At 46.8% G+C, this 144,179-nt stretch overlaps 2 protein-coding genes across 12 annotated transcripts; one reads left to right on the forward strand and one right to left on the reverse strand.

Annotated features, from left to right (window-relative positions):
• Nucleotides 1–1,908: 1,908 nt before the first annotated feature.
• LOC8026462 (nuclear pore complex protein Nup50) lies at nucleotides 1,909–71,275 on the reverse strand. 11 transcript variants are annotated; one of them, XM_029974600.4, is made up of 9 exons: nucleotides 70,926–70,942; nucleotides 70,743–70,823; nucleotides 67,045–67,213; nucleotides 61,080–61,223; nucleotides 37,612–37,843; nucleotides 21,257–21,400; nucleotides 13,704–13,782; nucleotides 2,990–3,105; nucleotides 1,909–2,198 (listed from the first exon to the last, which is right to left on the reverse strand). In XM_029974600.4, exons 3-9 carry the CDS (start codon nucleotides 67,201–67,203, stop codon nucleotides 1,990–1,992), a joined length of 1,083 nt encoding a protein of 360 aa, XP_029830460.2. In that variant the 5' UTR covers nucleotides 67,204–67,213; nucleotides 70,743–70,823; nucleotides 70,926–70,942; the 3' UTR covers nucleotides 1,909–1,989. The 11 variants fall into 11 exon arrangements, with proteins under 11 accessions (XP_029830460.2, XP_040357513.1, XP_029830464.2 ...); XM_040501579.2 differs by lacking the exons at nucleotides 70,743–70,823; nucleotides 70,926–70,942 and adding an exon at nucleotides 71,167–71,275 and having other exon boundaries at nucleotides 21,257–21,397; XM_029974604.3 differs by lacking the exons at nucleotides 70,743–70,823; nucleotides 70,926–70,942 and adding an exon at nucleotides 71,167–71,275.
• On the forward strand, nucleotides 71,171–121,472 carry LOC8026460 (PHD finger protein 21A). Its single transcript, XM_029974599.4, has 11 exons — nucleotides 71,171–71,721; nucleotides 72,241–72,273; nucleotides 72,580–72,645; nucleotides 75,722–75,820; nucleotides 80,226–80,417; nucleotides 81,756–82,034; nucleotides 94,604–94,796; nucleotides 95,991–96,106; nucleotides 102,639–102,765; nucleotides 104,847–104,950; nucleotides 114,564–121,472. The coding sequence occupies exons 1-11, from the start codon at nucleotides 71,668–71,670 to the stop codon at nucleotides 114,666–114,668; spliced, it is 1,368 nt and encodes a 455-aa protein (XP_029830459.2). The 5' UTR covers nucleotides 71,171–71,667; the 3' UTR covers nucleotides 114,669–121,472.
• Nucleotides 121,473–144,179: the final 22,707 nt, after the last annotated feature.

Genomic DNA, 144,179 nt, shown 5'->3' on the forward strand with positions numbered 1-144,179 from the left:
AGAAAAGCCATAGGAACGCTAGAGGAAATGGTCTGGCATTAACTAATGCCTTGAAGCAAAACCATATTAGGCCCAACTTAGGCCCCTGGGAATCTTGTGCCAAATTAGGCATTTCTCTGGCGGGCTACCTGGGACCAGTCTAGTTTTTTCTTTTGCCATTCCGCTTCTCTGAAAAGTTCCAGTTCTTCATTGCACTGGTTTAAAACCTTTCCGAACTTGGAGCGTGTATCAAAGAAGCCATAGTGCGCCGCATCGTCTTTTTGGCGACTCTAGTGTTGCAAAACTAGGTTTCAGGAAACAGATGCCCCGTTTCAAAGAGACGGGAAAAGGTGCACGCTCCTTGCTCCTGAAGTGAGATTTTGCTGAAACCTCACCGAGGCCTGTCAAGCAACCGAAGGAAAGACGCAGATGCCAGCAATGGCCGCTTGACATTGCTGCCACATCTTACCTTCGAGGCGAAGCGAGCTTCTGGAGAAGCCAGATTTTTGGCCGATCCCGTGTCCGAGACAAAGCCGAGAAGAGAAAACAAACATGGCGGCGAGCGACAAGCGGAGATGCAGTGCGGACGGGCGTTACGTGTTGGCATTATGGGTTGGTGGTGCAGTGCAGATTCCTCAACAATCCTGTCTCTTTGCGCTGTAAATACTTTGTATCACTTTGCTGCGAAACGCTTGATATTCCCAATGCAGATGAATAAGTTTGGCAAAATTATCACGAAGAGGGTGTCTAGCAAATTATTATTTTGATATTACATGACTTTTCCAGGTTTTCCCTGACAATTTCAGGCGAAATTCCCTGATTACCGTAGATGCAGTGAAATATATGAGACCATTACAACACAAGGCATTGAGCATTGTGAGGATCATTTTGCACACGCTTAATTCAACTTGCATATTTCAAAATATTCGTGTTCGTCCAGTTCGAATTAAACGAGCACTTTCTTGCCGCCGACATCGTCAGTGAAGAGGCCACTTCCAAAAACATAAAAACAACGCTCAACCACACACGTCAATAATCGAATGACAGCATGGCCGCCAACACACACTTTCGGATACTTTTGGCTTAAGGCTTGGATTGTGGTCTGCGGCTTTTCCCAATTGTTACTAAATCTAGTAGCTCTACCTGGATCCAGCCTAGTGTTGCACCCTCAATCCAATCCAAGGCTTGGACTGGATTTGTCAGCTGTTCCCTTTGCATCGGGCAGCACACTCTACATCGGGTGAGCAGAGCCCACGCTCCGCTCTAAGCAGAATTTATTGCCTATTTTTCTGCCCCAAGTCCTTACGTCTTTGCTCAGGGTATTTGATGGCGTTTCTGGCTCATTTTCCCTCGCTGGGGTCGCTTTTTGACAATATCCCTGACATTTCACAGATTTTTCCCGGTAATTAAACTTTCCTTGACAATTCCCGGTTGCTAGGCACCCTGCATGAATCAATGCGTCACATTTTTCAGACTTCAAAATGTCCGAACTGGCCGATAGTGCGAAATGTCGGTTTCGCTAAACTGTTGCAAGATGAAAAGATGCACCGGGTGAATAAACCTTAACAGTGTCACGCCGCGCACATGTCTGCCTTGCATGAGATTTGGACAAAATCGCTACCGCAATATCCTGTATGGACGCCCATTAATTTTGAAGGAATAAAAACATTGGGTGGACGATCTTTGGCAACGACACACCAAAAGTTTCTCAACAAGGACAGCACCCGCCATCGACCACGTGGCACGGGAACGATTACTGCAGATCGCACGGTTCATTCGCCGGGAATCGGCGGTGGACAACGTTTTGAAATCAGTAGCCTACGGATAACTAGCCGGGAAAACGGAACGCAGCATCTAACATAGAAGGGCATTCGTTCGAGGTTTTACTCCACTACTGCCGCGTCCGAAGGATTTGCTCGACTCCCCGGGTGAGCAACTGGGGCGACTTCCTTTATTCTTTTCTGCACAACGATTCAAACGGACTGAGTGATCTACGAGGCGGGCCCGCGCTCAGCTCTGGCCCTTGTAGCGGTTCAGCGTGTCTCGGAGTTCGTCGGCGTCTTCGGCCGTGCGCACTCGCAGCAGCAGCGTCGTGGGTGTTGGGGAAGTGTCGTTGGGGTCCATGGGAGGGTTGGGCACGCACACCAGCGCCACATTGTTCTTGCCGAGCCGGGACACAGGGAGGGAGGGTGCCAGCAAGATGTTCAGCAGGATGTTGCCTGCAAAACGAGTGGGACCTTGAAGTCGGCGACCGCGAGGCGGCGCCGTTCTTCGAGCCGACGCTACGGTGCCCAAACACGTATCTGACCGCCGCGTTTAGCCTCTTGTCCCGCTCGTGCATCAAAGGGGCCCCAAGTGGCAGCAAATAACACCGGTGTCAGTGTGGTGACGATGGGTGCTTGTCGGCCAATCGCAACCCGGCCCTCTGGGAGAGGCGGCCTGCAGTTGGCCAACAAGTGCCCATCATCACCGCGCTGACACAGCTGCTGGGACATGTTTATACCCCAGCAGCCTGTTATAATCTCAATGTCATGGTGTCACATCACATAATGACGTCACATGACTTAATGTCACGGCGTAACAACTACAACCGACATAATGACGTTCATGATACTGCATGAAATACACTTCACAATATTTCGTGACATTTCATAACATGATATCGTAAGACACCATGATGTCGTGTTCACCAAGGAGTGTTCCGACAAGCTTATGTCAGACGATATTATGACATCACGACACCGTCACATTGTGCGACATTATAAAGTGGCCCGAACGCGACGCAGTGCGACAAGCGACATCCCAGACACGCATAGCACATGCCCAGCTCATTCGGGGCGCGTTTCGGGCTCCCTGGTCTCCGACGGCACGATCGAGTTCATTCTTGTCTCGTCAGACCCACAACTAGTCACGCCCAGTCACGAGGAAAGCCAGAACCTTTGACAAAAGCTGCCGCAGCGGTGGGGGCACCCGGACGAGGGCAGAGAGCATGACGAAGGGCAGGCCTCACCTAAACTCGTGTCGGCTCTGAGCAGCAGCTGGTGTCGCCCGTTCAGGGACTTCACATACAGCGTGCCCACGCCCCGCTCCACGTAGCCGTCACCTTTCTTGTGGAACAGCTTGCACCTGCACGGAAGAGTTATGCCGACTTCAGCGCCGCTTGCCCCAATGCGTAAAAGGGGTGACTATTTTTCCGGCGTGCTAGTACGGTGCCTAGAAAGAGTCTCCGACCGGTGTTCGGCACGTCCTAAAAAGTGGTCCCTCAATTCCCGCACAATGACGTCGTATAAGTGCCACGCCGTCGCCCCGGAGCGGCCCCGGAGCGGCCCCGGCCCGACGGCTTGCTGAAGCTTCGGCAGCCGGGAATCGCTCCGCCGCAACGACGGTGACACTCGCATTCTCTGGTGCTTTTTTTGTCGTAACTTCTACGCCTGGTGCCGATCCTGACGACCGACGATGCGACTCTCCGGCTTTTACGACATCGTCTGTTGCCACTTCGGGACAACTTTTCATGCGTCGGTAGAATGAGACACGAAACACGCCAGTTGGAACACCAGTTGCAGGCATCGTAGCTTAGGTCGCCGTTTTTAACGTAAAACATTCTTTGGCTCGTAGGGGGTCACCAGATTTAGTGAAGCCCGAAAAATCGACCGCGAAGCTCGACGCCGATTGGCCGGTGGATAGGTCACGTGATCTACGCTGATTGGCTGATTCCGGCGAGTATGGAAGGTTCTGGAAAATAGCCAGGCTTGACAACCCGACCAGCGCCAGTATCTCCGTTCCAGGAACTGCTATCGAGTTTCTATGCCACGTGTTATCCGACGAAGGGCGCGATGAGCGTGGGTGTTGGGTCCGTAACGTTCCGGAGCAATACCAAAACGTTTCCCTTCTAACACAGTTTCCCAACAATTCGCTACACAATTTGCTTTTAAAAATTTCCGCCGACGGACTTTGTACGTTGGTGCGATTTGTATCCATCCTTTTATACAAGTACGGACGCTAACTGCTGAAATTGACCCCGGGGGTTATGTTTCTTGATCGATAGGTTGACGAGAATATTGAAACTTGCTCTCTCTCGCGCATACATTGCGATCATAATGTATGCGTCAATACAAATGGCTCCCAGATAAAATGGGAGCCATTTGTATCGACAACCCGTTTTTGGTCAAAAGCTCGGATGAAGTCGTAGATTTTTTAAAGACAAACGCGGACAAAGGCTTTCTAGCCTGCTCACTGGACATAAAGGATTTATACTATTCCCTACCTCACAACAAGCTACTGACCTGCATAGAGGAAAGCAGAGATAAACACGGGGTGGTGGCCTTTCAGAACGCAGCAGGAATGACTGTAGATGACTTTCTCGAATTGTTTAATTTTATCTAAACTCGACCTTTGTTGAGTGGAACAGCGGAGTGTATATTCAGAAGCAAGGGGTGTGTATTGGTTCGTGTTTAGCTCCAGTTTTGAGCGATATATTTTTAGCCCATCATGACAGAGTTCTCTCGGAACGCCTGAATGACTTTAATGGTAGAAAGTTTTTTAGATTCGTCAACGATTATTTAGTTCTTCTTCCCGATGATGTTTCTCACTTTTTCTCGGTGGTGAACAGCCTTTTAACAGTTTTTAGTACCGTCCTAGATCCTCTCAAGCTTACGCACGAGGTACCTGTGGACAACGTCATACAGATTTTAGATATCAGGCTCACACTTTCGAAGCAACATGTGTGTTGGAAATACCAACCAAGAGCAAATAAGCCCCTGTTGCCGTTCAATTCATCCCATTCGAAACTTGTTAAGAGAGGAATTGTAAATTTGTGCTTTGTAAACACCATCAGAAGGTCGCGTCATCATGCGATGCCTTCAGGTGTGAAGGAGCAGTCAGAACGCTTGGTGGCTGCCGGTTTTCCGGGGATGCTCCTGGTGTCTGTTGCAGAAAAGGTTTTAAAGAAGCTACGAGTAGTAGCGAGTCCAGACCAGGATCTGGCCCAAAAGAAACAAAGAGTGGCGGTTGTGCCTTATATGCACAAAATTGCACACAATCTCAAAAAGATAGCAAACTGCGTAAATGCTCGGGTGGTTTTTGGGAAAAACTTGCCAAGTTGTGCAAAATGACGAACCCATACCGCAAACCATCTGTTGGCTGTGTGAAGAAATATCGCAGCTCGTTTGTAGAATGCGCAGAAGGCGTCATCTATGAGATCCCGCTGACGTGCGGTAAAAAGTATGTGGGACAGACGGGAAGATGTCTAAATGACAGATTGCGCGAACACAACCAAAAAGTGAGCAGACAGCGTGACGTCATTTGTCGATGCACTGCCATGACTGTGGGTGCAAACCTGAATTTAACTTGTGCACTGTTATTAGAAAACATAGAGATAAGAGGGTAAGGGAAATTATAGAGGCAGACCTGATAAAAAAAACTACGGGGATCGATGTGTCAGCGTGGCGTCGATCGATTTGGGCGACAAAGAAACACAGTTCTTGCGATCAGTGGCGTGGCATGGGATTGGCTGAATGGCACGATGATGGAGAGTATTTATACCCTTGATTTTCTGACGATTAGACCAGTTGAAGTTAGCGCATTGTGTTGTCTCGTTCCTACTCTTCGTCCCTGTCGTGAAGCGCTATTATGTTCTCCAATTTTCAAAGCAAATTCGCCACCTGTGACCGCCGCATGCAAGTACCACTTACCGTTTATAGGGGGCGCAACTTACACGAAGGTGCAACTCACAGACCAGAAAATACGGCACATACTTGGACTAGTTGGCATGCCCCGGGGAACTAAAAGACTGGCTTGTTTCGAGTCCGCCTAACCAGAGGGATGTTCATCCTGCTGCCATTTTAGCATAATTTGTGGAAAAAGCCTCAACCGTCCGTTTAACCGAGCACTGTGGGTGGCATGCTTGCCTTCCAAGCAAGCTGGAGTATGCGAATACGCTAACTATTGCTGAGGAGCGCACCGCCGAAGACACAATTTCAACGTCGTGCGATTCTGCGCAGTCTTTGTTTTAAAGAAATACAGGGAGCCTAGGTCCGAGAATATGTGGCTGGAAGACAAGCACCCTCGGGGTGCTAACATGTTCAGTACTTGTGTAGCACGGTTGGATGCAAGGGTGGCCATTGTCACGGCGATCCCTCTCACATCTGCTTTGGTCTCCATCAAACTTCTCCCTATGGCCTGTTCTGCCGTAGGTTGCTCGCTATACTTCTGCGAGCAAATCCGCACTAAACAAACAAATGAATATTCAAGTTCCCGCACGTCGTCGCAAAGAGTTTCGCCTGTCCGTTTTATATTGCCTCTTCTATCCTTCATCATCCAATAATTGAGCAGTTCTGTGTTGATCCACAGTACAGAAACAGCGACAGCTGCGACAAGTCACGGCAAAGTGGGCATCGGCATCGCGTTCAAGCATCGTGCGGTGCGCAAACAAAATAGACATCGGACAATTTTGTTCCAAATGCTTTCGTTTCTTTATTGTTTTGGAGCATGTGAAAGAGTATCTTCTGGCACGAGCTCTTAGCATTGACACCGCTACAAAAGCATTTTGTTATCGGCTATTTTATTTTTTCGAGAGAGCACGTGCAGTGGGCACTGGGTACTACAAAACCCCCAAGTTTAGGGCGGGTTGTTAACCAGGGTGTCTAGCAAATTATTATTTTGAAATTCCCCGACTTTTCCAGGTTTTCCCTGACAATTTCAGGAGAAATTCCCTGACGTCTGTAGAGGCGGTTAAATATATAAGACCATCACCATACAAGGCATTGAGCATTGAGCACTGTGAGAATCATTTTGCACGGGCTTAATCCAATTTGCATATACCAAAATACTATTTGGGTTCGTCCAGCCCGGATGAAATGAACACGTTCTTGCCGCCGACATTTTCAGTGAAGAGGCCACTTCCGGAAAGACAATGAAAACGTGACGTTCAACCACACACGTCAATAACCGAATGGCAGCATGGCGAATGGTCGCCAGATGCACACTTTCGGATACTTTCGGCTTAATGCTTGAATTGGATTGGGGTCTGTGGCTTTCCCATCTGTTACTAAATCTAGAAGCTCTTACTGAATCCAGCCTGGTGTTGTGCCCTCATACCAATCTAATCCAAGGCTTGGACTGGATTTGTCGGCTGTTCCCTTTGCATCGGATAGCACGCTGTACATCGGGTGAGCAGGGCCCGCGCTCCGCTATAAGTAAAATTTACAGTAGACTCTCATTAATTCAAACTCCAGGAAGTCACAGATTTTCGTTTGAATTATCAGAAGTTTGAATTATCAGAACTTCATCTAAATATGATACTAGACAACATTATGATTTGTTTCACAGATAGCTACACATAAAAAGCAGATTTTTGCCAGTTTCCTCTTCATAGGCTTGATTATAAGCAAGTACAGGACAGTCGCCGACCGTTTTCTTGGACTCCGATAATTCGGACTTGTTAGATATTTCGGACCTAAAGGCGGAACCGTGACTTACCCCATAGAAATAGTGTATATTCACAACCAATGTTTCGGACAGCCTGAAGTCCGAAAGTTCGATTATTCGGACAAAATCGTCGCGAGCGATCAGCGGAAAACATTATCGAGAAGCGGCCACTTTGAATTCTATGTTGGCTGCAAATGGATTGGCTTGGTTTGGCAGCGCTACTTGAGCATTCCTGAGTCCTACCACTAGGTGACGCTATGCTAGCCCTTTTTTTCCTATTTAGCTGCACATCATCATCATCATCATCATTATTATCATTTAGCTTTGTTTTTCGTTCCTTCGCGTCACCAGTCGCCATTTTGCGCTCGTGGATTTGCGCCTCTGATCTCGTTCGGAAAATGGTGGTTTGGACGTCATGGCCCCATATGTTGTTCTGCCGCCGCGATCTGTAGTTAAGAAGTGCAGAAAGTACTCGACCATAACGCTAGAAAAGAAGGCGGCGATTCTCAAGCTAACAGAAAGTTGCCGAACGAAAACAGAGGCGTAACCTAAAACAAGGCATGCAGGCGTAACCTGAAACAAGGCACTATTTACGGCATTTTTAAGCCCACTTGCAAGTAATAAAGGCAAGTTTTTCAATCTGCTGATTTTTCGGACTGCTCTATTATTCGGACGTTTTTTCGGTCCCAGCGAAGTCCGAATAATCGGTCGGTGACTGTAATACATCGGTGAAAGAACTATGATGTTAAGTTTATTCATCCGGCAAAAAAAGTTGTTGATTGTGGACTGTTTAGTCAGCACGTAAGATCTCAAATTAAAATTTTCAATACCAGCCAACGCTAGTAGCTCTTTACGGGACTCTTTCTTTGCAGACGGAAACTTCCGGAGCTGAGCAATGTGCTCAAAGGCCTCTAAGGCTGTGACAGTTGGTAGTGGGTTATCTTTTTCTTCATCATCATCTTCACTGTCACTGCTGCACTGTGCTGGCGTTACTTCCTCTACTATGTCCTCTAATAAGTCATCACGACAAACACACACATCGTCGTCAAGACTAGCATATTTCGCCAGCTCGGCGTTCACATTATGTGCTTCAAGGACAGAAAGCATGATGCTAGTAAGTTGTTCCTCATCCTCAATGTCGTCTTGGTCATCATTGCTAGTTTTGAAGCACATAATGTGAATGCCGTTTTCCGCTAATGTGTGCCCGCTTGAGCCACGTTGAGGGGGCTTCTTTCCGCGCACCGGTGCACTGCGGGGAAGCAACAATAGCAAAAGGAAGCTTCGCGGGTATGTCTCTCTGCGGTGCACCGGTGCTCGGAAAGAAGCACACTCAACGGGCCATGAGAACAAAAAAGTATGAATCAAGCGAAAACGCCATTCGAATTAAGCGGCTCATAAATACATTAAAAACATAGCGGGACAGCCAAAATTTTCAAATCTGTTTAAAATAACCAGAAGTATGAATTATCCGAGTTTCAATTATCTCCAGCCCACTGTATTGCCTATTTTTCTGCCCCCAAGTCCTCAAGCCTTTGCTCAGGGCACTCAATGGCGCTTCCAGCTCATTTTCCCTGACTGGGCTCGCTTTTTGAAAATATCCCTGACAATTCCTAGATTTTTCCCGGTAATAAAAATTTCCTTGACAATTCCCGGTTTTCCCGATTGCTAGACAGCCTGGTTAACGCTGTGGCGTGGCTCAGCGGCAACACCTCCGCTTTGCGCGCAGCGGAGCCAGGTTCAATTTCCGTGGGCGGCGGGCAATCTTTTTCGAGGACTTGGCAACATCGACGACGGATGCGCTACATCGTCAACTACAACATCGACGATGGACGTCATTTCTATAGTCGGTGACAGGTTAAGAATAAGGTGGAAGGTCTTCCTAACTCTTTCCACTTCAGTAAAGCAAACGATAAAGAGGAGACCACCTTTTCTCCAGCGTTAGCTCTGCCAAAGTGGAAAGAGGTGGGAGGATCTTCCACTTAAAGGGGCACCGACACTCCAGAGGTCACATTTTTTTTATTGTCTTAAACAATGCGAGCTGTAGTCATAGACACGCAAAAAAATACCACGTTGCGAAAAAAAATTTTCCCACATGTGCGCCCCTTTTTATTTTTGTCACTTTTCTCTCCCGCTCCTCACCTCCTCGCTTCTTTTGATTTCCGACGTCAAAAATCATGAAATTTAGAAGCTTAGTAGGCAACATTTCTATAACAATTAATAAATGCAATCGTAAAACGTGTTTTCTAACGCAATTGCGAACGCAGTATGGCCCTTCTTTTTGAAATACCGAAAATCAGAGTCCGTTGTGATGTCGCCTCCTGGCTTCTTAGCCTCCCTCGAAAAACATGGCGGCGCTCCATGCACATAGCAGAGGATGATTGGTGAGTCGGGGAATCGGACAAAGTGGTCTTTTTTAGGCGCCCGACGACCTCTCAAACTTTGAAAAGGAAATCGTCAGACAGTCAAAACATCTGGGTTTGTTGGTGTCTGTGTATCATAGTTTCGGTTGTGACTCCGCCAGGCAGCGTCGTCTGCTCGAAGCGATAGGCAGCACGGCACGCACAGAGGAAACCGGTTTCCCGGCACGCCAGGGTTCTTCCCTCCCGGTCCTCAACTCCTCGCTTCGGGTAGCAGCGACACGTTTTCCCAAGCTTCAAATCTTGAGGGTAATGTGGCATCGTTTTTAATTGTTTCGCATAAAAAAAAAAAAAAAAAAAAGATTTTGACGTGTCAGTGCCTCTTAACTTGTTATCGACTTTAGTAGTGGAAAGAGCCCGTAACAGCTGTTGCTGTAAAAAAATGCATATTGTCGAGCTGCCAGCAATACTTCCTCACACAGACAACTTGTGCAAACGCCATCTCACTACTATTCCTAGAACTAACATCTTTTTTCGCCACTGCAACAATCAGTTTTCAGGTGGAATTCACTTCCGGAAAATGTTGTAACCTTACGGGACCCCACCAATTTTCGAAACACACTCGTCGCCGCGTTTGAAATAAAACGACCTAACAACTGTTTTATGGTATTTTTTTTCTTACTGCTAGTCAATATGTATTCTAAAGTTTTGTCCCCCCTTACGGAAACCCCTCTGCAGGTGATTTAAAGGGATACTGAAATGAAAATTATACCTTACATTCAAAAGTGATTTAAACACGATCAACGAAATTAGGTAATGACAATAGAGTATTCATATTTTGAACGAATCGCTACGTTTTTCGTTCCTAATGGCCGAATCCAGCAAGCGCCCCAAGAGCAGCTGATTGGAGTGCGCGATGCGTCTCGGGAAAACCGGCGCCTCCAACGCGTTTGTGTTATCACTTTTACCCTTTGAAGTGAATTGAATCTTATTTTCAGCAACATTGTGGCAAGGACACTTGACAGAAAACTACCAAGAGCTAGCTTGAGTGGGTCCAATGCCCTTGCAAGTACAGGGAAGGCACAATTTAAAAAAAATCACATCTAAACATTCCTAAAAATTATACAAAAGAACCCGACACATTTCGCACAAATTCCTATCAGAACAATTAAAAACATTCCTATAAAATTCCCGCAAAACTTCCCTCACGAGCGAGGCTACAGGGAGGCCTGGGTGGTTGCGAGCTTCGCCTCTCGGTGGCATCGACGCGTTTCCACCTGCCCGTTCGAGATGCCCGCTCTCCGCTCCCCGCAGGAGTTGAACAGGTGCGGGAGAGAAGGGGAACCCGGTTTGGCCAAGTTTGACGGTGCTCCCGCGCACGCAGCTTGCCGCCGTACTTCTGCGGGCTGCTTTTACGGGTAGTCTGACGTAACGACATCCGGCTTATTCGTTTTAAATATTGTTTTAGTGTCTATTAGAGCAAAAAGTTGGTGTCTCCGTGGTGTGGCCAGAACATGGTTGACAATTGGGCAATAAAATAGGCGCGAGAATTTCGTTGCAGTACTACTAGCTGTTTAAGGGAACAACAAACGAAATGAAACGCCGCATTTACCGCCAATGCTGCGCCACCACCAGCATCGTGGTAGGCAGAAGCGTGACACCTGTACGGTGTCACCGGGGCCGGTTTGCTCACCAATCCGGCCACCTCTCCCGGCGGCTAAAACAGGCACAAACGGGATTCGCGGCAGCACGAATGACTCGGAGGGCAGGACGTGCCTAGCGTTCCAGCCGATTCTGCTCAGAAAAATGCGAGCCTTGCCAGTCGTTTTCTTAAACTCTCGCCTAACATGACCTTCTCCACAACTAAGTTTACGTGCCGTTCCTATAGCATACGCGTGCGGTTCGTATCACTCACGTTTTGATCCTCTTCGCTCTTTTTTCGTGTGCGGGAATTGAATTTTACTAAACGAAGCGAGGACGGAACTGCAGCGGCCGTTTGCCTGTCTTGGCGTTGACTGTTTTGTGAAACTTATAGCGGAGGATGGCGCAGCTTCCTTAGTCTTCTAGAAATGTCAAAGCTACTTGCCCGAGCGCCTCGCTTCACCTGCCGTCTCTTTCGTGCCAGAGTGCGAGCGAATGAGATGCGAGACGAAGCCACGTGCTCTTGCGGCACCGCTGTGCTGAAGCACTGTGGAAGCTACACTAGCCTTGATAACGTAACAAAAAAAAACTGATACCAATCTTTTTTTTTTTTTTTTTTTTAAAGGTATTTTGTTTTGAGCAGACCGGTCATGTGACCAGAAAATCCCCTTTAGCAACTATTGTTGGGCTGGTTTGTTGGTGGTACTGAGTAAACTTGTATGCGTAACACAGAGGACAAACTCGAAGGAGTGGACAAGGTCAACAGCTTGTCCTTGTCATTCGTGTTTGTCCTCTGTGTGGACAGATACAAGTTTACTAAAAATCCCTCTTGCAACTATTTTAGCCACTGGGAGAGACACCTGCATTCAGCAGTAAAAAAATTAAAATTGCATATTGCAATTTGATGCATATTGCAAATGCGCAAATTAAAAACGTAGCAACCAAAGTGGACCAAAAAAAAAAAGAAATGTGCATATTGCAATTTGAGACTGAGGTGCAAATTGGAGCAAGCAAGCATGCAAATTGTATGCACCAACATATGCAATGGTGGTCAGATAACCTTTATTTATAAGTACATGACCAGAATCAAACCCACTACACTAAAAGAGTCCGAGCTGCAATCTTTACCGTAGCATGCTAAAAGTTTATACAAACAGAGAACGTGGAATTTATTTCTTTAAAGAAACACAATTTTCTGAAGGATATACTACATGACTGCATGACAGTTCCAACAAGAACTCTTCCTCTCAGGTGGTACCTCAATGCAAACTTTATTACATACAGACTTCGCATCATTTTTTAAAATTTGCGAACCCTTTGCAGTTTTTTTTATTTCCTTGTCATGTCTAAAATGCAGCTCCATTTGGTACATTCTCCTAATGTCGTGTTTGTTTTTTTCGACTTTGGAGTTGCTTAATTTTGACGCACCACAGTCTTGGGTGTTACATTATGATTAATTATCACCAGCTTGCCTGCCCACTCACCGTTATTTTGTTAACAGGACACTCGAGTGTCGTGACGGCGGAATCTTCGATAACCGAAGCTAAAAGGGAAGCGGAGCCCACAGAAACAAATGGTCCTCAGAAGATGAGACACAAGGTGCAATTACCGCGTGACCGACCACTGTACAACACAGAGGAAGCGGCCACTTCGATCAAGCGCCCCCTATTAACATTTCTTAAACTTTGAAATTCTCCAAATTATACGTCAAGTGCTTGGTTAGACCGGACAAGCATCCATGTCTAGATTGACCCAGTTTTCGTTGAAAGTGGGGCAGGTGCTCCCCTGATATTTTATTGCAGTCCACATTCGACGAACAACACTGGTGGCAAGCACTTTGCCAAACGACGTTTCATCGATAGATCGTTTCATTGAAAGACTTTCCGCGTTTGTTACGTCGACACACCCTGCAAAGTTTCGTCGAACATAACCCCACATTCTTCGCAACAATCTTTTCGTGTCTTGCCCGGTTTACGGGACGAGAGAGTGGAGGGGAGAGCTTGAGGCTTAGGTAAACATGCCTCGGTGAATCAAGTGCTAAATATCAGGTTAGTTACAAACTTAGTAAGAGAAATATGTTGCTGACGAAACGTCGCGGGAGCACGTGTCCCCAAAACAAGCCTCCACGAGAGGCCACGGTGTCAAGGTGTCCGTGAAAAGTTCTCCACAGAACGTGTCTTGACAAAAAGGATATGGACCCGGAGCAAAGATGTACCTACTACGGTCTCTGCGACTTTTTCGATTCACTTAAGACTTTGGAGTGCGGCGGAGCAACTGCAAACAAAGAATGGTTCTGCTTGCCTTTTTGAGTAGAGGGCATCCTTCTCTTCAACGGCCACAAACTCGTTCTTGGGAGGCACATACTTCTCGTCCTCGGGATCTGAATGAAAATGTGAATTGCTCATCACACGTGCACCTCGTTCGGCGGTCTATTTAATGCAGAACGTGCTTTATCAGCCTAATTCCAGGAGAAGACTGTCATCAAGAACCGTCACAAAGAACTGTTATGAAGGAGTGTGACATCACAATGTCGCACGAGGGCATCACGTCACAGTCGTGTTGCGTGACATCACAGTGTCACATAACAGTGATGTCACATGATATCGGACGACTCTCACATTATGATGTCATCATGTGATAGGTCATTTGACACCATATTTGTAATGTTACAGTCACAAAATATCGCACACACATAACATGTGCCCAGCTCATTCTGTGCTTTCCAGTCTGTCAGCATGATTAAGCTAGCACAATACTTTTTTCCAATTTCTCAAGGTGAGAACGCTCTTCAATGGTGCACTGCTTCCAAAGGAATGAATGGCCGACACTGGGGGTGGGGTTGAATGGCACACAAGCACACACGGGATAAAGGGCAAAAAAAAAAAAAAATGAAAGCCGTTTACAAATCCTTGTAACGCCGAATTGGAGCGCAGCTCTTGAGGAGAAGTAGGGAAGGGTACTGAGGGGGGTCACGTCACCTGCCGGTAGTCACGTGACCCGGCGGGGTCACGTGATCTCGGGGGAGGGGGGTCACGTGACCTCGGGGGGGGGGGGGGGGGGGGGGGGGGGTCACGTGATCTTGGGGGGTCAGGTGACCTCGGGAGGGGGGGGGGGGGGGGTCACGTGACCTTGGGGGTCAGGTGACCTGGGAGGGGTCACGTGACCTCAAGGCCGCGACGTCATCGATGCCGTACTAAAGGCCGTCACCAGCACTAGAAAAGACGCTGATTGGACAAAGCGCGCGCTTGTGCAAGGCACAGCTCTCTCATTGGCCGGAACGCGCGCCTCCTCTCCTGGCTTCCCCGGCGCGTCGTCCCGGTCACTCCGCAGGTTCCCACGTCGTCTGCTTTCGCTCGCTTCGCCAATCGAGACGTACGCCACATTTGCATTTGTCCATTTTCTATATCAATATTTTCAGTGTTTTTCTTGTGCTTCCTAATGTTTTTGTATGTTCCCTGTCTTCTTCGCATCGTTCATGTAAATATTTTGATGCCTCCACTTTGTTTAGCTTTCCCTTTTCGTATATCTTTGCCCTCCTCCGTCGTCATTCTTGTTTCGTTCTGCGTGCTTCTAGTTCGCTTCGAGTTCTATTGGCTCGGGATACCCGTAAAGGCCAACATGCAGAGACTAAACACAAAGAGGAGACGTGCCTGGAACACGGAAACCTCCGCATCGAGGAAAACGACACCGTCGACTTCGCCGATGCCGCAAGCCGCTCTACCGCTGGTGGACGAAAATGGATCAAGTTTGTGTTTGACAACTTCGCTGATGCCTCAAGCCACTTTGCTGCTCGTGGGCGTGACTCAATCAAGTTTGTGTTAGACAACTTCGCCGATGCCTCAAGCCGCTTTTCCGCTCAAGGACGTGGCTAGACCAAGTTCGTCTAGAGATCGAATCGACACTGTGTTCTATACGGAGGAGGAGTGCGTGGAGCGCGAACAACGTGCAGACGACAGAAAGGCTTCGTTGGCAGATCAGTCGGCGACTTCACGGAAGTTTGAGCTCCTTGACGTCTGCATGAAAAGCGACGACACCGACCGCGGCACGGAGTACGTCATCGCGGACATGAACGTGCTACAAGAACTTTTTGCGTCCACGGCATGCGGCAAGTAAGGAATGGCTACCGCAGGATTTTCGAAGTGCAAAGAGGGGCAGTACGGCCTACCAGTGAAGTTGGTCCTCACGTGTTCGAGCTGCGATTTCGCCGAGTCGATTTCCTTCTCCACGAGTCGCCGGGGAAGCCAAGATTACGCCCTTCGAGATCAACTTGGGGGCGATGAAGGGAATACAGAGCATAGGAAAGAGGGCGACCGCACTTGCAGACTTCTGTGCAACCTTGAACCTCTCCCACCGAGGGCTTCATCATAAGACGTTCAGGGGACACATGGACACCATGGTGCAGGCTTGCCAGGCAGCAGCAACAGCCACAGAAGCAGCGAGTGTTGAGGTGGTGAAGGACGTCTACGAGAGCTTCCTCAATCCTCCCGGAAACATGGATATAATTTTTGACAGCACATGGAAGACACGTGGACACGACTCCAACATTGCAGTGGAGTGCATCCTCGAGCTTTACACTGGCCTGGTGCTGGACCACATTGTCCTCTCAAAGTGCTGCCGTGGCTGCCAGGGTGCACCTGACCCAGACGACGACAGCTATGGGGACTGGGTGATCAACCACAAGTGTATGGAGAACACTGACTGAACGCAGGACGAATGGAAGCCGAGGCAGCCCTCATTCTGTTCAAGCGGTCCCTGGCAAAGAATGGACTGCGCTACACCACCATCCTTTCCGATGGTGACTGCCGCACCTTCCATGCCCTGACACAAGACAGCGTCTATGGATACCTCGACATTGAGAAAAAAGGCAGCCTGAACCACGTACACAAGCGGGTGGGAGCAGCTCTTCGTACCCTTGTGGAGAAGACGAAGGCACAGGGAGAGTAGCTCGGAGGAAAGGGAAAGCTGACCCAGGACAAGATAAAAAAAATAATAAACTACTATGGGTACACCTTGAGATGCCACAAGCATGATGTGCCAGGGATGGAAAAGGCAGTGCAAGCAACTTTGTTGCACATGACCTCTACAGATGAAGTCCCGGACTACAGATGAAGTCCCGGACCACAGCCACTGTCCCGAGGGGGACAGTTCCTGGTGCTCCTACAAGTGGGCACTGGCCAACCACGAGGAGCCACCACCACACAAAAACCTACTGCCAGGCTTCATTCGCACTGCGCTGGAGCCAGTCTTTGAGAGGCTGGGCGACCGGGCACTCCTGAAGTGCTGCAGTGATGGCATGACACAGAACGCCATAGAGTGCCTACACTCTGTGACGTGGGGCCAGAACTCTAAGAACACACATGACTCTCTGCTGTCAGTGGAGAGGGCTGTCGCTGAAGCCGTGTCACGCTTCAACCAGGGAATGGCAAAGACGAGCAAGGCTGTAGCAGCACAGCTTGGCTACAGCACAGGTAGCTGCCTGATTCGCAGGAGTCTTGAGAAGGACAGGCGGAGGCTTAGCAAGGCCAACAAGGCTCACTCTGAGAGTGGAAAGGTCAAGAAGAGGATGGCCAAGAGATGCAAGCCTGCCAGGACCCAGGACTACAGCCCAGGACTGCTATGACCGTGTGCGCACATCGGAGACTACTGAACTGATTTCGTAGTTTTCTGTTCTTTTTGTCAGGTGCCGTTTTTCTATGGAGGTTTTGATTATGTTTCCATAAGCCGATTGCAATAAACTTGGGTGTTATTGTTTTCAGCAACAACTGACTGCAACCCGAAGCTTTTCTTTTTTCTGTAGACTTGATATATAAAAGTGCCAACATCGAAAAAACTTCAAGTGCGATTTTCTCAGCTTTGTCTTTCTTGTCCAAAGCCATTGCCTTACGGAAGTTTTCATAATGTTCGCATAAGCGGATTTCAGTAAGCTTGGTATCATTGTTTTCAGTAACAACTGATGTGTATTCTAAAGCTTTTCTTTTTCGTCTAAAATCAACAGATAAAAAGTAATTAGCTGAAACGTGGATTATTTAGTGACAAGTTTTTGCTTTGAAATTCCATGATTTATTTTTGATAGACAAAATGGTTTTGTAAACATTCAATTAGCTTTAGGATATACGGTGAACCCTTGGAAATCACTGCATATTGTTAAAATATAAATTTTTTTATGTGAAATTACGATAACGACCCATAAGAAATGATCTTATTAGAATTTTATATTTTGCCATATCTTTTGTTCTAAAAGAGATATCTGAAATTCAACTGCAAATTTGAATTTGATATATATGCATGCCAACTTTCAGAAAAGTATCTCAATAAATAAAAAAAAAAAATATTTAAGTACCCTAGTCCCACCTTAAGGCACTAGAACTACAGGTGGCAGATTCCAATCTGGAATGTGTTACCAGACCTCAAACTGGGCCACATCAGCTGTTCCAAGACCCATTTTCTGGACTATACATGTTTAAAAGTTCAAAGTTTACACGGTGCGGATTACACAAGGTTGTTTAATCTACAGGGTGTTCCCCCCAAACAGTTAGTGTTTAGCTGGTTCAGGGCTTCAAAGTTGGTTGGCACCCATTTAGTTTTCTTCATTTACCCCTTTGTACTAATTGTAATTCGCCGAAATGCCTTTGTTGATCCAGAAACAGAACCGACAATTTGGCTCAGTGGGGCGACATTGGCCTTGGGCCGCCAAAAACATGGCTACCATGTGGTATGAGCGGTCACGTGACCCACTACGCGATGACTGGCAGGATCGGGGTGTCCGTGTGCAAGGCGCAAGTTTCATCTGCACAGCAGTCTTCACCACATTTTGGTGTCTACATTTGACGATGTCTGCGCAACTGCGGCACCAGCCTGCACGCATAGTGTAAACGAAACTTCGAAAGACAATAATCACAAACGGCGAGGCGGCGAGACAACGATGACAACTGTGACGGGGGAGATGGTCGTATTGGCGGAACGAAGGACGAGAGGCGCGCTGCGCAGCCGCGTTACGCCAATCACGTGCCTAGCAATAAGAGGATACGCAACTGACGTCACCTCTCACGCTCACCCGGAGAAGTAAAAACAAACAAGAAGGCGCAATGTCGATGACGTTTGGCTCAATGTTTGCTGCACCAACACTGTAGCCTTCACTGCGTTGCTGATTGCGCCTCGATTCGCCTGCTAGAGTCAGTCGATTTCGGCAACTTGGCACATTCCGAAGTTTGCCGGGCCGTTTAAGAAACATTTACGCGCAACTAGGTCGCAATGTTTGACGCGTGGTCTTCCTAGGTGATACTGAGGACGACTGCATTGTTTTTTTCAAAAACAAAAATGAAGCAGAGTTGTCCTTTAATTCCATGGACCAAAATGGCACCCAAACAAACGGGAAGCCTGGAGATACTTCCTCAAGATCCAGCCTGCACCAGCTACTTTCTGCCATGCTGTCGCTGCACGGGATGCGCTGCATAGATTCACTCCAAAGGCAACTCTGACGCAACTAAGAGCTTGCAAATGCTGGAGAAGGAGCTGTTCCTCGCCAGAGGTGTGGTCATGTGCCAGCAGAAGCTGACAGACTTTTCCCAATTGTTAACAACACTCATACAATTCTGTCTCATTCTTTACTATTTTTTTTTATTTAGTGCCTAGGAATGTCGAGTTCATATACGTTTTCCCAGAAAGTATGTTTGTATTCTTACTTTTTTTCTTCTAAATGTCTAAACGAGATTCTTTGATTATAAAAACCTGTATTTTATTGTTCATAATTTACGCCTGGCAACTATACTCCATTTCGCTATTGCGAAGGCACGGACAGGTGAGCCTAGATAAGCCAAATGCTTGTTTGTTTACAACAAACAAAAGCATTAGTCAAGGCAGACTTTCTTTTTTAAAGTATCGTGAAATGGATAGTTCAAAATGCTTCGATAAAGTGTCCTGCAAGGGATACTTTAATTAAAGTATCCCGTAATCAACACACTCTGGTTTTATTTTTCCACGCTGCACGGCCCCTTTAACTGTCTCGCTCTTAAGTGGTAGAAAGATTTGTTTAATGTCACGCAGATACGAGGGTGATGGAAAAAATATCTGGCTGTAAAGATTATTTTAATGTAAATCTTCTTATTCATGAACTATTGCATAGACAAGGCCTTGAGTGACATGCAAATAATCTGTCACATCATCCGTTATCACTCATGTGCACGCTCAATGTCGTCGTCATTCGTGGACCCGGACAAGCGTCTGGCTCCTTCTCCATGGTGGACGCTTGTGCGTCCTTTCCTGAACTTCTCTATCCATTCCGACTCACTTCTTTGCAACAAAACATTTCCTTTATGCACTACACAACATCCTCGATAAATGTCGGCACCAGACACACCCTCAGGCCGCAAAAACGACTGCTCCCCATTTGTTCAAATCCCAAGTGGGGCAGCAATTGTTTTTGGCATCGCAGACACGACCGAACTGGCTCGACATGTCCCAACCCATACAGCAGTGGCTGGAGACGCAACCTTGCACCAAAGGCGCCGATAAGACACTGCGGCCAACAAAAGTTTTAATATCGCCGGAGTACGGGTAATGTTCTAATTACCCTCAAAATTAATCTTTCACAATCATTTGTCTTTTATTTGAAACAAAAAACTACATTGTGTGTATGTTTATATATTCTGAAGTTAGTCTGCCTCAACGGGCAGCTTGTCTCTCAGCTGTAGATGAGACACTTTAGCCAGTGCAGTAGAACCGCTAGCATGGGGTCTTTAACATGCATCACACACTAGTGGTACACGAACGCACGCCGGTACGAGGCTCATCCAGATCAAAACAAGCAGGGGTGGAGTTTGAACCCAGGATCCCCGAATTCTGCATCGCGAGCTTTCACTTCACGTGCTCCGAGCCGGCATGTGCTAGCCCACTCAGCCACCGATCCCCCATTTTTTTCCCTTCTTTAAAGCTTACTTATTTCACATTTTACAGTATAAAAGCCACTAAACCAACACATTTTTTAGGATGATCAATACATTCTTGTAACTTGACTCGAACAGACTGTCGTTTTACCGAGCCTGTCGTTCAGACTGACAATCCAAACAACAGGCTTGGTAAAAAAAAAGAAAAATGCACCCAGCCCACGTTTGTGGCAAGCCGTATCCAGAGCCGTATATGTAGAGGGTTTGGCCATTTGTTGGGAAGTATAGGAGACAAAGGAGGAGGCGCCATTGGCCGAAAGCGGGCTGGGCGTGTTCCAGGGCGTCTTCACTCATTCGAATGTGGCCAGTCAGAAGCTAGAAATAATACCCTGGCGGTGGCTGCGAGAAACAAACTTGATAAGTGCGTCAGAGTAACTCTCGGTGGCTCAAAATATGGTGCACGGGATGTTTCAATCACGGTCATCCAAGATCATGGTGGAAGAGCGCAACTAGAGGATCAATCAACATAATCCGTACCCCAGGCGCCAAAGGCTGTGAATCTGCCGTCCGAGCGGTCACAATCTGTTCGAGCAAAACAAAGTTTGAGTGGCACATTCGTTTCTTACATCTTTCTGCGTGATCATGATCAAAACATCACTTGCACCCTATTTTCAATCATGAAGGGTTACTACACTTTACTCTTACGGGTTTATTAAAACCATATACCAACGTATACCTTTGATTAAAACAGTTTCTCGCTACCACTGCTAGGGGATTCTTTTAGGCTTCTGGTTGGCCAAGGGAGCCTGTCAAGACCACTTTCTGCATCTGGTGTATGCCCTGGCTCTGCGTGCGCCTCCCATTGACCAAACTCCCTGTATACATAGCTCTGGCCGTATCTAATCCGTTAACCACAAAATTGAATAAATTTGTTTACGCAACTGTCGGTTTTGCTGCGAAAGCAGCCCTTACCTTCGGAGTTCTCCTGCGTGGCGGTGGGTGCTGTTGCGGCGAGAGTGAACGAGAACGTTGGCTTGCTCGCTGCTGGGGTACCCAGGTTTGAGAAACCAGATATAGACTTGGATGTTGATATTGCAGAACTGCCAGGCAGATCTACTGCATTAGAAAGAGAGGGAGAAGAACAAAGACATCTAAGTCAGAAATCTGTCTGGTTGGATGAAACTACAGTAATACAAAAAAAACATACTCCGACCAAAACCTTAATTAAGAAAGTAATGTTTCGAAACCTGCTCGGCTTCTTCGGAAGCCAAAATCAGGAGCCCCGCCTCGTCGCGCGCATCAGCGTCCCCTACGTAAAGTGAACCGGCGAAGTGCTGGCGCGCGTGTCGAGAAAAGAAGGTGTTTAAGTGGCCCGCAAACCAGTGTCCACCCTGGGACGATTCATGCCGCAACCAAAAGATTGAGTCCCAAAAAGAAAAAGAGCAGGACGTGATAACCGTATACCGTGCGCAGTGTGCCCTGCCATCCACATTAGGCAAATGAAGATCTTTTCAAAACAAATCCGCCAGCACAAGAATGACGCGCGAAAGTTTGACAGTGAGCGCAAAGACGTCGCCGAACGCCACGAGGTCCTTAACCATCGGATCGATTTCGTGAATGCACGCGTGATCGACATCGAGCTTCATTTTCGGAAAAGGCTGTTCCTAGCGAAGTGGCACGTCTGGCACACTCCAGAAAATTTAAATGGGCTTCGGGTGCCTTGCCTTCTGTGTGCGCGCCCAGGGTCTACACCACCTACCAAAAACAAAGAAGATTAACGAAGGACTGCCTCTGTAGAAAAGGGTTGTTCTTGGCAAACACAATGAGACAAAAATAGTGCAAAAAAGGTGCAAAAGGAAGCAACAAACTGGACAGGACAGAGTGCTGGTTGTTTGTCCCTTCTTTTTGTACCTTTTTTTGCCCTGTTTTATCTCATTGTGTTTAACAACTACCAACTATTCTCGGCAGACGAAGAAGACGAGAGCTGCTGCCGCCCCGTGCGATTCAGTCACCCCTGAAGAAACAAACGTTTCAAAATGCTGGGTTACATTCTGAAGGCATTTGTTTGAGTATTTCTTTTCTATTACCTGAAAGGGAGGAGAGCTTTTATAAAGGTGGACTTATACATGTTTAAAACTTTGCAGTGCAAACTATACAGGAACTTGTTTTTTCTGAAAACAAGCAAACCACCCTCCTTTGTGCGCAAATAAAATAGGTATTTCTCAAGGTGAGCTGTGTATGATAATTTTTTATGTGTGGACTATGCAGAATGTAAACTATTTAAGAAAATTTTCTTTTATTCATCCGAAATTTATTTTGCATGTATGCAATGGGTGTGGATCCCTAAAATATGGTACACAATATCAGAGGATCCTGGAAAAATAGTGACAGGGTGGGCCGCTTTGGTCCATGGAGCATTGGCATTGACAAATTCCTTTCCAAGAAAATGATTTCCTGTAGACCGACACTCTGTTTGGTCTGCAATTTGTTTCATTATCGCAATACCGGTCATTATACAGGGGTGGAACTCATGAAATGTATTTGGGAGCAGCCACGGGAGCAGCTGAAACCGCTGTTTTGGAGCAGGTTGGGAGCAGCTAAAACTACATTCTGGAGCAGGCTAGGAGCAGCTCAGATCAGTTTTCACTGCACTTCAGCTTGTGTCTTAGACGAGCACGGGAGCAATTTCAATTGTGCTTAGCAGCACAGATGAACATGAGTGGTTAGGGACCTAGGTAATGGGATAACAGTGTAACAGATGCCAAAACTTGAAACTTTGTGAGCCTTAATGAGAATCAAAAAGCAAGTACCATATGTTTCTGAAGATGGTGTCCTTGATACTTTCTGAGTGGCTTTCAGCTGCTCAAAATGCAAATCAGCACTGCTTATCGCACAACCCCCACGTGCTCGACATAGTAATTATATGTGCGAACCTCTTGACGTGCGAAAGCAACGGACGTGCAGTTGCGTGGAGGAACAGGGCAACACATTTCGAGTTTATCCTATTGTGCAACTCAATATCGAAGCAGCAGACTACAATTAACGGAGTTATCGTATTCAAAGCGATTAGCGGGAGCAAGGTTAAAGTACGCAGAGCAGATCTACCGCTCGCGTGACAGCAGCTGGCAGGCAAGGTTCCGGATCGGACCGCGTTTCAGTTCTATCAAATCGCAATTATCTTGCGGGAATGCTGTTTCAACTTCTAACGATGAAGTACTAAAAGGAATATTTTGCTCATTTGTTTTCAATTGGCTGACGTCCGGATCCCGGGCTGCAGAGCCTCAGGCAATCTGACGCTTAACGACTCGACCTCACCTCGGTCGACTTGCTTAACAGCTTATGGTTGAAGAATAACAGTCCAGTCGCAGGTGTAGCGATTCGAATCCGATCCCCGAGTTTTTTCGCGCGCTTCCGACTCGGGATACACAGGGAGAATAAACAGAACAAAGGATTGCAAGGCCGACCAAGCTAAACGGGCTAATTGTTGCCAATCGAGTCGATAAGAACCGAAACCAAGACAAAATACTTTTTTGTTTTTGGCGCACGTTGTGCGATTTGGTGCATAATGGCGCAAGGTATTGGCTGTGGCGCAGTTTCCGTGAAATGGCGCAGGATGGCGCAGACAAATGCGTCTGGCGCAAAATGGCGTAAATGGCGCAGCCGTTCCACCCCTGTTATACAAGAAGTGTTTGAGAAATGAGAACTGTGTTTTTCGGCCCGGGTAAATAAACTATGCATCGCAGAAAGCTCGAATTCCATGAGAACGTGACGCTAGTGGTTGGGATAGAACGTAAGAGTTTAAGAATGTGACGTTACTTTGATTAAAAGATAATTGAAAAGAACAAAATTTCTCAAAGAGCCAACACCCACTTAAGCCTAATATCGTTAAAACAAGAACTGACATTCTGGGGCCATGTACTGGTATCTACTTCAGTGGGGAAAAAAACTTCTCAGCAAGAAAAAGGATATTAGGGGCAAAGCTCCTTAGGGGCTAGCCATGTCTGTATGTCCGTCCGCCGTCCGGCGTGCCCCTGCTCGTGAGCTCAGGAGCAGGAGCTCACGAGCTCCTGCTCGTGAGTTCAGCAGCGAGAGCAAGAAAAAAAAATGAAAAAAAAAGGTGAAAAAAAAGAAAACAAGAAAAAGAAAAAAAAAAAAATAGGGGGCTCTGAGATGCCATCCCATATGTCTTCTTAAAAAAAAAAAAAAAAGAAAACCACACATTCTTTAACTGGCATGAATGAAAACGGCACCATCAGCACTACCTATGACCAAAATCAGTATCAAGAAAAATAAGAAAAAAAAGAGTAGGGGGTTCTGAGTTATCCCATCTGCCTTCTTAAAAAAAGAAAAAGAAGAAAACCACACATTCTCCTACTGACATGAATGAAAACGGCACCATCAGCACTACCTATGACCAAAATCAGTATCATCAGCACTACCCGAGCTTCGCCCCAATCAACATCATTCACCACGTGGAGATGCGGTAATTTTTTGTTTTCTTTCTTGCCGAGAAGTTTTTTCCACTGAAACAGACACTACAGGTGCGCACAGTGTCATTTCTTGTTTTGATAAGATTAGGCTTAGCTAGACATTTTTATTTTCTTCTGAATTATCCTTTCATCTAGGTGATGTTGTGTTCCGAACTGATTACAAACAGTTTCATAGCATCCAATGAATGCTTTGGAAGCTTGCTTCAGCAACCGTGCAGCAGCACGAAACAAATAATCTGCATGCTTTTTTTTTTAGACTGCCCGCTCAATCTACGAGCCTGCCTGCCAGTGAGGTTGTGGCACTGAAAAGGGGGGGTATATATTTGAATGTTGGTTCAGGCATCAACTTCATCTGTCAATTTCACAATAACCTGTAAAAGGGTTGATAATTGGACTAGTTGGTATTTAAACATCTAAACTGTTTAAAAAATCTAAACACCTAAAATGTCTTTTCTCTCTACGTGTATGCTAATACCGTTTAGATGTTCATAATAACAGTGATAGAAGTCACATTCAACTTTTTTTAGCAGGTTCTCTAGCAGGCAAAATATTGATTTGGAGCAGCCACTGACAAGTGACTGTACTGTACTTCCTCTTTGATAATGATAGAGGGTTCCTCTTTGATACTGGAGCACGTTACTTACTGTATTTGCATGAAAATAATGCGACCACAAATATAACGCGAGGGCAGGTTTTGATGCCCTCAAAAGAAAAAAAAAAATTAAGGTACACCTAAGCATTCCTTACGAGTTGTGAATGCAAAAGCATGTGAGCCGCTCGTCTGCTCCCTTTTTCGTCTGTTGCGTACTTCTCGTCGCCGGTCAGCGCGTGAGCTCCCCTAGGCACAGTGACCTTGGACGCTCTGTGTTAACGGCGCGCTGATGGACAGGTAGCGCCATGGGGTGAGCGGTTGTGGAGACTGATGCGCACAGTGGCCAATGGGAGCCCCGTCGACACGTGCCAGCCAATGGAACCAAAGGATCGGGGAAACTTTGTGCCGTTTTCGTGCTTCAGACTGATGACGTCAGCTCGCTCCATAAGACAGTTAATGCTTTTGCATTAAAAATATTATTGCTCTTATTATGCAAGCCGAGGCCGCGTAAATTTCCCGTACTTGGGGGCATAACAGAAGCGAAAAGGCAATGGAAATAGAAGAAATATCAGTTTATGTATTGGCTGCTCTCATTCTCACTGCTCAGGTCCTTCCGTTTACAATCCACTTGGCGACTACGCAGATAAGCAGCAGCACGGCGCAGCTTGTCTGGTAGCTCCTTTTTCTTCGGCGTGAGCTCCTCGGCAGCCCACAAGCAAAGCAAGGCATGAAGCAGAAGTACCAACACACAAACACCAGACCACTGTGGAGCAGAAACTAAGCAGAAACAGGCAGAAAAAAGACTGCTGAACCTGATACACGATCACACTCATTGGGCGCATTAAGTTAGTGAGCTGCAGGCTCTGGACATCTGCGCTCCAGCGCGAGATGTCCAGGTTAAGGGGGCGCAGCTTCACGACCGCACTTTGTTTCGTACTGAGGCACCATCTGATGCCTATTTTTTAATGTTTCCGGTTCCAGCTTTCCGGCGCGCGTTTAAACATGGCTCTCGTCACGTCGAAAATCGTTAAGTGTTTGTTCGTTGATGACTTCGATGAAATAAGTGCACGGAGATGGCGGCAACAGCAAGAGCTTGCATTTGTGCTGCACGCTGTTGGTGTGGCGATTAAAGATGCGCCGAATGTCTTCTAAATTCCCAAAATCCTCAAAGAATGACGGCTAAATGGCCGAGTTCATCGGCTCGCCTGATCCTGAAATTGTGGTAAGGCAGATGACGAACTTCGACAAGGATGTACGCATACCTGTCTATACCAGCATTTTTTTAAATTATTTCCCACGATGACGAACGACCGCACGATGCTGCCAAGTGATTGCCGTCGAAGTATCCTTATATTTAAGCAGGCGTGAGAATAAAATGCGAGACGCGTGAGACCACTGCAAGACTGGCCGCCAAAGCGGAAATGCCGTCATCTTACTGGAAACCGACCTGTTTGAGCTCTCGCGCACCAGAAATGAGACAATCTGATTTAGCTGGAGTGCACTCTGACCGCTACAGCGCACGAGCGCGTTAACTTAAAGGAGCTGTGCAACAATTTTAACCTTGAAAAAATTGGCATCTTCTGCTTTTGATATTGTTCACTTTGTCACAAATGACAGAAACACACACTTCCTTTCATCGAAAAGCTGCGATTCTGCCACATAATCGCGAGTCAAAAACAAGAATATTCCCTGACCTGCAGCCGCGAGCGGCAGCCACGAGAAACACGCAGCGTGACCTCTACTTGTGCTTTTAAAGTGACTGCTTTTCAGCGGCGTTGGAACTAGAACAAAGTCAAACTTCACTGCTCTTTCGATCGACAGCTGGGCGGGAACTAGCTTGACCGTAGGTATTAGAACACAGACCCGCATTTCTCTTAAACTTTCTAGGGGAAGCTTTTATTAATTAGAGGACCACATTCAATCAAAGCCAAAGGAGGTAGACCCGTAATAGTAGCGAGCATAATGTCCGAGCCTGTTTGCGCTAACGTAGGCGCTTCGCCTATGTCAGCTGCAGCTCGGAGGTGATGAGAGGCAGCACGCAGGCATGCAGCAGAGATGATAAATGAGGAGGGGTGTGCAAATACCGAATAGTAGTTATAAAATCAAATATTGAATCAAATTATGAAAAAAAAAAACTGAATATCGAATAGAATATTGAATAGTGATTTTATTTGTAGGATTTTTTCAAAAAGTGTTGTGAATGAGATTAGTGTATGTGCAGAGTATGCGCCTAGTGGAGAATATGCATCTCGTAGGGAACAGAAGCTAAAATGTATAAAAAGTCTGGGGCAAAAAAAAAAAAAAGGAGCTGCTGATGGACGCTGAGCACTAAAGATCCAATTTAATGTCGCAAACATAATCTATCTACCCAAAGCATCAGAAAAAACTTGAAGTTACAGCCACGCGTGGCTTTTTTTTTCTTGCTGAAAGCACAACCTAACACCACGACATGTCCTTTTTTTTTTATATCTGTATATCTCGGAAAAGGGGCATTTTGCAGTGTTTAGTCTCAATATTAAGGGCGAAAGAGGGCACCCAGAATTTTATTTTATATAAATAAACAGATAGGTGTTAAATATAAGTAAACAGGCTTAAACAATATAATGTGAAGTAGGAAAAAAACATGTGGTTAGGTGGCGCAGGTCACCATCCAATAGCCGCTATACATCCATTTCTCCGTCCGTCTATCCTGTTTTAGAGAGCCTATATTTAAAAGAGGGAGCAAGCGAAACTGAAACAACGGAGACGGCTCCTGCACAGATTGGTCGCAAGTGTGCATGTGTTGTGTTGTCGCGTGGAAAGAAGGCAAGCAAGCGGTAGAGCGACGACGCCTGCCCGACCGACTTTTGTCTTTTCGTCACCTTCTCGCAGTTCCTATTTCAAATGCTGCTATCGAACGGTTGGAAACCCTCTCAAATCTAGGCCCACTATTCTTCCGTTGTGTTTCGTTCCAAATCCAAAACAATAACGACCACAGCTCAGCCGCGTCGAAAATATTTTTTGCAGAGGGAGCGGAGAGAGGGTGCTCCGTGCTTCCTCTCCCCGCTCCGTCCGCAAAAGTGGATATTAGTTTTTCTTCTAAGCAATTAACGCAACCGCCCAGAAAAAAAAATAAAAATGACCGCACGTTTACGTGGTGAATGATGTTGATTGGGGCGAAGCTCTGGTGGCGCTGATGATACTGATTTTTTTTTTCAGAGGTAGTGCTGATGGTACTGATTTCTTTTTATTGCTCATAGGAAGTGCTGAGTTTCGGGTTGCATTTCAACTTCATTTTAACTGCTTTATGGTCGGTGAAATGCAGAGCCAGTGGTTCTTCTAGCGGATCAGCTTGGATCCGCTAGAAGTTGTGGGAACGCAGCTCCACCGCTTAAGTCAACGGTCCATGTCAGAAAGAGAGAATGTGTGGTATGGAACGTGGTTATATACGCATTTGAGCACAGCGCCCTCTCGTCTACAAACGTTGAGACAATGCATGCAAAGTTTAACGCGATTATATACACATTTGACCGCAGCGCCCTCTCCTGTATAAATGTTGACGGCTACATGCAACGTTTCATCCATGACATCCCCAGCTCTTGAGTTACTACCACATCTCAGAACCCCTTACTCGTCCCGCAGGCGTGGCAGAGTGGTTAAGGCGATGGACAAGAAATCCATTGGGGTCTCCCCGCACAGGTTCGAATCCTGTCGACTGCGCTAAACATTTTTTTTTTCCTACATGAGCACGTAAACACGTGAGCACGTGAGCTCACGAGCACGAGCACCAGCAAGATCTATGTGAGCACGGACGCCGGACGGACAAGGCTAGACCCTAAGGAGCTTCGCCCCTAAAAAAAAAGCCAGCTTGTTCTGCTAGCTGGCTTCACCCAATGCAGTCACCTGTCTCAGGAGAAAGCCAGCTTGCAGAGCAAAACCAGGGTGTCGAACCGGAACCGAACCGAACCGAAAACCGGAACAGAACCGTTATTTTTAGCCGAACCGGAACTGAACAGAACCGAAAGAGTCGCCGCCATCTTAGAACTGAACCGGAACCGAACCGAAAAAAAATATAACGGTAACCGGTTCAAAACGGTTCAAGGTAATTTATTATTTTATTTTTTGCTAGTATCACAAAATGAACATATGGGAATAAAAAATTGACGGCTGTATTTCTATCTATTGCTCAAATTATCATATACAGAATGGCAACGTATGGTAAATTGTGGGTTTTCGTGGCGCTTTTGTATTGGCACTATGATTAACCATGTGTCACGTTGTCACGTGACGTCATGGTGTCAACACATGTTGTCAAATAATGTCACGTGACCTCGTGACGTCACGTGACTCACTGCGTCAACTCGATTTAATTTGAGGAAGTCACTACATGCATTAGCCTTGTTGACAGCGTGACGTAACATGACATCACGATTTTTCACCGAGTCACGTGACACCGTGGCGTAAGCGGTTTTCATAACACCTAGTCGAGTGCACGGGCTCTTGACAGTCAGCATCGTCAATCATTCGGGTAACGGCTCATGTCAATTAAATAATAGCCCAAGTCTAAAAATATCTGAAGCTCAGCCCAAGCTTTTGCTTTGCAAACCCTAGCCACCTAGGGCATTACTATGATGAACACTGACGGTATATAATTAGCGTCAGATCACGCGGCCTCTTGTTCAAATTGCGAGTTGAGGAGGGGATCGACAGCTGTCTTTTTCCTTTATTTTTTCTGCATCTGCTATTGCGCGGAGAGTAAAACTAATGCATATTTTTGCAAGCTATAAACGTCAGGGGTTACTTCTTAGCAGTATTTATTGAAAGTACAAAAAATGTTGCAAGACCGATTTTACATCGTTGTGGCACCCAAACATTTTTTCGCTGCTGCTGAACTGCATCCGAAAGATGTCGCCGAGAATAGAAGTATTGAAATGACTAAATGCGACTTATTTATATGACGTTCGATAGAACTACATGTGTATACGGAAAGAATACTTTAAAAAAATATTTCAGTGACCTCAGAGGGTCAGCCGAACCATGGCAGTCGCTGTAAGTCCCACACGAGCATCGTTCTCAAGTTATTGCCCAAGTTTCGACCCCCTCTGTATTTCTCTTAAAGAAGCTATAAAAAGATGTCTATACATAATTAAATTCTACTCAGGATCACTCCCTAACGTTAAAAACTGATTGAACTTGGCTTTGCTTTTCTTTTCTTAACTAGGCAATGGCAGTCGCCAAAAAGTTAGAGAAATATGAGCCTCGTTCATCCCCTCAACTCGGAGCCAGAAGCGGCCACGTGGCCTGGTGCCTGTCTTATTCCGCCAACGTTAATCATACCCCCGCGCTGGGGTTGCAAAGGAAGAAAACGCGTGCTGGAGCTCCAGGCATTGTTAGAGTTCGGCTATTCTCATTACCGCAGTGGTTGGACACGAGCCACTACCCAAGTGTCCACCGAGGCATTGCTTGTTACGAGCCGATGTACAGTGCTCACGCAGTTCTCCTGCCCAATCTATGAGCCGCGCTCGACTGTCGTGAGGCGGGTGGGTTTGATCCCACAATTACGTCATCAATCTTTGCGAAGGCTAGACTAAAAGAAATAGTCTCATTTTTGGCCTCGCAATTTCACCGCGACAAAGAAGCTTCTAAATCAGTGGCGGCCTTTGCGAGTATACTTGGTTCAGACTAGGGCCAGTACGCTTCTGCAAAGTCATGAACATTCCACCCCGATATCGTTTTATGACCCCTTTAAACTTCACGGGGTGCAAAATAAAAGCAGTGAAGGGTTGCTGTTAACAAGTGAAAACTAAAATTGTCGAATTAGAACACACGAACGGAGGAGACAATTTCTGAGGAATACCATCAATCAGCCTTTCCACTCCGGTGAAAAAGGAAGACCAGCGAAGCTGTACTATGGTGGAAATGAAGTAACTGCCGGCCGCAAGTCGGCAAGCCAGAGTGGAAAGGCTGGAGATGTTGCCGCCAACTATGCGCGACGGCGGCAACCAGATAACCGGCAAGCCGGTTGTCTGGTTGCTGTCGTCACTTGTAGATGTCGGTAGCTGTCCAGAGTGTATTGTCGTCATTTGTTTGCTACCGGACACGATACTGGGGCAACTAGCCCTTAATAGCTCCGCTGTAAAAAGAAGTGTTTGTGTGTGTGTGTGTGTGTGCGTGTGTGTGTGTGTGGGGGGGGGGGGGGGGAGAGGGGGGATAATTTTAAAAACCTACTGTGTTATAAAGGTTCCTCTTCCCCGCATCTTTGGCGCAGACCAAAAAGCGCTAGCCCGGAAACTACTTTGTGTGCAAAAGGCTCTTGCCAAATAGCACGTTTTTGTCTTTCCAGACGCTCGCGCTGTTCTTCATGACGATCCACTAAGAATAGTAATACGTGATTTTAAAATATTTGGCTTTCACTGAGCTTGAACGTTACGCAGCATGCATTTTGCGCCATCGAATTCGATTTTCTCAGCAGGACGAAATCACAATGACTACAGCCTATAGTGTGATGACGTCACTTACCATGTTAAACAGTTAAGCTTTCTGGTGAAATGTGGTGTTTGCAAAACTAGCAGTACATCTCCTAATTGTAAATTTGTGCAATTTTTATAGCAGTCTCGCGATGATATATGGCAGCCTAGAGAAATGTTAGCGCGCATGGCTATTCAAGCATAGGGTTCTAAAGTGAGGGCCAAAACAAGTGCAGGTAAAACCGAAAATAACATTAGCCTCCCGAGGCAGTATTTGGCGAAGTTTCGAGCTCATGGAAGCTGATAAAATGTGGTTTACACTAAGATTTTAAGAATATTTGTCTGTCCTTCGCCCTATTTATGTAAAATTATAAATTTCATTGCTTGCATTTTTACGCATATCTTTTTGCAGCAGGCCGTAAAGTAAGGGATTGTTTAGAAAAATTACATTAATTATCTCTCTATTTTTGAACATTTCATGTATTTGACTTACGATCTATTATGTGAGCACAGAGCCCTTTTTGGCGTACCCTGCAACCCGATGTTTCACACTGCCAATCAGCAAACAGAAAAACACTTTTATGCAGACTCCACAGCTCGCGTAGTTTAGAGTATCGTCCTTCCGCGTCGGTCTCAAGCGGTTATGGGAACTTTATAAAGTAAAATTTATTGATCTTTATAAAAATATATTTAATTACTAACTGAATATTTGACAACATAAATAAGTGGCCGACCGCCCTAAAGCAATGCCCCCCAAATTATCTGAAAATTGTTCTGTCAATCTTTTCCGTCGTTTCTATCCTTGACAGCCACGTTGTAAGTGATATGGGACAGCCTTACACACACTCCTGATTTTGAAGCTAATTTAGATAACTATGTGTTCCTCACACATATAACTTCTCAAGCATATAGAAGTCTGTTATCGCTCTTTTATGTGGGGAACATTACTTTTATGTGTCTGTGGGCTGGACAAAAACAAAGTAAACAAGGGCGCGCGGCGGAACTATGACGATTACGCACGCAAACCGTCAGAAAGTGTCCAATTAAGTAGCTGCCATGTCGAGTAGAACGTGAAATACTCTTGCGTTTTACTTAACAAAAAAGAATTTTGGAGGACGCTTAAGCTTCGCCTTTAAAAGCGGAACGCCATAGCCTTAACAGGTCTTGTTTACATCGCACTCTCATTTGCCACGAAAGCGTGACTCGCGTGGCCTAGTCAAAAGCGTCTGACTCGCAACCGAAGGGTCGTGGGTTCATATCCCACCTAAAATTCTTAATTTTTTTCTTTAAGGCAAAGGAATTACTTTAATAAGTAAAATCACTCGAGACATACGGCGAACTTTAATTCGCATTACATGTCATGTTTTAATCACTCTCATTACACGCGTGATGTTACGTTTCACATGAGCATTGTGGGTTGTTTGAAATTCTTGCGTGAGAGCTCTGACGTCATCACCCTATCGACCAACCAAGATTTTCTAGTCACGCCACCGACATTTGGTTTTCTGCGACATGAGCTCCTTAACGCTACCGCGTTAAAGTCATCAATTAGTTAGGGTGATGCCCATTCGCAAATTAAATTGAACGGCATCTTGTCAAGAACAAACCTCAACAGCCAGGCTATGCCAGCTTCTCCTGTATAAGAAAATGTTCATTTGGACAAGCGCTATTTTGGGCCAGATTCGATCGGAGTGCGAAGGTGCGTATAGATTAGGGTGAACAATTGCGATTACTCCTTGCTGCATGATTAGTCGCATGCATACGGTACTGAGTGTAAACAATGTTTGGTTAGAACAACATTCAGTTTGATTGCGGCTCGGTGTTCCTATAAAAAATTGTCCAAAAGGAATTATTTTAAAACTGTTGTGACATTTTTAAAATTTCATTGCTTTTAGCTAAGTTGTGTCGTCATCTTATACATATATTGTGAAGTGTATTTCGTGAACAATATCTGGTAATATATATGGCCACGAGGTGCTCCTTTTATAATTTTATGTGATATATTTAATTCCTTGGTTCAAAGACACAATCACAATTTCAACTTTAATACTGCGACATAAAGTTGTATCAATCACGGGTATTTTAGGTGACCTACCACACTTCGCGACAATATTTTATACTGTGTAAATAAATCCGCTTGAACTTTAAAATTTTACTTAAACACGAAGAAAGGACAAAAAAATGCAGTATAGTTCTAAATTTCAAGCCGATCTATTTCCAGATGTACCAACAAGCTCACCTCTTCACTCTTGTACCTAAGCATTTTAATTCAGGTAAAATATGTGTTACTGGTAAACAAAGGGATGTCGAGCCGTATGAACACGACGTTATGTGCGTTAATGTAGATTTACTTCTACTCTTGCGTCAAAATTAAATAACTGAATTTCATATTTTGGTACCTAAAAACAAAAGTAAATTGCACGGACGATCGAAGAAGCTCAAGAGTTTTACAGCGTAAATAGTGTATATGGCCAGAACAACGTGGAAAATATATTCTCAATTTAGCGGTTCAAACCGGTTCGAACCGGTTTGAACCGTTATTTTTGACTCCCCGGAACTGAACCGGAACCGAACCGAAAGCCGTGAACCCGAACCGGAACCGAACCGATAAAAATTTCGGTTCGACACTCTGAGCAAAACGGGCCTCTGCAGGAGAAGGTGCTCCTGCTCGGACGTGTACAGTGCTCTCGGCACAGTTCGGCGCTAATGCGCAAATATAGAAGGCTGCGACCTCAGCAATTTTGGAGGCCGTCGATAGCGTAGAAAATTACCGTTATCGTGGATGCAACGAAGAAAAAACAGCAAAAGATGCAAGACTACTTCATTGCATAATATTTCAGCAGAAAGTGTATTTTTCAGAGTCTAATTCATTAAACCTTTTGTATCGAATTATCCGCTATATTGGACTGGTAGAGGTTTTCTTGCGAGTTCAATATAAACGGGTTTGACTTACTCTGGCTTGGATTTCCGACCAGGTGGCGCAAGCTTCCGACCATTTCTACCATTTTGTGCTCCCGAACTCAATACACTTGAAATTAACAATAACAGTACTAATACCAAATAAGGGCAAATAAAAAACTCTAATTTAGACATATAGTATTTGTTGCTTGTACTATTCAAAGTTTTCAATTCAAAATTATACAGCCAAAATCACTATTCGCTTCGAATTCGATTCGGACCCAAAATCTTCTCTTCGCCCATGCCTAGATTCAAAGTTAGATTGCGTCACGATCATGAAGTAAATCTGCGTGCTATAAAGTTTGCGGCGTTCGTTCCTTTTCTTTTCTCTAACCTGTGCATTAGATTTTTGTAGAATGGTAGGACCAAGAGGGAGTTTCTCGCATGATCTATCTACCATCATTGCGCTAACATCGGGAGAGAAAACAACTCTTTTGTCAGCTCCGCACCGACCGCGCGTCTTTGGCCGAATATATAAAATATTCGAGAGACCAAATACTGAGAATTCGATTCGCAAATCAAATTCGGGAACTTGCCATTCGACTCAAATTCATATAATAGAGTATTCGCACACCCCTATATATGAGTGATCTCCCCAGGAGTACAAGACACTGTAGTAAAGTGGTTAGTTGGGCGAGTTGGTAATGATTGAACATGGTTAAAATTGCGCACAAACAGAAAAGAATAGAAAGAAAAGGAATTGCGCTTAATTCTTCCCTATTCTCTGTTCCTTTCTATTTTATGCAATTTTAACATTGTACAAGACACTGGTTCTGTCGTATCACAGTAGGCACCATCCTATTCTTTTGCTACGTTTTCTCGCAACTTTCAGCTCGTGACATCGCCGAATGTCGGCGATCAAACCGGCAGAGCGTCAATCGGCCAGCACGGTTGACGAGCAATTTCTATACTTCGTTTCACCTTAAATTAAAGCGCAGCCGACGCTACAATCTGGTGGGACCGATCAAGCGTCGTAAAAGCGCGACATCGTGGCATATGTTCATCTTTCTATACATAAGTTCTTTGATAGACTAAATCAATTAAGTGCGGCAAATGTCCCGTGAGTTGAGCTTTTAGTATGAGTGTTCTGCGTGAAGATGAAACTAAAAATGCGGTGAGTACACACCGCGAAATACGTATTTGTATCATTTTCCTTTTCTCCTATGTCTCCAAATATTAAAGTTGACCAATAACAAAATGTTTTCATTTTTCACTTCGCTTAAGCCCATCTCGGCGCGAGTGCGGCGCAATTCTTAGCCAAAATGGCGCTTTGCTGCAAGATGTACCGAACCTTCGTTCGTGGCGCTATTTGGCGCAAATGCTGTGGAACTTCCGTCGCTGCAGTAACTAAATTTCGCGACACTAAATAGCATACCAGGAAGCGTAGAGGTCGGGGATTCGGAAAACACAGTTAGAATTAGGGAAGCTCGAACAATCGCCAGAGGACCCCTTTAAGAACACAGAGAAAAGCTTTTCCGAACTCGAGACTATAAGACCAGGATCACCATATTCTCTACTTTTGAGAGGAGGAGCTCTGCTGGCAGACGCCATAGACCTTTCCGGGAAATGCCCCAGGGCCAAGATCAAGAACAAGATCAAAAGCATAATTTTTGACTGAATTGAACAAGACCGAAAACAAACATTTGATATTAAACCTGAACCAGAACCAAAACCAGAATCTCAAGTGACAGTCAGTGGCTCAATAGAAAACAATTAGGCAATAGCAGTGCTGATTGTTAAGGTGCGAGATGTGCCTGTTCTTGCTGGCGGCATTGGCGGTGCGGTATTAGTTAAAATAAGCGACAGACATAAAAACTAGTACACATTAATTGTAAACGAATAAACAAATCTTACGTCTATGTGTGATTCACACTACCAAGATCCTCTAAGTGCGACAGAAGTTTCAAAGTAGGGCTTGGCGTCAGCACGTCTGCCGGAGGCTTACGGCCCTGGCCAACTGTGCTCCAAGCGTTGACTAGAGAGCTTTTTGTCGTCAGTTAGTTTTGTTGAGGCTAAACCAGGGCTTCCCAAACACTGCTACTCTGCTACCCATAAAAATATAAAATATATAGTATTATGATACTCCCCCGGCTTGTCAAGATTCCAAAAGCTATTAGATTTCACTGCATGAACAATACCACAAAAATATTTACAACAATTTTTTTTTTTTTTAAGACTTATAGTAAAAGCAATTTAAAAAAAAAAAAAAAAAAAAAAACATTGCAAAAAAAAAAAAAAAAAAAAAAAAAGCTTATGTTAACAGAAATGGCTGTTTCTAAGGGCTGAAGTAAGCTTGTTTGTTAGAGCACAGATTCCCAAACCGAGGGCAGAGTTTGGACGTTGCAACTCGCAGTTCCAGCTCGATTCTGAGCTGTGAACTGTACTTGGTTTTCACAGATGCCACCACAGACCGGTGAGCTGCTTTGCAGCTCTCCGATGTGCTGATCCTTAGTACTTCTTCATTCACCGGCTGATGTCGGCTTCTCTACGGCATTAAAACAACTTGAGATATACAAAAGAAGTGTGGGTTGTCAATGGCTTCCAACGTGAAACAGCAGATGATCACAATTTTTGCCTGACTCCTATCTTACTTTCACTCGGTTCATAGTGGATGATCAAATCTTTTTCCTCTATATTAACAGACGACGTATAAAGATCTTTTTTAGTTTTATTACCGTCTGCAACAACGCTTTAGAGCAGACAAAACATATTCTTTGCCCAAGTTAGCAGACAAACCATCGTTGAATGCTCTCTTTGCACGCCCCGCAAGAGGCAAATTATATCTCGCCGTGACCAAAATCTTACCCCAACCGAGAGAAGCAAACACGGCGGGGCCCTCACCCTTGGATGCCTGACTGCCTGTGTTGAAGTTGAAGGTGATGCCGCCCGTACTGACGCCGCTGGCTGTGGACGAAGACAATGACGAAGACGTGGACAAAGACGGAAGCGAAGACGCCTCGCTCCGGATTTCCTTGAGGTGCCGCTCGTAGTCCCGGAACACGGGGGTGAAGTCACGATACGGATTCGAGTCCAGGTGCTTCTGGAGCCAGCGGACCAGGCACTCGTTCAGGGACTGCGCACAGAGAGCGGGCCCGCCGTTACCGCAACGACTTGGCGTCTCCAAATCTAACTACGGTAAAATCCTGTAAGAATGCTCGCCCAAGGTGAAGAAATAAACGGCGAAAAATATGGGACGGGCAATCTTTGGGGATGTAAATGGCAAAATATTGTGAAAGCATTTACGCGAGCTCAGATGTGCCGACAAAGACTGGGGAAACACGGAACCTGTCCCACACTCAGTGTGGGGTTTGCGCTAGTCTTATAATTGTGCCCCACAAACGTTAGTTGGGACGAGACCGAGTGAATAAGTGCGCCGATTGGCCGCTACCTTAAGTGGCTCTCGCGCGATGTCGATGAGGCGAGTGGTCGCACGACGCGACGTCACGCCACTCTCGCCAGCGCGTTTTTCCGAAAGCGCGACGCTTCCAGAGTAGCCACGCTATGCAGCTCAATGGTTGTGGTGTCGACTGCCGCTGCGCCGAGTCACAACCTTAACATTATGCGACGCTCCGAGTGTGTCACTCATCCGTGTTGCTTGTTCGTGAGGCTCGTTCCTGATGCTCATTCGTGACAACCTTCCCGTTGAAATCGACCGATAAACACATTCTGCATTAAAATCAGCGACAAACATTGGGGGCACACGCTATAAACCAGGCGAAACGCGAACAGACGCCGCCGATTGTAGATGCCGGGAGTTTGCATCCCACAGTGCAATAAACACCGTAGTATTTCCTACGAATTCCTGGGTCGCGAGAATCAATGGCACAGTACGCATACACGGGAGAGCCCGCTGCAACCTTGCTCGTCATGCATACTGCTACCATAGATGCACGGTTGAAGCCATTGCCGTCGGACATTGTGCGACATGAAACGGCAATCGGGGGCGGGTGACGATCAGAATTTTTATGCCGAGGGGTTTTCGGCCACAAAAATGGAATGGGCAATCCCTCGGGGGAGGGCGTTACAGTAGAGAGTCTGAGATAGAAAAAGTAACCAGGTTCTACGGCTCGCAAAAGCTAACCATCCCTAGGAGACAGCTAAAACTTTGTCTGAATGCGACTCTAGTGGCGGTGATAACACGCTAAAGTTTGCAACATGGGTAAAAAATTAACCCTTTTGCTATTGAGTTTTCTTCTTTTTTTTTTTTCTCTCAAAACGTGTTTAGTGGTTGCATATTTTTTCATTTTCAAAACAATAGTACAAGATTTAATGCGTAGGTCTATTTGAATTATTTAACGGGAGCATGCACAGTGCTTTCCATTTGTCCAGATTGAAAAGCGTTGAATGTAAATATTGATGGCAAAAATTTGTCACATTTTTCCCCTATCAGTTTCGTTCTGCCGACTTCCACAATATTCTGGTACTAGTCCTAGACTCAGAAAAGGAGGTACTTCACAAAGCTCCCCCACTGGATTATGCATGAGTAGGGTTCCGTGTTTTCGGATAAATCCGAAAAACACCCGCCGGTAAATGTTTGGTCATTTCAGATTTATTCATAAACTCTAAATTTTGATGTGCCCCTGCCCCCTTCCCCTCCTCCCCCCCCCTCCCTCCCTCTCCCTGTTGCATCCCCTTCCCTCTCCCTCTCGCCTCCCCTTCCCCTTCCCCCTTCCTTCCCCCCCCCCCCCCCCCCCCCCCCCCCCCCCAAGAAAGGGGAAAAATATGGTATTTTAAAATTAAGTTTGATCAGTGTGCAAGGTCAATGATCCTGAGAAAAAATGAAAGCCGGTGACAACTCCAGTGATGGAAGTGCCATTTGAACTTTTGGAGCAGGCCTTGTAGCAGGCAAAATGTTGTCTCGGAGCAGGTAGTGGCTCTTTTGGAGCAGGGTCCGGCATATTACTTGAAAATGAAATAATGCTGCATTGCTATATAAAGCCCATCTCTATTATTGGAACACAGCGCCTGTCGCCTTTTTAAGACAGGATATGTAAAATTGAACAAAGTAGACAGAAAAAAACATTTTTTTAAAAATAAAGTTTATCTGCTCGTCACATGAAAAAATACAATTAAATATGTCACACTGAGTTCTGATGATACAGTATAGTTTTATCAGACACCCGCGGAGCAGACACCGCAGTCGCGCAGTGCTTTGTGCTCCGAAAAGGACGGTGAGGCTTTACCAGCACTACGTCCAGAGTTTGGTGCAACTCAACTATACTTTGTTTCAGCTTCGGTGCGAGCGCAGCCGAAGCTACAAGCGCGCGCATGAAGCCCCTAACGGTGCCCACACTGCACGAGCCCACGCGCGAGTCAGGAATGCACAGAGCATTGGGCTCGCGCTAGCTTTGACTTCGCTGGTAGCTAACGCACGGGTACAGGGGGGGGGGGGGGGGCAACATTGAAAACACCCACAAGCTCGGCCTTTTTTTTTTTAAATTTAAATAGGCTGCTCAGTAAGATGGTTCTTCGCTTAGCCTCTGCGGCTTTGGTCTCAGATGTTGCTAACGTTGTTCCTTTCAATGATGATGATGATAATGCGCCCTCGTAATTTCGGTCTGCGTAACAGTTGCGGCGCAGAAAATACCGCGGTACCGCCACGCGCTCTTGATAAGACTTCAATTTTTATTTTTTATTGCTACATCTCATCTCGGCGCAAGCATGGCGCAATTCTTCAGTAAAATGACAATTTGGCGCTACATGTAGCAGGATTGCGTGCTTGGCGCAATTTGGCGCAATTGGCGCAGCACTTCCATCACTGCAACTCCCTGTAGCGCCGAATTGGAGCGCAGCTCTTGAGGGGGAGGAGGAGGGAAGGGCACTGATGGGACCATGGGGGGGTCACGTGACCTTACAGTTACACCGACGGCGACGCAGCTCAAGCCGGAAACGGGTGCCTAAGAGCTGCGCTCTAAAATTTTCGAGCATGAGCGCCTAATTTTGGTACTGCACCACACAGGGTCAATGGTTCTAGGAAAAAGGCCACCAGCTCTTATGACGCTTAAAGGGCAACTCTGCTCAATTCCGAAGATTTCGGGATAATGAGTTATTTCAAATTAAAAAGGCCTAGTAAAAGACAGTATGTCATTTGCTTCGCGAAAAATAGAATATCTATTTTAGAGCGCAGCTCTTAGGCGCCCGTTTCTGGCTTGAGCGGCGTCGCCATTGGTGTAACCGCGAGCCCCCCTCCCTCCCCCAAGGGCCTCGGGAGGATATCGGGTTCCTCCGGTGACCTCGGAGAGGGGGGTCTTGCGACTCCCCTCCCCGAAATCACCTGCCATGCCGCCCCCCCCCCCACCCCCCCAGTACCCTTCCCTCCTCCTCCTCAAGAGCTGCGCTCTAATTCGGCAATACAGGGAGTTGTAAACGGCTTTCACTTTTTTAGATCTACCGTAAAAACCCGCATATAATACGAGGTTTTTTTCAAATTTTGCCATGAAAAATTTGCGGTTCGTATTATACGTGGGTCCCAACAATTTTCAGCGTCTATGAGGCGCGATCTGACGCAGTTTGACGTGGTTTCGGTTTCGTAGCAATATGGCGTTCAAAACAGCTATCATCATCATTAAAATCACAATGTCCGAGAAGCCACCATGTGTCCACGGTCAGGCTAGGCAATGGCGTCGGCGCGAATCGCCGAAAACGATGCTCGGCCGCCTTCAAAAGAAAAGTAATTTTGGTTGCGGAAGACATCGGCAACAGTGCTGCCGGGCGACAATTCGCCGAAAATGAAGGCGGCATCCGCAGATGGAGACGACGAAATCAAGCTCTGTTCCCGTGCAACGGAACGAGAAGAAGCTTTGGAGGCCCAAAAAATGGCATGCTCGCCGACGTCGAGGCAAGTCTCGGCGACTTTGTAAAAGAGCAACGTGAACGGCACGTCGCCGTAGACATCAAGCTGCTGCAAGAGAGGGCCAGAGAACTTTGATGAGCCGACATTGGGTACACTGGGTTGTTCGCTTTATACGCCGCGCCGGGCTTTCACTGCGTTGGTGCACGCCCGTCGCTTGCTCTTTCAAGAAGTACGGAATTTCAAATGTGCTCCACGGCACTAAAGACGACTGCCTTAGGGAGGAGGCATCGGACAAGGAGTCTGATGGAAGTGATGACAGTGATTAAGGTTCAATTACGACGCAAATATACGTTTTTCTTAAGACTTCCTGGGTTGCATTTTACGCGGAATATTTTCGCGGTCCTTAAATTGTTTCATATTATACGCGGATAAAACTTTTTTTTTTCTTTGCGGTCCTCAAATCATGCCTCGTATTATACGCGGGTTCGTATTATATGCGGGTTTTTACGGTAATTTTTACCACAAGCGGAAATCTCAACCAAAACTTTGGCTCTGTCCGGCAACATTGGCCTCGAGCCACCAAGAAGAAGGCTATCACGTGGTACGGGACGTCACGTGATCCTTTACGCAACGCCGAGCAGGACTGGGGCGAAGGTGTGCCAGGAGCAAGTGTCGCCTGCACCACACTCCTATTCACATTTTGGTGTCCACAGCAATCGACGACGTCCGAAAAACTGCAGCGTAAGTCTGCGCACATAGTGTCCACAGTGTAAACGACACTCTGAGAGACAATAATCACAAACAGTGAGACGACGACGGCAGTTGTGACGGGGGGGACTGGATGGCTCCCAAGAAGCGCGCTGTGCAGGCCCATTAAGCCGAACACGTAGACCCCATTTCTCTTCCCAGAAACTAACTCCCACCGAGCAGCCTTATACCACCTTCAGCCGCAAGTTACTGGCGGTGTACTAACCACCGAATTCACAAACCTCACTTCAATTAAGGGGCCCCTCCACTTCCACTCCACTTCCTCGAGGAAGTGGAGGGGCCCCTCAATTGAAGTGAGGTTTGTGAATTCGGCGGTTAGCCTTGCTGCATTTCAGGCACTATGTCAAAGGTCGACAATTTTGGTGTTGACTGACCCTGAGCCCCTCACGCACGCTTTTCGTTCCCTGCGACCCGATGGTGACAGCCATTCTCAGCGAGAGCTGCGACAAACGTCATGCGTCTCGGAATTTGCACCAGACATTCGGCACATCCATGGTGCAGAGAATGTCGTGGCTGATGCTCTGTCACGAATAGGAACATTCACCAGCGAAACTCTGGCTGTCGTAGACTTCGAAAAACTGGCAGTTGCACAACGCGATGACGTGCAACTGTGCGACCTCCGTCCAACACCCAGCCGGCTTGTGTTCCGTGAGGTCCCTCTTTCTATGTGTCCCATCGACTTCATCATCGACACATCAACGGTATCACTGCATCCCTACGTGCCAGTACAGTTTGGCCGCCAGATCTTTGATGCCCTTCACAGACTTTCATACCCCGGAATCAAGGCTACCCATCATCTGATAACATCTCGTTTCGTGTGGCCCAGCATTAACAAAGATGTTTGTCACTGGGCCCGCACTTGCCTACAATGTCAGCGCTGCAAAGTTCAGCGTCACACGGTCACACCTTCGATCCACCCGACGCACGGTTTGACCACATCCATGCAGACATCGTTGGACTGCTGCCGCCTTTTCAGGAAAATGCCTACCTTTTGACTTGCGTCGACCATTTTACTCACTGGCTGGAAGTTGTGCTACTGCCCAACATCACCATAGAAACAGTGGCATGTGCTTTTGTTGCCTACTGTATTTCGCGGTATAGCGCGCCTTCCACTATCATTACAGAGCGGAGCCGCCAGTTCGAGTCCAGTCTCGTCTCCAGCCTCACCAAACTGCTGGGATCTCGGCGCATTCGCACCACTGCTTACCACCCCCCAGCAATGGCATGGTGGAGCGCTTTCCTGGCCAGCTGAAAGCCGCTTTCAAGACATATCAATGTCAAGATTGGATGGAAGTTGTTATGTAGCGGCTGGCAAGCTGGCGCCTATCAGCTCGTGACCATCGGCTGCGCTCGCACTGAGCGCTTGAGAGCCGCAGGGCACGAGCAGACAATGCCAGGCTAGGAACGTTGCGCCACGGAGGCTCCATCGGAATAAATTGATTGGGCGACCATCAAAGGTCTACATCTCGTATTTAACATTGGCGACAAGGGCGTACAAGAACTCCAGCAGCGGTTCAAGGATGACTGCGTCACAAGGCAAGCTCGAAGAATTCCAAGGGACAGGATGGTTGGCCTGGGAGGAGCGATTGGAATTCTTCTTCCAGGCAAACGACATAACGGACCACAAGAAGAAGAGAGCCCTGCTGCCGACCCTTTGTGGTGCGGAAACCTACGAGACTGCAAGCGCTAACGGCCCTGAGGAAGCCCGGCGAAGTTGCCTTTGAAAGCATCATGTCCATGCTCCAACAACATTACGATCCACGGCCTCCGGAACTATTCAGCCGAAGCCAATTCCAACGCCACGACCAACAGCCAGGTGAGTCCATCGCTACCTATGTGGCGGAATTAAAGAAATCAGCTGCCAACTGCAATTTCGGCGTGCTGACACCTCCCTCGGTGGCCACGACTAGCGCCGGAGCATCGACCGCTTCAACTATCGCTGAAGGACGAGCGGCCGCCACCCATTTGATATTAAGTCCAACCATGCCGCCGCTGGATGTAATGCTGAGAGACCGTTTGGTGTGCAGTGTGCAAGATGAGCGTCTGCAGCAACGGCTTTTCGCAGAGCAAACGTTCACGTTCAAGCAAGCATACAACATGGCAACAAGACTGGAAAGTGCGGTAAAACAGCAGCAGGAGCTTAAAACTACCACGACGGAACTGCATAGGGTCACACAACCACAGGCTACGAAACAGACCTCGGATCGAAATCAAACGCAACCGGATCTACGATGCTACCGCTGCCATGGACGGCACAGGCAAGACAGTTGCCCATTCAGCAGGGTAGCGTGCCGTTTCTGTAAAAAAATAGGACACATCGAAAAAGCTTGTCAAAACAAGATGAGGACTGGCACACGTCACGCAACCCATCAGATGGACTGCGGCGCAGAAGAGGACGCCCTAGAATCACAAAGTGGAGCTTCTGTCAAAAGCTACGGGTTGGACATGCAAGAGCTGAACGCACAACGTGCAACCAGTTTTGTTCCCAAGTACCTGGTGACTCTCAAGGTCGAAGGAAAGTCACTAGAATTCGAAATAGACTCAGGAGCAGCATTTACGGTAATCAGTGAGGCCACATACCAAAAGGTGTGGCCGACCAGACCTCCGTACCTGCGGAAAGTATTTGAGTGTGAAAAGTCATTTAATATCTATCGCTGTGATCGCGGTACAAGGTCAGGAGGAGGTGTCCTAATCGGTATTGCTGACCATATACAATCTTTTTATGTCCCCGTTGTTTCGTGTTTAGAGGTGGTCTGCGCAGGTATACGTATTAACCACCGTGACGTGATTTTCTGCGCCTGTTATCGGCCACCAAATGCATCCTCCACTTTTTGTAATGACCTTCATGACCTGTTAAATAATACTGTCGTAAGGTACCCTCATTCGCCTATATTTTTGTTAGGGGACTTCAACTTTCCGAAAATACTTTGGAATGATTCATGCCCGGTTGTTTCCGAGTCACATAATGAATCTACAGCATTTGTAAACCTTTGCTCTGATTTTAATTTTTCCCAAATGGTAACGGAGCCTACACGAACTTCATTATCGAGTGCCAATACTCTTGATCTCATTTTGACAACATCTCCTGACTTGGTTAACTCAATATCCTACTTGCCCGGTCTAAGTGATCATTGTTTTATTAATTTCATTCTTAAAGAATCTGTTCATCGTTCAGTCAGTAAGCCAAAGTATATTAGGGACTACAACAAGGCCGACTATCAATCCATAAACAGAGAGCTTGAAGTGTTTTTAGATGAATACATGCTGGATTTTTCGGAACGCACTATCGAAACTAATTGGTATCTTTTAAGAACAAGGTCAATTATTTAGTACAAAAATACATACCTTTACGCGTAATCTCATGCAAGCATCGAGCCGCTTGGTTCAACGTTCCATTAAAGCGTCTTTCAAATAAGAAAAAGCGATTATATCGCAAAGCCAAACAGAGTCAGAGTGATGTCAACTGGAGTGCTTATCTTCAATTTACAGCTCTGTTTAAAAGCGCAGTGAAAGAAGCTAAGAGGGTTTTCTTTCATAACACACTTCCTTCGTTACTGATAAACAACGCTAAAAAGTTCTGGAACGTCGTTGGTGGTCCGAAACAGAATAAGATATATCTAAACGATGACAATGGTGTGACTATTCCTCAGTCTGATTGCTGCTCTGAGTTTAATGAAGTGTTTGCAATGTCGTTCTTGAATCTACCCTCCGTTTGTCTTCCTGATGTTGCTGATTCGAGCTTTTTTCCTATGGATCCTGTGCTGATTGACTGGGTTGGTGTGATGCATTTAATCCGAAATTTAAAAGTTTCTTCGTCATCTGGACCCGATGATATTAACTCAAAGTTCCTGAAGAACACCGAAGTATATTCCTCCATAATTTTGTCGAAACTATTTTTCACAGTCCCTAGATACCTGCATTGTGCCCGGCGATTGGAAGGTGGGCAAGGTGGTACCCTCGTTTAAATCAGGAATTTCGCAATCTCCCCTTAAAGGGAAGCTACGGAGCTTCTTGGAAAAAATGAGTTAGAAGTGAATTCTAGCGTATTTTTACCCCGTGAACCCGAATACCCAAACCATTTGTTGCGTAAGTATTGTTAAACGCGAGAAAAACGTGAAAGACAGTCGCTGTCCGTGACGTCATCGACGGATCTTTTGGCTGCCCAAGGCTAGAGAGGCGGGGCTTCAGCCCTATATTGAAATTGCTCTTGTGGCTCTCCGGCGCGTCGCATTGAAATATAATTTTGATATCTGTTATTCTAAAGGCCAAATGAACGCAATTCAAGCGTTTTTTCTCAAATGTAGAAGTGCCCCATCTTCCCTTTAACTACAGACCTATATCTATAACTAGTGTTCCTTGTAAAATCCTAGAGCATATAATTTATTCTAACCTTGTTAGTTTTCTTGAAAGTAATGCATTTTTTACATCATGCCAGCACGGCTTTCGTAAGACGTTCTCCTGTGAGACACAACTCATTTCATTTACACATGAACTTTTTGCTGCTTTAGATAATGCATCTCATGTTGACTGCGTATTTCTGGACTTTTCTAAAGCTTTCGACCTCGTATCTCATCAGCTACTTTGTTTGAAATTAAGCAGATTAAATATTGACCCTAACATTCTCGCATGGATTGAAAGTTTCTTGTCTAACAGAACCCAATTTGTAGTTGCTAACGACTTCAAATCATCCTCGTCCCCCGTCATTTCAGGTGTGCCGCAAGGGTCTGTGCTTGGCCCTCTTCTCTTTCTCATCTACATTAATGACCTTCCTAACTCTATCAACTCATCCATCAAGTTGTTTGCTGACGACTGCGTCATTTTTCGAGTCATTTCTACTAGTTCCGATTCCTATGTGCTTCAGTCTGACCTTAACAAAATCTCTAATTGGTGTGATATCTGGAAAATGCGTCTAAATACTAACAAGTGTAAAGTAATGAGGATTGCACGTCAGACCGTTTGTGGCAACATTTACGATTATCAACTTTCAGGCAGTGCACTTGGAACAAGTAACGTCATACAAATACCTAGGGGTTCACATAACAGCTAATCTGTCTTGGCAAATGCATGTTAAACATATAGTAAATAACGCTAACCGCATGCTTGGATATTTGCGTCGTAACTTTTCTATGGCACCATCATCTTTAAAGCTTCTCCTCTACAAAACTCTCGTCCGCTCTAAACTGGAGTACGCATCTTCGGTGTGGGACCCAGGCCTGGAATTTCTTACCAATAACTTAGAATCGATACAGAATCGCAGCGCGCGTTTTGTCTTGTCGAACTACTCCCGTTCATCTAATGTATCCTCTATGAAGACAACCTTGAACCTTCCGAACCTCTCTCTGCGCAGAAAAATATCGCGACTCACGCTATTTCATAAAATATATTATTATAACCCGCACCTGCGTGCTGTCGTGGAATGCGAACTGACTGGAGCAGGTCCAACATTCAACATGGGCCACGCCCGTGGTGGTGGTTAGAAAGACGGATGGTTCGGTGAGGCTCTGCGGGGACTATCGCAGCACGGTGAACAAGACAGCGAAGCCAGTGGCTTATCCGCTGCCGACCCCCACTGAAGCCTTGTCTAACCTCCGGGGTGGCACAGTCTTCTCAACACTGGACCTTGTGCAGGCTTATCAACAGCTACGGGTGACAGACGACACAGCCGAGGTACTGACAATCAACACCATCAAGGGACTGTATCGAATGAAGAGACTTCCCTTCGGAGTGGCGGCAGCTCCTGCAATCTTCCAGAAAGTCATGGACACAACATTAGCAGGTATCTCAGGAGTCACTGCGTACCTAGACGACATTATCATCAGCGGGGAGACTGCAGAAGAACATAACAATCGACTAGATCAAGTACTGACGAGACTAGAAGGTGCAGGCCTAAGACTAAAGGAAACCAAGTGCCGCTTCGGGGTGAGTGAAGTAAAATTTCTTGGCCACCTCATCAATGCGGACGGCATACATCCCACGCAGGAGAAGATTCAGGCCGTAGTACAGGCGCCCGAGCGAAGGAACAAGACAGAGCTGCAGTCCTTTCTGGGACTGTTAGCGTTTTACGACAGATTTCTACAGAATCGAGCAACGATTGCGAAAGAGCTCTATCACCTACTGGAACGGAAGACAGAGTGGCGGTGGGAGGAAAACCATTGCGAGGCTTTCCAGAAAATGAAGGATCTGGTGGTGCAGTATACAGTACTGGCACACTATAATGAAAGAAAATCACTACTACAGTGCAGTCCAGTTATAACGATATTATTAAATGCGAAAAATCCTATCGTTATAGCCGATTATCGTTGTACCCGGGCTGACCCTGAAAACTGCCCAAATAGTTCCCCCTAGCAGAAGGTTACTCACCAGTGTTTACTGAATCACACCATAGAAGAAGCGCCGCAATATAACAAAGTTTTATTGTAGGGTCATCAGCAAGCACGCAATGAAATGGTGTCAAATACGCTAAAAAAAATCCAAGATCTCCGCTTGCTTGTGTGGCAGCTGGAGCTTGACTATCGCGGTGTGCATACAGCTCGTACAAGGCTTCCCTAAGCCTTTTCCACTGGTCGTCAAAGCCACTTGTTCCAGCCTTCTTCATTACGACGTCCCCGGATTTCAGGATGGTCGATATCGTCGACTGAGAGTGCTCATACTTCTGGACGACACTTCCGACCTTGAATCCTTGCCGCCAATCACGTAGGATTTACTTTTTCTCCTCGAAGGAGATAGCTTTTCGCTTCGTCGGAGCCATCTTTCACGCCAGTGACGCGGGTAAGAGGAGGGCGGGGAAGGGTTACGAGGTTACGGGTATGATGATGATGATAGCGCCGAGGTTTTAAGGCCACGCGCAGCGCCTGCTCATGGAGTATTCGGTCGGGGCCCATCGGCAATGATCGCGACAGTCAATCTGGGTCGTTTCTTCGCGGAAATTCACAATTTTTCTCTCTTTTTCTGTTGAATTTTCGTAGTAAACACATTCTATGCGATGATTTATTGATCGTTATATCCAATATGCCGGGAAAAATGCATCGCTATATATGGTTTATTTTTACATAGAACCAATGCAAAAATTGATGCTTTTATAAAATCGATCATTATAACCGATATATCGTTATAAGTGGTATCGTTATAAGTAGACTGCACTGTATTGTCCTGCGACGATTCGCCTTACAGTGTGGGTCCCACAGTTGGACTCCGACGGCCGGGAGGCTCTGATTGTGTTTGTGTCCAGGACCGTGAAAACTGCTGAGTGCAACTACTCACAACTGGACTGAGAGGGCCTAGCCATTGTGTATGGAGTCAGCCATTTTCATCAGTATGACGCAGGGCGAAGCATGACAATCTACACAGATCATCAACCTCTTCTTGGCATCCTAGGAGCTGACAAGCCCGTTCCACAAGTGTTGTCACCGCGGATGACCAGATGGTGCGTAAAATTGGCCGCTTATAAGTATGAGCTGAGGTACAGGCCAGGAAACCACCATCAGAATGCAGACGCTCTAAGCCGACTTCCCATGTCCACCACGGAGGAAGAGCCAGAAGCACCCGGAGACATCCTGACGTTTGAGGCTTTGACCTGCCCACCGCTCTCAGCAGACCAAGTAGCCAAGGAGACAGCACGTGATGCCGTCCTGTTAACAGTATACCAGGCAGTACAAGAAGGTACTATGCCTCAATATCAGTCCCCAGAGCACTCGCTGTACAGAAGTAAAGCGGCAGAGTTGTCAACACACAGAGGATGCGTAAGCTGGGGGACACGGGTCGTGATTCCTAACAACTTGAGAAGAGACCCGATGGCTCTAATTCACTCGGGACATTGCGGAATTGTGGCGATGAAAGCTTCCGCTCGCAGCCACGTTTGGTGGCCCGGGATCGACGACGATATTGAAGCATGGGTTGCCGCATGTAGCACCTGCCAGATACACCGGAAGTTACCAGCAAAGGAACCTATCCCTGTGTGGAATACGCCAACCGAGCCGTGGAACACTGTTCACCTGGACTTTGCAGGTCCTGTCGAGGGTCATTTTTTTCTGGTTGTGGCTGGAAGTGCGCGTGGTCCGCAACACGCCGTCTGCCGCCGTCATTAAAGAGTTACGGAGCATTTTTGCAATGTCTGGTCTACACTATAGACCACTTACAACGTAACTGCTTATAGTGCAGGACCGGGTATAACGCAGCTTTTTTAAACCACCGGTTCGCCTCCCATAGAACTCCGTGTAATTACATACCGCTTAAAACGCAGGCGCGCAAAGGGAAATACCGGTTATAGTGCGGTTTCTGCAACAGCCCGGCGACCGCGCCGACTGACCGACGCAGAGAGCACGCTTCCCTGTGCGACACTAGATAACGGCGAGAGCCGCAAGCTGCACTCGCGGGGCAAGGAGGTTGCTTGAAGCGGGGAGAAGCGAAGAGAGAGGCTTCAGTTGCCATAGCGACGGAGGGACGCACGCACGTGTTGTTCACGTGCGTGCGTCCCTCCGCTGTGTTCGCGCGCGTTGCATGCCGGTCGCGGGCCGGCTTCTTCTATCCGCAAACATGGCGTTGGTTGTGGTCGTTGACGTAGACAGCATGGTGGAAGCTCATCGTTCCGCATAAAAGCGCTATCCTTGACTGTGAATTTTTGTTGTGTGTCGTTATGATAACCCAGCACATACTAGAAGAGAGGATCCACCTACTCGTGCGGCAATGTCGTGACGGCACTCTCAAGACGGCAGAAACGCCCGTGTCGTCGTGTTTGTTTACTTCAACTACAGTGGTGATTTCTAAGCGTTTGTGTTTTCGAACATCGTCCGGATTTCTTATTTAGAGCATTTCGTACCTGTGCTCAAGTTCAAGGTATTACTGGTGCGTACCGTATAAAGGATGCGAATTTTCACGCGTTTTCATGGCCGGAGAAAAGTGATTAGGGTTAGCAATCCTGAACGGTCGCAACGTCCGTCCGCAACCCGCGACGCAGTTAAAAGGCTGCACCAGGCAAAAGCCGCTCATTTCTTTAAAAATGTGTGACACACTTGAGAGAGAAGTGTATTAGTCTGGTGAAATAAAGACTTTCCTCAAACTAAGCTTTATTTTTCATCTAACATAAAATAAATTTTTTTACAAAGGTAAGTTGTCTGATGGGATGTACTTTGGCCTGAAAAATTGATGCTTTGGTTATAGCGCGGTACCGCTTATAGTGCGAATTTTTGCACCTCCCGCGACATACATTATATGCGGTCTACACTGTACCAAGGAAGATTGCGTCGGACAATGGCGCGGCGCTAGTTTCCGAGGAGATGAAAACATTTTACCAAAACAACGGGATCATCGCTGTTACTAGTGCGCCGTACTCTCCCGCCACTAATGGCCAGGCGGAGCGCATGGTACAGGAGCTGAAACTTGCACTCGGGAAGAAGGGAAAGGAAGAGCTGAATTGTGCATTGGCCAGGTTTTTATTCAAACAGCACACTACGATTCACGTTGCAACGGGAAAAACGCCAGCATGGTTGCTTTATGGCAGGGAACTTCCATCAGCTCTTGAACGATTAAAAACTGTACTTTCTGAAGAGCCAGTCTGCACGGAAAGCGTCACTAGCACACGGGAACTGAGCGTGGGACAGTCGGTTTGGACTAAGAAGTTTCCACACGGCAAAGGCTAGGTTCCTGGCGTAATCGAACGTCAGATGGGCCTCCGTTCATGGATGGTGAACACAGATGAAGGTTCGGTAAGCCAGCATACCAACCACATACGCCAGCGATGTACAGCAGCCAGCACTCAACAAGAAGCGAAGACTCCGTCTCCTGTGTGGGACCTCAAGATTGACCAGAGGCGAAGTCCACCACGGGCACCATCTCCCGGCAAACATACTCCAGCTCAAGAAGACGCATCACCCCAGCGAGACAGTAGCAGGCCGGCGGCGTTTCCTCGCGAACCAGCGTCAGCTCCTTCGACAGCAGACGCTGGCCCTTTCACTGGTACCCGGAGGGGCACCCGAGCGTGACGACAACCGCAACGCTACGGGAGCCACGACTAGTTGGAGGGGGTGTTATGTAGCGGCACCCATCGGCTCGTGACCATCGGCTGCGCTCGCACCGAGTGCTTGAGATCCACGGGGCACGAGCAGACAACGCCAGGCTAGGAACGTTGCACAAGGCTAATTCGGAGGCTCCATCGGAATAAATCGATTGGGCAACCATCGAAGGTCTACATCTCGTATTTAACAGAAGTTCTGCGACTCGTTCTCCTGAACATTCGGACAGCCCTCAAATCCGATTTTGGTTGCAGCATTGCGGAGTTGGTCTACGAAACAACGCTTCGCCTCCCCGGCGAATTCTTGGCATCCACATAGGCCGACGCATGTCTGGACTCCACCAATTACGTGACCCAACTACGGGAGGCCATGACACACCATCCGGGACACTGCAACTCGTTGAAACCCCAGCCAATCCCCCATCATCAACCAGGACTTAGAGAACTGCACACGTCTTTCTACCGCAGATACCGCAGAAGCGTCCACTTCATTCAAGCGCCCACTATTAATGTGTTCTTAACTACTGAATTCTGCATATTATACATTAAGCACTTGATTTGAACGGACAAGCGCCCAAGGCTAGTTCAATCTAGTTTTCAGTGGAAGTGTGATGGTCACTCCCCCCGTATTTTGCGGTAGATTTGTCGTAACTTATGAAACAAGCGTTGAACTGGTTGAACAGATCATCAAAAAGCCCCGAGGCGGTCAGGTGAACATATCGTATTTACACAAATGTAGGTCGACCTTTTTTTTTTTTTTTTTTTTTTTTTTTTTCAATTTTTGAAAATTTGAAGTGGGGGGTCGACTTATAATCGAACCGAAGCATTCCACCGCCGGCAAAAACGAAACAATTGCGATATCATGAGCACCTCAGCTTGTTACGAGTTCAGCCGGTTATACCTCTAGCACTGCACTATTTATTCTGTGTGCTCATTTTACAAATTTAATTATTGTTTTATTTGTGCGAACGAGTATTATTGATAGCGATTTGCAAATTAACCCGAATATACGGCGGTGAACAGCGCACGGCGCACCCGACTCCCGGGGGTGGCGGCACTTCTTGTAAGAGTCACTCTGGAGGCCGCTGGAACAGCCTCCTGGCTCACTCACCCCGCGGCTTCCCTTCGCAGTTTTTCGTGCGATTCACGGTCGCACATCGTTTGATAGAGTGTCGAGATCATGCTGGAGCGCTAACTACGTTTATTTTATATTGACACGCTTGATCCGGGCAGTTTAGGCTTTCGGTGCTCGTTTATGGCCATTCTTCACTCAGAAGCAACCAAGTGCTCTGGTGGATGCAAGTTCGACCCGTCGGAGCGGGTGATGCTCCAGTGGAGTCTCCAGTGGCGCGGGATGTGACGGCAAACAAAGAGGTTTCCGCAGTCCAAAGTCTGGATAGGTGGAGATGCCTTCCGGAGTTGGAGGTCAAGCTTGCAACGTACGGCGCAAAAGTGTGCAATTGGTCCCTACCGGTGACGTCCGACGCGATCGCCGAGCAAGCGCGGAAGATGCGGTTGATCATTTGCGAAGTGCGAGATTTCGTTAGATGACACCGACGACGTGCTTCAAGAACGTGGCAGTGATGATGACGGGACTGACATCACCAGTGCAGATGAGTCATAGCCTAATCTTCGTTTCAGCTTCCGTCCGAGCGCAGCCACAGCTACGTGTGGCCGGAGTCAATCACACGACGGCAAAAGGTCACACGATCTCGCCTACATTTTTGTATCACTCCGCTGCGCCGCTGGTCGTCCGTGCCGCCTGTGCTCGCCGAGTATTTCGTCTGCTACGGCTGTATCAGAGCTATCGTGTGCTACAGATTTAAAAAATGCCCTTCCACACTCTGAAATTCAGTCGCAAGGGATGTCAGTACATACGCTGGCTGCTGGCATCTGCGACCGAGCTTTCCGCCTGTTCGGCATAGTGTCACGGGTGGTGACCAATAAACAATAATAAACAGAAAGAAATAAACGTTTAATGTGGCAAACTTGTGCCAAAAATAAAAGGGTACAAAAGATAATAACGGAGCGTCGCGGGCGTCAAAGTCGGCGTAGCAGCAGAGTCGAACGCTGGGCGAAAAACTGACTCCGCTCGCCTGGCGGAATCCCTTATGTACCCTCGTGGGTTTCTGGATCGTTCGGCGTAGAAGGTTCGGCGCGTAGAACATTCTAACCTGGAATCAGCAAGATGGTTCTCGAATTTACCAGAACATTACTTTACAAAGTCAACAAAAATGTGCCTCCGCGGCCAGGAATCGAACCCTAGCTTTCAGCGTGGAAGGTAAGCGCGATAACCATTAGGCCACGCGCGCGCTGCCTACTTGGCCAGCTGCGCGCGCGGCAAGATGTGACGGCAAACAAAGAGCTTTCCGCAGTCCAAAGTCTGGATAGGTGGAGATGCCTTCCGGAGTTGGAGGTCAAGCTAGCAACGTACGGCGAAAAAGTGTGCAATCGGTCCCTACCTGTGACGTCCGACGCGATCACCGAGCAAGCGCGGAAGATGCGGTTGATCATTTGCGAAGTGCGAGATTTCGTTAGATGACGCCGACGACGTGCTTCAAGAACGTGGCAGTGATGATGACGGGACTGACATCACCAGTGCAGATGAGTCATAGCCTAATCTTCGTTTCAGCTTCCGTCCGAGCGCAGCCACAGCTACGTGTGGCCGGAGTCAATCACACGACGGCAAAAGGTCACACGATCTCGCCTACATTTTTGTATCACTCCGCTGCACCGCTGGTCGTCCGTGCCGCCTGTGCTCGCCGAGTATTTCGTCTGCTACGGCTGTATCAGAGGTATCGTGTGCTACAGATTTAAAAAATGCCCTTCCACACTCTGAAATTCAGTCGCAAGGGATGTCAGTACATACGCTGGCTGCTGGCATCTGTGACCGAGCTTTCCGCCTGTTCGGCATAGTTTCGAGATGTAAGTGCGCGTTGCAAGGTGCCCAATGACCCGGCTGTTGATGTTTCCTTGTATTGTCTGGATATACCAGGGCTCGAGGCGCAGTCCTTTCCACCAGCTTCTCGGAGTTCAACGTGATCGGCAGGTAAAGGGATACCTTGATTTCGCCGCGTATGAGTTGTGGGGATTGTGATCCCTCAACATTCTGTCGCGTCAGCGTTTTGGCATGCCGTGGCGGCCGCTTTGACGTAGCGAGAGGTGGCGCTGCTTACCACTGTAAGTGGTTTCCTCCTTTCCCCCCTAAGGGCGATTTTCGTAACAAACGCCCGCAGAAAGGAGATCGACGTGTCGCTCCTTGATTGGCCCCTTCGCCCCGCCGTTATCTTAAGACCAGCGAACAGCAGTGTATCGCCGTCTCTTCTTCCTGGGATTTCGGCAGCGGCGACAACGGGGAACCGTCCGGTGCACCGGTGAGCGTTTACCCCGTCCTTTGTATCTTTGTGAACGACCGTTCGGCCGTGGGCGATCTCCACACCGACGGCGTTCACCAGCTTATAGCCGCTGTTTTCTTGTTATTTGTTTCGTTGTTAATAAACAGAGATTATCACCGTTACCAATGTGACTGGTGTCTGATTGCGATCAACAAGCAGCATGCCGCGCGAGTACGAACCCGCTTCGCGGTAGAGCGTCCCGCCGCGAACGTAGTACTCCCAGAGGCAAGGGCCTCAAGGAGAACCACACAGTGAATTGCAGTGGCCCGGACGCGTTTCTTGTTTACAATGCATTCACTGTACGACACGGTCAGAGTCTCCTGCCGAATTAGAAAGCAGACTTTCATCACGACCTCTTGCGTCCGACGCTCAAACGTGCCTTTGCGAAAGGACGTTTTAAGCGACTCGGTGAGGAAAACGGCAAAGCACATGATTCGGCCATTACGGGAACGAAATCACACAGAAAAACTGAGAGCTGCAGCCGTGTTGCCAGCGGATGTACATGTTTTCACCAAACCACATATATTTACATATATTAATAAAAACATAAACTTCAGGTATTTAATTCCTTTAGTTGCAAATCATTGTCAGCGGTACACATCTGGAATATTGTGCGATGTTTATGCACAAAACAGTTATTAGAAAAATACTTTTGCGGACTACTTTGTGGTGCTTTGGAATGCTCTTCTCGAAGTTGCGAACCGTCCTTCAACCTTCGGCTGCGCTCGGACGGAAGCTGAAACGAAGTATAGTCGCGGATGGAGTGAGAACGACAGGGAGCTGCTTCAGTTGTCCCGCCTCCAGCGTGAACTTCCTAGTTTCAATAACACCTGGGCATTTCATGGACATGCATCGCGTGCATGTGCAGCCAAAGCAGACCAGAAGGCATCGATCGCATGTTGAGGTGTTGGAGGCTCGGCATCTGAAACAGATACTTTGCCGTTCTCACGTGTTCGCAGTAAAATGCGCATCTAAAGTTTTTTTTTTTTTTCTTGATCTGCAATGTGGGGGGAGGGGGGAGGGGTCGATTTACAATCGTGCAAATATGGTGCTGCTTGCTTATTTGGAGACTAGTAGCAATCCAATCAAACGTCGCCTAAATGCAAAGCTGGTATAAGACAACTAAATAGGCAGGACAACGCATTCACAAAAAAGCATCCCTTCCCAAAAATTCTTAGTTATCCTGGGCGTTTATTTTTGGCTCCTGACAGAAGTAAAGGTTGAGGAAAATGCAACCAGACTAAATTAGGGAACCACCCAGCCTAATACAGCTGATCAGGTCACAACTGGTTGTTGTCAGGCTAACCATATTGCCGCTGCCTGGAACTTTTCTTCTTTAATGAATGGAGATATTGGCCGCTTTAAAATGCAGCCGGTTACCAATGATAATGAAGTAAGTTATAGTGCAGGACCGGATATAACGCAGCTTTTTTCAGCCACCGATCCGCCTCTCATACAACTCCATGTAACTACATACTGCTTAAAATGCAGGCATGCAAAGGGAAATACCGTTTATAGTGCAGTTTCTGGAACAGCCCACCGATCGACCGGCACAGCAAGCACGCTTCCCTGTGCGACACCAGATAACTGTGCAAACGAAACTCACAAGGGCAAGGAAGGCAACGAGGTTGCGTGGAAGAAGCGAGGAGACGCTAATGAAGAGGCGAGAAACGAATGACGACGCAGTGAGTTACGACGCAGTGAGGTGCAACATACACACACACTTGCTCAACTTGGAAAGCCCCAACGAGCCACAGTTCACTGGATTTACTCATTATAATAAAAGCCTTTCGCCCTTTCCATTTCACCCCCTCGCTCGAGTGACACAAAACCAACTTCCTTTCTTACACCGTGTGCAAAACGAAGGGTGGATAGCTAGATAGTTCCTAGTTTCGCTCCTTGCAGCTTGCTAGCTTGCTCCACGTCTGCTTGGACAGCGTGCGGACCACATCGAGCATATCGTGCGGAAATCGACCGTCCATCCCGATCTGTCCCTGTCTCCAAAGTCCAAGATGGCCAAGAAACGACAACCCTGTCTCTCGGAACTAAACACAGCATCGTCAAAGATGTTGAAAGTGGCACGAAAAAAGCTTCCATCGTGGCCAAGTACAACGTTGCTGACACGACGGTTCCTACTGTCTGGAAAAACCGGGAGCAGATACAGAAGCAGCTACAGCAAAATTCCGCGTTGCTCTCAAGCAAGAGGATTCGTACGTCAAGTATGAGGATGTCAACGAAGCTTTGTTTAGGTGGTTTCGCAAAGCCTTGTTTAGGTGGTTTTGCAAAGTGCAAGCCAAGAACGCCCCAGCGAGTGGCCCAATGCTACAAGCAAAGGCTAGGTTTTTTGGGCATTTGTTCGAACACGACGGCTTTAACCCCCTCAACGGAAGGATTCAGCGGTTTAAAGACTGCCACGGGATTAGCTGCAAAGTTGTCTCGGTCGAAAGTGGGGAAGTCGAGGACGCCAGCATCCAGGTGTGGTTTCGGATTCATCTCGGGATGATGCTTTCCACTTACGCGGACAAAGACATCTATAATGCCGATGGAACTGGTCTGTGCAACAACATGCTTCCCGATTGCACTATCGCGATGAGAGGTGAACCCTGTTCCACAAAGTCTCAAAGGAACGTGTCATGGTTTTGTTTTGTGCAAACATGGACGGCTCCGACAAGAGTCACTTGTTTATCATCGGGAAATCAAAACGACCCCATTGCTTCAAGAAGCGAGAATGTCTGCCTGAGGTGTACACAGCAAATGGAAAGGCCTGGATGACCTAACAGTTCTTTGCTAGTTGGCTGAAAATTTTTGATGAGGCTATGGTTACGGAAAAACGTCGCGTCATTCTTATCCTGGACAACCGCAGCGCTCACAATGTGCAGCCGCAATTAAGCGCAGTCAATTTGAACTTCCCGCCGGCAAACACCACTGCTAAAAGCCAGCCTCTCGATCAGGGACTCATCCCTACAGTCAAGACGCTCTACAGGTAGCGCATGTGCGAAAGAGTCGTCTTGAAATTGCAACGAGAAGGATTTATCGAGGTGGATTTGAGGGGTGCCATCGACACGACCACCGAGTCGTGGTGGCAAGCAAAAGCCACAACCATCCAGAAGTGTTTTCGCAATGCAGGGTTTCTGCGCGATGCCAGGAATTCGGAGGACGCCGATCGGCGCAGCGATGCGATTGACAAGGCAATTGGCGCGGACGACATGCGGTCCGACCTTGTGGAAAAGCACTTTCTTCCTGCAAACGGCACGTTTCAAAACTATGTAGATCAGTGTGACGATGACTCTTTTATAAATGAGGAAGCAACCACCAATGAAGCTATTGTTGCAGCGGTGCAAGGTTCTAGGGCAAATCCATCCGAAGATGAGTCGGACGACGACGAAGAGAGCACGCCGGAAGTTTCGAGTAAAGACGAAGTGGAATTCTTACATAAGCTGAAGGTTCACTGTGAGCAGAACTCCTTCAGTGATGAGGTCTTCAAATGCCTTAGTGTTATCGAAGAGCAGGTCGTCCGCAACGCCGTTAAAAGGCAGCACCAGGAAAAAATCACTAACTTCTTTCAAAAAGGGTGACACGTTTGAGAGAGAAGTGTACTACTCTAGTGAAATAAGAATTTTCTTCAGACTGAGCTTTATTTTTCATCTAACATAAAATAAATTGTTTTACAAAGGTATGTTGTCTCATGGCATGTATTTTGACCTGAAAAATTGGTGGATTGGTTATAGCGCGGTACTGCTTATTTTTGCGACTCCTGTGACATATGTTATATGCGGTCTACACTGTATTTATAATTGTTGCCTCGAACCTATGGGAGTGAACTAGGTTTGAACTTCGTTGAACTTTCGTTCACAAGTTGGAAGTTCTTCAAACTTTTAAACTCAGCAGGTTTCAAAGCTCGAAAACCATTGGATTTCTTAGCATAATAAGCCTAAAAGTTTGAAAATGTGGAATTTCATACCGCGAAAAATCGGAAGTTAAAAAAAAATATCGAACTTTTCAGCGCCAAAATTTAAAAGTTTGAAAATCGTTGAATTGTTTATGTAATTAGTTTGACGTTTTGAAACTGCAAACCTTTCGAACTCCTTGCTTCAATCTTCAAACCACAGGCTCAAAACAAGTTTGCGACATCTCTAGTTTTGAGTTTTCCACAGTGTTCCCGTGCAAACTTGAAAGCTGCTGTCGCTGCTTTTTGGGCTCTCTCGCTTTCGTCAAATGACCACTTACAGAAAACTTTTTTTCCCTCCATTGGCTTTATTATAACGAGGGAGTACTGTACTTGTATCAGAAAGCAAAGGCCCTGATAAGATAAATTTGTTAACATGGCAAGAGAAGCAATGACTAGCTCATTTATTTAAATATTAATTGAGCCTTCGCTTTTTGGTGCTGTCCATTAAAATCAGGTGTTGAAGTATGAAATAATGACCAAAGAAAGCTGATCCACAACAGTGTGCAAAATTACCGAGACGATTGAGCCCCACGAGATATGCTCCAACATGCCAGCAGTTCCTCGTGGCATGCTGGCAAATTGACTGGTTCTTTCCAAGGGCATGCCTTCCTCTCCGAGTGCTCTTGCCATTGGAGTAAGGAGCGGTGCAGACAACATTTAGTGTTGTTGTCAACAGTAGCGGCGGGAGTATGCGGGGTCTGGCAAGATCGCGATAAAATCCGGCTCTACAAAGTGGCTGTGCATTTGACGGTGCGAGGATTACAATGGACAGGACGACATTCGCTCGTGGCAATTACGATAAAAATCCGCACGAGAAGTATTTGCAGTTTCTAGCTTTTACAAGACCGTTCACCTCACAGCGGTGGACATACTAACCCTGACCAATGACGAAACAGGCCGCGGCATGTTCACCAGATTTTGTGGACGTTTCGAGAAATTTTCAGGTTAGGTAACAGTTTCTAAAGAATGTGTGCCCTAAAATTAAGGGGGCTCGACCATCATTTACAGTGGTTTGTATCAGAAGGTGATATATATGTCTTGTAAGTAATGCTTGCACACACAAAAAAAAAAGAAAAAAAAAAGAAAAAAAAGAAGTGGTCTATTTATTGTTTTGTATTTGCCAGCTCCGTCATACAGACGACAGCTATCGTACCGCGTTCACTGTAGGTACGCAACGGGTGCACAGGCAGGCGCAACGAGTGCATGTGCAGTACCCAAACGCGGTGTGGGCAAACGGGGGCTTGTTTATAAGTAGCACGTTGGCATAGGACAGCCCCTTGGTCCGCATTCCGTGAAATATGGACTTTATACGATGGACCAGGGCAGTCCATTTTTTTTTTTCCAGACCAGTCTGGCTACAAGTGTGTCTAATTTACTTCGACCGGTGCCTATGCTCACCTTCAGTTTTCCCAGAAACTTTGGGTTGGACAAACTGGGGGCTTCCTTGGCCTCTGCCGACCCATTGGGCAGCAAGGACGGTGGGGCTGCCGGTTTGGGGGCTGCACTGCCGAAGCCAAAGTTGGCAAACGGACTGGACGCTGCCTGCAAGAAACGACGACATTGTACAGAAAGAGGCTAGGCAGAGTTGTGCATAAGTAAAGGACAGTCATCAACAAAAGGAGGTGGGAGGAAGCATTAAGGCGAGAGAACAGCAGTGGTCGAACGCAGGACGAGAGCATTTGCGGATGCATTGCCTCTAGCCGACCGTAAGTCGCAAATCATCCCTAAGGGGTAGCAGTAAGCCAAAACAGGTAGCCCCAATCAGCCGTTATAGTTTAAAGGGGTAGAGCAAGAATTTTAAAGTTGGAAGGATTTGCAGCTCACATGATTTCATATCGTTTGAGAGAAAACATGTTACATATCCCCGAAGTACTGCGATTTCACTGCCTAATCACGAAGAAAAAAAAACTTTTTTTTTCCCAATTTGCAGTTACCCGTAGTGGTCGTCGTAACTACAGCGTGATGTCATTCAGGGTACAAAACTTTCTGTGGCGCCATCTGCCGGAAGTTGACAAAATCATTTCCCCTCTGCCATCGTCCTCCCTGTGACGAGCAGTCTTTTGTCTCGATCGTTCACTGTGGCCTTCAACGATGCTAAGCCACTGTAGCCGAATCGGAGCTCCAAAAGCCGACAATTGCGAAGGAAGGGGGCACCGAAGATGTGCTCTGCGTCACAATAATTTAATGAACTGTGGAGGCTGCAGCCTCCACGACCCAATAAGAGTGTCGGAGCAAGCTACGTGATAACACTCTGAGATCAAGGCCATGAAGACCGCATTACCGCCACAGAGATGGCACCGTCCAGGGGAAAAAAGTAGTTTTAGGTTTTATTTCATTTTAAAGGTAAATGAACTCGAGAGGTTTCATCTCTATCGGGAACTGATACAAAATTAAGTAATAAATATTGAGGAATTTATAAGTTTCAATTATATTTAAACCAAAAAAGTGACAGAACATCTGTACCCGGTCCCGAATTTTTTACTTTTTTTTCTCCTTGTAGTGTTGTGGTTGTTGGTAATTGCAGCCGTGTAATCGACCACTCACGCCCAAAACGTTGCTCTGGCATTACCACACGCCAGAGATTCAAAGGTAAATTTAGCGCACGGTTGTCTCTTTAAAGGGGCGGTGCAACGATTTTATGATTAAAAGGATTTGCATCTCGTCACTTTTACGTTGTTTATCGTGTCCCAGAGGATAGAGAAAACACTTCCTTCATTAAAAATGTCGCGATTCCGCTGCATAATCGCAAAGCAAAAGTCGAGCTTTTTCCCCCACCTGCAGCCCCAAGTGGCAGCCGAAGGAACTACGGCGGAAAGATTACGTGACCTCGCTCGGCTCTAAGCTGCAGCCTAGCGCCCGCTAATGTACGCAGAGAGAGGGAGGGGAAGCGTCCCTCGAGATAGCACACGGGAAGCTACACGGCACTCCGAATGACGTCACTGGGAGTGCGACCAGGTGTGACCCTGAAGACTGGGAGTGAGTTGAGGGGTGCCCGAAATGCCAGTCTTTATCTTTTTTTTACGCAACAACTAGGACACGCAGGCGAAATCGGTTTTCTGTTCTTTACTTCAGAAGTGTCAGGGGGCAACTTCCAGAAATCTTTGACCGAAGTCCGAAAATCGTTGCACCGCCCCTTTAACTGTACCTGAAGAACTCGCTACTCCGACGGACGGCAATGTTGCGGTGGTGGACGTTCATCCGAAATTTGTTGGTTTCGCAGCAGACGACTCTCAGCCGGCAGATGACTGACAAATATTACGAAAGCCAACACTAGTGCTTTTAATGAGACACTGCTCTTCAGCGGCGTTGAAACTATACTCGTTTTCACCTCAAGAAGCGTAGTAAAAAAAGTATGGCTTCTTGCGGAGGATTACTAATTTCCCCTTTTACGCAGATAATAAAAATATATGCAGGTGCATTTTAGATTAGACGCATGTTATCTTATCAAGACGTATCCGTTTCAAACGCCAAGAGCATTGCTTCTTCCTCTGACAACCAAATCTTGTAAGAACTACTTCGCGCGGCGTATGAACATTGAGCAAAACGTCCTTTTTTCTTGGGGTGAAAACGGGTATAGAGTTAAATGAAAGTTTGCTGCTCATCGATTCAACAGCTGCACAAGCACTACCGTATTTATTCAAAATAGACACCCATGGTTTTTTTTTGGTTTCTTATCTTTTGTTTCGCCTATTTCCTTTTTTTAATTATTACATGAAGACAAAGAAGGTTGATCTGTAATAATCCTAAAAATGAATTCCGTGCCTCTTGCCCTAACCCTCCAGCAGGACAGCCGCTGCTCCTAGCACTCCGGTGCAAAGCGGGGAAGCCCGACGCATGCACGCTCATCTGTGGTGAGATGTAGTGAAGGTTGACGGGAGCGGCGGAAGTGTCACGGTACTCTGCAGTCACGGCACGAAGGCATGTGGCAAACATGATGATCGAGTGATTTCACCAGGAGCACAAGATCCTGGTTCTGTCTTATCACAGTATATCACCACCATACTATTTTGCAAAGTTTTCTCGAGACTTTTAGTTTGTAACCTTGCAGACATTCTCTTGTAATTTAGACGATGTCGACGATCAACTGGCCAGCGCATCAACCGGCCAGAGCGACTGACAAACAATCCCTATACTTCGTTTCACCTGAAGTCGACGCTACGGACGACTCTACGAGCCAATGGAACCAATCAAACAGCATAAAAGTGCGACATCATGTCATTTATCTCCCTAAGCGTGTTTTTTTCGTCGGCTAAACCAATCGGGCGCAGTGAATGCCCCGTGCTTCACGTTTTTAGTATGTGTGTTCGAGGTTCAGGGGGTGGAGCCCATAAATAAATTTGGGAGCAGCCACGGAAGCAGGTGAAACAGCTGTTTTGGAGCAGACTGGGAGCCGCTAAAACTACATTCTGGAGCAGGCTAGGAGCAGCTCAGATCAGTTGTCACTGCACTTCAGCTTGTGTCTTAGACAAGCCCAGGAGCAATTTCAATTGTGCTTAGCAGCACAGTTGAACATACATGTTTAGGGATCTAGGTAGATGGGATAACAGTGTAACAGATGCGAAAACTTGCCCATAAGGGCTTTGCGAGCCCTTAAGGCTCGCAAAGTTTCAAGTTTTCGCATCTGTTACATGCGAAAACTTGAAACTTTGCGAGCCTTAAGGGGGGATCTACCTGGGCATGTTTACTTTTGAACCGCTAATTCAATTGGCGTGAAATTTGGAGGTGGTGTTTGTAGCCATATAGAAGGAGGGCATGCAAAGTTTCAGCCCTGTGAACTAATTTTATGAGGTTCTATAACACCCACAAATGAAGTAAAGCATAGCTTTGCATGGAATCTGCCTAATGAATCTATCGTTGAGAAATGGTGTTGATCACCACACATTTTTCTGGCGGAATGCATACTGAAATAGTTGTTGCCGATTACTATAAAAAGAAATTTAAAAGAAAACACACATTTTTCAAGTAAAAAAAAATTTATGAAATTTTTTTTTTTTTTTACATTTGCTAAGTTTTTCAAGATAAAGGAAGATAAAAATGTAAAATCTAAGTTCATAGTACCCGGCTCAATGAAGTTTCGGCATATAATCCGCAAATATTAAGTCTCTCGGTAGTTTCATACTGAAACAATGGTTTTATTAAGGCGGGATTTGCTACCAAAAAGAGATGCTGAGATAAATGCACTCAAAGTTTCAAGATGACGTTTTAAAAAAAATTTTTTGCATCTTAAATGTCAGAAATTTTTTTCAGCAGAGAAGGTAATGTTCTCCTCAAACTTCTTCTAATATACTGACATTGCTTTCAGCTATTTTCACTTGTGGATGACAAGTGCTACGCAGTGCAGCATGCCTCACCAACATATAAAGAATAATTATTTTTGACATTGTTTGTCAGTGCACATTGACGAGACTTCGTGAGAGTGTTCCTTGTTATCCATACATGCCAAAGTTCTGCAGTTCTGAATATGCATTTTTTGGAAAAAAAAAGGTGCAATTCAAGGTAGTATCCCCCTTAATGAGAACCAAAAAACAAGTACCACATGTTTCTGAAGCTAGTGTCCGTAATAGTTTCTCAGTGGCTTTTAGCGGCTCAAAACGCAAACCAGCACTGCTTATTGCACAACCCACGTGCTCGACATAGTTATTATATGTGTCAACCACGTGAAGTGCGTAAGCAACGGACGTGCAGTTGTGCGGAGGAACAGGGCAAGAAATTTCGAGTTTATCCTATTGTGCAATTCAATATTGAAGCAACAGACTATGATTAACGTAGTTATTGTATTCGAAGCGATAAGCAGGAGCAACGTTGAAGTACGCTGAGCAGATCTACCGCTCGCGTGAGAGCTGCTGGCCAGCAAGGTTTGGGATTAGAGTGCGTTTCAGTTCCATCAAATCACGATTTATGTTGCGGGAATGCGGTTCCAACTTTAACGATCAAATACTAAAAGGAATCTTTTGCTCATTTGTTTTCAACTGGCTGACGTCCGGATACCGGGCCGCAGAGCCTCAGGCAATCACCTCACTTTGGCCGACTTGCTTAACCGCTCCGACCCCCGAGTTTTTCTGTGCGCTTCCGACTCGGGATACACAGGGAAAATACACACAACAAAGAATTGCAAGGCCAACTAAGCTAAATGCGCTCATTGGTGCCAATCGAGTCGATAGAAACCGAAACCAAGACAAAATGCAATTTTTTTTTTGGCCGCACGTTGTGCGATTTGGTGCATAATGGCGCGAAGTATTGGCTGTGGCGCAGTTTCCACAAAATGGCGCAGAATGGTGCAGACAAATGAGTCTGGCGCAAAATGGCCTAAAATGGCGCAAGCGCTCCACCCCTGAGGTTGTATGCAATCGAGCTTTCAATTGTGCTCAAGCCTCAGATGAAACCATATATATATGGCGAGTAGAGACGCCGTGAAATATATTCGCACCATTTTTTTTCCTTCTACTTTTCTAAATGTCACGGCCGACTAATATTTAATTATTTTTATATTTTGCTTTAAGCGCATTCTGGCGCAGTTATGACGCAATTTTGAGCGAAAATGACGCTTTGGTACGAGTGTAGCAGACTTTCGTTCATGGTACAATTAGGCGCAGCACTTCCATCACTGCAAGAACTATGCAGTAACACTGGATCAGTAACTCCCTGTGCATGTACAATCAAAATAAATTGAAGGTCACATAATATAGTCAGATTCTTAAGTACTGGCTTATTCTTTCTGCCCCGCGAAGATGCTTGTTCTACGTTCAAAACATCACCCACACGTTTGAAATCTTTGAGAACAAGCTCTTCATAAAAGCCGCCCGGCAAAAAACATAATACAAAGAGACACCTTTCCTAGCCCACCTACTTTATTTTTTCTTTCAGACGTTTTTTTGATGCACAACAGGGTCATTTTTATATAGTGACAGGACTGGCATATTAGCGATATGCATCGAAGGAATAGTGGCGAACCTTGAACATACTTTCTATTGCTTTCGATAGGTATTTTGCTTAGAATTGTCACTTGGTTTTAACCACCTACTGAGGAAATCAGGTTTCGGCTTGAAATATAGAGAAGTTAAACATTGTTCACTAACGAAGAAAAATGTAATAACTAAAGCAATTACACTTTTGCTATGTTAATAAAGGTACATACTATTTGGTACAACCCAAAGAACAAAAGTGTTCCATGTTACTTCCGGCGAAGAGACAAAATACATGCACACTTTTCCATAGGAATGCACAGGAGCACTGCAAAAGTAGACTGGTTGCGACCCGAATTTCGTATAGACACTAGCGCCAGCTGAACTTCTAGCGTCAATTATAATAACTTTATGGTTAAAGGAAGTCGCATAATGCACACTCAATTAAAGTAAGAACCTACGGGTGAATTGGAGACGCTGCGCCTTCCAACCTTGATGACCCTGCGCTTCAGCTCATCTGTGTCGGCCTGCTTGAACTTGCCAGGGTCCTCTGCCTCCTCCTCGTCATCGTTGTCCCAATTGTCGTGGTTAATCTCCTTGTCCGCACGTCGCTTTGCCATGGCCTCCTACCTGCGAGCCCGACAGCACTGCTTAGGGCGGAGTCGCCGCATTTATTTATTTATACGTAACGAGCTACACTTTGGAGTGACGACGTGTCAGCAAAAAAAGTAAATTGTTGTGCGTATGTTTATACAGCCGGAAATTTGTCTGCCTCCGTGGGAGTCTGGTGTCTCGGCTAAAGATGAGCAATTTAGCCAGTGCGGTACACAGTCTGGGGTCTTTAACGTGCACCACGCAGTAGTGATACACGACCGCACGCTGCTATCATTGCTGCCGGCCATATGAACCTTGGATCGGAAATCGTAGGAAACACTCTTCCGTTCTTTGAAATGTTAGAAGTTTGTGACGGAGTGAAACCACACAGCATCTCAAACTTGGGAAGCCGCATTTTCTAGTCGTGGTTATCGCCAATTGCACCCGCTCCGCACAAACCATAAAATTAGCAGTGCTCACAAGGACAGCGGGGTGTCAATGCCCCAAGCGCAGCTCATTCGGCGGACCTAGGTTCGTATAATAAATCTAGAGGACAAGGTCCACCAGCGTCCCACACATTCCGGCTGCCTCGGAAACGCAAAGCATAGAGGCAGACGGTGGTGGTGGAATCGGATCTCTGGCGAGGCCTAGATAAAGGCAAGGCAGCAGAAAATTACTGCTAGCAGAGTCGGTTCTTACCATAAAACACCGAGCGTGCACCCGCGTCACAAAGAGTGACGCGGGTGCATGCTCTCCGCCTCGCCGCCTTGAAGGAGCGAAGCAAAGAGAGGACGAAACAAGTTATCTTCATGTCACGCGCCTTGGCGGCCTGGTTCAATCTCGACCACTTTTTCCCAAAATACGGCCGTCCATTTGAGATATCGCCTTCCGAGTAGTGTTGTAGGGATTGTAGCGTCCCACCTACACCTCCTGTATTGCTTTTTCTAAAATTCAAATTTCGGTTCACCATCACTTTAAAGGGGCACCAAAGTAGATTCTGAGATTGTCCTTTTGTGGTGACAACTCAATCTAGACGCTCTAAGCATCCCAACAAACCAGAAATCACAATCATTCGCGTTCAAAGATCGCAACACGCCCTTTTTCGGAAGAATTTTTTTCTGAGTGAAGTGGTTGACAAAGGGTGCTCACCGCGGCGAAGCAATGGCTTCGCCCGCGGTGAAAAAGAGGAGTCTTATTGGAATGTGTGCCCACCAGACTTTCTTTGAAACAGGTTGTAATAAAATCATTTGGAATCTCTGTGTGTTGAAGGGCTTTCATTAATCCAAACAGTGTAGTCTACGAGAGAAAAAAAAAAAAAGTCCATGTTTTCCTCTTGCCTCGAGATGAATAGGTGGTTTTACATTATAGGCCTTGGTATATGCAAGAACTAACACCTGTTAAAGAATACAAGATCAAGGACAACCTTTTTCAGAACTTACTTCAGTGCCCCTTTAAGACTGCTTACGTGTAGGAAGGTGAAAGCATTATAGTCCCACAGGAGAAATGTTTGCAAGTAATGTTTGTAGACATATTAAAGTTTAGGACGACATCCTAGAGATTGACACCAAGTACAGCGTCTAGGACGACCTCTCGGACGAAGCCTGGGAGGACCTTACAGGCCGACGACCAGACTCGAGATTCTGCAAGGCAGAACATTCTTCTCACCGTAGGGGAGGAGGAAACAGGCAACGCTGGACAGGGTAGGAGAAGGGAGAGGAGGAATCGTGGGAAAAGTGGAAAGCGCGAACTGGTCGTCGGCCTTTAAAGACAATGTCGAGAATGACACCTAGAGGACGACGCCTGGAGGACAACGTTTAGGACGACCTCAATGATGGCATAGTCCTTCAGCATACAACTGAGCGGCGCATGCTTGATGACATATTTTTATGGCCATCGCTCGGGCACAACGACGTCGTTTAATCGCTGAATGGGACAAGTAAGGCTTTCACCTTATTAAGCAAAAAATGTCTGGTGTCGGTGCTAAATACCGACACCAGACTTTCGTGCCCACCTAGCTATCCCACACGCACCTCCGTGTCAGCCGCTTTTCCGAGCACACCGATGTAAAGAGCTGGAGCCCACACCACCGCGCGTCCCTTCTACATTTTGCGCACAGATGAAACAGGTGCACTCCCCCAGTGTTTTAAAGATTATCGACAAAGTTTGGGTGGGTGCTTGCTCGGTACTTTAAGGTAGCCTCTTGTAGCTTTATTTCGCAGGGAAACACTGGCATCTTGCAATGTATGAAGACAAATTAATGCCAATCAGCATTTGAAGGACCTCAACAGTCGCGATAAAACAAATGCACCCAACGATTAGTCTGCTCTCTTTCACTGCTCTTTTGTCACTAACTTCTTCACTCTTTCACTATGTCAGTGCTTACGATTTGCCGTGCTGCTTTACTGTGCCTCTCTGAGGCCAAGATGTATGATGTCCCCCTTTTCATAGTAATGGCCTCGACACAAAATACAGCAGCAACATGAAATAACACAGCTAGCATTCACAACGCAAGGGCGACAGAGGACGTAACATCGTCGCCAACTACGAAACACCCGGTGCTATGGGACGATACTGTATCTTCTTCGAATTTTTACAAAAAGCGTACGGATAAATGTCAGACGCAGATAGCAGCAAAAGATTCAATTCTGTTATGGAATAAAAAAAATATATATATTTTTTACTCTTTTGAAAAATCTGCAGACTTGATTGCACCACGTCCAGTGCCAGATGGGGCTACTTGGCAGCCCAACTTCAGCCTATGCATGTTTAACTGTGACAAATATAGGAGTGCTGCATCATTGTTTGCCTTGTGCTGGCGACTACGGATATTAAAAATCCATCAAGTTGTTAAGATATTATTGAACCAAAGTTAGAACAGTATCCAGCCTTTTCGACGCAACTGGTCCTTACAAAATGATAACAGAACCTCCTACAAAGCGTCAGAAAGACAGCCATTTGAGGGCTACCCGGGGAGGATCCCTTCACGTCAAGAAACTCGTGTAAGAATGTAGCTCGAACCTCCTAGTGTTCAGGTTTAACGAGTAGTCCGTTTGAATCATCTTGGCCATGATTGGACAGACAGCTATGACTACTGCTAGCGTGACTAAACAGTGATCACGCTAATGCATACTTTCGTTGATAAGATTTGCAACGCAACGCTGATTATCAGCTCCGAGTCACAAGGCAGCACTTGCGAATTGGGAACGAATGTATAACGGTATCGTGCAAAATAATCGAGCAATCAACTGGCCCCATCAGTATCTGTTTTTCCGCTTGCTTCGATTGACACACTTCAAGAACAGAAAGCGTTTGGAACAACACAAACAGGTAACAGAATATTAAGACAGAATAGGCGATCCGGGCGTACGGGCACAAGCCCGCGAATTGCACTCGGCCAATGAGCTAGCATTGTTACACCGGTCTGCATCGACCACATGGCCATTTCGGTTGTCGCATCCCCATAAACTAAAAAAAGATGCACGGGACTCGGAAGCAATACCACTACGGCGCTCCGAGTGATGAGTTCGAAAAGCGTAAATCGATAGAGAGAAACACATGCAGTCACCGACGGGGGAATCCCAACGCGGTTTGCTGCGACCGCTGTCGTCTTGGGCCGCCGAGTCGGTCAGAAAGCTGGCAGCCGGTGCTGGCCGAACGCGTGGAAAAAGAGAAACATCCCCCGTAACCTATCGGCATCGGACATGCGGCCGGGCAATGCGGAAAAGAATGCAATCAAACACGCACGAACCACCTGTCTCGGAGAAGTTGCTTGAAAATGCGCACTACTTGCACGATTGAATCCGCAACACACCGCTGGACCGCTGCGCGCAGGATGATGCGCGGAGGGGGGTGCTACTTTTCCCCACTTTTGCGCAGACCGAGAGAGTGACTCGAAAAGAAAAAAAAAATTACGAAGAAGGTGAAAAGAACCGAAGTAAGTCTGTTTTACGAGCAACTAACCTGGCTCTGTGGTTTGCAAATGCGCTTACCGTCGGACAACGGCGAAACCGTCTCGCGCAGTTTCAATCGCCACAAAGTTTGCGCGAGACGACGTCGAAATATTTCCACATCCGGGCACGGATCTTCGGGCAACTCTCCTTTATTTTTTTTTTTTCTCCGCGCGCCTCATCACGCACCCCGTACTTGTGAGAAGTAGTTCCTCCGCACCCTTCGATGATTTCTTAATTTCGTTTGGGGAAAAAAGGGTGGAAAAAGTTTATTGGAAATGCTTGGCAGCATCCGGCCAGCTGGTTAGTGGCCGAGAAGTCTCTCGTCGGTTTCCCGAGCTAGTTTCTTCCGACGAGCCCGAGTTCTTTGGGGCTCAGTAGTTCGTGCAGCGCGCTGCCCTAGGTAGGACGGCTGGCTCGGCCACTAGTTTTGCCCCCGGACTCGATGTAATTTGTGGCGTTTGTTGTGTGAACCTTCCTCTCTTCGTGTTTCGGGGAGTGTGTGCCTCGAGAGTCAAGCTGGATGCCTTTCAACTGACCGCCATGGAGCTGCAGAGCCTACAGAGCCAACTTAAAAGTGCCATTCAAAACCATCAGGTACGGCCGGACGTCTCTCGAGTTGATCCCAACTTGATAAATCTCGTCTTCGCTGAAGAAGACAAAATTTAAGAAAAAAATCGCTCGGTGTCTAAACGAAGGAGGCGTAAAGACGCACTCGTCTTCGTCTAAGCTCTGCGCGGGCTAGTTGTGGGAGTTGTACGGGCTTTTAGAACGCTAGTTTGCGATACGCCGCGAGGTTGTATCGACAGAGCGGGCGTCCCAACTTTGTTGACGTAGTTTTTTTGTTTTTTTATTCAAACATCGGCGTACCGCTGCGTGCACTTTGGGAGCCGCCGCCATACAGCGAGAAGTGGTCGCCGATCGGCCCAACTTTTCGCCGAGATTGTTCTCGCTTCTGACGAGGCGGACGGCGACTTTTTAATGCGTCGCGAGATAGTGGAGCAGTCGCCGTGCATTTGTTTGACACTGTTGGCGGAGTGCTGTTTTGGTTTTGTTGTTGATGGTTTTTGTCAGTTCTCCCGCATCGCATCACGTTCTCCCCTCTTCCATTTTCAGATCGTGCTGTCAAAAATGCGCACGGATCCCCAGGTAGGCTCGCATTATTTGTTTTCGCCTCACTTTGCTCGCGTCACTTGATTAGTAGAAAGATGGGAGCTTGGATGGGATCGGTTGTTGCCCGACAAGAGTCGGGCTTGTGCAACAGAAGGAAAGAAAAGAAAACAAAGCTCGACGTATGTAAGTCAGTGCGAGAAGTAAAGTGCAGCTTCTTCTCTATCGTTTTTTTCTTTCGTCGCTTTCCTCGCGTTGGTGCGACTGTTGTGAAACAAACCGTACATTCGCCGCGGGCAAGTTACGGCCGAATGTTTTGATGGGGGAATTCGTTTTCGATCGCAGAACACGGCGCTCCAAAAGCAGCTCCACGACTTGCAGGCCGATATCATGGCTCTCAGCGAGAAACAAGTGAGTACTCCGTGTCTGACCTTGAGCGGAGGTGCTGCACTGCCTTTTTAAAATGCTCAGCGCGACCGAGCGGGTCGGTGGTTGCAGTTTGAGCGTCTCTCGGGCGACGTGCCCTCTTCGCAGTTTCCTCGTCTTATGAGGCTTCGATCCGTCTCGGCAAGGCGAAAAGTTTGGTGGGTGTTCCGACGCGATCGGCGCTGTGGCGGTGGTCGTGAAAACAAAAACAAACACTCATGCCACTGTCCTATTTCGCATTTCTTCGCCCAGTTTTCGAGCTCAGGGTTGCTTTAACGTCTCAATAGGGGCGCCGTAAACTACGCTAATGTCAGGTGTCGTGACGTGTGTTAGGAATTTTGTTTACTTGTTGATAAAGAGCAGACTCGTGATTCTCACTCGACGAAATCAATCTTAGTTTTGTTTCGCGGATTTTTTTTTTTTTTTTACTGATTGTATTAGATAGTTTTCTTGTTTATGTTTCTAAAGTGCTCGCTTTGTAAGTCGAAATCAGTCGTTTTATGGGATCTTCGGAAGCTCGCTGGTGGGGCGCATACATGCATTTAATGAAGTTGTCGTGATGTGTTTATATTCGTTGCACCTATAACAAAGTCCCACGTATTCAAGGTTTGGAAAACTGTTGTCAGCGTTGCCAGCCGTCAAATTTTTTTGTTGTTTTGTTTTTCTATTTGACAAAACTGTGATTGCTTTGTTGGGTAATAGTCCCTGGCACAATCCCTCAGTGTGATTTATTGATCTTTTTTTTTTCTTTTTTTTTTGTGTACACGTTTGCAATTTTCGCACAATTTATTGCATTAGATGGCCATTACAAGACTATGAGTTGTGTCACATTATCGGCGTAAGGGTCTGATCACCGACTGAAAAATTTTAGCTTTGTTGGGGAATTTCAGTCGCCACAAAAGTTTCGCCAACCAATCAAGGGTTCAAATTACGCTACTTTTGGAATCATTATTTGCTGCGCGTGTTCAGAGGGCCTGACCACAATTTTTCAAAGTGCCGACATTTTGCGTTTATGGGTCAAGAATTTTGCAAGTATGAACTTCGTTAGGTTCTGTGGACTCGCACACCAACAGCTTCTGACCAATGTCTTTGTTTCTGTTTTTGTAAGTACATTTTTGCAAATTTAGGCATCCAGTGTAGCAGGTAGACTCACTTAAAAGATCTCTGGCATAGAATTTATGATTGCTTCTTTATTTTTACAGTAAAGTTAAAAGATAATTGATTCAACAACAAAAAGACTGATCGCAAAAAAAAAAAAAAGATATGCAAGTAAATACATTGGCAGTTTACCCCTAGATTTCCATTCTCCTCATTACAAAGCACGCTAAAGGATCGGACTGTTTGGCAAATTGGGGTAATAAGTCGCTGAATAGTCCGTTGTTTTTTTTTATAATAAGTCGGTGTGTATGCCGGCCTTTCCAACTAGACAGAGTGCATGTCGTGACTTTGTTTCTGGAACGAAAACTAAATGGCACGAGAAAGACGAGGACAAATTTTACATCTGAAACACCCTCTCATTTATTTAGTTTGCATACCGGCAGTTCTTTTCGGTGCTCTTGTAAAACTCCCAAGAGAAAAACGTTGAAAATAAATAAGGCTCTTTCACACACTTGCCACTGCATACGTGGCCTTTTTTGACGAGAGAACACTCTGGCGCCATAATTTAAACATATTTCCTTTTTTTTTCTTTTCGCTCGTCATTTTTTGTTTGTTGGCTCGAAAAACATCTGACAGGATTATAAGCGACCCTTTCTTGTAGATAGCATATACACCTCATCTCGCAAATATTGCAAAAGCTTTGCCGTAGTGAAATGCAGTTCATAGAGGGTGCCAGCGCATTCTCTCGTTGCAAGATATCGTGGGAGGTTGGAACGCCCTCGTTTGCGAGCGGTAGCAAGTGCACGATCCGGCCTACATGCTCCGCTACAAATCAATCAAAACGCTCCAATTCAAGTACGGAATGTGTCGGTCTTTTCAGCGCGGAATGCGTCGTACTACTGGATCCTGGCAGTTTCTACCAGTGCACTCCCGTCGCAGAACGGCAGCACGCGTCTGCTACGCCGGCTTTTGGCTGCAACTCGTGCTCTCGTCTATCTAACATGAGTCGACGCTAAGGTGGTGCCCATGTCCGGTCTGCATCCCGTTGCGCCGTCCGGTGGGCGATGAGAAAATCTGGCTCTGCTTGCACGTATGGCGAGAGACTGTGTGGGAGGCAAGGGGAAAGAGGACAAACGTGTACTTTGGAGGAATAGGGGAGAAGCAAAAGGGCGAAGCCAAACTTGGGGCGTGCGACCGCAAAAGTCACAACCTTCTCGCTCCGCTCGCACTGGCTTTGGCGGGGCTTTCTTTCGGAAGCGTGCGACAATGTTTTCACCGTTCGTGCACGAAGCGCATACCCGTACGTTAAGTGCGCAACGTTACCATGAAGCAATACCAAATACATTCTGCATTATCACTGCCTCTGCTGCGACAGGGTGGGAAAAGGACTCTGTTTTTAATTGGGAAACGGGATGAAGGCCTGCGATCCTTGAGGAAAGTGTGACGGAAACCACGACGGAGCATGTAACAAATGCATTAAGGACAATTTGTATGAAAGGATGCATAATTGAGAATAAATAGTAAGTAGTAATTGAGAAGAAGACATAAAATTCTAATCGCAACCTGACGGGAATCGAACCCACAACCCCTCGCTTATGAGCCGACACTCTACGACTGCACCAAAGAGGATACTTGCGAAGAGGAAGTGCTAGCTGCCTCCATCTCTACCTGTCGTTCGAATGGAGAGTGTACCCGTCAATTGTTCCTGCCAGAGCTGCTCGGCACTCCTACATCTTTGCGCACTCTCCTCTTCTTCAGATTTTACTTGTATAACAGAGTAATTAAAAAAAAATGCAAAGTTCACCGCAATTTTCGAAGAATGCTGCAGAAGCAGATTCTATGTATACCGACTTCATCCGTAGGATTGAGACTGCATCGTTCTTGCTGGTTACGTGACGGTGGTCTCAAGTATCTCGTTGAGCCCGTACCTGAGCATCTACCTGTGCGCCACCTTTTCTCCCAGAAACAAGTGGTGCAGCAGTTGAGGTCCGAGCTGGAGAAGAAGCAGGGTTCGGCGGTGCTCAAGCTTGCCCACAATGCTCAGGTGCTGCCGCGAGCCGTGGTGAGCGACTCCCACTCCTCTCTGTGTTCTTTCCTCCCCGTATCCTGACCTGTTGCTACCCTGTTTGTATTCTGTTGTGTCCATATCCTGTCTGTATCTGCGTCCTTTCCGTGTCCAGCCCTGTTAGTATCCTTTTCATATTCTGTCATGCCTGTGTCCTGTTTGTGTCCCATTCATATCTGTGTCCTTTTCGTATCCGCCCCTTGTCAGTATCCTGTCCGTATTTTGTCTGGCCAAGGCTGTAAACCCGTTTAGCCCGCAGCCTTGGCCGGTACAAAGTATCAAAAAGTAAAGTTTGTTTGTAAAGGCTCGCATGGCGAAAAGGGGGTCTGCCGCAAAAAAGATCAAGAAATGCTTGGTGCTTTTTCAGCTTCCGGTGGCAGCATTAAGTCTGTGCTCCGGAGCATGAGAGTTTGACGCTTCGTTTACTACATGGACGAAAACACCACCTGAAACCGACACTCGAGTGCACTCTTTGTGCATTGAGTTTTTCCCGGTGTGCGGGCCACTTCTTCGTCCTCCATGATGTCATTTACCCAAATGAGATGGCTGTGCTGCCAGAAAAGTTGTCAAGATCAGTAGACAGTTGAACCGCGGCTCTTTTCCAGTCGAAGAATGCTTAGATCAGGTAGTAAAGAGGATTTGATTGGAGATCCAAGACATGAAATGGCATTCTAAAAAGAGTTTGTTTATACGTCGCACCTGAAAAGGAATTAGCACGCATCTACTGAACGGTGGTTGCCAATTGGACACGTGTTGTGATTGCAACCATGGTTGCAATCACAACAATTTCACTGAGCAGCGGGGCCACTTTTACGGGAACCAACATTTTTATTCAACACCAAGTCGCGCCAAGCAACAAATGAAGCCAGATCAAGCAACATAGTTGACGTGGGACGCTGAACTTAGGTCAGTCCTGCAACAAATCCCATCACCCATCCGCTCAGCCCGGTGCTTCCGAATGTGCATACTTGGTTGCTGCAAACTAGGTCAGTGTAGGTCTTCCTCTAAACACCTTGGTGTATGCAGAACGACTCGTCGCACTTGCAAAAATAGACGAACGAGCTATGCTCATTGAGCATGCAGCAAGTGCTGGCAGCCATGCTTGTTGCATCTGCTTCAGACGGAGCAACTTTCTCGGCAGTTTTGGGCTTGCTGGTGGGTTGTTCCCTAGCTTTCCCTAGATTGACGCGAATTGCTGACGTCAAGTCTGGCTCGAAACAAGCGAGCAACTCTGAGCAACTCAAAGTCATTTGAAGCGGTAGCAGCCAATCAGGGACGCAATATTTTCAAGCGACACGCCTGTGCCGGTGATGATGACAACTACAGACTTTCTTCTGGTTTGAAATGGATCGTTTTCGGGAATAAACCATTTTAAAAAGATGGGTTAGCATTCTCAACGTCATTTAAAGGTATAAAAACACTCTTATAGTAAGTGAATGTGCGTCAAAATGGTGGGAGAAAAACAAAGTTTAATGATGACGATGGCAAATTGCAGCAATTAGTTGCTGCCTTTGAATGCGGACGGCCCGTGTTACTGGTGTGGAGTCATCAAGTTACTGGGAGAAAATGCCCCATCTGAAGCGGGCCTTAATTTTTGAAAGCCGAAGCGGAAAGGCAATCTTGGAATATTTTTGAACACGGTAATGACTCTACCTATGTTGTTTGTCTCTCAGACATAAAAATATTTTCGTTAAAAATGCTATTACGGCAGGGGGAGACAATTTTACAGCCAACATTTCACACCTCAATCATCTCTCCAACCAATGAGTTGTGAGGGGACAATCTTAATGTTTTTGCAATTTTGTCCATCTTCTGTTTGGGCGCTCTCTCGATATTTTATGGTATAGTTGGCGTTTGATCTACGATATCTCTGGTTCTGCAGAAATTAAGGTGCCCCTTTGATCTACCATCCTAACGTTCCAGATGCAATAGGCTTAAAGGGATTGTCCGGTCGAAACCGGAAGTACTTAAGTTGTTGCGCTCGTTACATCGAGGGAGCCTTCATATAGACAAACGACATTTTTATTTTGGTATATGATCTCCCGTTATTAATTAAACCTTTCATGAGCCTATGTACGAAACTGCACCCCAAATTTCGCCAGTGTCAATGGCTGACATCCGTAGGTGCTGCGTGACGTCACAAAACACAAAGGTTTGTCGGATGGTGGGGATAACAAGCGTTGGTCGACGGGTGTCTTGTATTTTGTTTCGAATTATATAGACCCCTAGGCAGTACCCTACTGAAACACGGTTCTTTTAATGCGGTTCCCAAGCACGTGCAGAAAAAGTCCCGCCTTATAGCAGGATATTACTTGCAGACAGCCATAAGCTTCGAGCAAACGTATGCTGTTTCGCGCAAACACAACTGCGACGGACGCCGATCGAACTAGGGCGCGCTTGCAAAGCAAAGGATGCAGATTTCGCCTCTGAAGTGGCACAGCTAGGTACACGAAGCGGCATCTGGGCACATATTTCGGCGGATCCACTGGATCGGTGATGAGGCTGCGGGTCGTTCCCCCAGAGGCGATGTCCGCGGGCCGAAGGCAAACGGCGAACCGTTCAAATGCATGTCGTCACTTGACTTGGACGAGCTTGGTGAATCGTAGCCACGCTCCATTTTCACACGCGGGTCAAACAGATATCGGGCTGCACGCGTGTTAAATACAAGTTCTGGTATCATTTCGAGATGGCCTAGATGTTGGTTTCGGTTTCGCTGCATAATCAAGGTCTGTTCGATTCGGCCAGGAAGTTCTGGTAGCGGCAAAAGCCCCTCAAAGAAAATGTTTGCATTTCGACGATAGGTTCGCGGCACCAGGATGATTTTACGTCGGGAGTCGCTGGCGGCAGCGCGCGGTCGGCATACCGGTCACCCCGAAGAGGAAGGCCTGACGGTAGCGTCTTGTTATTGACCGTAACTTCGGCGTCAAGTTGAAGCGAGAATCGGCAAAAATGGCGATTCTCGGCGTTTTGCCCAGGCCCGTTAGCGGGCGTCCACAAATACCAGCGGACAAAGCATGCAGTATTATGCTCAGCTACGGGGACATGCGAGTGTCAACGCACTAAATCCAGACCTCTGAAATGTATCGGATCTTCAGTATGCATCCAAGAGCAACTGAAGGCGGGGACTATCATGAGGGCAATACCTTTCCTGTGTCTGTAAGTAAGAATATCAACACTGTGGATCTCCGCATAGCATCGAAAAGAAACAATTTACGTGAGCCAATATTTCAACACTCACCACAGGGAGCCAAACCTACGCGAGCAGGTGCCCAAAACGCTTTCAGAATATCATAATCAAGCAAATTCCTACCCTCGGTTATGATCTCAATTCCGCATCCACCGCGGGTACGTTATTGTCATAAATGAGAGGAAATGCAACCTCCGTATCGGCGTTATTGTTAAACATTGCACATTTGAGCAAGAGCTGCGAAAAATGGTACCACGAGCAGAGGCGGACGAGGAGTGTCGTCTGCTATCGCCGTCTGCTCGTCTGCTCTTGTCGTCTGCCTCTGCACGGACGCTGAACTAGTTCAGCCAGTTCAGGGGAATCGAACAGACCTAAATTGACTGGCCCGATTTGGGCGAGGAGTGGGTGGACGTAGTTCAATATCGTTGGCACCAGCATCACACCTCAGCTTACAACCCTTCTGTCCGCTTAGAGCTCAGCTCGTAGCTTTCTTCTGTGAGATGATTGCTGCATAAGCGAGATCTCGGTCTTGACGGGAACCCAGTCCCTACGCACGACGACGATCCACTTTGCTTGTCACTGCACGTCTCGCGGAAAAGTGCGGAACGTCATGTCTTGGCTCGCATGTGCTGCCCGGTGGGTATGGCACCCAACCGTGCAACAAAAATCTCACCCAACCACGAAACAAGTCGAGCACAACAACAAAAACCAGTGACAAAAACGAAGCACGCTCAGGCGTTCACTCTCACAGGCAATCGACGAGACAAAAATGCTCGCTTTGTGTTTTGTGACGTCAAAGCTCCAATGTTGCCAACGAAAACCGCGTTCACGCTAGAATGCGATTGGAGCAGTATAAATTCAATTACTCACGCAGAGGGCCATATAAAATTCAGATATTGCACGTACGATGCGTCTCGAGGCAATAACAATGATATTCAATTGTTTTCTCGAATACAAAATTTGACCGGACAATCCCTTTAAGTGATGCACGGCATAGACAAACCTGGGCACGAGCGCCATTTTGCTCAGCAGGGCAGCATTAGCCCGCCAAATGTAGCCGAACACTGTACGGCTACATTTGGCTGACGACGGCACGGTATGGCGGCGCAACGCAGAACACACTTTAAGATACACTTTTCCGAAATTCTGTCGGTGCCCGCCGCGAGGGCGGCACAGAGATGGCGTCCTCATTCCGACTCGCTCACGTTCCTGCAGCAGCCGAGCACGGGGCCGGTGAAGCTGCAGGGGGCCCTGAAAGGGGGCGGGACTGCGGCTGTGCTCCTCCCCCACCTCGTGGTGGTGCCGGGAGGCCCCTCCCCCCGGCCCCGGGAGGCCCCGCTGGCTCAGCCCATCCGGGTGCCGCAGTACCCGCCCGCCTCCTGCAGCCAGCGCAACTCCGTCGCCAACGTGAGTGGGCAGCACCGTGTCGCGGGAAACTCCCTATTTCTTCCCATTTGGTGCAATCCAGTTATAACGGTTTCACATAGAACGATGTGCCGCTAATATTTGTCTCTGGAGGATCTTGAATTCTTTCATTGGGTATTTTGTTTTGTTTGGAATTTCGCACAATACGAAATGTAGTATCAGACTGCACTTCCTACATGAACAACTGTGACGGAACTACGCAAATATTAAATACGCTGGTATCAAACGGAAAGTATTGTTCTTTGCAAGATACCTTTCTACCTAGACCAGAATAGCTTTTTTTCTACTTTTTTCAGTTTAGTGTTTTATTTAAGGAGTTTGACATTGCCGTTTCCATACCTGCCAAGTCTCCCGTATTACCCGGGAAACTCCCGAATCTCGACCGATTTGTACGGTTGTATGATTGACAGAAAAATCTCCCAGAAAATGCAAAATACCCCTTCCCCCTTTCTGCACTTAAACAAGGAGTGTTTGCTGTTGCAACAAACAGCTTCAATGATAGCAACGCCCAGCTGTATCTCGGTAGCATGAGCAGTGTAATATAAACAAAATGAAGTTGTCTTTATGTAAATTTGTTTTCAATATTTATTTTTTAAAACTCCAAACCCCCCCCCCCCCCCCCCCCCAATTGGAAATTCTCCCGGATTTAGTGTCTCTGACCTTGCCGGGTATCCATTTCTTGTTTGTTTTACTACTAGTTCACCAACTCTTGTTGGTGTACTGGCTTCTGATTTCTGCACATGAGCAGTGCCTTGTGGGCAAATGCATACTTGTTTAATGACCCGGTTAGTCTGTACTACGTAGAGTTCCGCATTCTCGGATAGATTAAAAAAAATACTCGGCAGTAAATTTTTCATAAATTCAGAATTATCTGAAAAGTGCAAAATTCTGAGGTCGCGACTACAAAATAAAAATAAAGAAAGACGGTGTACACATGTTTTTACGAAGCAAATAAGCTTCGTAAAATCACGGGGTCAGTGGTCCTGAGGAGATGCCTCTTTAGTTTCCTTTGAAATCTCAAACTACCAATGAAAGTGTTTTGCCTTTTATCTCGTCAAGGTTCCTTCAGGACAACGGGTCATGGTACCCATATTTTATTTATTTTGTTGAATTCAAAAAAAAAAAAATATTGGGAACGCAGTAAAATAAATTGAATTTCGGAGAATTGGGAATGTAACAAACACCGATAAACCCCAAATTTTCGGCTAATGATAAACTCTGAAAAACGCCCTCCGAATTTCACGATAAATAACCTTCAGAATCCTATTTATACGGGACGACCTGGAAACTGCCGACCGTGACCGTCTGCCCTCCCCACAGAACGTCGGCTGCCTGCCTCCCCCCGCGGTATCCAGGGCTCCCAAGTCCTGCGTCACCGTCATGGTGGCCACCAACAACAGCAACAACGCCGGCACCCCGTCGGCGGTGCCGGCCCAGCCGGCCGTTCCGGCGGCGACGGCTGCCCCCGCGGGTGTTGCCAGGAGCCAGGCGACGACCAGCGGGGTGGTATCCGGCACAATCGCCATCCCCTGCAGGGTGCTGCCCCTGCCACCTGCCACAGCGCCGCCGGCACCCAGGGTGACCAAGGAGGACCACAGGGTGGGTCCCCATCACCTTTCTCGGAGGGGGCTTGCTGGCATGGGGTTATGCGGAGTGCAAGTTCGTCTGCTTCTTTTGCCGGGCGTTGTCGCGAAGTGAGAATGCCAAGCTCTGATTGGCTCTGATTGGAGGATAAAGGGTAATCCTCAAGGCCAGCTGGTTTGAGGTCTACTCGCTATCTTTCAATCAGAGCTCATCTTTCTGACGTCACCACAACCGCGGGCAAAAGAAGCAGACAAACTTGCGCTCTGCATAGAATGATCTGCCGGGTGAGAAAAAGGAAAGCCAGTTTTTCTCTGTGCTTACCTAAACCGAGCATTGCAGAAAGCTGAAACTCTCAGAATGGGATGCTAGTGCCAGGGGGATTAATGTTGAGGTTTGAGAGTGACCTTTCCTAGATCAAGAAATGAAAGTGAAAGCAAAATTTTCTACGAGCTCAAGTCCATTTAAGCCTAATTTCGTCAAAACAAAGGTGCCTGTGTCATTTATTTCAGCGAAACAAACTTGTCAGCAAGATCTACATTACATACCTGCCATGTCTCCCGTATTACCTGGGAGATTCCCGAATTTTGGCCAATTTGTTCGGTTGTATGATTGACAAAAAAAACAACTCCTGGAAAACGCAAATTTCCCCCTACCCGCAGCAGTTACATGCAACAAAGAGCTGCAATGATAGCGAAGCCCAGCTGTTTCTCACTAGGATGAGCAGTGCGACATAAATGTAATGAAGTTGTCTTCATGTACATTTGTTGTCAATATTTCTTTTTAAAAGACTGCAACCTTCCCCCACCCCCCGCACTTAGAAATTGTCTCGGATTTGGTTTCTCCGAACTTGGCAAGTATAACGATATTTCTCGCTGCCGAGTTTTGTGCACAAAAAGAAATGGCACCCACAGTTTACTTTCCTGTTTTGACAAAATTGGGCTTGGAGGTCGACGTGCAGAATGGTCTTCTGCCGAGAAGAAACCGGTTCCCAGTTGCCCTCTCTCCGTTCCCTCTCACACACTTCTCTTCTCCTGAACCCCAAAAAGCGGGTCTCTCTCCCGCAGGGAAGGAGAACATTCTCCCTCTTGCTCGAACGGAAAAGGAATCGGGGGAGGGTTTCCTCCTTTCTGGCAGTTTGTCGACATTTATTCATTGAAATGCCTTAAAGACCCCCTGGGAAATATTGCCTAAGGGTTGGGTTACAAAAAGGAAAAGGTACAATATCACAAAAACAGGTGTGCATCTAAAAACAGAACAAAACATCAATAGGATAAGCATACAAACACGAAAATATACTTAATAAGACCTAAAACACAATTTCACGTAATGGCTTTTCTTAAGTTTGCGTGGGTCATGGGTAGCTACAATGTTCTGGGGAAGTCCATTTTAGTGAGTGGCTGTACGTGAAAACAAGGAGTTCTGAATAGTGATGGTTCTTGCCTTCGGGCAACTTACATCAAGGTTATGGTCCATACGATGCTGGCAGTGTTCTGGAGGATCGATGTAGAATGATCTGAGGCACGGGCTGTAGAAAAACTGGTTGAAAAGAGATAACCTAGCAAGTTTGCGGCGCTCAGAGAGGAGAAGGAAATTAGCACGGGTTCGAAGCGATCACGCTTGTAAAAGAAGTGGAATCTGAGTAAAAGAAATGCCCGATGCTGGACTGATTCAATGTCATTGATGAAGCAGGTTTAATGCGAGTCCCAGATGTAACATGCATATTCAAGTTTTGGTCTGATAACGGATGATTAAGCAAGCCGTTTTAGATGAGGAAAGGCCAGTTTCAAGTTGCACTTCCAAAAAAAAAAGGGGAGTTGCGAGGTCGAAACACCAAGTTTATTTTTCGTATCGTCAATTGTTTTTTTGGTTTTTTTTTTTGCTCGCTCTATTATTTTTGGACATCCTACTAAAGAAATCAAAACAATATTCAATGGTGAAGTTAAGGAATTATGTGTCACATTAACCCACGGTGGCTCCAAAAGTTTAGAGTTTTTTTTTGTGAGTATTGGCCATTTCAAGAGGCTGTTGCTCGGGACGGCGGCACTTCTTTTGTTTCTGCGACTCAGTTTGTCATAGACAACACTAAACGTGTGATTTTCGCGTTTGAAACTGCAGAAGCAAGTGTGAGTTTCAAAAACGTGGTTCAAACGCGAGCGGAGAACACCCATGAAGGAACATGTATCGTGGCCTGTTAAGCCTAAACATTATAACTGCGACCGTTTTGATGCAATCGATGCTCCGTTCACGTTTGTTGGAACTACAGCCAAGAAGATTGCGTCCTTTGAAAACAAATGCACAACATGTTGCTGTGAGAGTTGAGTGATGCACAACATCGGTGCGCTAACGATGCCCGTGAGTGGTGCTACCTGACCCGCTTGTTACGAGTGCAGATTCTCTACGCGTCACGAAGTCTGCTACAAAACAAGAGGGTTTTTCATTGTCCCTCAAACTACACCATGAAGAGCAAGTGCCTTGTGGGTTCTTTCTTACTTTCGTCGAAACGTACCGCACGAGACTGAGATGTACAAGCGCAAAGCGAAGCTGCGACAGCGGGAGCTCGTGCAAGTTTTGCTGTCAACTTGAAACCCGTCAACTTAGGAGCTTCTGCTCAATTATCAACCCGCTTACACCGACGCATCACGAGACAATCCCTAGCAAGTTTATGCCTCTGCCATGAAAACTGTCAACCAAGGCCTCGTGATGAACGAAATGCCGATGGGGGGTGGTAACAGCTAATGTAGCTGTTGTCTGAAGGCGCATGGTGCGAGAGGGGCTGCAAAAGTCGCAGCATGCAGCGTGGTACGGTTTTAGTTACTCCGGGTGTTTTCTGAACACCCTACTTATGTTCTTGCCATATTTCATTGTTCTTGTTTTGCAACTTTGGGTTGTATTCGCAGTTCGTGCACTCAGTTTTTGGTACCTGGCATCTTCCGATAACAATACAGAAATGTTACGTATTATTTTGAGGATACGCAGGCGTCGTTCTCAATGTCGTCCTAGGTGTCGTCCTCGCCGTCGTCCTTGGCTGGCTTTCGCCTTCCTACATGTAAGCTGTCTTAAGTGTACTCGTGTAGTTTTTGCAGCGAGGGGCAATGAAGCAGAGATGACTTCCCAGTCAGCAATGCTCGTTTATATCCTGCCATGGGTAACTGGACGCATTTACACCCAGGTCATCGTTGATCCGAGCACTACTATTGCAAGGAGTAGGCTATCTTTCGAAGTTCGGAGAGGAAAATAGCGTACAGTAAAACCTCCTTAATATGTTTTTCAGGGGACCGCGAAAAAAAAAAAGTATCATCCGGGAAAACTTTACAACTGATAGCAGACTTAGGGTGCTTTACATGAGATTGAAAGCAGCTCTTATACAATGGTTTATTTTATGTGTAGTTACAGAACTACTATTGAGGACTCAGACATGTTCACAAAAGCGCGTAATATCCACTTGCAGCCTCGAATTAATGTTAAGCAGTAAAAGCCGTTTCTCCAGGAGCCGCAGTCCTCTTTAGCTCTCCGCGCCGTGGTAAACATTTACGTAGTGGCGCAAGGAGTCTAATGCAAACGTGGGCGCAGCGTATTCATTCATTTCTTGCTCGACATCTTCATCACTTTCTTTGTTATCGGCAGTAGTGAGGTCGGCCATGATGTCCGCTATGCTCTGCGGTTCAGAGGTAACTACGTTGTCGTCAAGCGACGCATATTCACAGTAGGTGATGGGAGCTCCCATTTATGCCTTAGCATCTTCCATTTCTTGCGAGTCTTCAGCATCTTCGTCAGCGCTGTCTTCTGCTAACGCCTGTACTTGCCCCGCGTGTTGAAACCCGCACTTGTGGAAGCAGTGCTGCACAGTGGTAGCAGAGACAGTGTCCCATGCTGTAGCGAGAAAGTGCAGAGCTTGGTTGGGGCGTCACCTCGTTCCACCATGGCAAGCGATCGCCGGACAATCCACTTCTGGTGGAGCTGCTTGACGTTTTTTTATTATGCCTGCGTCGAGCGGCTAGAGGTGACTCGTGGCAATCGAAGGCAGATACTCCATCCGGATGTTCCTGAGAAACGACAAGTCCTTTGGGTGGGCTGGGCAGTTATAGATGGAACAGGAGTGCCTTTCTGTTTCACGACCCCATTCGTGAGTCAAGGCATCGCAGAAAAGCCTCAAAAAGAGCACTTCTTGATCACCTACAGTTTCATTTCTGACCCGTCGTCATTGCAACACAGTAGAACAGTAAGCCGGTCCTTGCTACTCTTTCCTCTGTGGCAGGCTTCACCTTTAAGGCTCAATGACTTCGTGGGCTGGATATTGAAGAAAAGACCAGCTTTGTCAGCATTCAAAACGTCGCGTGGACAAGATTGGATCAACGCTGTCAGCTTCACCGCTCACTGCAGGGTACGAAATACCATAGCACTTCTTGAAGCAGTCAACCCACCTGTTGGAACACGTGAAGTCCGCGATATCCAAACAATCTGCAATCTCTTGCACCTTTGCTCGCAAGATGCCTCCGTCGATGTGACACAAGATATCCGGGCCTGTTTGGACCATACAGTAGACTCTCGGTAATTCGAAGCTCACAGGGACAGCAAAATGCTTCGAAATAAGCAAACTTCGAATTAAAAAAGCACATATAAAACTGAGTTTATTTTATTCAGTATTCACTTAGGAGAAGAACTGGTCGATCTTAGATTGTTTTCGCTGACGCATCCGCGCCACCGTCACTCGGCTCTGCAAGTTACGTATGCATCGTAAGCCGTCTTTGGCATTTTCTTCGCCCGAGAAAAAACGTTTTACGACGCCCAATGCAGTTTCCGCATGAGTGGCACTCAGCGCGGGAACCGACGGTGGCGAGAGTTCCTCGTCGTCAGTCATCGTCACTTCCTTGCACCACCACACCAGGCCTAACCACTTTGATTAATTTGACGTCCGAAAGCGGACCAGAGACCTTGACGTGCTTGTCAACATCAACATCTGCTTTGACGACTGACTCTCTTCGATTTCTTGCAGCATCTTAACTTTGGTAGCGAGGTCCAGTGCACGGTACTTACTCCGTTGAGCCATCGTGATAGCACCAAAGCAGCGCGACGGAGCGATTGTTGGGCTGTACGAAAGCACGTATGAACAAGCCAACACACTTTTGGATCTTCGTTGTCGAAACTCCCGCTCGCGCCGTTCCGCGGTTCCGCCGAACGCAACCCAACCTTCTCGCCACCTATCTCCCTCTCCTCTCGAGGGGAGAGTGCAGAGTGGGAGAGCAGAGCCCAAAGCAAGTAAGCAAACAGTCGCGCGCGCAAGGCTGTTTGTTTGCTTCCTCACGGCCGAGCCGCAGCGCGCCGTGGCGCCGTCGCACATTGCATCAGGTCGCATCATCCGTAGTGCGGCGACGCCAGTGACGCGGCCGCGGGTCGTGGTGTTGCGCATTTGCACTTGGCATTTGTTTTTTTCGCTCCCGGAGTTTCCGGACTTCAGGCGCAGACAAAAAATTCTTCGAATTAACTAGCTCCCAACATTTAGCCTTCGAATTACCGCGTGTTTTTCCCCATAGCATTGTACATACGATTGCCGGGACCAGGCCCATGCATCGAACTAACCGAAAATTTGAATTATGCGACTTTGAATTACTGAGAGTCGACTGTACTAGCAGGACCTCCTCCAGCTTTGCATGTTTTGCCCCCCGAGCCTGGGTGATAAAAAGGAGCCTTCGCGTCAATCTTCTTTCGTTTGGCCACGATGCTGTTCATAGCTGAGTCCGAGGTCTCTTGCGATGTCAGATCTCTTCCGGCTGGGATTGCGATCCACCGTCTGAAGTATATCAGACTTCTCTTTAAAAGAGAGTGCCTTTCTTTTCGCGCGATGCCATGACCGTCGTCAATGGGCACAAAGCGCACATACTCCAAAACACTACGGTTCACGCAGTCGAGCGGAACAGAAACTACAAGCGCAGCGTGCATGCGGGCGCACCTCGTGCCAGAGAAAGAGGACAGATGAGATAGAGAGAGGGCAAGATTTGCCAGCCTCTCTCCCCATCTGAGCAGTGCTCCAAGGTCACACCCGGGCAAGATGGGTAGCTGTGGCAGAGCGCAGCAAAGCCTAGCAAAAAGAGACGAAAAGAGGAGGAAAGGAATAAAGGGAAGACGGACGTCTGTGTGCCTACGTGTGCCGTGCGACCCGCATTGCATGGTTCGGCTTTGCTCCGCTAGCTTCGCTTCCAAGCCAGCGAGGCAGCCTGGCGCTCAGCGCGCCGAGGTGCCGGGAGGCTGACATTTCTGGACGTAATAACCGGGAAAGCAAACGTAACGGGCAGGAAACTAATGCATGTATCTTTATGGAAGTAAGACGGGACCGGTGTTTTAGAGCGCAGCTCTTAGGCGCCCGTTCCCGGCTTGAGCGGCGTCGCCGTCAGCATAACCGCGAGTAACCCTCGGAACCCTCGTGAGGGTTAGGAGGGTTAACCTCACGAGGGTTACCCTCACGAGGATCACGAGGGCTACGAGGGTTAGTTACCCATACGAGGGGTACGAGGTTAGTTACCCACACGAGGGTTACTTACCCTCAAGAGGGTTACCTTCACGAGGGTCACGAGAGTTAACCTCACGAGGGTCGCGAGAGTTACCCTCACGAGGGTCGCGAGAGTTACCCTCACGGGGGTCGCGAGAGTTACCCTCACGAGAGTCACGAGAATTGCCCTCACAAGGGTTACTAGGGTTACCCTCACAAGGGTCACGATGGTTACCCAGGTCACGTGACCCCCGTTGACGTCATCACCACTGATGACATCACCGGCATTCGGATCGTCATCGTCATCATCACTGATGACTTCATCAGTGATGTCACTGATGACGTCACCGGCATCTGCATCGTCATCATCATCATCACTGATGACGTCATTGGTATCCGCATCGTGATCGTCACTGATGACGTCATCAATGACGTCATCAGTCACTGATGAAGTCATTGGTATCCACATCGTGATCGTCACTGATGACGTCATCAGTCACTGATGAAGTCATCGGCATTGTGATGTGACTCCCCCCCCCCCTCGACACGTGACACCCCAAGGTCACATGACTCCCACAAGGTCACTTGACCCACCCCCAAGTACCCTTCCCTCCTCCCCCTCAAGAGCTGCGCTCTAATTTGGCATTACAGGGAGTTGTAAACGGCTTTCATTTTTTTTTTTAACAAAATAGCCAGGAAAACCTATTAACCAATAAAGTATCAATGAGTTTGTACTGTATAAAGCCAGAAATAGGGGCGAGTTACCTTTCGGGTTATCTCTCAAGATTTTACGGTACCTTTTCTTAACATTGGTTTTCTTCTGGGGGCACATTGTTTAGTTGTACTTATTCGTAACTCCTTGAAGGATATGGTACACCATGCATTCACGAGGGCACCCATAAAACTACTCTGGCATTGTTGCCGCGAGTTCGGAGGAAACTAATTTGGCAGGAAACTGAATTCGGCTCCCGACGAAGCCGCTTTCTCTCGTAGGCACTGTATGGCGCGCAAGGAGAAACCTCCTCGCCCATTGGTGTATAGAGGGGGAACCGGGGGGCGAAGGGCCTCTTAGGACTCTGGACGGGGCTGAGAACGTGGCAAGTGCGTGTTACGGGATCTCGGGTAATCGCGAGGCCTAGGGGCCCCCTTTGTGCCATTGTGTTAATTTATGTGCGTTGTCCAGGGTATATTTATATGTGATGTCGTGGTTATTTGTAGTTTAGAGTCGGTGTTTTTGAGTCTCTTGTTCTATGAACCAGTAAAAGGGTGCGGCACCCCGCTCCTGTGAAAGAACCAGGCTAGACTCTGGTTGTTGATGGACCACATAGGAACTGGCGTATTGGCGCCGGTACGCGAGTTCCTACAAATGGCACATCAACGTTGGGGCAGGCGAGCCGCAATTACTGTCGCATCGTCCGTCGATGACATTGCGTGAACGTTCACGCGGAGCGTCCCCGCTGGTTGGCGGGTCAACACCGCGGCATTTTGAAGGTGGGAAGGGCACGTTCAAACAAGTGTTCGAGGTGGCCAGGGGTAATTGGGTTGTCGAAACCACAGTGTGACGTCAATCAAAGTACACAAGTTTTTGTGGTGCCATCCATTGGAAGTCAACAGTCTACCTCTTCCTCTCAATCGCTAGCCTCCCCATATTGTGGCAAACCGTTTTTTGGTGTCCATCGCTCACCACAACCTTCAAAAATGCCAAGCAATAGCAGCGATCGATTGTAGTCAAATCGGATCTTGCAAAGTCGGCTGTCTTGAAGGGAGGGTTGGGGGATCCGAAGATTGGTCGAATTTTGGTTTAATTTCTTAATTAAATTTAATTTGTTTATATTTTTTTTAAATAAAAATCGGCACCTACAAGAAAAAACGGTTTTGTGTCTTTTGTTCTACGGGTGACACAGTCTTGCAACTAATTGGCCAAAGTCCAAGAATCGTTCCAACGTTCCTTTAGGGAGAGAAACAACCCCGAAAGTCCATTGTTTTTCCGAAAAAATGCATTTTTATAAAATATTATATTTGGGTTCACTATATTCTGAAGCATAGTTTCAGAAAGTTTCATTTATAAAATAAACATTTTCGGCAAGCTCGTGGCCGCGCGCGGCGACCCGCCGAGCAAGCAGACGGCGAAGTTCGGCGTTTTCAAATTAGGCCTACTCCGCGCTCGTTTGACGCAGCCGAGATATCTTACCCTCGTTGGAAGCGCTGTTTCTTCTAGTTTCAGCCCACAGGAGCTTGCTACGTTTAAGGCTATCTGTGGCCCGGGACAACCCCGGGCCACATACATATGTGTATGTGGTACATACAAGCAAAAAAAAACGTGGGAACTAGAATACCAGCAATCCCATTGGTTGCAACCCGAAACAGGGCTCACGATTGGCCGACTTCGGCGACGTAGCTCCTTGTTCGCCTCATGTGCGCTATCGGCAGCTTCTTTTGGTTCTGATTGTATCACTGGTTCGCCGCTGTTTAGATTCGTTTTCCCTCTTTGTTCCCGGTAGTTTTCCTGCCGAGGAATGCCTGCTTTTAAAGTTAGCACTCGCAGTAGCTTTGGCCGGCGTTCTCGACAGCGAAATATAAGGGGTCGATCAGCAGGACTCCTCGCAAGAGACGGGGACCCGTCTCTGTGGCACCATCAATGCCGTCTCCCCCGCCATCGTCACAATCCTCAAGCTCAACTGGCGCTTGGCGGACATCGGAGCCTACAGCTTCATCTGTGAATGCTGATCGGTTTCATGTCTCCTCAGAATCGGATGTGCTGACCACGTTCGAGAGGAAGCTCAGCCTGCTCAATTTTGACGCGGGGACTACGGACGGCCCAGAGCCGACAGACGCTGCCGTTGAAAAGCCCGTGGATGGCTCCTCAATGTGTCCGCCGTGCAAACTCTTGTTGCTATTTTAGTCTGCCCCAAGTGCCACGGAGAACTACTGAGCTTTTGAGAAGAAGGAATTGGCATCAATTTTCGGTTTGTTGTTAGCTGCTCGACTTGCGGAGACATCATCGCAGCGTTGAGAGAACGAACTCGCGGTGTGTCTCCGCGTCGTTGAAATAGACATTGGCATCAGTTTCACAAAGCTCACAAATCTTTTCGGGGGCCTCAACGCTTCACCCCCTACTCATGTAATTGAAGGTGCCACCAATGACTCGGGTGGACTTTGAGTTTCTGGCATCGTCCGAATAAAAAAAAAGAGAAGTTGAAACTTTAAATAATTTTTGTCAGTTTCACTTTTTGGCAGATGTCACATTTAAGGGGGGACATGGGCCTAAATTTTAAATTTTTTAAAAAAAATCCATTTTTCAATTTTAAGGTTTTCAGTTTTATAAACTTATTATACACCCTTACACCAAATTTGATAACCATACGCCAAATAGTTATGTTGATATAGAATATTTTCAACACATTGTGAGGCAGTAACAAAGTAAAGGAGTTCAATGTTTGAATGCATTTTTCTCAGTTCCACTTTTTGCAGCAAAATTCATACGAAGGAATCTTTTATTCGAAGGTAAAAGTTTTCTGATACCACAATCAAGATGTTTCTGAACTGAAATTTACTGGGGAATCGGGCTATCTACTTTGTTTTGTTTTAAGTTGAAGTCCTCAGTGATAAAAAACTAAGTTTTCAAAAATTGACATAGGACAGATATGCATCTCATATTTTGAGGTAATAACTCTACCTGAAATATTTACATTTAAGTTATTAAAACTAGATAGCCCGAGGTCCCATATCCCCCACTTTATATTCAAGCAGTCAAAGTGATGCTTCTTAGCTTCATTTGAATATCATAGATTTCTTAATGAAAAGTGACACATCATCTTATGCAGGTATGTAAATTTGTCATAGAGAGCTGAAAGTTTTCACAGTACACCTACATCTGAAGCTAAATCTTCCCTGAAAATTTCATTTTGATCACTTGAGTAGTTCAAAAGTTTGACCTCTAGCCAGTGTCCCCCCTTAAGAGAACCTTGAATGTGACATCATTCAGGGTTCTCTGGGACTGAAATTTTCTGGGGAACAAGATGGACATCTTCACAGTTGAAAAAGCCTACTCCTTCATGAATAAAAGGAAAAAAAATCTTTTGAAACACGAAAATTTTACAATTCTTTAAAAAATTTGTGATGTTTTTTTCATCATAATTGAATATTTAGCAATCTACTTTTAATCTAGGTTGCACTATGGGCATTGTTCTTCACATTAAAGCAAGAAGTTTGCTACCAGCTAATATTATTTTTAGGGGTGTGCGAATACTCGAATATACGAATTCGAATCGAATAGAAAGTTCCCGAATAATTTGATTCGCGAATCGAATTCCTAGTATTCGGTTCCTCGAATATTCGATATATTCGGCCAAAGACGCGCGGTAGGCGCGGAGCAAACAAAAAAGAAAGCAGTTTTTTCTCCCGATGTAAGCGCCGTGATATTAGACAGACCATGCGAGAAACACCTCTTGGTCCGACCATTTCACAAAAATCTAACGCACAGGTTAGAAAACAGAAAAGTAACGAACGCCACAAACTTTATAGCACGAAGATTTACTCACGATCATGACACAATCTACCCTTGAATCACAACTGAAACATCCCGCTTGCGCCGCTTCCAGAGAGGAATTGTTGGGAGGCCGGAATTCCGCGCCAAGCCTAATTCTTTTCACGAGTAAAACTCCTCGTTTCAAATTGAAGCGCCGATGTAAAACACACTTGCCGCACTCGCAGAAATCGGCTACTGCACCACTGCACGATCACTGAAAGAAAACCAACGTTACCATGCCGGCGAAACCAACCGAGTTATCGTCGTCGTTCTTTTGGAACCGCGAATTCTGATTCGGATTCCGAATCAGAGCGACAACTCGGTTGGTTTCGCCGACGTGGTAACGTTGGTTTTCTTTCTGTGGTCGTGCAGTGGTGCAGTAGCCGATTTCTGCGAGTGCGGCAAGAGGCTTTACTCGTAAAAAGAATTAGGCTTGGCGCGGAAGAAACGGAACAGAAAAATAATGTGCCTAGATTTGAGAGGGTTTCCAACAGCTCGATAGCCGCGTTTGAATTACGAACTGCGAGAAGGCGCCGAAAAGACGAAAGCGTCGGTCGGGTTCGGGCAGGCAGGGCAGGCGTCGCCGCTCTTCTGTTTGTTCGCCTTCTTTCCACGCGACAACACAACACATGCGCATTCACGATCAATCTGCGATGAAGCCGTCTCTGTGGTTTCAGTTTCGGTTGCTCCCTCTTTTAAATCAAGGCTCTCTAAAACAGGATAGATAAACGGAAAAATGGATGCGTAGCGGCAGTTGGACGGTGACTTGCGCCACCTAACCACGTTTTTTTTTCTTACTTTAGACTATATTGTTTAAGCCAGTTTACCTCGTTGCTGTTTACTCAGATTTAACACCTGTCTATTTATTTATGTGAAATCAAATCCCAGGTGCCATTTTCTTTCCTTAAAATGGAGAACAACTATCGCAAAATGCCTCTTTTCTGAGATATACAAATATTAAAAAAAAAAAGTTGCGGTGTTAGGTTGTTTTTAAAGAAAAAAAAAAGGCACGCATGGCTGAAACTTTTTTTTTTTTTTTTTTGTGACGTTTAGGGTAGATAGATTATGTTTGCACCATAAAATTGGATCTTTAGTGCCCAACGTTCAACAGCAGCTGCTTTTTTTTTTTTTTCACCGGAACTTTTTTACATTTTGGCTTTTGTTTTGTACAGGACGTATATTCTGCACCAGGCGCATACTCTGCACATATAATAATCGCATTCTCAGCACACTTTGAAAAATTCCTACGAATAAAATCACTATTCGATATTCGATTCGATATTCGGTTTTTTTCCTTGATTCGATTCGGTATTCGATTCGAAAGCTACTATTCGGTATTCGCACACCCCTAATTATTTTTCAACGATAGACCTCTTAGTGAAATGTCTTTCTTCTGAAGTGCGATAACCGCAGCATACTGTAAAGTTGTCCGATAATGCTAAAACTTTGCAGATTATCCTTTTTCATAGTGCTGAAATAACTCAAAATTTGAATCAGATTGGGTGAAGGGTTTGAAAGTTGACCCTCCTAGGCCATATCCCTCTTTAAGGAAGACCCTCGCTCTGTGTGCAGAAGCTTCAGCTGATGTCTGCCCTGGGCCTGATGACGCGAGAGGCCCTCCGGGAACTGCAGCACCGGCGGGGGGAGCGCAAGCGGCGCACCACGGCCAACCCCCACTTCTCGAGCGCCGCCCTGGAGGAGAAGAGGCGCAACGCCCAGCTCCTGCTCGGGGAGGCACACCACCACCACAGGGGGCGCTCCAGGGGTGAGTGGAGCGGCGGCGTTTTCAGGCACCGCTCCAGGCACGTAGCCAGGGAGGCGGCCCATGGGCCCCCCCCCCCCGAAATCTTCGATTTTGCTGGAACCTTCTCTCCCCCCTCCCCCTCATACAGCATTTTGTCATGGGCGGGCCCCCCCCGAAACAAAATCCTGGCTACGTGCCTGCACCGCTCCATCCTAAACGAGCCAACGTGGGGAGTGCAGTGCACTTGTTCGCAGAGGTGTCTCTGGGTGGCACATTGTTTGTACTCAAATTTCGTAGGTTTTTGGAAAAAGAAATGCGCAAAAAGACAAACCTGTTTCTTAAGTAGAAAACAGAAAGAGTCGTATTTTTCGCCCGCATTGGGCAAAGAAACGAAAGCGATGACTGTAGCACAGTCGCGCAATACAGGCAGAGGGGACGTGCGACACGGTTAATTCTCGCAGCCTTCGCGGTCGGTGCCGTGGAGGCAATCGACAGTCCTATTGCAGATTTAAGCGTGGGTGGCACCGTCTGTGAGTGGCAACGAGAACTGGACAGTTCCTGTTTTAAAACGACGGCTTTATAGGGGAGCCCTCGAGGAACCATGCTTGCTCGTGTTGGTTCCACCATAGCAAAGCCGCCGGAGAATGTGCCGGCAACGGAGCGAACCTGTTGGTGTGACGTTGCAGCCGCTGCTACCACATAATGGTTTGCATCGCAATGTTACGTTGTGGTTCACGTGACAGTAAGTGTCGCACGCTGTGTCGCGTGCTGTGTCGTGACATAACCATGTGTCATGTGACGCCATCTACACTGGTGGCATGCTGCACCTGGGCGGAAGTCTGTATAATTACTTAAAAGCACCGAGGCTAGGTTAAAAAAGTCTCAATCACAGCCGAAATTTGTTTTTCGGCTAGTGATGTCCTAAATATTGTCTGAACAAAAAGACAGGAGAGGACATGAAAGACAGAAAACAAGCACAAAACAGACGGCCTACTCCACCACCTACTTTGCGCACGACAAGGTCACTTTGCACATGCCACGTTCCACGTATTGGTTTGTTGAACAATTAACAATCAATCGATGTTAGCTCTCTTGTGCCCTAATTTTTCGTGCTTTTCGTTCAGAAGTCCACGTTGCTTCGTCGTGACTGCCCTTGGCGTCGGTCGGGGTGCCGCTGCGCCTTTGAGCTGACCCTTGTGCTTTCCGTGGGTGCAGGTCGTCCCCGGCCGGGCTCCTCGGCCCCCAGCTCCCCCGAGGGGTCGTCCAATGAGGCGGGGTCCACGGCCAACGGCCACTCGTCGCCCCCGCCCACCTGCGACGTGCTCCTCAAGGTACAGCCCAGGGGAGGCCATTTGCCCTACTGAGCGTCGACTGTTTTGTGCTACGTCGTCCAGGCTGGCCGCAGCTTCGCGCTGCGGCGGAAGTGCGCTGCTTAGTCTGCTTTGCTTCGCATCTCGTTCGCACGTGCTCTCGCGTGAAGGAGATGCCCGATGAAGCGGTATGCTTGCTTACGTTCGTTAGCAACATTAGACCGCCCTGGCAGCGCACTAGCCCCGACAATGAGAACAAATGAGTCCGCGCCAAGTATAGATACGCTCGCACTGCACACACTGGCTGATGCTCTACTCAGATTTGAGCCCGGCTGCTGAGACTCCGTCCCATAGCGGCCATCTTGAATAGCCAATGAATGAAACATTCTTTGGCTAGGTGTTTGGCATTCTGTGAAGCCCAAAATGTGTGGCTGCGAGGCTTGACACTGATTGATTGACAGGTGGGAGAGGAGGAGCCAGGTGGCCCAACGCTGATTGGTTAACGGGAAGGTTGTGTGACCAGGAGTGGAGTGAGGAGGAGAGGTAGTCTAGGTGAGAGAGGACTGGGTTAGGAGGTTCTCGAAGATCACCAGGTTTATCATTTGAAGTGTACACTTGCCACTTATTAAATTATCCAATGAAAAGTACCGTGAATGTAGGCGTCTTACTGAACAGGCTAGATGTGCCGGTAAACATTTGGGGTGCTAGAACATTTCACGTATGCAATGCAATTGTATAGCATTTTGCTGTATAAAAGAACCGAAACGACAAATACTTGAAAGTAGCTTTGCTCACACATGCCCTCTGCTCTTGGAAACCATTCCAGTCATAGTTTGACTATGCAGTTAGATTACTGACTCAAAAAATATTACTGCGGGAGTTTCACATTCTTCTCCTCTAACGATAAAAGTAAGAAGGTCACAATTTTACATTGTATACCGAGCATTAGGATAAATATGTCATTTGTACCGCAAAAAATTACCGTAAAATCTCGGGTCATTGCCCAACCCCTTCACCACCTGGAATTCATAAAAACAATTGGGGTCGGCAATGTCTCGGTGCAGAAACAAGTTTAGAAAATACGGTAGAACCTCATTGAGATGTTTTTGAGGGGTCAGGGGAGATAAACCGGATGACCTGAGGAAATGTAAGAAACAAGAACGCCATTTGAGGGGTGCTAGAGATGCGACAGATATTATCAGTTGTCACGAGACAATTCATTTTATGCAAATATTCGTAGGTGTGAACTTGAGTTTGCTCAGAAAAAGTTTGCAAACATTCATAGGTGTAGAGTGAAATAAACATACTGTAAAAGTTTTTAAATATAATCTCGAATACATCCAGAAATATAATCTCGAATACGTTGGGAAAGCGCTCTTAATTCCCACCTGGCACTTTGGGTGTCTGAAATGTGGGCGAGCGGTGGAGTCTTGCGCTTGTGGAGGGCCATTTGTCGATGTCCTGGTTGGTTATGAAAAAAACCAGCTGAACTAAGGAAAAGGTAGAGATAGAAAGAAAGACACCCGATCGCTGGACTACCAACTGTTTTTATATATAAACCTCCTCTTCATCCTCTTCCTCTCCTTCTGCATAATTCACTTCGTTCCCCCCTTTTCCCCTTTGTTTTACGTTTTATTTTACAAGATGTTGACCCCCTTGGAGAAATAGTTTTTCGGTGCGCAACAAGGTGATTGAAGGTGCACTAACACACCCATCTCCTTTTTCTTCTATGGCAGCAGCTTCTAACATCTCCCGCGCGAGCTGGCTTTTGTGGCGTGCTACGATGTTAACTTGCGCGAGCTTCGCCGTGCACTTGCATGCTCGGCAATGCGCAGATAGGTGCCCCGGCGCTGTCAGGTTCTTTAGGTTGGCTGCGTGCTCACGTGTACGCTCGTTGATGCTGTCTTTCTTTCTATCTCTACCTTTTCCTTAGTTCAGCTGGTTTTTTTTCATAATGAGTAACCAACTAGCTCAGATTACACCAATCCTGGTTGGTTCACCTCCGTGCAGTTGTGCACAACACTTCAGTACACCAAAGTGGCAAAAAAAGTCTTGCTGAATGACAAGCTGTAGTGCATGTGCAGGATATTGTGGCATGCTAGATAATCTTTGACAGAAGCTTCTTTACAACGACTGGGGGAGTATCAGAACCCGCAGCGCATCAACCTGTGGAACCAAGGACCTAAGACAACACGGACCAGCAAACTGACTAGGACAGACCAAAGCACAATGTTACACCATCTTCGTGTTGCTCTTTAAAAAATGATTGATTTGTCACTGCCAGATGAAACGATTTTGAAGCGGGGTTCGAAGTAAAAAATCCAGGAGCGAAAAGGCACTCACTCTTTCGGCCCACCCTTTTTACAGATTTTTGGTGGCGGCCGACTTGAAAACTGTTTTGTCTGGCAACAAACACCTTTTTTGACGAGCAAAACAAAAGTGGCACATTTTTTCCTTTCGTGCGTTTGCTGCTTCGTTTTGTTGCGCGAATTTTGGCTCCCCGCGTGAAGAAAGCTGCAGGAATTGTTCCCGGCTGATGCACCGCAGATTTCGGTACACCTCCAGGCCCGCGTGCCAAGAAGCTTCTGTGACAAGCATCGCATTATCTCTTGGACGGCGGTGAAACCGTGCAATCGTCGAGTGGTTTGGCCTACCCTCGCCGTTCCTGGTCTTCCCCTGCATGTGAATGCACGTGGGAGGCAGACGATCCACGCACATGTCGTCTTGTGATCAACCCATCCGCGAATCGGCTCGTCGTGCGAGTCGGCCAGCTAAATAAACTATGGGGTGTAAAAGTGAGAAGGGAGATAGGCTTTATTCCAACTGAAGTGTTGCACTACGAGCCAGTTTTCGACCATTTTTTAGTACCCATTGTAAATAGAACCTACTTTGACCAGGGCCTTCTTTCTAAAAAGAAGGCTTTTTGTTCCTTTTGTGCCCTATCTATTTTAGTACAAAAGGGAATAGTAAGTAATATTTTACAGTATTAAAAAGAAACCCTCAGTCATTATCAAAGATGAATTCATTTAGCGATGCAATCACTCTTTTTATTTTCATGTGATGTGCAAGCAAATGTTGACATCTGCTCCAAAAGCGTTTGTGGTTGCCCCAAACCAATATTTTGCCCACTACAGAGCCTGCTATAGAAAGTCAAGTGGTGCCTTCATAACTGTGCATAATTACGAGCCACTCGGTAGTAAGTTCATTATTGTTTGTAAGCTCTCTAGGTTCCTTAACTGCACTGCACCGATGCAGAGGTTGGGAGTGGTTTTTCAGCCATCTGTCGAGGTTGAAATGTTAGAAAATCACTGCTCTAAGGCCTACTTCAGACGGAGCAATTTTCCCAGCAATTTCATTCCTCTGGAAGCTTGGCGGGACCGGCGCTTGTGAACGAAAGGCCGCGAAGATGCAAAAAACCGGGAACGTATCAGTGACGGTCCACTGTAGTCTTTTTCTTTATTCATCTGGTGTGGCAGAACAGGAGGTACACCTAAAACAAAACTGGTGTTAAATTCGTTGCTTTACGCCCAAAACGTTCGTAGAACAATGTTTTACTATCGTGCAATGTCCATCGCTTGCGGTCTAGAGGGAAGCAAACTATGCATACTCAGTGCATACCTGCCAACTCTTCCGAATTTTTCGTAAAATGTATGAATTGGGACTAATTTTACAATTTTACAAATCTTGCGTCAAATTTTACGAAAAAAAAAAACTACATAAAACTTTTTAATTTTTTTTTTACATTTTTTTGTAAAACCGTTGTTGGCGGTACCTCGCACCGCCACAAGAGGGCGATAGGTACCGTCCAGGGCAGCGTCGTGTTTTATACTATCTGTGTATCCGGTGGCCACGGATCCAAAACCAATCCAAAGCCCAGAGCCTTTGTTCGTGTGTTCAACGGCACACGTTGGTTCGGCGTGTTCAGACGTGGTCGGGCCCCGCTGTTTCGGCCACTATCGAGGCGAGAAGTGGGGCGTCTGAGTTTGTTGCACGTGAAATCGTAGCATTCCTATGGTCGCGGTGGCTTTGCGGTGCAATGGCAAATTTCAAACCTCAAAAGAGGTACTCTCTGGTGTTCCTGAAGTCCTACACGTTGGAATTCCCGTGCTTCGTGCTTTCCACAAAGGGAGAGAAGTTTGGATTCTCTAGCACGTGCACGTGTGATGTACGCGTTTCGCACAGTGGCATCGCTTCGCGTGACCCCCTCCCCGCAGCCGCGAAAGTTTTACAAAATTGAAACCCCCCCCCCGCAGCCATGGGAGTTTTACGAATTTGAAAGTCCACAGGTTGGCATGTATGTTAGTGTTTCATTCCTTGCCCTGAACACTTTCAAGCTGACTGGACAACGAAGGTGACAAGCACGAAATAACCCACGCCTTGGCTTAGAAACTGCAAATGCTTATTACATGAAAGTATGTTTCAAATCTGCGATCTTGTGCCTGTAGCCACCTTCGCTGACCTGTAAGCTCAAAAATAAATTCGCTAAAACAAAGAAAACGAAAATGCCTAATTTTACATGTAAAGCTAGAAATAATGTCACGAATGACAATTGATGAGGGGATGATAATTGAAGAAAGCTAAACGTTTAGTCGGGCGAACTTGTGCCCAAAATAAAGAGAACACAAAGAAGAAGAACAGAGCGTCGCGGGCGTCGAAGTCGGCGTAACAGCAGGTTCGAGCGCTAGGGCGAGACTGACTCCGGGTTGCCACGCGGAGCCGCTTTCGTACACGTGTGGGCTTCTGGAGCATTCGGCGTAGAATGTTCGACGCGTAGAACATTCTAAAATTTGAATCAGCAAGTGGGTTCTCGAATTCAGCAGAACATAGCATTACAGTGTCAACAAAACTGTGTAGCTGCGGCCCGGAATCGAACCCTGGCCCTTCGCGTGGGAGGCAAGCGCGATAACCGTTAGGCCACGGCCGCGCTGCCTACTTGGCGCGCGGGAATATGCAGAATGTGTTTTTGGTCAGCCCACATGTTTGTTGTTATTTCTGCAGCACTTGGATCATACATACCTGACAAAATTGTTGCGTGTGGTTGCACAGTTGGTGCCGCTAAGGGTCACGCAACCACGCAGTGTGGCATTGCGGTGTCATGTTTTGGTCGTCGTACCACGCTGCGTCCCCTTCCGATCGCATCACAGGATATCACATTATGCGACATCTGGCGACCCCACCTAGCGACATTGTACAGTCGAACCTCGATATAACGAACTTCAATGTAACGAAATCCTCGATTTAGCGAAGTATTTTATTTTTCATAATTTCTTGCCCATAGACCCCATGTATTTTTAGTCCCTATATAACGAAGTCTATTTTGCTGCTATTTCAATATAACGAAGCGCCATTGTCATAGAAGGCAATAAATAAATCAACTCTAAAAAACAACTTCGCAAAAAAATTGTGGTTCAAAAAAAAATTATGCGCAAACGCGAGCGCTTGATAGGTTACTTCACGGGGACAGGCCTTCCAACGTTCCTAGGCTGCCCGAGGATGCGGCGCCGGTAGCGCCGGCGAGGCATGCGGCAAAGCGGATTCCGCGAGGCTGGCCAGAAAATGCCGAGCAAAAAGTTAACACGGCATAACAGCATCACCACTGACATTCACTGATCATCATAGTCTACTGTACCGCGGGTAGCGCGGGAGCCAACTTCAGCGGGGGAGCGACGTGATGGCGCGACCGCGCGACCGCACGGGCAGTGTCATCTAGGAGAAGACCGAAAAGACCGATTATCGTGTTGCGAGTGTGATGTAAAGCAAAGGCGCAAGCACACTGTGGGCGCAAGGGGGCAAGTAAACTGTGCGGTCAAGAGTGCTGTGTAGATTGGAAACATTGGCACCGCCTAAACTAAACAGCTTTATTTTTTAACCGGGCGGTTCACTCACGTGCTTGCTGCCATAAGGAAACGTAAAGTTCTTTCTTTGGATGAGAAAGCAAACGTTTTGGACGCCATCCTGAAGAAACTGCCGAGATCACGAGCACTCGGGAAGTGCTCGACACAGTGGACGTACTGAGGAGGTACACGGCGTCGCATGGGCAGCAAGATGCCGTGCAAGCGCTCGAACGCCGTATGATGCCGCCGACGCCGCTGCTACTGTCGGACAAGGCGCAAGCAAAACTCGCGGACTACTTTGCCCCTAAATAAATGTCATTTTCGGTGAGTTTTCATACCCGTAAAATGTTTCGGAATTTTTTTTTTTTTTTTTTTGCATGCTAAAGCCAAATTTCGATTTAGCGAAATTTCAATGTAACGAAGTAAATTGCGAATTTTACCGACTTCGTTACATCGAGGTTCAACTGTATAATGGTTGTGGTCGGCTGTGTTGCTGTGCAGCATTGCGTCCCGAATGGGGACGCTTCACAAATGTTAGTTTGCGGAATCTGAGCAAGCATTTATTTACTCTTCATTTTTGTCACAAGCGTTCTTAGATGTCACAAACAGCTTTTGCAGTTCTTATTGCTGGGGATGTTCGTTGACGTTGTGGTTCGCAACATCAGCAAACGTTGGAGAAGCTTCATGTCACTTCACGATGGGCCCTTGCGTGCTTGCAGAGGGAAGAGACTGGCCGAGGACTGGCCAACGGGGAGCTCCCCGGGGACTGGAAGAGCCTAGCCGAGCCGGCGTCCAGCCGGTCGGCCGCCCTGGGCTGGGTCAGCGACTACGCCCTGCTCAAGAGTGGTGAGCAGACGCCCGGGGAAGCAAAGTGGTTCATCAGGCTGTTCCTTTCTTGCCGTAGAATACTGTGCATCTGCCCATTCCTCATTAAGCACCCATATCCAGATTTCTAAGATATTGAAAAAATATGCACAGTACATTTATACGTAAAATTGACGACCGGACAAGCGCCCATCCCCCATTTTTTTGCGATTATCTCTAAATTTTGAGTTGGCGCTTCCCCGATATTTTACGGTAGTTTAACAAATTGAAAAACGGTGAATTTTTCGAAGAAATGTGATTTTGCGTTGTTTTAGTGCTCTATTATCTTTGAACCTTCCTCTTTTACGTGTAAAAAAATCAAGACAGGCTGAATGAACCACTGGGTGTAAAAGTGAGAGGTGAGATAGGCTTTATCCCAACTGAAGCGTTGCACGAGTCAGTTTTCTACCATTTTTTAGTAGCCATTGTAAATTGAAGCCTACCCTGACCAGAGCCTTCTTTCTGAAAAAGAGGCTCTGTGTTTCTTTTCTGCCCTATCTATTCTTGTTACAAAAGGTAATAGTAAGTAATATTTTACGGTATCAAAAAGAAACCCTCAGTCATTATCAAAGATGAATTCATTTAGCGATGCAATCACTTTTTTATTTTCATGCGATGTGCAAGCAGATGTTGACATCTGCTCCAAAAGCACTGCTCCAAACCACTATTTCGCCCGCTACAGAACCTGCTGCAGAAAGTCAAATGTCGCCTCCATATCTCTGCATAACTATGAGCCACTCTGTAGTGAGTTCATTATTGTTTGCAAGCTCTCTAGGCTCCTGAAGTGCATTACTGCACCGATCCACAGACGGGAGGTGGTTTCTCAGTCATCTGTTGAGGGTAAAAAGTTTGAAAATCACCGTTCTAAGGCCTGCTTCAAAAGGAGCAATTTTCCCAGCAATTTCGGGGTTGCTTGCGAGCTGTTCTATATTATTGCCTAGATCAGGAATGGCCAAACTGCGGCTCGCAATTCCTCCTCCCCCCTCCCCCCCCCCCCCCCCCCCCCCTCCCGGTCACACGAGAACTTCCACAAAAAGATAAATGGAACGCGTTTTCGATCGAAAGACTGGTTGTAGTTTTGCAGACTTGTGCTGCCTTGCGTACAGGTGGACTGCTTTTGACTCGGATAGATTGAAAGTAGTTCGGGTTTCGTTTAATGTTGTGGAAAAAAAGTTTGCTCCCCCCCCCCTCTTCCCCCCACTCTTGGAAGTTTCGTGGTTTTGTTTGCGGCTCTTAGGCCAGGTCAGCTTGGCCGCCCCTGGCCTAGATCCTTACGCTGCCACAAGAACTGCCAGAATGGAGTCTGGCTCGAGACAGCCAAGCGACTCAAACAACTCGGAGACATTCGAAGCAGCAGCAGCCAATCGGGGATTGGCTGCTATTGTAATTTTTAAGGGGCCTACGTTAAAACTTTCGCAGTTTGCCACAATTCAAGGACCTCTTCAGCGCCTTGTGTTTTGGTGTGTGCTCAAGTGGTGTTTCCCTGTAAAGGGGGAGATCAGTTAGTACAGCACTCTCAATTCCATTTAAAGCTATAAATATGCGTTATTGACGCGTAACTGCGGGCCTCAACAGTGGGACAAACTGAAAAACAATGTTAAGGATGACGATTGCAAAATTTAGTAATTTGAGTTTTCACGGTTTCCGCGCGTGGACGTTGGGAAATAGGGGGGAAGGGGGCGTCTCAATGTTGCGTTGCCACATTGAGACGCCGGGAAATATTGCCATGTCCAAAAAGGGCCTTAGCGTAGCTTGCTCGATGGCTCTAGAAAAATGCGAAAGGTGGTTGGAAGGTGTTAGGCCGGAGCCGCCGGTTGCGATCGGCAGTCACTAGAATAGCTATGTTCAGGATATTGGCGCTCTTTTCCCTTATTTCTTAACTTCATCGGGACGGTCTTTCGTCTGTTCGTGCGACTACGATGCCTGCGACGCTTTTGCACGTAGCGGGTTGAGAGCCGAGAGGCCACTTTTTTACGTCGCGGTGAACGCACCGATCGGAAACGCTTTCCAGGGACTGCGGTAGGAAGGAGCGTGACAATGGCGGGTCATGTTGTTCCGTGCAGCGAAAGTGGACGAGAAGCAGAAGCTGCTGAACCGCAGCCTGGAGCTGAAGGCCGAGCGCATGCAGCTGGAAGAGAAGAAGCAGCAGCTCTCCGAGATCATCGCCGTAAGTCGGACTTTATATTGAGAGACGGGCGGGTGACCCTCGAAAGCTCGCCACGAGCTTCGCCGTCCGCACTTGACAACTTGGGCTTCCGTCGCATTGGCGTAGTGTTTGGGGCTGTTTTCAAGTTAGCCACCGTGGAACAAACATGCGCAAACGGCTTGTCGAAATTTTCTTTCTGCGCATGTTTGTCGTTTGTTTTCTTCTCGCGGTGGCGACGATGCAAAGAGAGATACAATGGCCCTTTCGCCTCCTGGCTTAGTCGGCTGGAAGACGTACACCTCCGGCCCGGCTAACTCGTATGCTGCACATGGATGAAATTTTTTTTAGGTTATTGTTGTTTATACGCCTCGCAGGTGGGCTCATTTTTGTCTTCTGCGCATGAGAAAGGAAGTAGCGGTGACGTCAGAACGTCGAGCCCTGATTGGCTGATCGCGACCCCCTATCTTAGCGTCGTCTGCTTCTTTGCAACGTCGTCTGCTCGCGTCGTCGTCTGCGTCTGTCTTGCCTTTCCTGCGACTTTTGGAAGTCGAGCGAGCTCGACTTCGCCTTTTAGAGAGGGCAGACGAAATAACTCGAGCAGTACGTTGTTTTTGTCTAACAACTAGCAGACGCACATCAAGGAGGGAAATCAAAGGACTCGCTGGTGAGGTGTCCCGAGGCGCCGAGGTTTGTTTGCTAAAAACCGTCAGTGAGCGTGTTAGTGTCTGCAAGTTCCCTCCTAAATACTTTTTCCCTCCTTTCGTGTGCGGTGAGACTCCTCACTCTTTAACGGCGTCGGCGGGTTGGCGCAGTGAATGTCGTCTACTTTACATCTGCTAGTCAAAGCTATGGCTGCTTTACCTTTCCTGCATCTGTCGGAGATTCACCGCTTTTTCACCGGCGAGAGTCACCGTTGCCTCGGAAAACAAGGAGATGACAAGAGGAAGAGATAGACCTCTTAATTTAAAATTGAGGTCAGCGATCAAAGTATAAGACGGGAAGGATTCACAAGGGTCGCGCGGGCATATTCTATTCAGCACGCCAGCCGGTCGTGGGCAGACGGTCGCCGAGTTGGAGTGCCTGCTAGGCCTATCTGCCGAGCTCGCTTGTGGTCGGTGGAATCGTGGCCGTTGGAGCTTTTCCCGGCTGTTTGTGGATCCAGCGTCCTTGTTCGTCGTGGTCTGTTTCAAGTACTTTTTACTTTTTTCTTGCTGCTTGAAGTCGGGACGCATGTGAAGCGCACATAGAAAAATAAGCGTGGGTTGGTCGTCGCGACTGCAACGCTTTCGGCCATGCTGATTTCATCGTAAGAAGTGCGTAAGACAGCTTCGGAGCTGTCGTAGGATTTCGTCATAACCTGTGCAAAACTTACGAAAATTTAGTTTCGTGAATACGAGTTTGTTCTTAAGTTTTGTCTTAGGCATATTTTTTGCATAAGATTGTTTTGTGAACCTTGCCTCTGGCCTCTGCATTTTTGAAAGTCGCAGGAAAGGTAAGATGGACGCAGACGACGTTGCAAAGGAGCAGGCGACGCTCAGATAAGGGGTCGCGATGAGCCAATCAGGGCTCAGCGTTCTGACGTCACCGCTATTCCCTGCGCAGGAAGCAGATGAACTTGCCCTCCGCATATGCTGGGCCGCTCGTTTACTCACTTCAATGCAAGGCACTCCCGTCTGATTAAGAAGGCGATGGACGCCGGTCCGGCAGCCGTGATTCCACAAGCTTCGCTCATTGCTCCGGGGCCCTAGGCTGGACGCTTGGCGAGAATATCGGCGAGATTTCTGACCGCCGGGATTGGCCAGCGCCCCGCTTGACATTGGCACTGGCCTCTTCAGGTGTAAAGAAATGTTTTTGGTAGACATGGCTGGCTGACTGTACTCTGTTGTCGTGTGTGGCCCCTTTATTTTCCGTTTTTGTGCAGGCACCGAAATTGATGTGCGTCGTTGTTGTTTGTCCAGCATGGGGCAGAATCTGGTTTTATAGCGAGTTCGTTTCACACGCACTGGCACCGTTCGAGTTCTCTCCCAGAATGCATCGCACTCTCAGAGTGTTGCACGGAAAACTGGACTCAAACGAACTCGCCAAATGCACCGAGTGCAGAATACTGATGCTGCCGCCATCTATGTTGTAGAAAAGGTACCGACTTCAAACCGAAACTAGCGCCTTTCTGATCGGAGTGATGCGTGGGAATGCGAGAATGCAGTCGCTACCAACGTTTATTTACAAACGTTGGTCGCTGCAACCTGTAGTTTATAGTTGCGATGACTTCAAGCAGCTCGGCTGCCGTAGAGATAGTTACAGACGGCGTAAATTTCCGCAACCAGCTGTCTACAAAGCAGCTGGTTCCGATCTTTCAATTCCTATAACCGTTTACACTGAAGAAAACTGATGATGCTGTCCGAGCACAAGCATGATTCGCTTGAGCATGGTATTATGCGTGAACCACTGAAAGGGTGCGGCTTAAAACTAGCCTGTTGGAATATCCAGCAAAACTGGGACTTTCGATTTAGATCGTCATTATAGGTGGATCAGATGATCCACCTATAATGCCTCAGTGAGGGCGTCGAGAACGAGAGCATTCTCGAACAAAATACGACGGGGCAAGTTAGCTGACGTAGGTAAATGTTAAACATGATGATGTTGCCCAATCATCGGGGAAAGTTACCATCTTTAGCTTTCTCTGATGCTTATTGGGCAGTCAGAGGTTTCTGCTGAGAGAGTTTTGTCGACAAATGTTAAATTTTTCACCCGCACACGGATGGTGATAGATATCTCGGGGGCCGCTTTTACGTTTGTTCTGAGCATTCCTTTACACATTGGTATATTTCAGCGTCGGTGCGGCAACAGAGCGATTTAAAACCTGCAAATAAATCACGGGTTGTCAATTGCTTCCTTCAGGAAATAGCAGACGCTCACAATTCAAGCTCGCGTTTGATTTCGTGGCCCGTGGGACGCGATTTCTATCAGAAAATCTACTTTTTTTTCCGTTCGGTTCCGCGACACGTCGTAGCAGACGAACCCTCGTCGTCTGCTCCCGCTCCTCGCCGGCCCCGCCGGAGCGAGGCATGACGGGATTGCATTTTGGCGCACTCCCGATTTTCTCGGTGCAGCGAGTGCATGCACGCGTGGGGTGTCAGCGCTGAAACGAACTCGGAGAGTGGAACCACTCGTGGAGTGCCGGCCGAAACGAACCCGTTCCACGCTGCGAGTGGGCACGCGTGGGCACGAGTGCCGTGAAACGAACTCGCTATTAGTTCCGTGGTTTTTGTTTTGGTATCAGGGTGTCGAACCGAAATGTTTTTCGTTCCGGTTTTCCTTCCGGTTCTGGGAAAACGGTTCAGCTCTGGTTCAACTCCGGAGTGTTGTCTCACATCTTCCACTTTAAATTCATGCAGTCAAAGTGGTGCTTAATAGCTTCATTTGCATGTCGTAGGTTTCTTAACAAAGTGTGACACATCTTCTTATGCAGGTGTGTAAAATTGCCCTAGAGAGCTGAAAGCTTGCACAATACACCTACATCTTGTGTTAAACCTCCCCTGCAAATTTCATTCCAATAACTTGAGTAGTTCAGAAGTTAAATCTCTAGCCAGTGTTGCTGTCGTTTTGCTTGCTGTGGACGCAAGCAACAGAAATGCCTGAAGCAGTGATGGCCTGTAGCTGAGCCGGTTGGTTATCCATGCTTACTGATTACCAGCTGAACGTTAGGAAAGCGACGAAGAGAGAGTGTGTTTCTTTCTCTCTTCGTCGCTTTCCTAACGTTCAGCTGGTAATCAGTAAGCATGCCTGAAGCAGCCTTAACCGGTCATTTATAGATGCTTTACACACGCGCCAAATTACAGCCGCCATTGCTGACCCTCTCTTGTCTTACCGAGATGCCGAGCAACTGAAACGGTAGTTGACGATCCTCTACAAAGGCCGATGCTTTAGAAAAGGACACAGTTGAATCTAATGTGGCAAGAACCTGGCCTGCTATGGTAATGATGAAGTGAAATAAACGAAATAAGAGGAAACAAAAACTGAAGGTCAGTTATGGCGGCGTCCATGCACAGCTGCTGCAAAGCGTCTATACAATAATGGGGAGCTTCAGATCTCGAGAGAATTTGGCAGAAGTCGCCGTAGAAGCAGGCGGTGCGGGCCATGTCATTTCTCCACTCGGATAGTCCCAGTAAAACGCCCCGATTATTCCAAAATTTGCTCTAAAAACTTCAGATAATAAAAAAAATTGCAATCCATGTATTTATTTGGGTTTGCTCGTTATTTTTCCGTTGATGTGCAGCAAGACACAGTAGCAGCACTCTGCCCGTAACCTTGAACAGGGGTCGCCATGTTTGGGGCTACGGAAGATGGTTGGCACAACAGATGACAGGCAAATCTGAGTGAGGTCTATTGAAACTCCAGGATGCCACGAATCTTGTTTGAAGTATCGGAAGTTTGAATTATCATAAAAATAATTAAGTATGGTGCGAGATAAAACTATGATTTTTTTTATGATTTGTTATATGGATGCCACATGCAAAGCAGATTCGATGATTTCCTTTAATCGTATACATTAGGTATGCTGCAGATGAAGCATCGGTGAAATGTATGAGATAAGTTTATTCATCCCTCAAAAATGTTGTCTATAGGGGACTGTTTAGGCAACAAATGACACCTCGAAAGAAAAATAAGTTTGTTCGTCCAGCAAAAAAGCTGTGTATTGTGATCTGTTTGCCCCATTGAAGGAGCTTCTTTCCGAGCACCGGTGCACTGCGGAGAAGCAACACCCGCAGAAAGAAGCATGCTCCACGCGGTGATGTGATTGCTGCGCCAAACTGCGCCAAGGGGCTACCCCTGCTACATCCTGCTACATTTTGCCAAAATATGGGTAATCTGCGCCAAAGGACCTATTTCGGTCGCCTTTCAAAACCGAAACTAAACTGAGAACCGTATTTGAGCACGTGTGAGCTAGGTGGCGCAAGCGGCCGCCCGACACAAAGTACCGTGCATCCATCCGGTCTTGCATGGTTTTTGCCGCCGTCTCGCGTTTCGCGCCTCGTCGTCTCGGGAATCTCGTCTCGCGTCTTTTTTAAACTTTTTCAACAATAGACACGGGCGTGTGCGGATGCTCCGACGCTAGTGTGCCGGGTGTCAGACATGCTGTTGTAAAACAAAACCACGTTTTTGCGCGACGAGAGTTGCTTTGTGAGCTGAAACATTGGCCGCGCGACGTCGGATGTTGCCGTCTTGACGTCGCTGCAGATATGGTGCTTTCTAAACTTGTTTATCGACATTCCTGTCATTGTTTAAATCATACCCTACTACAAAAATCCCTCTTTAAAGGGATACTACAACGAAATTTCGGCACTTATCTCTTGGTCTATTCGTGTTCAAGGGAGCACTATCACATCAGACACATCAATCTCTTGTTGAAAAAGGCACAAAAAGGAATTTTAAAATGAATTAAACGATTAGCAAAGAGCACCTGGTGGATGTCGCTAACTCCTCGTTTGTAATGCCTGTCTAGGAACTTTGACAGCTAGTGACGGAGGTTGTCTCGTCTCCGGCCACCACGAGAGAAGAGGGGAAAGAGGAGCTCCCCTGCCCCCGACAATATCCTTTGTGTGTCCCAGAAGTCGCTATTGTCCCCCTACAAGATTATAGAAGACTAACCCGTCACTCAAAATTCGTACAAAAGCAGCCGCTTTGGTGGCTGGGACGACTACGACATCTTCTCGACATCAGCCTCGCCAAAGCTTTGCTCGTTACGAGACGAACTACGTCACGATTGTGGCGAATGTCACATGCTCTCAGCTGGCTGCTCTCCGAGCGCTTACCAGAGTGGGCCGTTTATAACCAAAAATACAGAGATCAGGCTCAAAATACAAACATGCAATTATCATTTACGGATATTGTGGATCATATTCCACCTATTTCTGAACACGACGGGTGTTTTTCAAATTTCGTTGAAGTGTCCCTTCAACGAAATTTTTTTCATTGAAGGGACACTGAAGGAACACCAGTCACACAACGAAATTTTTCAAATTTTGTTGCGTGACTGGGAGATGCCCGATGAATGTGCGAAGTTTATCGTAATGTATAACGCTGCAGTAAGGATACTTCCGTGGACCGAAAGAGCGTGCTTTGCGCATACGCTTCAACTGGCAATTAATGACGCGAGATCCCGTTCGCCGGCCATTGATTGGCTGTGCAAGAAAGTGAGGCATATTGTGGGACATTACAAACACAGTTCATCAGCTCAAAAAAGGCTTGAGGAGTGCCAAAAGAAGATGGGAGAGGACACACAACGTCTGGTGCAAGACATGGAGACGAGATGGAATAGCCAGTATATTTTTATCTCGCCTTCTGGAACTCAAAGAAGAAGTCACTGTGGAGCTTGCTACCACGGACTGGGACATCGGTAGACTTCGTTAATCAGAGTTGAAAGATGCTTCTGAATATGTACAAAACATTGAAGCCATTGTTTGATGCCACTGTTATTGCCAGTGGTGAGAAGTATCCGTCTTTGTCCTTCCAAGTTCCTGTGATTTTTGGTATGCTCCAATGTCTAGGTAACTGTTCTGGGGCATCATAATTTCCCGCAGAACTGATAAGATCCATCAAGGCAATGTTCACTCTGTATAAGGAGGAAAAGGAAGCATGCCTTGCTATGTTCTTGGACACACGCTTGAAGTCCACTATTTGTAAAGCTGAAAAGGAAAAATTATTATGGCTAAAAGCTCTGGGGTTGCAAGAGCTAGAATAATGTGGTGCTACTGAAGCAACCCACCGCAAGCTGAAACACAGCCAAAAGTGCAAGGCACAACGCCGTCAGCAATGTTTCGCAATCATTTGACCACGTAGCCAAAAGTGCAATAAAAAGCAAAGTGAATTCAGCTTCAGAATGGGAAGTTGTAGCATATGCGGAGGAGTCGCTGCTAAAGAGAGAGAGAGAGAGAGAGAGTGATCCGTGTGAGTAGTGGCGAACTGTCGGGTGCTTAAGATATCCGAGTCTGGCGAAGCTTTGCACCAAATACCTGGTAATACCTGCCACTTCAGTGCCGAGTGAGAGGGTTTTTTTTTGTGGCTGGAGGTGCAGTTTTCACTCGAAGGGAGCGGCTCCTACCTGGCCATCTGCAGCAGTTGATTTTTCTGCGTGACAAGTTGTAACCTTCCCTACAACTATAATTTTCTTTTTTGTGCTTTTATTGTCCCAGTGCCAGTGAGGCACTGTTTACACCAGTGTCTCACTGGTGTTAACGAGAATAAAAACACAAAAACGAAAATTCTATTATAGGGAAGGTTACAAGTTGTCATGCAGAAAAATCAACTGCAGTTCCGACATATGGAAATAAAAACGCTGTGAATAAATGCACCTGCCTTCGACTATTCGGTATTCAATTGATATTCGAAGCTAACTATTCGTATTCGATTTGTATTCAAAAATATTAATTATTTGTACACCCCTAATAAATACATTAAAAGCTTAGTGGAACAACCAAAATCTTGAAATTTGTACGAATTAACAGGAAGTATAAAGTATCCGAGTTTGAATTATTGCGAGCCTACTGCATCAGTGCATCGACTATCTTATGATTTGATCTAAATAAACTGCGAAGCAGCCACAATGCTATTCTTTAGTGTCATAAGTAATTTCTTGTTTACTTTTGAATGCATTTGCACACACAAAGTTCATGAAAGTATATGTTTATCGCCTAGTTACGTGCTTAGGGAAAATTACCAGTCAGGGAGTGAAGAGGCAATTTCGATACCCAACAAACTGAATCACCCTTTTTAAGAAAATGAGTTCATTCTGTTTTTCTTTTTTAACCCCTTAAGTGCCTTGGACAAGCTGAGCTCGTTGGCCACTTTCTGGCTAAAAATGCTGTGGACGAGCACAGCTCATCCAGTGGTTTTTTCGGTTGCCCTCAATTCCACGGCTAGGCTCGTCCGAGTAGTTTTGCGGTGCTGATCATAGATGGCAGCACTCATATTATTTGGCAAATATTTTTCTCGCCTCCGCTGATTTTTGCGTAAAAAACTTTTCAAATTTAATGTGTAATACTAGAGGAGTAACAATTCAAAATAAAAAAAATCTGGCACTTTTAGGGTACTTTTTGATAAAAAAAAATTTGGCACTTAAGGGGTTAATGTGCTATGCTCACCTTTTTTTTTGTGGATTTACTACGTCTATTTGTTTTTCAACAGTCGTGCCATCTCAGTGAAGAAGGCCAGGAAGGTGAATTAGAAGTCTAAAGGCAATGCTGTTTGAAAACAATACTTTCTTAATTCTCATTCTTGATAGTTAAGGGCTGACCCTGATCTTTAACATTTTTCTGTAATTTCTGATCTGATATATAATACATCTTCACCTCCACTTTTAACCCCTTAACTGCCAAATATTTTTTTCCAAAAGTAACCTAAAAGTGCCATATTTTTTTTTTATTTTGAATTGTTATTCCTCTAGTATTACACATAAAATTTGAAAAGTTTATTACGCAAAAATCAGCGGAGGCGAAAAAAATATTTCCCTACTAAAACGAGTGCTGCCATCTATGATCAGCGCTGCAAAACTACTCGGACGAGCCTAGCTCGTCCTTTGAATTGAGGGCTACCGAAAAAACCACTGGGCGAGCTGAGCTCGTCCACGGCATTTTTAGCCAGAAAGTGGCCGACAAGCTCAGCTCATCCAAGGCACTTAAGGGGTTAAGCTCTTTTGCTAAGCACAAACATAAGCCAATTTTTTCTATAATTGTTTTCAAGAAAACGTGAACCGTATCACAAATGTTTCTGCCCAAATTTTTTACAATGCCCCCCTAAAAAATTATGGCATAAGGTATATCAGCATGTTCTACACACAGCAGAGTGCAACAAAACCATTGTTTTAGCTGTAGCATCATTCTAGAAAAAGTTACCATGAGTTGAAAATTTTTTTTATAATGATTAGAAATATATTATTTATGTCTTTCCCAATTAGAAAATTTTGTAGTTAACATTTTTCAGAAATAGTAGGTTGTAGAACTCTGATTTATGAGCTACTAATCCCTGAAAAAAGTATTTGGGTACAAGTACTAGATCCAAAGATACCGTGGGCTAAACTTTGTGTCGTAACAAAAAATTTATTTGTAGAAAACGGAAAAAGCTTTTCAAAACATGCTTATAAGCAGCCTGAATAGGAATCTTTGAATCGCTGTAAATTATATAAATGTGCACTTCCCGAGTGCAGTACTTGCAATGTATGCTGTTTGTGAGTTTTACATAAAAAATATTGTTTTAAAAACTTTTCCTTTTTTTTTTTAAATTTTGTGTTAAGTAACGTGAAGATATTTGTTTAAGCTTCAGTTGGAAAGAATTCAAGATGGCCCGTTAATTTAACATTGTAACTACCAAAACCTTTACCTCAGCATATTGTTTTCAAAGACGCTTAGGGGCCTCTAGAGGGTGCTTCCCGGACTACTTTGTCACCTTTGTAAGGGGTTAAAGTTAGTTTCCAGTCTGTTTTATGTTGCTATGAGTCAAGAGGTATAAAACATGCATGTTGTCATAAAGCAGCATGCTGTAGGGGGGCTGATGGCCACGCCAAAAGAATTTGTGTCTTCTTTTGTTGCAGCCTTCAAGACACAAGTATGTCTGATATAGATAATTTTTATTCTTGCAGAACCAGCAGAAGCGACGAGTAGAGCTTCAACAGATAGTACAAAATGTGCAAGGTGCTCTTGAGAAGTTTGAGCACGTTGTCTCGCTGCTGAAGGACACCTCTTGATGCGGCCAGCCGTAGACAGACCTGCCCCATCCTCCATCGAGTGTTGTCCTCACAATCCAATACCTTGCCATCTACCAGACGTGCATCTCTTCACAAGATCTGTTGCCGGAAAGTCGCTGCCTGCCAAACCGTGTCCCATCCGCTAAGTGCCGTCTACAGTCAGCATCCTCCTGCATTTGCCGTCTGCAGTAGTCGTCTGCAGAGGCCGTGTGTGATGACCGTCTCTAATGGCCATTTGTCGTGGTCATTTTCATTGTGCATCTGCGGTCTACCATGGCCTGCTGTTATGGTCATCTGCATTCTGCAATTGCTGTCTGCAGAGGTCATCTGGAGCTGCCATGTCTGACGATTGTCTGTAAATGGCGTGTATCATGGTCATCTGCACTTTACAACTCCTGTCTGCCATGGCAACCTGTTATGGTCATCTCCATACCGCAATTGCTGTCTGCAGATTTTATCTGGAGTGGCTGTGTCTGGTAACTGTAATGGTTATGTGTCATGGTCATCTGCACTTTACAGCTCTTTTCTAGCATGGCCATTGGCCATGCTAGAAAAGAGCTGGTATTGGTCATTGGCAATCACTTGCCATCTGCAGTAGTCATTTGCAGTGGTCGCTGCATCTGCCTTCCGCAATGGCTGTCTGCTGCCACTGTTTGCCATCTGCAAATGATCACTACAACTCCTTGTGCAGTGATCACTTGCATAGTTTGTAGCAGCCTCCATCTGCAAAGACCATGTGCATATGTTGCCTCTGTTGTCCATCTCCAATGATTGTCTGAAACTCTGCGACCACCATTGTGCCCATTCCACCTGAAATGGGACGACCGAGCACACATGTGACTGTCGGCTGTTTTCTTGTCTGCGGATGCGGGTCTTACTTGACGTCACATGTCACAGAAGCCATGACATTTTGTGTATGAGAAAGCATTTCTTGTGGTACTGGAGCTGTTATTTCTGGGAATGTGTGCGTTCTAGTCAACTTCCTTTGTTGAGTTCTGGCACTGGCATTTTGAAACATTGCTTTCAGAGGTTAGTGGCTGGGGAAAATGGAATTATGTGAACCTTAATGACTTCAGCAGTTGCTGAGTGCAGAAAGTAATCATAATTCATTCAGACTTTAAAAGTGTAACTCCAAAGAATCCGGCATTTTTAAATTAATGCGTGAGCAAGGACTCTTTGTTTGCACTGGGCTGGCGTTAGAATCCCTTGCCTTGAGAGTTGGTTTACTAAGCTTCCAGCTTGGGCGCAAGGTGATGAATGTTCTTGTGATCTTTGTACTGTTGATGAATACATCTATGATCTTTTTAAAACCAGAAACTTGCCAATTTGTGTTGTTCTTGTTTTTAATATAAGTTTTTATCTGGCTCTCACAGTATGATATGGCCCAGCTAAGAAGGGCTTTGCTTGGTGAAGCTCTGGATGTGTGTACTTAACCTAGATTTGTTCTAACTTATTTAGGTTCAGGCAGTGGCAATTCCTTGCATAGTTTTGAGGTTGGCCACAACGCAAGGCTCCTAGATCCCTCCCGAAACAGAAGGTAGTGAAGCAAATTTGGACAACTTAGTTTGCGTGCATGAACATCTAACCAATTAGTATAAGCTTGTTTGCACCAGTGTCCCAAGTCACCCTAATCTTGCTTTTATTTGTGTGTGCATCCTTTAAGAGAGGACTGTAGGAACCTTCATTTATCAGGGTGTGCATACCTGTTGTTATGTTTTGATATTAATTGAGTTGTCACAAAAAATGCTCACGAAAGGTGGCATAAAAGATATACTGTGCTTTTCTTTTTTTTTTAATTTTGTGTTTTGTGCCCATTGCTTTTTCAGGTCATACTTTATTTGCCCTTGTGTTGCCCTCCCTGCTATAAGTTTGAGCAGTTTTCCCACCCTTTACATATCGGCCCCTTTGAGTTGCTAAAGGCGAGAATGTGTGCCAACAGAACCGACCATAATAGGTAGTGTGTGGAGGTCATAAGGCAACTAAGAAAGTCTCTGAACTACTGTCAACTTCCAAACAGCAGATCTTGCTTGATAGGCATTCGCAGTCACAATTGGTAAACTTCCATTATTTGATAACTGATGAAACTCTAGTATGTGTGCTCATTGCCCGGAAACTTAGCGGCATTTCATTGCGATCACTTGATTGTTGCGCGGAAAGGAGCTCTCAGAGTCAAAGCAGGGTTTCCAGTGGGTGACGCGTGCCAAATGCGGGACCACGTTTTTTTGGAAGTGAACTGGGATGTTAGTACTAATTGCATTTCTCGAGAGTTTGGTGGTTTGGTGGTGCCAGCTAGAGGCAGTGGGCAGCAGGCAGTTCTGTGGGGTGCATGGACAAATGCAGTGTCTCGAAGGGGTCAATACAAAGCTGCTTTGCCTTTGTCGATCGGCAGTTGATGTGCAAATGTTGCATTTAAGTGGACGAGAGCCGTCGGCGTTACTTGGTTGTTGCGTTGTAGAGCCTGCTGATGTGGAGCTGTGCACCAGTGCCAATTTCTTTTACCTACAGCTTTAAAAGCAGGAAGATGAGTTTTTTGTTTGCTTTTGCCGTACTGGCATTGTTTTTTGCATTACCTAAGTTCTGAAAATGAGGAGGGCAGTCAAAAGAAAAACGGGAATCTAGACACCGACTGTCGAGTTACAAGAAAAACATTAATGACTCTTAAAATATTTAGCTGCATTTTTTTTTTTTTGCCCTTTCACGTTGACTATTAAGAAAATTTGCAGAAGACTGGAGTGAACATTTTTTTTTAACCTCATTGTCGAGCAGAAATGGGAAGCATTTCTGACGGAACCTCCGATTTTTGTGGATTACTCCGATCAACTGAAACTCTCGCCGTGTAGACTAAATCCAACGTCTCAATAGGCCCAACTACGTTATGACCGGTTTGGACTCCTCATGGGGGATCGCTAGGCAAACGAGGTCCACACAACGCGTCGCGGTGGAAAGTAGCGTCGTAACCCAGTCGGTCACTGAAATGCAGATGGCCGAAGCGGCCTCAACCTTTTAACCGTTTGGGACAGGCCCAGCTCGTGGACGCGGAGCCATCCTCAAACTGTTTGGGACGAACGCAGTTTGTCCGCTTTTCCTGTTTCACGCGCTCAACTGTTTTGGACGAACCAGGCTTGCACAATAGTTTGCAGCTCTGCCAACAGATGGTAGCGCCGAATTTTTAAAAACTTTTTGTCCCATTTCGTTTGCGGCTATAAACATGATTTTGAAGGCAACCATTCGCGTTTTGAAGAGAGCAGTGATCTGGTTGAAGGTCAGGAATTCCCACCGTCGGTCTGCTCCCACATCGTACACCGATGGTATGATCTGCCTTGAGCACGTCTGAGGGACGTGTTGTACGGCCGTCGGAAACATGCCTTAAACTGCGTCTGTAGAGTCTTTTGTGCGAGCAGCCCTCGATGGCTGCTTCTGACCCGTTGCTCTCTTCAGAATTCCCAGAATCGCTCATTATTGCTCAAAGACGAAGGGAAGAACAACACTTTTGGGGACAAAGGGACGACGGACACTTCTCCTTTCAACTCTCAACAATGCAAATATGGCGAATCTCCTAGTGTAGTATTCTTGAACTCACCCCCCCCCAGAATCGTTAGAAAGGAAGAAAAAGAAAGCGAGCGAAGGGAACAAAAGAAGCTTCCATTTATGAGATCGGAGGCTCGTCGAGGCCGGTCATCCGGCGGACCTTCCGAAAGCCACGTTGTAGAGATTCTCTCTTGGCCGTCAGCGGCAACACACTACAACTAGAAACGATAAGTGGGATCGCTTTGTCGCCGTCTTGTACACTCGTAATTCGACGCGTCGGCTAAAAGCCACTGCTTCATGGTATAGCGTCGATGTGGTGGTTCAATCGGAGCTCGTACAAAAGCTTGAAGGGGCACTGGCACGCCAAAGGTCATATTTTTGTTTCTTTGTCTAAAACGATGGGGGCACTTTGTGAGCAGCACGTGGAAGTTCCAAAAGCTTCGACAGACTATTTTCATTCACCCCATTGTCATTCACTCCTGCACGTGCAGTGGCTGTGTTCCGAGTTTTGACCAAACAAGAATTTCGGGAGGGCGCAATAACGGGTTTTGCAAAGAAATTCTAGAATCCTTCAGCGTGAACTCGGGTAATAATAATACTTTGGCGCCTTCGATCATTTTAACTAAGAGTGAGATAGAATTTCACACTCCGGAGTTGGCATAATTGCATTTCATCTTCCATCTAGCAATGCAATTTTTCTGTCACCCTTTTTCTGTCCCAGTTTGTCCTGTGTTTACCATATTGCTCCCTTCATGCGCTCTCTTTTTCTTCATCTTTTATGGTTCTGGGCAGGGGTGGGCTCAAAAATATTCTGCTAAGAAATGCACCGTATTTGTGTTGTTGCAAGTTGAAAGAAGAAGTGCCCGTCGTCCTTTTGTCCTAAGTGTGTTATTCTTTCTGTGGTCTTTGTCCAAAAACCAACTCGCTCCCCAGTTTATATTATACACTCGTTGCCCTTTCTTTGAGCACCTCCGCACAGCAATTTAGGCAGCACCCATGGCGCTTTACACGACAGCTGCTGGTAGCTTCCCGGTTTTCCTATCCAACTCTACATTCCGGAACCAAGACCCAGCGATGCAGCGAGACCGTAACCTTGTACTGCCGTGCCTCTCGCCGCGAAGCCGTAGCTCTAGTGCCCCCGGAACATTGAGCATCTCGTGTGTTTGTGAAGCATGCACACGCCCTATTCTTGTCAGATTCTTGTCAGACGCTTGACGCGGCTTTCCGTGTAGGCATTCGGGAGGCATTGTTTTTTGTTGCGTCCCTTCGGCCGACAGAGACTTCTGTTTGCGAAGCTTTGCTCGCTCTACTGACTTGCTCACTTTATAACAACCAGTATTTATAGTAGTTTCTTTCTTTGTGTGCGTTTTGTGTGGAATTCTAATGCCTATATTGTTGCCCTTTGAGTGATTATGTCAGCTCGGGGCAAGATGGAGGGGTGTCTCAATGGCCGGCACACAATGAACGGTGCAGAGTGGCAGCTGGAACACTTGTTTTAGAGATGCCTTTAATGAGGCAGTAACAAGATTGTTCTATGTGGCAGGTGTCTCATTGCTGGACTATTGTTGCGCAGAGCTCTAGGAGTAACTTGCCCGATGGAACGAATTTTGCTGCTTCGAATGGAATTGTACAACGTTCTTCGGTTTCTTTTTGTAACCGTGGCCAACTTGCAGTGTTGCCGAGAGAATAGTGAGGACTTTCACTGAGAAAAGGAACCTGTTAGATCTCTATTGCTAGACTACGCATAAAGCCCACTGGTTTCTATCCAACATAGGGTTCTATTTCTCGTCTTTTTCATTACAGACTCAAAACCGATTTTGTAGTTTTTCGATGGATCGAGCCGAAGTTGCGCTGGTGTCCGTCACGTGAGGGGCCTCAACGGCTTGCTCTAACCCTCCGCTCTTGCAGAAGGACCACCCAATCCGACGTTAGTTTTTGCGCAACCTGTAGCTTACTTCAAAGGCTGGTTCGGACGCTGATGACCGTTTACAACTGACTGCATTACAACCTCTCGCGATGAGTTGCGGCGAGACGACACACTGGCGCCATTTATGAGGTGGCCTTGGAACTCTATTCCACTTGAGGGAAGGTTTTGCATATATTTGCGAAACTAAATGGAACATACTATATATGAGAAAGGGGTGTTTCTAACATTGCAAAGGTTTTTGAAGCCAATGCAGAGCGAAAGTTTGTCTGCTTCTTTTGCAGGGTTTCTGTTGATGACGAAATGCGAAGCTCTGATTGGCTCTGATTGAAGGATAGTGGGTAGACCTCGAGGCAGCTTGCTTTGAGGTCAACCCACACTCCTTCAATCAGAGCCAATCAAAGCTCGGCGTTCTGACGTCACTGCAACCCCTGCGAAAGAAGTAGACAAACTTTCGCTCTGCATAGAGAAAGAATTATGCCCGTAAAAGTAGGAAATATATGGATATGATAAGCACAGGCTAAACAAAACAGCTGTGGTTTTGGTGATTGTTGGGGGCATGTCTCCACACTTCTGGCTTCACCTCTGGTGGCATTGTGTTGGCTCCAGAAGCTTCCCACCTCCGTGGTTTCATGGCTACCCAGTAGGTGGCGCCAGGGTCTTGTCGTGAGAGATCGCAACAGGTCGTAGTGCATTCGCAACTGTGTGGGCGAGCCTAAGGTCCGGCCTTCCGCCCTCAACATATCGTTCATTGTTCGATGCAACCCTGTTCGGAACGAAAGTTGTGTGGATGGTTCAGGGTCTACAAGACGCGATGCAGTGTGTGATTGCAGAGGGACTATTTTTTTCTATGTGCGATCATTGTGGTCATGTACGCTGAGTGTCCGTTTTCCCTGTACATATGAGAGAAAGGGTAACATTTCACTAGTCGCGGGTGAAGCCTGTCCGAAAGAAGTAAATTATTGAGTCTGGGGGTGTAATATTTTGGGAAGGTGGAACGTGTGAGTGTGGAAATATGTCGTCATTTTGCTGCGCAGGTTCAGGACTTTTTTGTCTTCGCAAGTCGAACGCGACCTGTCGTCCTTGTTTGTTATTTTATTCCGACAACCTCAGTTCAGGAATTTTTTCACCATTGTCAGTCAATGGTGAGGAGTTGTTTTGTTTTGTGATGCTATTCAGTTTTAACGATGTATCATATCGGAACGTGTTTTCTGCCAAACTTGTTTTACGAGCTGTAGAGACTCGTTTGCATATGCTTAACCCCTCTTGTTACCTTGTACATACACCACTTGTGTGATTCATTGTAGATAATTTTTTTAAACTTATAGAAAATTAAATTAATATTACTGCGAGTCTCACCGAAGAGCTTGTCTTGTTTCTTGGTGCAGCATGGTCTGCCAAATCATGCAGGTGTTCTCCAGGTAGGTGTCTTTCCTATGAAAATATTTTGGAAAACTCGTGGTACCACTAGAAGTCAGCCTATCGTAGCAAGAACACTCTCTCTTTTCTTTCTCAACTCTTGAAAGGCTGTGATTAAATATTTTCTAGAATGATTTTAAAGTTGTGTTCATTAATTTAAAATACATAGATGGCCAACCTACTCTTACTTATTTTATATGTACCATGGTTAAATAGGCTGGATCATTTCACTCGAGCAGTGACTATTTCGACGTCTACCGTTAAAATATCTAAAAAATTATTTTGACGTCCGTGGCAATATTCAAAATTGTTTTGTAAGTGGACGTCGAATTAGTCTGGCAATAGCTATAGTTGGTGGCAGGTCAAGAACGAAGTGGAAGCTCCTCCCATCCCTTTCCACTTTAGTAGAGCAATGCTGGAGAGGAGGCGACCTCCCCTCCATCGTTCGCTCCGCGGAAGTGGGAAGAGCTTCCAGTTCCTGTTTTTCCTTTTGTTTTTTCTATTAACAGTCATGGGGTTAACGTGTGCAGCCACGAGTACTATCGAAAATTAATAACGACAAAAGTGCTTTTACATTTCGGAAAAACCCCGAGACTGGGACAATAATTGTCCCAGTCTCGGGTTTTTTTTTTCGAAATGTTTAACCACCACCAGCTCGTTTGTGTCCTTGACTTTTGATCAAAAGTGCTTTTACTTGCCCTAAACAACAAAAACAAAAACAGTTTTTTTTGGCAAAAAAAAGGGGGGGGGGGGTATGTTTATAGCTTAAAATTTGCAAATATTTTAAGCGATTTTGTGATAAGATCAGATACAAAAAAAAAGTTTCTAAATATATTGTTTTGTTTATCTGGCTTTTAGGTCTTTAACGATTTAAGTTTAATCTCCATTTTCAGAAGTCGTCTGCTTTCGTTTGGTCGGACGCTTCGAGCTGTCCGTTTTGCTACCGTCTCGGTCCCGCAATATTCCTAACACGCCGCAGTTCCTAGTCCCGTGTCGCTGAATAAAATTTCAACACCCGAGAAGTCAAAAGGGTAAGTAGTTCCCGCATTCCTACGCAATTGAACCGCATCTCGAAGCGATTTCGATAGCTAGGCTGCTGTTTGAGCGATGCCCTCGCCGAGCTCGAAAAAGCCGATTCGTAGACAGAGCGAGGGAAACGGAAAAGACACAAGCGAAGAACACAGTCGTGCTTATCATGCACTAATAGAGCCTTTCTCAAATTAGCCGATGATAATCGCTCCAACCTAGACATGATCCCAACATTCCTTAACGGACTTGATGCAATTGCGCAAACGGGCTGGTCTACAATGAACGTGACAAAAGCCCCGAGACCGCAGATTAAAAAAAAAAAAAAAAAAAAAGACTCATACTCTGATAGGTGTGAAACATAGCTGTATTTGACACATTTCAGTGTTCGTGTCGTGTTTTATCCACAGTCTCGGGGATTTCGTCATGTTCAACATTCCTTACTTTCAGCAGCCGGTCAGTATCAACCAAGCAAGTTTTAAAAAGTGCCGTCGTCTGCTACATCTAAACAGTGTTCGTAGCATGTCACCGACGAGGGCAGCTAAGCCAACTATAGTTCGAAACAACCTGAACAGAACAAATAATTCTTCGAAACAGAAAAATTTGATTCATTCGTTAGTAATGATACAGTTGCCTAGAGAGGGGTAGTTGGTTCACTCGGCCGCGAAATCGGTCTGGACTAGAGCACTATATAGCTCCTACGGAGCAGAGTAGCGCAATCCTTTGAACTCCGTGTTTTGCCGACAACATGGCCGACAGAGCGGCTCGGCGCGAGTCACGTGGTACTCAGGGTTCCAGGAGGCGGCCCGCCCTATGGGAGAATACATGGAGATCGATACAACACGGCTGATTAAAAAATGAACGGCGAGTTCACACTTTTCAAAACTAGCCTGTCGTGAAGTTAGTAAAGCACTAAACACTTTATCAAAGTTTTAATAATATCGGATGCGTGTGCAAATTTTGAGAAGGCAATTTCCAAGGCAATGGCGTTTGAAGCAGACGATTTTTGCTCGCAGCGGAGATGGGCTTTTCGGGTTGGCCAGAGCGGGTCACGTGAATGGTGTGACGTCGCCGTGTCGTCTGCTGCATGATGCCGCTCAAGCAATTTTTTAAAAAAAGTCAGGTCCTTTCGGGGCACAAAACTTAGCGCAAATTATTCTAAAATGTTCCATTATTATGTCAAAAATGATTGCCATTCCGTACATTCCCACATTACTGAAGAAACAACGATTTTCTCACGTTCTCCATGCATTTCTGACCGCAGTTGGAACCTCCGGGCGTTCACCGCTAGTCGCCGAGAGGCGGCGTTCTAGATTGCGCTACTCTGCTCCGAAGGAGCTATATAGTGCTCTAGTCTGGACCAGGGAACCCGCAAACGTGGGAAAAAAAAAAAAAAAAAAAAAAAAAAAAAGGAGCAGGATAGTGGTGGATGGTGTGTTTACCCCGGCCAAAAAAGTGGTCCCTCCATTTGCGCCTGATGACGTCATAGAAGTGTCATGCAGTCGCCGGTCGCGACCCTGGCGGCGTCCCAACAGTTGTGGTAGACATTTCAGACGCCTGTTCTGCTGCAGGTCGCTCTCCACTGTGACAGTTCACGGAAACTATAGCAGCCGGAAGTTGGGACGTCGTGACGACAGCGACACTCGCGTTCGCTCGTGCTTTTTGCCAGCATTTCTACGGCCAACCGCCAGAATCGCGACAGGCAAGAACATGACCTCCGGCTTCTGTGACCTCATTTGTTGCCACTTGGGGACCACTTTTGATGTATGGGCGGGTAGGACGCTAAACACACCAGTTGGAGACGCGATCCAGTTGCCCTCAAAAGTCTCGCTCCACTGGCCGTGAACCGCCAGCTTGTCGCGGTCGCTCCGAGTTCGCGGCCTTTCATTTAACGCAGCGGGGGGGTTTGTTGACTAGAAAACGCGAGTTGATACGATCCAAGCAAGATATAGGGGGAAAAAAGACGTGCCAAAGCTTTAGTCCCGCTGGCTAATTCCCTTCAAGGTTCGCCACACCGCTAAGACAGAAAATAGTCACGCAAAGACCCAACAAATGAAGACCCCCCCCCCCCCCCCCCCAGCTAACATATATTCCTACTTTTGACGATCCCTCGCAATATCCTTTCTTTTTTGGCTCGAAAAGCTTTTGTCAATGTTATAAACGAGCCTTTCTATGGGTATTACGCACATTTGACCTCGGAAATCCCGCAAAACCTTCGCTTTTGTGAAATGCAGTTCTAGGGTCACCGCATAGATGGCGCCACAATGTCAGTGTGTTCCCTCATTCTAGAAACATTTAAGAAGTTGTAAGAGATCTCGTCTCTCTCAGTCGTACTCGGTCGCAAGAGTGTGAACCCGAAGTCAGGGCAAGGAAGAGAAAGAGATAAGCTTACACTTCTCTACCCATTAATACCAACGATCCTATGACAAGGGAGGCCGCCCCTCACCCCCAAACAAAGTCGACCCCCGCCCCTCCCCCCCTCTCGGTGGGCAATTTGAGGTGGGTGGACCCCCCGGTGCATATGAAAGAATGGGTGAATAGTATCCTTACAAATTTTCCGCCCCCCCCCCCCCCCAAAAAAAAAAAAAAAAAAAAAAAAAACGGAGTTTTTGGCTTGTTTTTGACATAAATACACGGTTCAATATGTTTGGCAAGGCACTTTCCGCAACACAGACGTGTCTGTTCTGACCTACCAAAAGATCGGGTATCTTTTCTTCATGATTATTCAGACAGATTGAGTGATCCGATGGATTCGTTTCTCCAGGAAATCGACGACACCGATATTACATCGGTGTCGTCGTTGAAAAGGAAACTGAAGGACAGGTCCTTGTCCACGTGCTCCAAACAGATAAACTTAAAATAAACTCCTCTACCCATTAATACCAAGTTAACGATCCTTGTCTCCCGTTAGCGGTCCCCAAGAGTACAAAAAATACCTTAAAAATAATTAATTGCTGTTCTAAAATGTTTTGAAAAAAAAAAAAAGACAAGGAGGAAAGGAAGACATTTTGATAGCATAACGGGAAGTATGTAGGATTTTGGGCGACGATGAAATAACTTAACTTGGAAAGGGATACAGGTCGTCTTTCACAGCGAAGATTTTGTAAAAAAAGTTCAAGGCCACGCTCAGTGTTTTCTATCCCAGTGGTAATTGATGAAAATCGCTCATTACAAAAAGTGTTTTTTTTTTACGATAACAAAAAAAAAAAAAAAGACATTGAGGTAGTAAAAAAAAAAAAAAAAAAACCTTTGGTGTGTTGTCTTGTTCTTGCAGTTCTTATTTGTAATTGCCTTGGGGTATGTTTCTGTGGAAAGGAATCCTGTCCTCTTCGAATTTTCTAGAAGCTACTCGAAACTGGTCTTTCTCCCCTTCATAAAATCGCGTGCACCTTGGTGTATTTCGGCAAAAAGGAAGTCTATTATTATATGGACGGTAACATATTATAAACCATTTCCTAAATTACCCAAGGGCCGGAAGCGTGCGCGTGCTAGCGCTTGCAAAATAACTTTTCAAAGCAAAAAAAAAAAAAAAAAAGCACTCCGCACGCGCGTTTTTTACCGCCTTATTTTGGTTATTTACGTGCTTCAAATCTTTTTATGCAGATAAGGAGAACGCGCGCGTGTACTCACATTACCAGCATTCTGCTCGACATGGGTAGGTTGGCAAAAGGTATACATCATTCCAATATTTACAAGTGCTCAGCCCAGCGTCCGATCTTCCCCTCCCAGTACGCGCGCATTTTCGTCGCTTCGGAAAGCGAGCAAATCACGCGCCATAGGCACGAACACTGAAAATAGAAACGGCCAGTGGCCCGTTTTTGGAAATGTTCTTATTTAACAGAGTAAGGAACATTCTGGAACTTAATTCGGCAGTGGCGTACCAACTTGCTTTTGAAGGGGGGGGGGGGGGGGGCAATTGGACCCCCCCCCCCCCCCCTCCGGGGCCGGGAGGCGGTGCCCTTGGTATTCGTTGGGCGCCGCCGGCCACTGTTTGCCCTGCCCAGTGGCGGCTGTTTCAGGGGGGGGGGGGGGGGGGGCAAAACACATGCCTTGCTCCCCCCCCCCCCCCCCCCCGGGTTGGTACGCCCATGTAATTCGGTCCTTTTCAAAGCACAGGCTGGCATCTGGTTGCTGAAACCCATGTGCCAAACGAGCGACTTGTTGACTGGTGTTTGGCGGAGAATAGCGTTGAAGCATCAACGTGGTTAAAACAGTTGCTGCAGAACGCGATCACAATTCTCTTGTGTCACAGAAGAGCGAGGCGCGGTTAATATACCACATGGCTGGCTATGCTGCCAGAAAGAGAGTTCGGCGCTCCTCCTGACCGTCCTCCCCGAGTCTCTCCCTATCATTCACTCGCTCGTGCGACAAGAAACCCGGCGACGCCACTCTACACGTTTGTCGAACGGCTCGAGAATATCTTCACAGCATGTTTTAGTCAGTTTATTAGCGATGTGCGTGGCCAAACGCGTCGCTGGGGTCAGCTTTCTACGATTGGCCAAACCATGCATGGGCATATGAGGATTGTCAGATTGTCAACTTTAACTGTGTTAGTTTCGGATTGCAATGGCTCCGAGCTTCTGCTGTGCTTTATAAACACACCATCGCACTCGTCGTCGGCCCCGATGGTAAGTAGCCAGAATAACAACTGGTGACGTCACGGCGAAGCAAATCCCAGTCGTGACGTCACGGAGGGAAACCATAAGAGGGCGCCACCGATACATCTCGGCGCTATACACAAGAAAAGCATATTCGATGTTCTGACTATGATTAAGGCAAAGTTCCCACAAAGCACAGGACTAGCATGTCATCCTCATAGCAGCAAGCTGTGAGCAGATCGATGTTCTTAGCTTTTACATCCACACCCACTTGCACTTTTCTACCAAAGCACTAAATGAGGAAAGAGCTGCGAAACGCCTGGAAATTACTTGAAGATGAGGCGCGTAACATGACTCCGATAAGGGGCGAAACTGTACGCGGTAAAAACTTTTTTTTTTTAATTTTCTTTTTATGTGTTTTTCGTGTGTGTTGTTTGTTTTTAATAAATGCGGATTTTCTTCTGTATCACGTACCATGGATTATGATGCCCCCAAAATGCTTAACTGACGTACTTTGTAGCCTCCATGGCAATAACGTTCTATACTTAGTCCCAAAAGTTCGGCCCTGCGCTAAAAGAAAGTTGTTCAGCGCAACGCTTTGTAGATACAACAATTCGTAGGTTGAGAGCCACTCGCTCACCAAAGCAGCGGATCGGCCTAAACGCGCTGCTTTGGATCGACTGCGTGAGTGCGCTCGTAACGGCGGAAGGTGATACCGGGCTACTTAAACAATTCGAGAATGACATGCAGCAGCATAACACGGGAAGAAGAGGCAGTTTTATACTCTTCAAACGAATGATTTCGGAAATATTCTTTTTATTGAAATATAATTAAAACGGCGGTCATGGCCCTCTACAAGCATCCACAGAAAGAGTAATCTCTCCTGCTAGCACGTGGACTCACCACTATAATGACCACTGATCGCATCCCCGCTTGCTCGCTGCAGCACGAGAAGCAACTGTAGCGCGAGTGCGGCCACTGGACGGCCATCTTGCATCTCGAAAATGACGTTTTTAAAGCGTTGCCGTGGCTGGCGGCAGCGTGCTGAAGACAGGTGTTCTACTCGTTCGTCGTCATTCGCCGAACAAGTTCTTTAAAACCCCGTGTAAGCCGGGAGACTTGCCGTTGAGAACAAGTGGACATTTTTACGGAAGCGCAGTGCCGCAGGAAAAAGGCACGAGTCGTCGGAAGCAATCTTCGTCAGTCTCGCGGCGTGATGAAGCTTCCTTGACACACCGAAGCGCTGCGTCTCTGTGCCTTCGCACGCTTGGACACCGAGGAAGAATTGACACCGTGTGGATGTGTTTTGCGAGTGCAATGTGCATGAAGCCGTATGCGCCTTTAAAGCACCTCTCTACTCTGACGATTGTACAAGGTGTCAGAAAAAGAAAATTTACGCGGTCTTTTTTACCGCAAAAATAAAGTAGACATCGCCAAACGCTCATTCTCCGCCCAAAGGTAGAGCTAGAGGTCACAACCAGATGCCAAAGTTTCAGCCCGATCCGATAACCTAATCAAAAGTTATAAGTGATTTTCTGAAAATTTCAATGGGAAAAATGGAGCACATTTTTGCCCGTTTTCAGTTTCTGGTGCCATAGAGCCCCATGTGTTTGAAATCTCCGTCGGCCGTTATTTTCCCATTGAAATTTTCAGAAAATCACTAATAACGTTCGATTAACTTATCCGATCGGGCTGAAACTTTGGCATCTGGTTGTGACCTCTAGCTCTTCCTTTGGGCGGAGAATGAGCGTTCGGCGATGCCTAGTTTATTTTTGCGGTAAAAAAGACCGTGTAAATTTTCTTTTGTGACACCCTGTATTTGTAACTTGCGACATTCGCGGTCCAGAAACGAGCTTGATTCAGCGTCCAGTGGCGATGGAAGAGGGTGGTGGTGGTGTGTGTGTGTGTCCGGTTTGGGGGGGGGGGGGGGGGGGGGGGGGATGGGGTACGTCTTTTTGTCGTCGTTAGGCGGTTTACAGACTACCGCGCACAACAGTTCCTCATCACCGATCACTGCTGGCTAATTATCAACCTACTCTATTGCACTTGACGTTTGAGCGCGGCTCGCTTAATTGTGATTGGTCAACAGATTGCATGCGACCGTATGGGCCACGCTTCGAAATTTTTCATTCTTGCCGTTTTGTGAGTTTGCCTTCGAAAACCCTCTTTGCTCCATAGCATTGCTCTATTTGTGCTGCGATGTGGTCCATTAGAGTAGATTTGGAACATGGTTAATAGTGCATAAGCGCAACCGCGCATATTGTTTTCCCCCTTTTATTGATAGCAACTCGCCGGAACAGCTGGACGATCCAGAACTCAGACGCGCGAGACCCTCAAAACTTTGCCGCGGCGCCAATTCTTGATTGGGATCCAAGCGTACGAAGGCACAGAGACGCAGCGCTTCGGTGTGCCAAGGATGCTTTTAGCGAGTTCGTTTCACGGCACTCGCAGGCACTCGTGTCCACGCGTGCCCATTCGCGGCGAAAAGCGAGTTCCTTTGGGCGGGCACTCCACGAGCGGTTGCACTCTCCGAGTTCGTTTCAGCGGCGGCACCCCACGCGTGCATGCACTCGCTGCACCGAGAAAATCGAGAGTGCGCCAAAATGCAATCCCGTCATGGCTCGCCCCGGCGAGGCCGGCGAGGAGCGGGAGTAGGGAGCAGATGACCAGAGCAGACGACGAGGGTTCGTGTCTGCTCGATGTGTCGCGGAACCGAAAAGAAAAGAAAAGGAGATTTTCTCATAGAAATCGCGTCGCGCGGGCAACATAATGAAACTCGAGCGTGAATTGTGAGCGTCTGCTATTTCATGAAGGAAGAAATGGACAAACCGTGCTTTATTTGGAGGTTTTAACCAGACATGTACAAATTACTCAAAAAATGTAGTTAAGTTAAGTTACTGAGTATCGACGCCAAAAGTAATTGGAGTAGAGTAGAAATTACGCATTTGTTATAGTAATTGAGTAAACTACTAACTACTGTAAGAAGTAGCGAGTTACTTTGAAGTTACCTTCGAAGTTACTTTTTTTTATATTTTTGTGGTAGCAAACTGAACAGCAGTTCTGATCCGTGAAAAACCCGGTGAGCCTAAAATAAATGCAGTCACTTTATGGCTTGCGTTTTCACGAAAATAGTTTATCCGCTCCCAGAAGCAATTGTCTTTCAAAGTTCTTGATAGAAGAGTTTTCCCCTTTTCCTCCTAAAGACGTCCCCAGCCCAGCTAAAAAGATGTTCCACCGACTCGCTGGATGGGACGGTAGCGTTGAATTTGAGAAACGGGCTGTGCGGGTCGGGTAAGCATGTGAGGTTTGCCTCGGCTAGAGGGTCTTTTGTAACAAATTCTCCTCCTTTTTTCTTTTTTCTTCGGCAAGTTGAGATTGTTATGACTGGCCCCTTTTTATTCCCACGACGTTCGGGAGGTACACTGAGCGAGTACGTGCACCTGACCGTCAAGGGTTCTAATCTCGCGCCGCGACGATGAGATCATCCGGACGACTGCCCGTCTCGTTGCAGTGCTAGTGCTACGATACTGAAAAAAAAAAAAAATTATTGTTTGGTTTAACAGAAGATGGAACGAAGTATACTTCGCCGCTGACGCCGGGTCCAACAGGGCGGATGCTGCCCACCCGGTGACTCGCAATTTTCGCCGGCGACTACGGTGTCCTGACGTTCCTGACACGCCTGGCAAGCAAATCGTTTTCAACAAAAAAGAGGTCTCCCTGGCGTGGAAGGTTGGAAGGACGCGATGGATTACGTGAACAAGCATCGTCGCTCGTACAATTGCAGCTGGAAGCGAGAACGTGCTCCCATGAACGGATTATCCGTGTCTGCGTTTGTCCGCGGGGGAGTACGGCTTTGACAAGGCGTATGCGCTGACGACGAGGCGACCATGGGCACAGGCGCCCAGCTGCGAGGTCATTCCAGTGGCGCCTCTCCAGGAACCCCCAGACCGCTTGAGTCAGAACTCACTAAAGGAAGACAACATGAAAACAACAACCCTCGGAGTGTCCCCGTCTTTCACGGTTGCAGCTAGTGTCACTAGTTGCAGCTGGAGGCGCGGCGCCGGCATGCATTACCGGATTAGGTCAATACCCGACCAAGGCTTGTTAAGCATCTCTGCCGCTGTTATGTTTTGGCTGCTCGACGGCACCTTGGCCCAAGGACGCCTGTGATGCAGTTTCTACGTCTGGCGAGTATAAGTGCGTGGGAACGGAATGTGAGGGGGCCCCTTGTTCTAGAATGCCACTTCATCTGCCGGCGTCTTATTTATTTCTGCGCTCAAACTTTCGTGATGAGCAAAATTAGCAATTAGATTTCGAAAGTAGTTAGTAGTTTGAGTAGAAGTTACCTGAAAAACGTAGTTAAATTAAACTACTAATTACCCAAATAAAGTTGTAATTGAAAGTTACCAAGTTACTCGGAAAAGTAGTTAAACTACAGTAGTTTGAGTAGAGTAGTTGAACTGCGTCCAAGTCTGGTTTTAACCCACGTAGCACGAGAACGTTCTGAGAACATTCCGGGAATGTTCAAAATAACATAGACGACATTCCTGGAATGTTGAAGATTTACGTAAGAACATTCTATCAACGTTGTCAGAATGTGGTGCAGGCACTTATCGCTACATTCGGGGAATGTCTTTAAAGGGACATTCTTAGAACGTTCCGAGAACGACATAGAACATTACCAGGTGATTCAATCAACATTGAAACATCCTAACAAGGTTCTAAGAACGTTCTCAGTACATCCAAAGAACTTCTGCAACATTCTCTGAATGTTGCAAATTTACGTAAGAACATTCTATCGACGTTGTCAGAATGTGGCGCAGGCACTTATCGCTACATTCGGGGAATGTTTTCTAAGGGATATTTTTAGACCGTTCTGAGCACGACAGAACATTTAATCACCATTCTAATAAGGTTTTAAGAACGTTCCCGAATCCCAAGATTACTGCAACATTTTCTGAGGAGTGTTTACACAGCTTCCGCAATTATGGCTTGTTTAGCTTACAGCCCCACTGAGCCGTACTATATATATTGATATAATAAATCTCCTCACAGAGCGATCGATATCTTTTAATCGGAATATATTTCTTCCACGCCTAGCACAATCTAGCCGCTTTTCCAGCGCATTAGCCAGAGCCTGTACTATAACGGTAGTTTACTCCTACTTATCAAAACATGCTGCATACATAACCGATTACTCACTCCGAGCATAAGAACAGATCCCACACTCAAGCGGGACATACCTTCTTCAAGGTGATGAATCCAAGATGCTAAAAATCGGGTCTGTTCAAAACTGCCCCTCTACATTCGCAGTGAGTGCCAAGCTCATTATCAAATTTTGAAGACCATTGCTTTTCTTCTACACCTTATCTCACATTCCTCGGTAGACTCGTGATAAAACTAATCTCTTATGCTAAGTTTCCAAAACCTCCACTTAATTTGCATATTTTTGGCACAAGGTGGCACATAGTGGATGGTGTTTCAAAACACAGGTTGCTTGAAAGCTCCGTAAAGTTGGCTTCACCTGCGAAAATTCTAGGAATGTTCGCAAGCCAACGTTCCAAGAATGTTGCACTTATGATAGTTCAAAAGGGAACGTTCCGCGAACATTGTGCATGCGAATGTTCGCTAACAAACGTTTCTAGAATGTTGAGCAGCTTACCTTGTAAGGAATGTTCGCATACGAACGTTCCTAGAACGTTCCGAATATTGTTTTAACGTTCCTTCAACATTCAGAACACCCAGGGAATGTTCGCACGACATTGGATGCTACGTGGGAAGTCACTCTGTTGCCGTACAAACGCTGATATATACGAGTGTGTAAAGAAATGCTCACAACAAACGCATCAGCGGCCCCCGAGATGTTTATCACCATCCGTGTGCGGGTGAAAAATTGAACATTTGTCGACAAAACTCCCTGAGCAGAAACCTCTGACTGTCCAATAGGCATCAGAGAAAGCTAAACATGGTGACTTTACCCGAGGCTTGGGCAACATCATCATGTTTAACAGTTACCTACGTCAGCTAACTTGCCCCATCGTATTTTGTTCGAGAAAGCTTTCGTTCTCGACGCCCTCACCAAGGCTAATATCTGATCCACGATCGAAGTCGAAAGCTCCACGAAAAGTTTTTGCTGGATATTCTAACTGTCTAGTTTTAAGCCGTACCCTTTCAGTGGTTCACGCAAAATACCATGCTCAAACGGATCAAGGTTCTGCTCGGACAGCATCATTAGTTTTCTTCAGTGCAAATGGTTATAGAATCGAAAGATCGCAACCAGCTGCTTTGTAGACAGCTGGTTGCGGAAATTTACGATCCCTACGACAGCCGAGTTGCTTGAAGTCATCGCAACTATAAACTACAGGTTGCAGCGACCTACGTTTGTAGATAAACGTTGGTAGCGATTGCACTCTCGCATTCCCACAAATCATTCCGAACAGAAAGGCGCTAGTTTCGGCAGAGGTCGGTATCTTTTCTACGACATAGATGACGGCAGCATCAGACTTCTGCACTCAGTGTGTTTGGCGAGTTCGTTTGAGTTGAGCTCTTCGTGCAACACTCTGCGAGTGCGATGCACTCTGGAAGAGAACTCGAACGGTACCAGGGCGTGTGAAACGAATATTTGATAACGCGCGAGTCCGACGAAACTTGATTTCGAAAAGCTGTGTCTTTTTCCTGTGGCACTGCGCTTCCATAAAAATTTCCACGTGTTCTCAACGGCAAGTCTCACGGCTTACACAGGGTTTTAAAGGAACTTCTTCGGCGAATGATGACGAGCGAGTAGAAAACGTGTCTTCAGCACGCTGCCGCCAGGCTTCGCAACGCTCCAAAAACGCGATTTTTCGAGATGCAAGATGGCCGCCCGGTGACCGCACTCGCGGAGCGGGGATGCGTGACCCAGCAATTGTCATAGAGATCGCTGGTTTGCAAGGACCCATTGAATTCTATTTTTTAGCAGCGGATATTTGTGCATGAGTCGCTTCAGAATGCTATGGATGCATGGGGTAGTTCATTGTTCAGTAAAGCTCGGCAGGCACATTGGCTGTCCGTTTTCACTATACGGTCTCTCCCTGCTCGTGCTTGGTGAACTCGGTTATGGCCGTGTCTATGAGTAGCAGCTCAACGTGTATGAGGTTAGAAACCCCCTGACACTTCCGTGCATTGATTTGTTTTCCGGCTCTAGTTCACGTGTGCACAGCTCTGCGTTAAAACTGACACCCGTGTGATAGATTGCTACGGTTGAGTGCTCGGCCTCTTTCTCTAAGTGTTTTACTCTGTCGATTCCTCTATTTATATCTCTTGTGCATATTATTATGAATCGGATCAATTTTGATTCTGTGTAGTTGCCCCCAAAGGCAGTCCACCTTCGGACCTTACTCCCTTCCCAATGGAAGGGGTGTAAGGTTTGCTATATATTAGCCCAGGTGTTCGATGATTTTTCTGCCTTGGGTGAGGTTTCCAGCCTTCGTAGCTGCCCCATATTGTGTATATCTGTTCTATTACCGAGTGCGTTAAAAAGGCCTGTGGCTTCCACTCTATAATTAGCTGTGTATCGGGGTATGCCTTGGGACAGTTTGGTGGCCCTTCGGAGCGCCGTTTCGAGTTTGAATTGCTCTGTTTTAGTTTGGGATATGTACGGCAAGTGGTACATTACCCTGGAGTAGATTAGTGCTTGGATAACCTCATGCATTTCGTATTTATTCCTTCATGCCTCTTTTTTGTCTCGTGATTCTGCGTATCATGGCGAGGATTCGCTCTATCTGTCTAGTCCAGTGAATATATTTATGGTTACATTAAATTTGTCGTCTTTCTGAAGTACGAATTCCAATATTCTTATGGAATCTCATCGTGGTAATGGCTTGCCTGCTATTGTTGAGCTAACCTTGCCCCCATATTGGGGTGCTCCGTTTGCTATGTCATGGGTATTCACGACATATTCAGATTTTTCCGCTGTGCAGGTGAGTCTTATGGAGGATGCATAATCATGAATGATATGTTTTTATTCCGCACCAAAAAAGCCACAACAATTGCCGCGTCGTCGGAAGCAATAGAACGAGAACGCGCACGGCGCGAAGTTTTACCCGTTTTTTCGAAGCCGTATGAGACAGAGCGCCGCACGACCTGGGTGCGACTTGTGCATCAATGCAAGCAAGTTGCGTTTTTCACCTTGGAGTTCACGGTTTGCTTTAAGCTGCTGATGAAGAATACAATTAACTTTTCCTAGCGACGAAGGAAACAACATGGATACCTACCGCAAACTCTAAAATATGCATCCAATACTTCACCGGGAACGAGAAGCGGGACAAGGCAATACCACGAGGTCGCCCACACAAGCTACAACCCACACTTAGATGTTTCCATGAGCCTACAGAAAGAGAGTAGTGCTGGGAATCGCGGAACGGCGCGGAAACAATCTCCCGGTTGTTGTCAATCTGATTCAGAAAGCGATAAACGTGCGTCATCAGCGAAGTCCACTCAAAGATAACTACAAAAACTCTCTTCAGTACTTATGCCAAGCTCGACGTGTTTTGCGGGCGCACTCAGTTTCGTCTGCGGAGGGCTCTGTGACATCCACTTGTCCGTCGAAACGGACCTCCTTCACGTCGTACACGTGGCCAGATTCGTGAAAAAGTTTTCTCTACGTCATATTCGCACCTCCAAGGCTTACTGGATTGGTAACCGCCTTAAACCCCATCGTAATTACGACGGGGACATTGTCCGCTGTGCTGTTCGCGCCATTGCTTCCCGAGGATTCAGCGCCGGCTACCGCTAGGTGGCGGCGAACAATAGGCGACCATAGAGTGCCTTCATACACACGCGCGCTTTTGCTTGAGTGGTGACATCTCGGCCATTTTTCCGCCCAATCGTTCTTTCTATGCATTTTGAAGTGCGCGCAATCCGGTGTCACTCAGCACGAGCGCGTAGCTTTGGCTAATGCATAGACGCCATTTTACCGCCCAAGTCACGCACCAAGTGCGCGAGAGCGTCACGCGCTGGCACATTCAGGGTAACAATGGATGTCTTCACCCTGAGACAGACAGACATGTAGGCACCCTAGGCGACCATATAACTTCGTTTTCTTCGTCATCGTCTGCTTCACACGCCGGAGAAGCGGAGAAACGCGGTCGGGTGTAGCCATGTGATTTCCATTTCTTCCTCCTCCTCGATACACATGATCCACATGCCGTGGCCATGAACTTCCACCTTATGCTTCGGTTTCGAGCAGTTGTGGTGTGTGGCTTTATTAAAAATATACGTTACACCAAATGCAAAATATTTATTGGGTAGTCTTCTAGCACCTTATTAAATCGACTAAAAAAAAAAAACTATACACATTTTTTTGGAGGTGTCAGGTCTTGAAGCACGAGAGGCTCTCCTCTAAGCAGCAATCTCCGTGTGAGATTGGGGTCTTGGCAAAAAGACAAGGCTTTAACATCACCACTCCGGAACCAGCGTTGGTAGAATGGTCGCGGCTGTAAAGACGGCGTCGCCAGTTTATATCCTAGCGTTCGCGAAAGAATGCGACCTAAAGCGGTCGGCATCATTTCAAAACTCATGCAACGTCGGCGGCACAATATATCAAACGTCAGCGGCACAATCTACCAAGAGAGGATATTACAGCATCTCCGCGAAACAGAGATCGCGATCCTGCCGACGAACAAAGGAAAATCGACCGTTGTCCTGGACCGGGAGGTGTACGAGCGCAAGGTACGGGACCTTCTTGACAGTCCTGCTTACGAAAAACTCTAGTAAGACTCAACGACACAAGTTTAGAGGAACTTGAACAAGATGCTGTCAGATATCTTCAAGATATACCCGGAATCAGAGAGCCTTTACCTGCGGCTCATTTGCAGGGATGCCTGTGCTCTATGCTTCTACAGGCTTCCCAAGGTCCACAAGCCTAACGCCCCCCTCAAACCTATAGTAGACTTCACGACCTCGCCGCTTCGGGAACTTCCGAGCTGCCTTCGCCGTACACTGGTGCCCCTCGTTGGAATCACGTCGACTCATGTATAAAATACCAGCCAGCTTGTGGAGCGCGCCTCGCAAGTAACACTGAGCGAGGGTGACAGTAGGGTGTCTTAACGTGGCGTCACTTTTCACGAGCGTCCCGTTTCCCTTGGCAGTCACCGCAGCCAAAAAAGCCCTCGAGAAAGACGACAACTAGGTCTCGGTGTAAACGAGCTATGCCACCTGGGGCCCTAAACTCGTGAAACACAAAGTTGGGGCCGAAGTTAAGGGAGCGCACCGATTGGATAATCACGACGATGACTTGGCGCTTTTGTCGCCAACCTCCAATCGGCGCGCTCCACGAACTTTTGGCTCCAACTTTGTGTTTCACGAGTTTAGGGCCCCTGCTCGAGTTTTGCCTCAGCAGCACGTACTTTAGCTTCAAAGTTCTTTTCAAGCACGTCAGCGGAACGGCGATGGGTGCTTCCGTATCGGTCACCGCGAAAAACCTAACAATGCAAATAATAGAACAGAAATAATACTTAAGAAACAAGCGAGCTGGTGATGATTCATGATAATAAAACCGGAGACTCAAGAACACAGAAGGGGACGTGTTCGTCCCCTTCTGTGTTCCTGAGTCTCGGGTTTTATTACCAAATTACCATGAATAGAACATAGATCCATGAGATCGTGGATGACTCTTTCTGCGTTTTAAAGAAAGCTGATGTGAGTGATCTTCTTGCTCATCTCAACTCCATCGAGCCGGCCATACAGTTCACTGCAGAGTACGCACGCGAGAGATAACACCTTGCCGTTTCTCGACGGCAAGGGGAAGGACTAAAGTTCGCCGTGTATCCGAAACCTAGTCACACCGGGCGCTACCTTCACTTTGACTTGAACTACCCAACGAGTAACAAGGTATTGGTGGTTTCAACACTGCTATCCAGGGCAAAAACTGTCTGCTTATCAGATTCCGATCGAAGAAAGGAGAAGCAGACCATCGTTGCCGACCTTCAGAAATATGACTACACCAGCAGTATTGTTGAGCGCGTCGCCTGTCATCAATGTCCTGCCCTCCAAAAGTAGAAGGCAACGAATGAGACACTGCCGGCCTTGCTCTGTCGCTCGCATCCGCGTCCTCTACGTAAAGAGAACCAGCGAAGCGCTGGCGCGTGTTCTGAGGAAGGAGGGCATTCAAGTAGTCCACAAGCCAGTCTTCAACACCGGGCCAGTTTCAGCCCACGACCGAAGGTCCGGCTTCCAAAGGAAAGAGCTCAAAGCGTGGTCTACCATATTCCATGCGCGGAGTGCCCTGCCTCCTACGTCGGCGAAACGATCTTTCCAGATCGACTCCGTCAGCATACGTGCGAAAAGTTTATCGTGAGCGCAGCGCCGTCGCCGATCACTGCGAGTTCCTCGACCATCGAATCGACTTCGCGAACACGCGCATGCTTGACGTGGAGCCACATACCCGGAAAAGGCTTTTGTTGGAATCATGTTACATTCAACATACGCGGGGGTCCCTGGGTGTTTTGTCAACAGGGTTGGGCAGTATCGCGATACAAATGTATTGCGATAGTATTTCAGAAATACATTTCGTATCTGTATTTCTGTATCGCGATACATTTTTTTCACCAGTATCTGTATTCCTGTATCGAAATACATTTTGAATGTTCCTTTGTATTGCGATACAATCAGGGTGAAATGTATTTCGTTACATTTCTTGAGAACGCCCCCCCCTCCCCCCCCCCCCCCCCACACACACACACACACACTTTCTTTTCACTTTTGAGGGCATCGGGGTCAAGGAGGTGCTGGGGCATTGTTACCAAATATTGCTGTGTTTTACAATTCTGTTTAATTTCTTTATTTATAGTGCTACTTGCAATACTGTGTTCTATTCCTTTTATTTTGTAAAGATTTTGGTCTGCCTGGTCCCACGGACAAGCAATCTTCTTTGCTTTTGTGGGCCAGTTATAGTAAGTGTTTTTCAAAGGAATAAAAGACTTATTATTGTTATTTTTATTATTATTACCGTGCTGGGGGGGGGGGGGGGGGGGGACCAAGGTTCCTTCCGACTCACAAAACTATTTTCCTATGCGTCCTCTTCTCCCTTCTAAGAAGTGTTGCGTAGTCGGGGACTCAAACCAGGTGGCGTGCCAGGAGTGGAATCAGAGCAACTTCGGTCGCAGGTCTTTAGGTAGGAATTTCTTGAGTTATTATTTGCTGGCATCCAATGCCCGCTGCTAACCGTCTCTCCTGCCTTAGCGTACGTAGTATACACCCAGCCGAAAAAGCCAAGTCACAGTCCGTTGCAGCAAGAGCCTGGCGGTGGTTGACTTGAAATAGTAGGAAGACTAACGCTGTGAAGTTCAACACATATTCAAATGCATCTGCGGCTGCGCCCGTAACATTGCACGGCTCAAGGGTACGTCATCAGCTGACGTGAAAGTAACCCGCTGCTCTGGTGATCCGAAACCCAGGAAGGAAGTCAGATGTGGCCTCGCTGTGCCGACCCATACTACGTACACCTGCGACTAGTCTCGAGCTCGCTGTTTCCCGGAGAGCTCGCACTTGTGCCGGAAGTGTCAAGTCACTATCCACGAGGTCTCTATTTGGAGTATGCAAGACGAAACTTGAGGATTGCAATTCATGCGTTAGCAGTCGTACTGCTCTGGCGAAATTGCTTACCTACAGTGTAAACCAGTGTCACCCCATACTGGCAAACCGACCTTACGCTGTATAAATCACTAAACGTCCAATTTGACTTTGACTTTGCAATCCATGGTGGAGGGTCGACAGGAAGGACTTTCAGAACAGGGATGCCGCCGTATCGTTTTTTCAACCGTAGCAGAAGATAAGACATGTGTTCCAGGATGCTTCAGGTGGTCCACTATTCTGGAAAAATCCAAATGACACTGCCTGTTCGATCTTCAACGAGGTAACCTATAACGAAAGTACGTATTGTCCTTTCATACAGCAGCGTGTTAGTTTCATGTTCAAGGCCATACCTACAGATAAAGCACCGTGACGTCATGTGATAAATGTTGACAGGGGCGTCCTTATTGGGCAGGGGCGTGGTGATTTAAGATGACATAGAATTTATTTAGAGGTAGAAGTCTTTTCGCATCCCTCATCAAACGAAAGGATGCCAGGGAAGGGACCGCGGTCAGTCCTTGATGGAACGTCTTTTTGAGCCCATTGAAGACTGCTTGTCGTCCGAAATCACTACCTTCAAGGCAAAGTTCCAAGCCTACGGGAAAGTATATTCAGGATCAAAAGCTTCCACCTCCAACTTCAAGCTTCATCTCATTTGGCGTCTCAAACAAATTTTAAAAATGTATTGCAGTATCAGTATTTCTGTATTTGTATTTCTGCCCTCCCTAAAATGTATTCCTGTATTTGTATTTAAGAACACTTTTTGCCTCTTTTTAAAATGTATTTCCGATACGTATCGCGGTACACTTTTACAGATATATTTAAGTATCAGTATTTTAGCTGCTATTTTAAAGTATCCCAGTATTTGTATTTTAAAGACATTTTTGAGTATTTCTGCCCAACCCTACTTGTCAACCGTTGTCGTACGGGTCCTACGTCAAAACAAAGCATATTAGTCGTTATTTGTTTATACAGGAGAAGTTTAGTCTGCCAAAACATGGCGACAGTGTTGCCCACTGTAGATGAGCAATTTAGCCAGTGCAGTACGACCGCTAGCCTGGGGTCTTTAACGTGCACCACGCAGCAGTGATACACGACCCACGCCGGTACGATGCTCATCCAGGGGGTGGGGAATGAACCCAGGATCACTGGGTCCTTCAGCGCGAGCTTTCGCTCCACGTGCTCCGAGCTGGTGTGCGCTAGCCCACTCGGCTACCGATCCACGTCACCTGGCCTGCAAAGCTGCCAAATGAACACACCCGGAAAAGAAAAAGAAAAGTATCTCGATGGGCAAAAAGGTAACGAAAGCTGCTGCGTCCCCGTGCTAATTAGCCACTCCTGATGGAGAAACTGAATGCGTTTGGAAACATTGGGCCGTACTTTCTGAGAACTTTGGTTGGAGTTCATTCCATTGGATCTTTTTCAAATATGTTTACTTTCCAGTCATGCAAAACTGTGCGCAGATATGTTGGACAAAAGAATCAAAGAAAGAAGAAAAAAAATAACTATGGCTCAAGGACAGACAGTACAGTTACACAACTACCAATGAACATGGGCGTACCAACCGGGCGGGCAAGGGAAGCGCTTGTTCCCCCCCCCCCCCCCCCCCCCCCCCCAGTTCTCAGAGTGGGGGCCAAGGCATGTGTTTTGCCCCCTCCTTTGAAACACCGGCCACTGGGCAGGGCAAACACGGGCTGGCGGCGCCCATGAGCTATCAGGAGCACCGCCCCCCGGCCCGGGGGGAAGGGGGGGGGGGTCTGGTTTACCGCCCCCCCCCCCCCCGGCCGACTTACGAAACCATTTTCCGCAGGGTAGGAAAGTGCTCCCCAACGACCTTCGCTCCCACCCCTCTCGCACTCCTTCCTCCTCCTCCCCTGAAAAGGGCGAGTCCGGAGGCTGGTCTCCGTGGAAAGGAGAAGGGGTTTTCTCCTTTCTGGGTGGCAAGGAGGAAACCTCTTCTCCCGCAGAAAATGACTTTGTAGGTCGGCCTTTGAGAACAATTTGACTCGCCACTGTCAATAAACATTTACTGATGTCTCCTTCGATGCGCACAATTTCCCTTCTAACTTATTAATCTGATAAAGATAATGTTAAAACGCCCGGAAAAAGAAAATCGCCCAAAATAAAATAATGAGCTAGACGATAAAGAAAAAACAAAACAAAAAAACATTGCCAAATTCAGATAGATAAGTCCATTGACTAATTCAGTTCTGGAGAAAAGGAAGAAGTATGTTCTGTTTTCACTGCTATTGTGAGCGTCTCGCTATATTTTGATTTTAATCAAGTTTCTCACTGCTCGGTGTAGTAATTCCTTGGTAAATCCTCGTCGCCAAAATGTTGTATTATAAGAAAATGCGGACACCCGAGTAAATAACGAAGAGCAGCGCCTGCGTGGGCCTGCGGAAAAACGAGGGGTCTCACATGCCGAAGTGGTGACCGGCGGGCCGGGCGTTGGCCGGGCGCGGGAGCCCCGGAAGGAGAGAGAGACACGTCCGATGCGGTCGGTGGTTGAAGCGTAACTCCGTTTATTAACGGTAAACAAATATGGAGGTAGGGCGCCACGGCAGAGCCGTATATGTAGAGAGTTTGGTCAATGGGAGGCGCGGGCAGAGCCAGGGCGTGCGGCAGACTCGGAAAGAGGGCTTGGCATGCTCTCTTGACCAACCAGAAGCCGAAAAGAATCCCCTAGCGGTGGTAGCGAGAAACAGTTCTGAGCCGATCGATCATCGAAGGTCTCTGTTCGTATATGGTTTTAATAAGTGCGTAAGAGTGAAGTGTAGTAACTCTTTGTGGTTGAAAATAGGGTTCACGTGTTGTTTCATCATGATCATGCAGAAAGATGTAAGAAACGAATGCGCCGCTCAACTCTGTTTTGCGCGGACAGAGTGTGACCGCTCTGACGGCAGATTCCCGGCGCTCGGCGTTTGGCGTAAGGATTATGTTGATCTTTCCGCTAGTCGCACTCTTCCACCATCATTTTAGATGAGTGTGATTGAAATATCACGTGTACCATATTTTCAGCCATCGAGAGTTACTCCAACGCAGTTATCAGGTTTGTTTCTCGCGACCACCGCCAGGGTATTATTTCCGGCTTCTGGTTGGTCACATTCAAATTTCTGAAGACGCCCTGGAACACGCCTAGCCCACTTTCGGCCAATGGCGCCGCTTCATTTGTCTCCTATACTTCCCAACGAATGGCCAAACTCTCTACATATACGGCTCTGCGCCACGGGGACGCAACCCTGACAACACGGCGCAATGGTGGAAAGTGGCGCCATCTAAATGCTGTGTAAAGAACTAGCGAAAAATTTCAATACTGCACTCGGGCCAGGGAAAAACCATACGATCTTCTATTTTGACGCATCGCACACCGACCATGGCCACGAAGGGGCCTTCTTTCCGGCCAAGCCGCCACGCCAACCGAAATGGAACAGGATTCAACTGGTATGTCGAGCTCCTCAAGCACCGTATCCTACTACGAAAGTATCTCTGATGATCAATATATGAATTCAGAGCCATATCAAAGGGCCCTGGGCCGAAAGAGACGCAAACCATCTACTAGCTCTGACTGCAGCAGTAAGACAGTCAAAACCATGAACCAAGCTCATCCCCGCCTTACAGTGATAATCAAGCCCAAAGATCCAGCAAGCATGATTGCAACAATTAACCCGATGAAGATTACAGAGAAACTTGAAATGACTGCTCCAGATGAGGCAATCTTAGTTAGGCCCAATCGAAGACTCAGTGTGCTGGCGATTGACACAAGAAACACTGAAGCCACGAAAACGCTTCTTGGACTCACCTCATTAGGTGGGATTCCTGTCATCGCTTACGAACCACTTCCACGGGAATTGATGGCCGGGGTGATCTACCAGGTACCAGTAGACATTACTGAAGCCGAGCTACAAGCGGCAGTCCGTGCAACTGCACATGTCATTTCCATTTCTCAACTGGGTAAATCTGAGTCTGTCAAAGTCGTCTTCAGCACGGAAACACCACCAGAATATGTCACCGTGAGATACACAAGGTTCAAGTTGCAGCCGTACATAGAGAAACCACGTCAGTGCTGGAAATGCGGTCGTTGTGGACATGTCCAAACCGCCTGCACAAACGACGTGCGCTGCACTCGCTGTGGAGGAGCACACGACCGTATGAAGAGTGAAGCGGTTGACCTGCTCTGCACAAATTGCGGCAAAGCACATGACTCGGCATCGCATCTGTGCCCTGTGTACCAAAGGAAAAAGAAAATATATCAGTACAAGAGCGAAGCTAAAGTTGGGTACACAACAGCAATAGCGGCCCTACTGTCATCGAAGGAGAAAGTGTCCAAAGGTCGCTCCAAAACAGATGGTACAAAAACGAAACAAGATCTGGGAACTCACCAACCTCTATAGGATGGGATTCAAG

This window comes from Ixodes scapularis, unplaced genomic scaffold (genome assembly GCF_016920785.2).
Source record: "Ixodes scapularis isolate PalLabHiFi unplaced genomic scaffold, ASM1692078v2 PGA_scaffold7__128_contigs__length_106722199, whole genome shotgun sequence".
NCBI lineage: Eukaryota > Metazoa > Arthropoda > Arachnida > Ixodida > Ixodidae > Ixodes > Ixodes scapularis.

Bases quoted from the DNA above. Each gene is read 5' to 3' on its own strand.
- LOC8026460 (XM_029974599.4), top strand. From the start codon at position 71,668: ATGGAGCTGCAGAGCCTACAGAGCCAACTTAAAAGTGCCATTCAAAAC. The intron at 75,821-80,225 runs GTGAGCGACTCC...ACGTTCCTGCAG, and splicing joins AGGTGCTGCCGCGAGCCGTG to CAGCCGAGCACGGGGCCGGT. The intron at 82,035-94,603 runs GTGGGTCCCCAT...CTCTGTGTGCAG, and splicing joins TGACCAAGGAGGACCACAGG to AAGCTTCAGCTGATGTCTGC.
- LOC8026462 (XM_029974604.3), bottom strand. From the start codon at position 67,203: ATGGCAAAGCGACGTGCGGACAAGGAGATTAACCACGACAATTGGGAC. The intron at 3,106-13,703 runs GCAAGCAGAACC...TCTTCCGTGCAG, and splicing joins GATGCCCTCTACTCAAAAAG to GTGCAAGCTGTTCCACAAGA. The intron at 2,199-2,989 runs GTGAGGCCTGCC...CTCGTTTTGCAG, and splicing joins CAGAGCCGACACGAGTTTAG to GCAACATCCTGCTGAACATC.